This window comes from Diabrotica virgifera, chromosome 2, assembly GCF_917563875.1.
Source record: "Diabrotica virgifera virgifera chromosome 2, PGI_DIABVI_V3a".
NCBI classification, from domain to species: Eukaryota; Metazoa; Arthropoda; class Insecta; order Coleoptera; family Chrysomelidae; genus Diabrotica; species Diabrotica virgifera.
This window is the reverse complement of record NC_065444.1, coordinates 253,363,350-253,507,528: the sequence shown is the minus strand read 5'-3', so window position 1 is coordinate 253,507,528 and position 144,179 is coordinate 253,363,350. Positions and strand designations below refer to the sequence as shown.

General features: G+C 33.4%; 5 protein-coding genes across 6 annotated transcripts; 2 read left to right on the top strand and 3 right to left on the bottom strand.

Moving 5' to 3' along the window:
• The first annotated feature begins 14,194 nt into the window (after positions 1-14,194).
• LOC126880544 (phosphatidylinositol N-acetylglucosaminyltransferase subunit C) lies at positions 14,195-15,439 on the top strand. The gene has a single exon (XM_050644471.1). The coding sequence runs from the start codon at positions 14,543-14,545 to the stop codon at positions 15,398-15,400; it is 858 nt and encodes a 285-aa protein (XP_050500428.1). The 5' UTR covers positions 14,195-14,542; the 3' UTR covers positions 15,401-15,439.
• A 4,141-nt stretch (positions 15,440-19,580) lies between these two features.
• LOC126880543 (60S ribosomal protein L36) lies at positions 19,581-21,832 on the bottom strand. Its single transcript, XM_050644470.1, has 3 exons — positions 21,684-21,832; positions 21,371-21,572; positions 19,581-19,772 (listed from the first exon to the last, which is right to left on the bottom strand). The coding sequence occupies exons 2-3, from the start codon at positions 21,569-21,571 to the stop codon at positions 19,641-19,643; spliced, it is 333 nt and encodes a 110-aa protein (XP_050500427.1). The 5' UTR covers position 21,572; positions 21,684-21,832; the 3' UTR covers positions 19,581-19,640.
• Positions 21,833-25,622: 3,790 nt separating this feature from the next.
• On the top strand, positions 25,623-31,131 carry LOC126880542 (H/ACA ribonucleoprotein complex subunit 1-like). The gene is made up of 4 exons (XM_050644469.1): positions 25,623-25,788; positions 25,844-25,925; positions 27,819-27,947; positions 30,881-31,131. The coding sequence occupies exons 1-4, from the start codon at positions 25,773-25,775 to the stop codon at positions 30,978-30,980; spliced, it is 327 nt and encodes a 108-aa protein (XP_050500426.1). The 5' UTR covers positions 25,623-25,772; the 3' UTR covers positions 30,981-31,131.
• Positions 31,132-36,435: 5,304 nt separating this feature from the next.
• On the bottom strand, positions 36,436-142,599 carry LOC126880540 (uncharacterized). 2 transcript variants are annotated; one of them, XM_050644465.1, is made up of 7 exons: positions 142,433-142,599; positions 88,159-88,356; positions 81,324-81,428; positions 58,756-58,990; positions 52,109-52,343; positions 43,251-43,444; positions 36,436-36,626 (listed from the first exon to the last, which is right to left on the bottom strand). In XM_050644465.1, the coding sequence occupies exons 1-7, from the start codon at positions 142,526-142,528 to the stop codon at positions 36,523-36,525; spliced, it is 1,167 nt and encodes a 388-aa protein (XP_050500422.1). In that variant the 5' UTR covers positions 142,529-142,599; the 3' UTR covers positions 36,436-36,522. The 2 variants fall into 2 exon arrangements, with proteins under 2 accessions (XP_050500422.1, XP_050500424.1); XM_050644467.1 differs by lacking the exon at positions 142,433-142,599 and adding an exon at positions 137,352-137,652.
• On the bottom strand, positions 79,375-80,439 carry LOC126880541 (lysine-specific demethylase 5A-like). The gene is made up of 2 exons (XM_050644468.1): positions 80,211-80,439; positions 79,375-80,156 (listed from the first exon to the last, which is right to left on the bottom strand). The coding sequence occupies exon 2, from the start codon at positions 79,893-79,895 to the stop codon at positions 79,377-79,379; it is 519 nt and encodes a 172-aa protein (XP_050500425.1). The 5' UTR covers positions 79,896-80,156; positions 80,211-80,439; the 3' UTR covers positions 79,375-79,376.
• Positions 142,600-144,179: the final 1,580 nt, after the last annotated feature.

Sequence of the window (144,179 nt, the reverse complement as noted above, 5' to 3'; positions counted from 1 at the left end):
CGCATGGAAAATAAATCTACGAACAAAGAAGGGCTTTTACAGAAAAGCAGGGAACAAGTAACAGAAAAAGGGGGCATATTTGAACATCAATATATGGGTTTAGGAAAAGGAAATCTCCAATAGATGCAGTGGGAAAAATAACGCAAATAGCAGCCACATGTAGAAGTATGGGAGACGTTGATTTGCTAGATTCGCTTATTGCCTTATATAGAATAACAATTGGGTCCAAGTGGTACCACAAATTCTTTTTTCACTTTGTGCCGTTCTGGTTATTCAAGTATGACTGTAAAGAAATTGCAATTCTTTTAAAATGCCTAAAAAAGAACTAATAATAAAAGAATTCTAATTACCTTAATTAGAATTCAAGGCAGAAATTTTACAAACTTTAATCCACAACCCTACCACTAAAACTAGGTCATAACAAGAAATGATTATTTTTATTGTCCATATTTAAAATTCATGCAATATAGGTTAATATAATAAATAAAAAACAAAATTTTCCATGAAAAAATATTTATTTAAAAGTTAACAAAAATATTTTAAAATTAAACAATATGTATATATATAAATACTGATTTATAATTAAAATACATGACATATCAAAACGGTATTTCATCACATGGCTATCACAAAAACAGGTGTATATTTAAGATAGTTGTGATTTACTACCTACTTAGTTGAAATCAAAATAAATTAGTTCAAAGTATTCCTATAGTTAAAAAATTATAAGGAGCGTTAAAATATGTACCGGAAGAAAAAAGACGACATACAATATCAATCTTAATTAAGAATATTATATGGAAGAGAAATCAATAAATACCTAAGTGTGGAAGTCCAGAAAATTTTCGAAATTTGGCAACACTGCTCTAAAAACTAAAAATATTTTTATAGTTATAGCAAAATATTTTGATTTCTTTTGAATACAATCATCTCAAAAAGGAACTTCATTTACAAACATACAACTATGACATTTGAACACAATTTTTACACATTATGCTTACTGTTGGGTACCTATGGGATGGCACAGGACAAATAGCTCTAAACAAAGTGGTACAATAATTAAACTCCTGGACAAAATTAACGCACCACTCATATTTTTCTCAATAACCTTTATTTATTGATAATTTACTGTACAACAAGTTACTTATGGACCTTGTTTGACAGTGACAGTTGTTATGTAAGCTAATAATAGTCTTGTTTTATAGACCATTCCACGAACATACGCCTGTTTTGGATTACTTCGACAACGAATATTTTACTGTGCAACATAAGAAGTACGAAAGTAAATGGCACTAATAATTATTCCAATAAACAACAATGTAATTTGCAATTTACTTTCGTTCTTCTTATTTTGCACAGTAAAATATTCGTTGTCGAAGTAATCCAAAACAGGCGTATGTTCGTGGAATAGGGTATAACAATAATTTGTACAATAATAGTCTTGTTTAACAATAATTTGTATTAAACTTCGTTTTAGACTAAAAGTGAGTTAAACTTTTCATAAAAAGTGCCGATTAAAGCAAAGTGCTTGTGAGAAACAAGCTTTTTAATGTGATATTTTTCATCACATGCATGTTTGGAAGTTCATTTGCATAAATATCAAATAAAAAAATGAACCGCCAAAGAAATTTGTCAATGGAGGAGGCAGTGCGAGCATCGACTCTCCTAGATGAAGGATATTCAATGCGATACGTTGCAGGTTTGTTATGAAGACATCATTCCAGCATCAGTCGCAAGGTGAGGCGATATAATGAAACAGGGTCGTATTATCGAAGACCAGGCCAAGGGCGAAAACGTTGCACTAATCAAATTGATGATCGTTTTTTGAGACAACGTGCTCTCAGAGATAGGAGAGTCACCAGCAATTTGCTAAAAAATTAACTAGCATATGTTCGAAATGTCGCGATATCGTCTCGAACAGTTAGAAGACGTTTACATGAAGCAGAATTGAGCAATAGGAAACCAGCCAAAAAACCCTTGCTTACCAGAGAACACATGGTTCAGAGATTGAATTTTGCAAGATTGCATCAAAATTGGACCATCGATGATTGGAATTCTACTTACTCTATTCTCCAACATAGGCGTAACCAGGGGGGTTATAACCCCCCCCCCCCCATTGGGATGTACTTTAAGCTCTATACGCTTAACACCATAGCCCTCAGAGACCTCCCAGTAGTTGTAACCCCCCCCCCCCTTTCAGGTAGTTGTAACCCCCCCTTAGGATCATCCTGGTTACGCCTATGTTCTCCAATGAGAATAGAGTAAGCCTAAAAGCTCCAGATGGTCGTGAGCGTGTCTGGCGAAGGCGAGGAAAAAGGTTTGCCAGCTGCAATATCTCTCCTAAAGTACCTTTTGGTGGTGGCTCTAAAATGTTTTGGGGGGAATTTGTTTTGAAGCTCGTACGGAGTTGGTCCCCATACGTACGAGGTTTATGAATGCCCATTATTACTTAGACAACACTATTGTCGAACATGTAATGCCTTTTGCTCCGTTTCTTGGATCTAATTTTTTATTCATGCAAGACAACGCTCGTCCTTATGTGGCTCGACAGGTTATTGGCTACATAAATTATGTGATATTCCATTATTAGAGTGGCCACCTAACAGTCCGGACATGAATCTTATAGATCATCTATGGGACTATCTCAAAAAAAAAAGATTCGAAGTTGTAGACCCCCTATTGCCAATCACAACCAACTCATTGAGGCCGTTATTGAAGAATGGGAAAATATTCCGCAAGCTTTTGTTGAACATTTGATATCAAGCATGCCTCGACGCATAGATGCAGTCGTAAGAAGTAGAGGAGGGCCTACACGGTATTAGTGTTGACACAGATGCATGCATTTAATTGTTACTTTACTGATTTTTTTTTCTTTTTGCAATTTGGAGTTATGCTAGCTTATTTACGCATTTCCGGCAAAAACAAATTTTTAAATAAACAATAAGGCAAATTAAGGTCATGATAAAGTCATGTTGGACTTATTTGTAGGTGTTTATTATTTCAATGTAACTTAGTTTTATTTTGTGTTCATATTGTAAAAATTTAGATTAATTACAGTGGTGCGCTAATTTTGTCCAGGAGTTTATAAGTGCCACAGTCTTTCTTGTGCCACAGTTTAATGCTAAAGAATCAGTTAATTCACATGTATTCAGTTTTGAATACATGACGATAACGACCAATCACGGCAAATGTAGGACTAAAATATTTGATGCGCCGTCACCAAAATCAAGCATAGGGAGCAAAGGATTTTCACGGAATGACCCTACTAATTCTTTAGCATTGTACTGTGATTACGCTTTCTACATGAACAAACATGTAACATTCAAAACATTTATTATAGTTATTGTTGGGGAAACACCTGACATAAATATTATCTGACATGGAATGCTTCAATAAAATCGGGGCATGGAATGTTTTACAATTTGAATATGTACTGGTGCACTTCTTACTTTTCATTAACTTTTTTAAATATGCAAGGCTGAGAAGCTTTGTAACAGAAAATATTCAATTTCAAATTATCCAATTTTGAAAATTGGGCCATAAACAAAAAGTAATTAATATGAAGTTGTTAACAAAATTCAGAATTTGATATTTAATAATAGATATTTTTCATTACCCGAAAACAACTTCGTAGAGAGACATACTGACTTTTGATTTTAGAATTTGCAGCTTAAATTAATTACAACCTAAATATTTCAATGTATGTATTGCATAAAACAGTCTTAAATAAACAATAACCAAGAAGTACATAGATACATATCCATTATATAATATATTAACATACTAAGCACTGATGTAGTTGCTACAATAGAAATTGCTGCTGAAGATAACATTTACGTGTTTTAGCCGAAACTAACCTTACCAAATTGGGTAATCGACCCCCGTGGAAGGTAGACAAGGATGGAAGAATTGGTCCTCCAAAAACTTTGACAAGCAAATAAAATGCCATATACTAGACTTCTAGCTGGTAAGTGAAAGAATGTAGGTAGGAAAAGGATTGGTAGGTTGGTAGGAAAATCAAAGTTCTTTAATATAACAATTATCAACATTCACAGTCGTACTGCAGAAAAGTGCATAGAAGAAAAAGAAATGTCAACATGTCAAAAGAAATTAACATCTAGACACCACATACAATCAGTCACCACAAAATGACATAAAAAATGAAGTCAGGGACGTGAAGACCAAAAAAATGAAACATCGATAACCTGAAAAATCCAATAACAGAAAAGTGAATGCAAGAAGAATTGAATAAAATTAAGATGATAACGTGGGAACAAAGAACAACATGAGAAAGGCATGAAACATATTAAGAAGAATGAAGAAAGACAGACAAAATATGCAGAAGTAAGAAAAGGAGACCTGAAAATGACCAAATTCTAAAAATGGAGGAAGATTTCAATCAATGTGATGAACATAATGAAATAGTGGAAAAACAGGAAATAATGGATGCCAGTAAAGCACTGATAGCACACACTGATAGATAAGATTTCATAAATTAATAGCAGACATGTGAAACACAGAAGAAATTCCAGAAGAATGGAATTATAAGACCAATACACAAGAAGGGAGACAAACTTAACTACAAAAACTATATAGGCATATGCTTACTCTGTGGGAGCTATAAGGTGTTGACATGTATCCTAAATAGGAGATAAAGTCACTTTACAGAGCAAATCATAGGGGAATACCAGGTCAGACCAGGACAGTCTATAATTGACCAGCTATTCAATGTAAAACAAATAACATAAACAGAAATAAAATATACTTAATTATGCGAGAATTTGGTATACCAAGGAAATTAGTAAAATTAGTTCAAGCCACCATGAGTCATACAGAAGCACAAGTATGAGTTCGAGATCAACTGACAGACCCCTTCCAGATAACTACGAGATCAACTGACAGACCCCTTCCAGATAACTAAGGGGCTAAAAAAGAGAGATGGGCTGGTTCGGCTCTGTTTAATATATTTATGCTTCTTTATAAGAAAAATGTCTGCAAACCCAAAAAACTTATTGTTTAGTATGTTGAAGCAGATAGTGATGTACACATACAAGTTGTTGGGACAAACCACAAGAGACATTAGAGAACTTTATGTAGAGCTTGAAGAAAATGCGAAAGAAATCGATCATGACAGAAAAGACAATAAACCTTATTAATACTTTTGAATGTAAGATATTAAGAACGATATTGGGACACATTTGTGGCAATGGTACATGGAGAATAAGTTGCAAAGAACTCTTTATAGCAAATTAGGCAAAAATACAAAGAATGCGGTGGGCAGGTCACCTTATAAGAATGGATAATGACAGAACACCTATGGTGGAAGTCTATGATGTGATAGCAACCAGTAGGAAGACCAAGGAAGAGGTGGATCTTCAGTCCTACATACAGTGCTTAAAGTACATTCTTGTCATACCCTGTACACCTTACACCTTGGAAGGACATCTTACTTATCTGAGATATTCTCATTTGTAAAAAGCACATACAACATATATCCTAGGAAAATTATAAATATTAATATAACAGCTATCATAAACTGCTGCTTGTTGTGTGTTCTTAACTGTGCCAATTGAGTTTCATATTCTTTCAATAACTTTCTCATCTCTAATAAATCTGTCTTTGGAGATTTCAACATTTGTTCTAGGGCAATGGTTTTTTCGTACGTTTCTCTACAAGCCTTTTCCGTTTGGGTAATCTAAAAAAAATTATTTGTAACTAGAAATATGTATGTATTGAAGAAGCACAGAAATTCGGATTGAAGCTAAATGAAGACAAAACCAAATATACACTGATCAGCACAAAAAACGGCCACCCCACAAAATGGGTCATTTTTGATGTCTCGAATTTCCTAAACCTGTTGTCCGATTTAAGTGATTTTTTTTAATATGTTATAGCCTTATTCTTTAACAATATCGCTGTAATAATATTGTTGCTAGACAGGTAAATTGTCATTGTATACCGGGTGTACCAATCAAACTGTGTTTTTTTCTCAAAGTTCGCCACACCCTGTGGAATATTCTAGCATTTATAAAATACTGAAATTAAAACTCAACTATAGCCTCAGGTTTTCTTAACATTCTGTTTTTTAATTCATTCGCTTATGTTGGATAATAAAAAAGTTAATTACTTTACCAACTAGCCATATTCTTCATCAATACAGGGTGTTTCTAAATAAGTGCGACATACTTTAAGGGGTACAGGAAAGTAACCAAACATGGAATAGTGCCCTAATATGGAATTCCTTGATTTCTCCTAAAATATAAGTTGGAACCGCACTACAAGACCATCCTTTATCTCAGTCGCTCTCTTTATTATCGTATTCACACCTCTGTGTCAGATGCGCGAACGATATGTGTCTGACAGGCATGTTTTGTTTTACCGTCTTGCAGAAAATTTCAAAGGTAAATATATTCAACGAGTATTATTGGTTATTATGCATGAATACAGACTTGTTATGTTATTGCGTATATCAATAGTACCTTTTTGATATTTTATGACCTTCTGTAATTAAAACATTACGACTTGAAAGGATGTTTGATACTAGTTTGAACTAATGTACAAATCCAAATATGGACAGTCGTTGGTGCCTAATTATGGAATAGTGGATTAAGTGTAAGTGGGCTCATTATGATTGTGCTGGTCCAGAGATTCATACATGGATCTGTGATGTCTGCAAGTGAATTAAGCTACTTCTTTTATTTTTCACAATTTTCTTATTTAAATTTATTTGATCTCAGATGTTTATGTCTATTTTTGTTATTGATATGTTGGTTTATGCCTATATTCCATATATGGGTACCTATTCCATATTTGGTTACTCATTTGGGATTTTGTTTTTTTGTTCGATTTTTTTTTTGTTAATTAAGATATTTAATAGAAGACTTTTAATTACTACATAAAAATGTATGACTGATGTGTCATAACATTAAATTGTTTTCATTTCTATAAAGGTATTATTTTATATCCCCAAAACAAAATGGTATTCCATAATTGGCGACTTTCCTCTAATTCTGCATGAAAAAATAATTACTGTTTGCGATTTATTTATTACTCTAAAAACCGGTGGAGGTATGCAATTGAAATTTGGTAGGTTTTAAGAGGTCGTCATTGCGTATTTTTGGACATACAATTAAGAATTTTATATTCACCATTGGCGTGCATGCTGGTAATATTACCCGTCATATTACCCATATGCGTGCCAATGAAGAATATAAAATTCTAAATTGCACGTCAAAAAATGTGCAATAACTGTATGTAGTCCATTCATTAACGGTAAAATATTGCAAAACCTTTAAATTTTAAAGAACCGCTTGGATTGACATGAAATTTGGCATACACACAGCTAACAAGTCAAAGAAAAAAAGTGATATTGTGCCGATATGTGCTTTTGCCCTGGGGGTGGTTTTCACCCCCTCTTGGGGGTTAAAAAATATTCATCCAAACAAAGTCAGGAAATGGGTAAACTGGCTAATTTAAAGTAACTTTTGTTCTATAGAGTTTTTTCACTAAGTCAATACTTTTCGAGTTATTTGGCAGTGAATATGTTCATTTTTTCAACAAAATAACCACGCTTTTAGACGGTTTTTCGCAAATAACTCAAATTGTAAGTATTTTGTCGAAAAAGCATTCTTAGCAAAAATATAGCCTATAAAAATTTTAAAAAAATAGTGAATATATCACGTTTTTTTATTTAGTAGAAGCAGAGTATAGCTAATGAAATATAGGTTCATATTCGTCAAATTCCAAGTGGAATAATTTAACGTGAAATAACCAAAAATGAAGCACATTTCGGGGAAAACTCATTTAAACTTATTTAAAGTGTTTAAAAAAAGCTTCATTTTTGTTTTATAAAAAAAATTTCTAGCATCAAAATTAAACAAGTTACGCTCAAAATAAAGTTAGTCCCTTTTGGTTTTGGTAAAAAAATCGAGAAAATCACCCCCTAATTAGTATCTTAAATGAACTTAATCGTAACGACTTCACAAGTTTCTTGACTCGTGTTATATTGTTTATATGATCTGTAAGTTTCATCGGTTCAAAGTCCTTATTATTGAAACGGCTGTAGTTAAAAGGGGTTGAACGAGTCACTGATCACGAATGTATGCAAATTTAGAAACACCAAATCTTGATCAATTTTTGTCTAACGGAAAAACAAAAAAATACATGATATTCAGAAAAGCAAATCTGACTTTTTTTGTATTTCGAGACTTTTGGTATCTCTAACAATTTTTAAGTTATTTTGAAAAAAAGCATATTTTTCAAAATTTAAATTTTTAAAAATTTTATTTTGAAACCAAATTTTTTCAAAAATAAACACTTTGAATCGATGAAACTTACAGATCATATAAACACAATATAAGTAAAATAATTTATGGAGCGGTAACGATTAATTTCATTTAAGTTGCTAATAGGGGGTGGTCTTCCCGATTTTTTTTTTGCAATAACAAAAGGGACCAACTTTATTTTGAGCGTAACTTGCTTAAATTTAATGCTAGAAACTTTTCGTAAAAACAGAAATAAAGTTTTTTTTAAACACTTTAAAAAAGTTAAAATGGGTTTTCCCCAAAAAGTGCTTAATTTTTTGGATATTTCACATATATATTTCATTGGCTATAACTCTGGTTCTACGAGATCCAGAGACCTAACGCGTACACAATTTTTTTTACTTTTTTATAGGCTATATTTTTGCTAGGAACGGTTTTTTCGACAAAATACTTACTTTTTGAGTTATTTGCGAAAAACCGTCTAAAAATGTGGTTATTTTGTTGAAAAATGAACATATTCACTCGCAAATAACTCGAAAAGTGTTGACTTGGCAAAAAAGCTCTATAGAACAAAAGTTATTTAAAATTAGTCAGTTTACCCATTTCCGGAGTTGTTTTGGACATATATTTTTTCACCCCCAAGTGGGGGTGACAGTCACCCCCAGGGCAAAAGCACACGTCGGCACAATATCACTTTTTTTCTTTGACATTTAAGCTATGCGTATGCCAAATTTCATGTCAATCCAAGCGGTTCTTTAAAATTTAGAGCAAAAACCGTGAAAGAATGGACTAATGTTAAAACCTACCAAATTTCATTTGCATATATCAACCGGTTTTAGAGCAATAAATAAATCGTCAGCTTGTAAGAAAAAATTCAACATCCCGTATCTCAGAAACGAATCATTTGGGGACATATGTTTGGTCAAATTAAATCATCAAAAATCAACCGGTCATTAATTTTTCATGCAGAATTACCCCTTAAAGTTTATCGCACTTATTTAAAAACATCCTGTATTGATGAAGAACATAGCTAGTTGTTAAAGTACCTAACTTTTTTATGGTCCAACATAAGCAAATGAATCAAAAAACACAATATTAAGAAAACCTGAGGCTATAGTTGGGTTTTAATTTCAGTATTTTATAAACACTGAATAGAATATTCCACAGGGTGTGATGAACTTTGAGAAAAAAAACACAGTTTGATTGGTACACCCGGTATAAAATGATAATTTACCTGTCTAGCAACAATATTATTACAGCGTTATTGTTAAAGAATAAGGCTATAACATATTAAAAAAATCACTTAAATCGGACAACAGGTTTAGAAAATTCAAGACGTCAAAAATGACCCATTTTGTGGGGTGGCCGTTTTTTGTGCCGGTCAGTGTATAATCATGGGAGGTACAGAAGAAAAAAAGAATGTGTGTGTACTTTGTACGCATGTAAGAAGTTATACTTCTATTATATGATTTCAACGAAATAAATATACTGTCAACAGGTTATTTGTATTTTATTTAAAGATTAAACTAATTTTTACTTACTACTTTCTAAAAATTTTTATTAAAACAATACCAAAAATCAAAAAAAAATAGAAAACACAAGATTCGAACCGGGGACCTCTCGATCTTCGGTCACACGCTCTACCACTGAGCTATATTCCCTTTGCTTTGACAGGTTACAAGATTTCTCATACATACTGAAAAATTTAATAGACCAAGTGAAGTATACAAAAATACTTTAAATATAGGTACTTACTATTATTATAAAATATCTTATTCCCGAGGAAGACAAATCCAAAGACACAAAAATTATAATAAATATATTTACTAAAACACTAATAATAAATTTTTTTACGCACACCTTATTTGCGCTACATAACTCAAAAGATGTAGCAACTAATACCATACTGTCGGTGTGCGCATGCTCCAGGGAATGTAAAAATTCACCCTCGTGCCTAAAGAAGTATAACTTCAAAAAAAAAAAAGAATGTGTGTGTACTTTGTACGCACGTAAGAAGATATTCTTCTATTATATAATAGGTAATTTAAACGAAGTAAATATACTTAAAAGGTTATTTGTATTTTATTTAAAAATCAAACTAACTTTCTATCTACCACTTTCAAAAAATTTTTATTAAAACAACCAAAAATAAAAAAAATTATGAATCGCCCAGGAATTGAACCCGCAACCTTTCAATCTCAGTGCTAACGCATTTCCCACTACTCCAGCGAGGCCCTAGAAATAGACATGTAAGTTTCGGATATAATTACACAACACGGCGACATATAGTGTAAAAATGTTATGCTTACATAATATTTTATTATTTTACTACAGGGAAACATGAATCCAAAAACACAAGAATTATAATAAATAATACATTTCCTAAAACCACTAATATATTCTTTTAATGACTTATTCGCACAGTTACAGATACATACATACCTATCTTGAAAGATTAGCAATGAACTACATACTGTCAGAACTACATACTGTCAGTGTGCGCAGGCACGCGGATCATGTACAATTTTACCCTCAATCGATTCGCCGCTAAAGAAGAATATCTTCAAAAAGATTTTAGTGTGAGGGCTGTAAGTGGTAAATGCTAAAGTTTTAAAAGGGTGGACAAAAATAACTACCTGTGAAATTGCTTCACATGGTCACATTTCAGATCAATTTACGATTGCATAAGGGAAATCCTTTATCCATTATTCAACTTACGTGTTAGAAACTCTAATCAAAAAATTCAGCATGAAGGTGAAAGAAAGAATCATGAAAAATGAGCACCAGTGCATGGCATTTGCTGATAATCTAACGATCTTAGCAAAATCCACAGAAGAATTAAGAAGAGTGGTGTAGAAAATTATTGAAGAAGCACATAAATTCGGATTGGAACTACATGAAAACATGATTATGGGAGTAACAGGAGAAAAAAAGAAGACTTTTTGTGTGAGCTCTGTAAGTAATAAAAGCTATAGTTTTAAAAGGGTGGATAATTATGAATACCTAGGTATAGTATTCGATGAAAATGAAAAAGAGAAATAGAAGAATATGTAAAACAGTAATTAAAGCGTTAGTAAAAATATTGAGAGACATATTCAGAGGACAGAAGACGGGTGGGAGAAAAGAACCAACAACGAATTAATGGCTTTGTACAAATAACCTACCATTAACAGGTTCGTCAAGTCACAAAGAATCATATAGTTAGGACATGTAGAAAGAATGGCAGTGAACGGAATGTCTAAACTAGTTATGACCAAAAAAACTAATCAGTCTCTAAAGAAGAGGTAGACCCAGAACGACGTGGATTAATGATGTGGAGGCAGACCTTCAACGCGTGAAGGTGAGGGACTGAAAAAGAAAAGCATAAAATAGAAGTGAATGGAGACATCTTGTTCACCAGGTCCTAAGAGTAGTTAAGCAAATGCCTTTTTTTTATTTATTTATTTACATATGGGAAAACCCCATTAACAGTAAAAATACAATAAATACAATAAAAAAATGAGGTACAATCATTCATTAAAATATAAAAAGTAAAAATAAGAAAAGCAAAGGCTTGAAAAATCACCAGGCAAGATATTCAAAACATAACAGTTAGAAAAATAAAATGTACACATGTAACTGAAACAAATCAATAAAATTATTCAAAACACAAATACAATAATAAAATACAACAACATTGCAAGATGAAACCTAATTATCACATGGCAAGAGATCTCCTCAGTTGGCCCAGGCTTATATTAAACAGATCCATATCAAAACCGTTAAGGAAGCACATATATCTATCTAAAGGTATGTTACTACCGTAGGATGTTCTGTGAAAGGCTGTGTTAAAGGTAACATTGTAGCGTAAACCTGGATATGGAACATTAAATCTTATACTATCCAACAAACTGGGACAATCAATAAGTCCATTAATTATTTTGAAAACAAAGACACCGCCTGAAATATCATGCCTAACACTAAGGGGAGCTAATGATAAACGTTGCTCAATCCCAGTGTAATCATGGTTCTCAATATAAGTCTGAGTTTTATAAGCACAGTATTTTAGGAACTTATGTTGGACTTTTTCAATAGTGTCAATATGAATTTGATGGTACGGAGACCAAACTACCGAACAATGTTCTAATATAGATCTGACGAGACAACAATAGATCAACCTAACAGCATCAATAGAGAAGTATTTAGAGTTTCTTTTAACAAATCCAAGTAATTTAGAAGCTTTTACGGATAATGAATTAATATGTTCGACAAATGAGAGCTTTTCATCCATGATAACACCTAGATCTCTAACAGACGAGACATATCTAAGAGGTTTACTGTCTATGTGATAAGCAGTATTAATTCTGTTTAACTTACGGGAAAAACTAATATAACAACACTTCTCAACACATAACTGAAGATTATTGCAAATGCACCAATCAAATACGCGATCCATATTAGCCTGTAAAAGTTTCTGATCCTCAATATCATTCACAACTCACCAAAATTTTACATCATCAGCCAACATTAAACATTTACTATATAAGAAGCAATTAATGATTTCATTAACAAATAAGTCAAAAAACAGGGGAGACGTATGCCCACCCTGTAGAACACCAGAACTTACAGTAATAACATCAGAAAAAAGACCACCCAATTTAACTCGTTGGGTACGACCAGATAAAAAGTTTTTAACCCACTTAACAAAATGGACATGAAAACCTATGGATGCCTTACTGAAATCCGTATAAATAGCATAAATCTGCTTACGATCTTCCATATGCCTTAAGGCTGTATGACACTATACATTTTCTTGTATCATTTCTAATATCGTTTCTGATATGTCAAAAAAATGCATAGTGTCATACACAGATACAAGAAACGATATCAGAAACGATACAAGAATTTGAGTCAGACACAGATTCTTGTACAAGAACTGCGCCAATTTCTGCGCAAAGAGCAAAAACGTAAAACCTGCTGGTAAAACATCTAAAATGTCATAATTACTTACTCATAATGGCGGCTGAAATGAAAATGGGATAATGTATTGATGAATTTATTTGTGTTTTTGTAGGTATTATTTATAAATCTTTTATTGATACTTAATATACCGTTTGGTATGGACTACTGTTCTACTAATAACCATATATTTATCTCCTAGTAAAGTTCATACTATAAATTTAGGTTTCATGGTGCATAATTTTTTAATAGAGGAAAATACAATAGTTCCTAATTTGGATCAAACTGAAGATAATTCTAATGCAAATATTTTAGCACAAATATCAAAACAAAATAAAAACACAAATAATCAACCTCAAACAGTCAACGTAAAATTCTGGGTGAACATTAAAATATTAATTAAAAGTTTATAAATTTTATAAAATCTTCAAAATCAGCTGTAGCTGTAGATGCAGTATGCTGTACTACCATAACGTGACACAGGGTGACAAACAAAATTTCGACCAATCACGTGCCGAATTTCATACAATTTTCGATACAAGAACTTGCATAGTGTCATACAGGGCACAAATGTACATACAAGAAATGATACAAGAAAATGTATACAAGAAACGATATCAGAAACGATATTAGAAATGATACAAGAAAATGCATAGTGTCATACAGCCTTTAGGTCCTAACGGCATGTTACGGGGATAAATAAATAATAAATATGTGTCATCGACTTTCATTTCTTACCGTGTGCATGACTGAATAATTTTCGTTCACTAAAGAAGTCATTTTTTCAATTAAATGTGATTTTGCAAGTATTGCTATCTACTGCAGTTGCATACGTATTCGATAGAAACATTCACCATTCATTAAAATGCAACAAAGTAAAATATTCTACAACCTTGCCATTTATATTCCTATATTTTTCATGTGTTTTTCATCTTGTAAACAGAAAATCAGATTGTCAGATGACGTTTATGTTCGGGTAGTTTGGGAAGATTCACCCAGATTCGCACATGTGACAGAAGCGCTATTGCCATAGACAAGTGTACCAGCTTATTTTCTTTGTCGGATATTTTTATTTACATAGTAATCTAATCGACATCCTATTTTCTACTTAAGACAATCTTATTTTTATTCTGAATCGAAGTTTTACCAGTTGTACTATTTAAATAAAAGGTTAAATAAATTTTCAATAAAAGTGGCAGTGGCAACACTAGTCCAGTCTCCTGTCATCTGTAATGTGACTTGTTTTTAAAATGTCAAAACATAACCTATTAAATCCAAGGACACCTTTATTTTGTATGAATATATCTTAATTAAAAATGAAAATAATTTACAAATAAAAGATGACTGGAACAACTAAACCACCATGGAAAAAAGTATTGTACGAAAAACAACCATATCCAGATAACTACACCGATAAAAAAATATTCTTGCGAGATTTGAAGAAGAACATCGATTTCAAAGAAGTTAAATTTCTTGAGGCTTTTTATGGGTCTTTAATAATATTACAAGAGTTTTGCAATGTAGTTACCTTCGTATTGATTTATTTTTACTTGCTCTATGAATGGGTCGAACCATCAGCATTACTAACATGTACCAGTGCTGTAACCACTTTAGGATTTGTGTATTATCTATGGGCGTTTAGTGAAAATGTTTTAAGTAAGCTCGGAAATGATATTAGGACTATTATTACTTTTATAGTGGTCGGAAGACTGTTCTCTCCTGTGTTACACACACTTACGGATACTGTAAGCACAGATTCAATTTATACAACTACGTTTCTTATGATGGTTGTACATATGATATTTTTCGACTATGGAGTAGGTGCAGCAATCGTTTCGAATAGTGTATCGTTAAGTACTGTGATTTTTGCTTCAATTTGTTTAGCATCAAGACTTTCCACAGCATTCAATGCGTTCGTACTGATGACTGCTGCCATAAAAATGTTCGTTTTACTCCCAATGTTGCATTCAGCGCTTAAAAATCAAACTTACTTCTTATGGATTTATTTAATTGTAGACATATATTGTTTAATCTATTTAAGTAAATTAGCTTTGGTTTTATATTTATTTACTGTTGTTCTGATAAGTATAATTTGTCCGTTGCTGTATGTTTATTTACAGAACTACAAAGAAACAATATATGGACCTTGGGACGAGGCTGTGGTGGATGATGCAGACAGTATTATAAGCAAATTATAACAATTTATAGATGATTTTTAATAAATATTTTCAATTTGTCTTTAATCTTTTATTTTAAAGGTAGAAATGTGGCACTGATCTTCCTTGTACACTCTACGATACAAGAAATTGCTAACTAGCATGATTTCCTGCTCCGTAGTGTTTCTTATCGTGGCCTCCCCTCGACAATGCATTTTGTTTTATCCATCAGTTGTCTGATAATCTGGCAAATAATGTTAGATTTCCCAGATTATCAGACAATCGATGGATAAAACGTATTATTGAGTGGAGGCCACCACAAAAAGCACTTCAGTCAGAGGATGCCCATCAACCAGATACAAGTCACACAATACAGAAACAGATGGAAAGAGCTGAGGGAGACCTATGTCCAGCAGTGGACGCGTACAGGTTTATGATGTTAGATTTCCAAATTGCTTGTGTAATATTTAAAGAAGACTAGTTTGGAAAACCAATGCGCAGGATAAGGAAAATATATAATACCATCATATAACCAATAGCAACATATGGTGTAGAAACGTGGATCATAACTGAAAACACAATAAACCTCATTAATACTTTTAGGAAGATATTAAGGAGGATACTGGGACCCATTTGTGACAATGGTATATGGAGAATAAAGTTCAACCATGAGCTATACCGATATTACAGAGAAGCCTCTATAGCAAATTATGCAAAAATACAAAGATTGCGCTGAGCAGGTCACCTTTTAAAAATGGATAACAGAATACCTAGTAGAACGCTTGGGAATTTTATCTGGGCCAGGTGTTTTCTTTTGTTTCATTTTTAATGATGTGTAAATATTTATATTCATTGGTATCTCTACGATTAACTATTTAGATGGGAAACAAGCCACAATTAAATTGAAAAAATAATTTTATTAACGTTTCAACGCCCAAATCGAGTGTCGTCAAAATACAGAATACTACTATAAATAATACTAAATAAAAGTAAATCAAAGAAGGCCATGGGACCTGATGAAATACTCACAGCGGTTCTAAAACTACTAGGAGATTGCGGAAGTAAAGTATTGGTTGACTTGTTTAATGCTATATATAATCATGGTTACTTACCACATGATTGGCTGAAATCTACTTTTATACCAATTCCCAAGAAAGCGAAGGCAAAACAAGTCATGATCATCGAACCAGTAGCCTAATGAGCCACGTACTTAAGGTCTTTCTGCGTGTGATCCATGCGAGAATATATATAATAGAATCGAAGAACATTTGGGCGAAACTCAATTTGGCTTTAGAAATGGACTAGGTACACGAGAGGCCCTGTTTGGGTTGCAGGTATTAGTACAAAGGAGTAAAGATGTAAATGCTGATGTGTACCTATGTTTTCTTGATTTCGAAAAAGCATTTTGACAAAGTATCACATACTAATTAGATGTTATATGTTCTAAGGTCAACTAATATTGACGATAAAGATCTAAAAATCATTGCTAACTTGTACTGGAATCAAAAAGCCACAGTTAGAGTAGACGGTGATCACACAGAAGAGATTCAAATTCAACGTGGAGTAAGATAGGGATGTATTCTTTCACCATTAATTTTTAACATTTATTCAGAAAAGATGTTTGAAGAGGCACTCAGTACTACACTAAGGTGGAGTTGTGATAAACGGGAAACTGATAAATAATCGCCGATATGCAGACGACACTGTACTGATTGCCAGTAGTGATACCGAATTACAATATCTATTGGATTCTGTGGTAGCACAGTGCAGTAATTATGGTCTCCACCTTTTAACATCAAAAAAACAAAATATATGGTCGTCAGTAAGGATAATAATGTCGTCGATGCTGGAATTCACGTTAATGATGTACAACTTAAGGAGAGTTGAAGCTGTAACATAAGTACTTGGGAAGCAGAATCACTGATAATTGGGATCCATCCACCGAAATACGTTGCAGAATTGCTCAAGCCAAATCAGCATTTTTCCGTTACAAGAAAATTCTATGCTGTCATGACATAAATTTGAGTCTTAGGACAAGAATTTTAAAGTGTTACGTGTTTTCCGTTCTTCTCTACGGAGTTGAGTCACGGACCTTAACAGGAAGAATGCTTAAGATGGTTGAATCCTTTGAATTATATGGTGCTATCGAAGAATGCTGAGAGTAAGCTGGATGGACAGGGTGCGTATATATTATTCTGAGCAGGATGAAGAAAGGCTGAGAACTGGTAAAAATGATAAAGTCTAGAAAACTCGAGTATTTTGCGCATGTTTATAGACATCCGGAAAAATATAGCATTCTACATCTAATTATGCAGGGTAAAATATTAGGCAGAAGAAGAACATCTTGGTTAAGAAATTTGAGGCAATGGTTTGGTCACACTTCGGAATCGCGCTGCGAATAAAGTTATGATAGCCAACATGATCGCTAACGTTCGATAAACGGACATAGCACCCGAAGAAGAAGAAATAAAAGTAGTATTCTGTATTTTGACGACACCCAATTTGGGCGTCGAAACATTAATAAAATTATTTTTTCAATTTAATTGTGGCTTATTTCCCATCTAAATAGTTAATCATAAAAATGCCACAAGTAAATAGCTTCAGAACAACATTGGTATACCTACCTCTATTTCATTATCTTTTATGTTGCACATTGTTTTTCTTCAGGACTTTCTTTGAATCTATATAGTTTTATGAAGATCATGTGTCCCATGATCCATTTTCAATTTTAACCACTGGTCTGCATTTTCTTTGATAAGCTTTTATAAGGCATTCAAATAGCATTGTTGTTACTGTTCTCTTTTAGTCCTGTTCTATCCATAACCTTGTCTGATACTTTCTTTGTATGAATTTCGATGACATTCTTTAGTTAATATTCACTTATTTCTTACTTGTATTTTCTAGGACCTCTTCAGCTCAATTCAAAATGGATTCTTTTATATTTTTTCCTGTTGTCATGTATTGTTCATTTAGTTCCTGTACTCTTAACTTCTCCATATTCCATCTGTTTTTGTTTTGTCTTATTTCCTTTGTTGTAATTACCTAACTTTGTTCTCTTATTACTAGAAAATGGACTGTATGCAGTCCATGTTTCCTCCTCTATATCGTCCCTGCCATTTATAACTATCGAATGTAAAAAGTGGTGCTTTTCAGGAGAGCAAAATAACTCTTCTTAGAGACTCCTAAATCGGCACATTGACAAATGGGAAAATTTTTATATTTTTTGTATTTAATGTTTAATCCTTGTTAGATTGATAACAAATTTGAACTGCTTATCATTTTTTTCTTTCCAAAAAATCACATTCGTTACTTTACTTTTTGTATTAATCAAAGATTTGTTTCTGTCCGATGATTCAAAGTAGCGAATAACTGTATAATCAAATAATGAAAATCCGTTAAAATGAAATCATAAACTGCCTCACAAGAATTTCTTGGAAGCAATACTGAAACAAAATTCGCACAAATTGTAAACACGTACATTTTATTCTTCTCAGCAGTTTAGCATTTTCGACAGTTTACAGATTATAATTGAATAACTGTTGAATAAGTTACAACAAACTAGCGAATGTGACACATTCGACATTTAGCGTTGTACAAATATACCTTTAGTTATATTTATACAAAACAAAAGTATCAAATATAATCATTTTCATCAGTTTTCAGTCAACCAAATGAAAAAATGTTCATATTTGATGGTTTAAACAACATATTTCCCACACTCCTAATTAAGCTATAATATCGAGAATTTGCCACAAGATGTATCACATATAATGCGAGGGCAAGGTATCAAATCTGAAAAACCCAATTTTTTACATTTGTTAGTTGGAAATGGTAGGGATGATATGATCAAACATCATGCATAATTCTTTCATTTTTTGAATATTAGTATGTAATCTATCCGATTGATAATTATTATCAACAATGTTACTTTGTTTTTCTGTGTGCTTAAAGTTTGTACTTATGATGTACATTTTTGTTGTTTATGCTAGTTGGCATAATTTACTTCTGTTATCGTTTATCTTGTCATAAATATTTTCTTTCGCTATTACTTCCTTATTTTTGTCTTCTTTACCTAGGGTTCAGCATCTTTGATCTATACTTTCGCTTTTATCATAACTACTTATTTAACAGTTTCGAATCCACTTTGACTATTATTTTAAGCATTTTCAGTAAGACAAGCAGTCAATAATATAAAAATACCAGAAATCCAGGCATTTTATAATACAACAAATAAAACAAACTAATTTTTTCTTTTTTATCTATTAATTAAACAAAATACAATCTATTTATGTGTAGCTTGTTGTTTACGCATTTGGGTAAGGATGTTGGATAGTTCTTCACGCTTCCTCTTGGCTCTGATGTGTGTGCCAAGACGACGCTTCAGGAATTTCAGGGCCCTCTTATCCTTTGACACCTTGAAAAATTATATATATAATTAATATTGGTTTTAAACAGGAAATACTAAAATCAGTAACAAAAATCTGCATATATTATCGCTTAAACATTGATATTTTAGAAATGATATCAAATTTTATATTTAATATGCTGGCACCACACTTCGCTATGTGCTATTTGTTATGTGGCTACACTATATTTGCTAGTGATGTAACGAATGTCACTTTTTGAACATTCGCGAATACGAATGCGAATATCTGCTACCGACATTCGTGAATGCAGATGCAAATATTCAGTTTTTTTAATTTGTTTCTATTTTTGTAATGCTTCCTAAATTTATAATGAAAAGTTAATTGATATTTAGTGTAAATCAATCTGAATCTTAAGCTTTATTACATAATACCAAAAAATAATAAAAAAAGTGAAGGCTGATAATGTGATTATACAAGGTTAAGTTCTATCTATCTATTGCTCTTCATTTGTCCAAAGTTGAATGTAGGCCTCCCCCTATTTTTCCACTCTTCTCGGTTCAGTGCTAATGCTGTCGATCTGGTCCCTGCGTATCTTTTTAGGTCATCCGACCATCTCGCCTGTAGTCTGCCCCTTCCTCTTTTGTAGTCCCAAGGTCTCCAATGAGTTATCACTTCATTCCATCTTCCGTCTCTTTGTCTGTTGTTGTGTCCTGCAAATTTCCATTTGAGAGTAGCTGCATGTTTGAGGTTAAATTACCTTTTCTCAATAAAGAAAGATGAGAAGTGAATAGATTTTGATTTTTATTAACCTAATATTATCTTAAAATTTTTTTTTCTGGTTTTCATATTCGCAAAACATTCGCACAAATTTCGCGAATGTGGATGCGAATATGCAAAAACATGCGAATATTCGTTACATCACTAATATGTGCCCAAATATCCGTCTTTTGAAGTGTGTAAAAAAGCGGATAACTGGACAGATAGGCATATTTGCTGTGCATGTGCATAAAGCCAATATTGATGAATGAATCCTCCACATTCCGTATTATGTAGTGAAATAAGGCACATAACAAGTGGTGCTCCCCTCACATAATTATACACAAACAATTTGAAATAAATATCCTTATGAACATTGTCCCAAAATAAGGAAAATCAGTTGATGTTATATACACAATCTTGTAGACATGAAAGACTTAATAAAGCAAGTCTGGGTATAGTAATACCAGGTACCTAAGAATTAATTAACATTCAGCTCAGCAGAGAGCTATTGTTTAACACGTTTCTGATCCTAAGACTTAACTCTGAACGGACAAAAAAGAGCACACATTAAAAATGTGTATAATCAATGGCATACATGCACGCCTTCCGACATTGGTTAAAGGCATAATGTGGCTCACATGTATGCCATTGGCATGGAACGTGTTAAGGTGTGGAATTCCACAAACAAGGGATCTACCTGAAATGATCCCTTGTTTATGTAATTCCACGCTTGGAACAATAGTACCTCGCTGAGCTAAATATTAAGGAGTCTCTTAGATAGCTGGTATTACTGTAATACAATTTGATGGTGAAGGATACACCAAGAAATGAATAAAAACAAGGAGCAGAAAATCTTACTAAAAAAATAATAGCTAGAATTATATACCTTTAACAATTCCATGGCTCTCTTTTCATATGGAGCATGTCCTACGACTTCACGGATGATGTCTCTGACAAATTTGGTGTGTTTGGTTTGGATCCCCTTCAACCTAGCGGGACGAACTTTATTCAGTTTGGATTTGTCTGAGATTTTGGTGGTTTTGTGACCCCTTTGGAGGCCGACTGCGATCTCGTACCTTGGTGCCATGCTAAAAATTGTAGGTTATTTCAGTAAAAGGGAGTTTCGTATCACTGATCAGCAAGTTTAATATGCATAAATGAGATTAACAACATTTTCATCCATATAAACATTTTCCTACCTGGCTTTACTATAAAAATTCACAACGTGATTCTCGTGTTGCCAAGAATTCACCAAAAGAGAGAAAACATGGAGTGACAGAACATGAAATTGGTAATGGTTGACGTTTCCGATTCCGATTTCTTGTCTGTGTTTCAAGGATGTGTTCCAATTTTAAACGGGGAATAAATGTAAATAGAGTTGCATAATTTTGGCGATAAAAATTCTCTAAAATTCATCAAATCTCTTGGATATCAGTGATGAAATTAAAAATATGTTACAGTGAAGGTATATTATAATATTTACGTAATAAAAATTATATCCTATGGAAGAATATTGATAATAAATATAGACACTGTTTCTACATCTTCATCATAGTTCCTAGATAACTAATATGCAGTCTTCTTGCTTTTTGATAAACTCTCCTTTACTTTTTGTGATAAACTGTTTGATTTGAAAATGCGCCAGTAGATTAGACAACTTTACTTTTGACTATTTGGCTGTCAGGTTTTACTTCTGTCTAGCGACCGACCCACTACTTTGTGCCGTGTAATTTGGGTTGCCATGAATTTGAATCGACGAAATGGGCATATAAATAATAATAGTAGGGGAGCCCAAGCGAGGATTTTTGCAGTTAGGTACTCGAGCCCGAGCGCGTCAAGACCGCGTCTCACCATCAAATAATTTGATCAAACAGTTTGAGCAAACTCCGGAGGTACGTCAAAGTGACGTCACAATTGCAGTTTTTTTTGAAATTCTAAAAATCTGTGCTCTCACTATGTCTAGTTTGATCAAATTCTTTGTATTGAGTTGTCTAACTTCTTTGTACTTTATTTAAAATTAAAATTTTTCATTATTATCCACAATGAACACTCAGGATGTGACGTCACTAACTGTCACTTTGTGTCACTAAGAATTAAAGTGGGAAAACATGGTCAGCAACATAAAGTATCTCCGCTTAGAATGTGTTGAACACCTACTAAGTCGACCACACTCTGATTTGTTAAGAAATCTGGACACTACTGGCCCATGTCTAGAGGAGGGACTAAAAGAAGATGGCTGGACGACGTAGAAGAATATAAGAGCAATGAATATTGAAGTTTGATCAAATTATTTGATGGTGGGACGCGGCCTTCTCAGATTTTCATATGGGGAGAAACGTAGTACCCTGCAGATGTACCTCTATCATATGGGCTCTTAAAACAGGGGAGTTCGTTCAGAGGGACCCGAAAAAATAAATCGATCCTTAAAAATACTCGAAATTGTCAGATTAAGATAAGGTAAGGTTAAGTAAAATTTTCCATTTTAGTTGAGACCCATTTTTTCATTTAATTTTCCATTTCCAACAATGGTTTTTTCCGATTATAGCGCCATCTATCCATAATTCGAAAAAATGTTTCGAATAAAAGTTGCTTATTTTTATGCGAAGAATCCAAATCTGCAATAAAAAAATGGGGGCTCCCATTTAATATTTTAAAGTATCCCCCACCCCACTTCCGTAGGGGTAGTGTTTGGTATTTACCATTCAATAGATTTTTTAAAAATATTGAATAAGTGTATTTTGCAGTTTTTCGATCTGATGTTCATTTTGCGAAATATCGCGGGATTTGCATTTAAAATTTCAAATTTACCCCCCACCCTCTCCGTGGGGGTAATGTTTGGTATATTTCGATAGATTATTGAAAAATATTGAACACGTAGTTTTTAGTTTTTCGATCTGACGTTCATTTAGCGAAATATTCGCTTTTTTTGTGAAACTTTTTGACTCACCAATTTCCGTACGCCCCCCGCTCAAATCGTCATATTTTTGAAATATACACTCTTTTGCATGTTTTGGTTTTAGGACCTAATAATCACAACCCAATAGGTCCCCAAAACGCTCGAGTGACTACACATTTAGCATACTTTGCTTCCCTACCATAAAGTTTTGCTGTATTTGTATTGGGACCAGTGATGTTTTTGTAGATGTATTTAAAAATGAAACTGAAAAGTTATTAGGTACTATAAAAAGTGATATTGCTTATCTAAAATAAAACAACGATTAGATATAAAAAGAATGTGTACTTCTACTTTGTACGCACGTAAGAAGTTATACTTCTATTATATGATTTCAACGAAATTAATATACTTTAAACAGTTTATTTATATTTTATTTAAATATTAAACTAATTTTAATACTTACTACTTTTCAAAATTTTTTATTAAAACACTACCAAAAATTAAAAAAAAAAAATAAAAGAATAAAACATACATAACCACATTGAAAAATGCCACAAATGATTTCTGAACAATAATTGTCGGAAAAATTTTCAACTAAATACGTATTTTCTGAAATAACAAATACATTTACAATCATAAAATGTATAAAAAGAACAAAAAAATAAAAGTTTCTATTGGGGTTCGAACCCGCTTATGTTTGCGCAGTTAGTATTGGAATTCATTCATCTTACACTTTTACCCACGGAGACACCTGCATCATGTGGGAAGATCGACGAACTAAACGGTTTAAACTTTTGACAGTTCTGAATTTAACCAAATTATTTTGATTTTTGTAGAATATTGAAATATTAAAATACAACAAAACATAGAGTAAGAAAACAATATATTAGGTGAATATTGACAGAAATTTTGATGGTAATCAAATTATGTAAATCAAAGCAATACATGCTATTTTGGTAGGTTCATTTTAAATTTTCCAAATAGGTAGGTAGATATCTATGTAATTTTTTATTAGGATACTGAAACATTTACAATTATTACGTACCTGTCGCTTTTAAAAACTATTTAAAAAGTCACTACAATTATAAACTTGCTTTTTTCTCTGCCATCACAACAATAAAAACTAATATACAGTAGGAAAAATGAAAGAATACCCATGAACGAACATATAAAACACGCTGTATTTTCCTGTCACCGTGTCATACAAAAAATTGGCCAGCGCAAGTACATGTAATAATTAATATTACATGTACTTGCGCTGGGCAATTTTCTTTGTGACACGGTGTCAGGCAAATACAGCGTGTTTTATATGTTCGTTCATGGGTATTCTTTCATTTTTCCGACTGTACACAACATTTATTATCCATAATCTCCAACAATTATTGACAGATGATTTTATTTAACACCCAATGAGATCCCGTATAACGTTTGAGCGACTAATACAATATGCTAATACCATACTGTCGGTGTGCGCATGCGCCATGGAATGTAAAAATTCACCCTCGTGCCTAAAGAAGTATAACTTCAAAAAATCACAAATTTTATTAAATTTGGGAAAGTTTTTGGATAATTTTTTTCTTAATCATCCACCCTTTTTGCACTTTAGCTTTTGAGTATTTAAATGCCAAGTATTTAAATACTCTATAAGTATAAATAAGTACTTGGTATTTAACTGCTCTAAAGTCAAAAGTATTTAAATACTTACAAATAAGTATTTAAATTATGAAATACGACCCATTAGCTCTGACACCAAGTTAAAAATATGAAATGTGCAAAAAGGGTAAAGGATTAAAGAAAAAAATTTACCCAAGAAGTTGGGTACATTTTTAGTATTTAAATACTTGCTATTTAAATGCTTTTCAACATTGGTATTTGTATTTATGATACTTTATACCCAAATTTACTAAAATTTGTGATTTTTTATATCATAGGTACCTAATTAGTTTGTTTTTTTTAAGTTAAGTTAATATTTAAGTTAAGCATAGCCACAGGTAAGTACCTACAGATCACTCTTTATAGTAATAATTTTCCAGTTTCATTTTTGATTGCGTCTACAAAAAAGGTACTACATATTTGATTCATTCATACCTTACTTACAATGTGAATTTTTAAAGTGGTTAATCCAGCAAAATCAAAACTTTATTATTTATAAATATGTCCATTTCGCCAATTCAAGTTTATATACGCAACCCAAATTACACGGCACAAAGTAGTGGGTCGGCCGCTAGACAGAAGTTAATTTTTTTTGATCTGTCATCTGTCACTCATGTCACTGTCACAACATTAATATACTGACTACAGACTGACGTGTAGAAGTGAAAATTAAAATTGATAAAGTTTAATCACTTTTAAAACAAAAATTTGTAGTGTATTTTCAACAAAATAAGGAAAAATGACGTATGTTACTGGTAAGTAATTTAATTTGAAAATCATCAAAATCTTATAAATTTTCATCCTTTTTAGGTGGGCAGGTACAACAAAATCCACCTATATTTACAAGGATTTCTAAGTTTTTTGATGGAGTAATACATTTTGTCATGAACTTGTAAGTAATGACCCATATTTCATTGCCTATAATATAATATTATAATCGTTGTCAAAGCATTTATACTTATTTTTTTCTCATTCTAACACTGGTTAAAAAATATGAAAACTAGAGATTTTTAATGATTGTTCTAGTCAATAATCTGTTTGTTCAAGTAAATTGTGTACCTATATATCTCTAGAATTTTCCATTTTACTAATTTACATTTTCAGTACATAAAATTCTTTTGTTGAACTGTATTTTGATATTGTATTGAGGTTCTTGCTTTCCATAGGGAATAAAATACGTTTTTTGTATATCATCTAAATGTAATATCAGATTTTTGAAGTGGTAAATCAAAATTTAGTTCTTTAAATGTTGATTCTGAGATGAGCGTAAATCCTGCATCAGAATCAACTTCAAAATGTTTCCGGTTTGTTTTCAATAAGCATATCTGTAAGATTGATTTTCATAAATCCAGTAAAGAATATCTTCGCCATCAAACACAATTTTTTTTTTATCTAAGATAGAACTTGATTATCCTGAAAATCAAGTGGTATCCTTTAGCTCAGTGAGCACCCACACCGACAGTGCGTCAGCAGGAGGGTTTCACTGAGGGTACCGACTACACACGAGTCATCAGTGGTATTGCATTACTAAATGAAGTTGAACAAGTTAATTGCATTGAACAAGTTAATTAATCTACTGGCGAAGAATCTATTGCTCTTAACAATTCACCACAGCAGCTGCCTATACGACAATATCCGCAATTAAGAAGATCTGAACCAATTCGACATCTTAATTCAAAATTTCAGAATTAGATTGTTTATCTTTCGTATATTTATGTTCAAAATAGCGTGGGAGACTATAATATCCTTCTTTATTATAGGACCACCCCACAATGTTTATGTTGTATGAATACCTGTGTCAATACAATCATATGAATATGTCAATTCTTACTGGGCATGCGCCAGTTAAGGGTCACCTGCTTACAATGGGGCTGTTTCATGGAGACTTGACCTGCAGACTCTGTAACAGAGAACCTGAAACAGTCGACCATATCTTGCATGACTGTAAGGCATTGGATCTAAGGCTGCAAATACTTTTCGGAGATATCGAAGTGACTCCAAATATAAGTGGCACCCACCCACTAGACCTGTATAAGCTGGTACAGGGTTCCAGAATTTTGGAATGGGTTTCAAAGGAATGGAAGATGTACAATAAGCCAAGTGACTGCAGTACGACTGGTTCACAACAGATGGCTTCCAGGGGAAAAAATGTCAATACACCTAACAATTATTGTCATATGATTATGAAAATCTTTGTTAACAACTTGCTCCTTGTTTTATTCTTCTTCTTCTTCTTCTTCTTCTTCTTCTTGTGGTGTTGTATCGTTTAGTGGAGGTTTAGTAGAGCTTCTTCTTCTTCTTCTTCTTGTGGTGTTGTATCATTTAGTGGAAGTTAGCGACTACACTGGCAAATCCTTCTCTGTCCAATGCGGCTCTAAACAAAGATATTGAATCAAGATCAGTCCAGTCTCTGATATTCCTAAGCCATGAAATCTGGTGCCTACCAGGATCCCGTTTTCCTTAAATCTTATCCTTGATGATCAGGTGCATGAGACAGTACTTTTCATTTCTCATTAGGTGTCCCAGGTAGCTAATTTTTCTAACTTTGATGATCTTCAGCAGCTCTCTATCTGTACCTATTCTCCTGAAAGTATTTTCGTTGGTGGTGTGGGTTTTCCAAGGTATTTTCAAGATTCTTGTATAAAGCTAGAGTTTAAAGATTCTAACTTATTCATCACCGGTATGTTGAGTATCGAGACCTCCGTTTGTTTTACTCAATTGATTAATTTAGTATTTAATTCTTGTTAATTTTTACAGTTTTAAACTAATATCCTTAATCTTTTAGCTTCTTAACATTGATTCCAATTGAATATAATGCCCAGAGCAGCTCAAGTGGTTCTAGTTCCTCTAGGGGCAGTACTCTTGGTCGTGGAGGAGGTGGAGGTGGAGGGGGTGGATGGGGCGGAAGACCTGGGTAAGTAATTTTATATTGGTTTTAATTTCACTGTGCATGATGAATGACTCGATATTTTCTTAAACACATTCACAGGCACGACTACATTTACACACATTTATAAAGGGACATGGCTGTTTGAAGTTGAAGATGTCTCCTCAAATGGGGTAAAGGGACCTTTACTTTTTAAATTAAAAAAAAAATTGTTTTTCGCATAAAAACGGTTCATAGTTTCATAGAAATACTTTCCTAAAATTTTATAACGAAGTTATAGCTGTATTGATAACAGTACCTTCCTGAGCTAAAACTCGTTTGTATACAAAGCGAGCGACAACTGACCTGTTCAGCTGCATCTTGGCAGTTGGGATTTATAAAAATTTAATAACAATTAACTTTTAAAAGGTTTATTTATTAGTTGAAAGTTGCATGTATTAAATCCCATTAAAATTAAAAAAGATTGTCACAGGAAGGCAAAAAGTGTGTCCTAAATTAAAATGCATCTTTTGGAAGATGACTCTCTCTGCAGTGGTGAAAACCAACTAAAGGTGCAAAATTGTTTTTTGTGTACCTCAATACTGCCGTCCTAAGAAGACGTTATATAGAAGTTAATATACAATTACTAATACACCTAACAAAGTTAGAAAGCAGTAAGCCTTCATTCCTGGGTCTGGTAGACTATTAAAATTGCAGTAACTCAACTTGTTGTTAGGCATTACTTAGTTAAAAGGCAGTAAGTATCTTATACAAGCCTAAAAAGCAGTATCTCCTACAGAAAAAAATGGAGATACTGCTTTTTAATCTAGCAACTGCTTGACTACTTTTACTACTTTTAAGCAAGTGTGTCATAACATACCTTGTTTAAAAGCAGTAACTGCCATTTTCATTAAAATTTATAAAAATATCTTATAAAAAAATAAACTTATCCAATGATATGAAAAAGAACTACAACGCAGTTAAACAATTCTGAAATCCATAAATATTTTCATTTTAGTTCATGCTCAGCCCCGTTTATTAAAATCTGCTTTATCTCGAAACTTACATTTATGTGGAGATACTGCCTTCTTTCTTAGGATGGCAGAATAGTATATTATGCAACGAGCATTTAATGATCGTCGTTATGAAGCGAGTATGAGGGATACGAATCGAGCCGATTAGCGGCGAGTTTTTTATAGATTATGAGCTTCATAATGATAATTAAATGCAAGTTGTTTACACGATTTTTTCTATGATCATTCACAACAAAAAATATAGTCAAATTTATTAATTTTGTAACACAAACAAATTAAGTAGTTTGTCAGTTTGTTTACATATCGAGAATTGTCAAAGCGTATGTATTTGTCTCGCCATTGGCGACTGCGTGTGCAACCTTCATCGCATATGCCATATCGCGATTCTATTGGTTAAAAATCTGTAGCATAATGAAAGTCATTTTGATACAGGTTGTGAAATTCTAATTGATATATTAAAGTATGAGAATAGAAAAAAACATTCTTCACAATGCATAAAAAAATTATAACCATAAAAATAGTTTTTTCTTTAAACTATTTAAAAATTGTTTTTTTTAGAATTTAAAAAGTAAAAGTCCCCTTAATGGAGAGATAGTTTTATTGTTATACAAAACTTTGATACAGAGCATTTTGAAGTAATCAAATTATATCTATTTTATGTTTGTATAAATATTTTTTTTTAATGTGGTGAGTTTCCCTGTAGTTTAAACATTTTGGAGCTATTGTTGGATTGTAAGCAAAATGTGATACTATTGAATGTATTATTTAGAGATGCGACTGCAAGAAAATCTGCACAAAACATACAAAACTAAAATATGAAACCTCAATGTCCAGTGGATCAATGGGTTATGTCCTCTTTTAGTTGACTATCACCTCTTCAGGACGTGGTTTGTTTTTGTGGATGGTGGCTCTGGTTTTGTCGTGGAAGCACTGGTAGTGTTAAATTTTAATGTCGAGTATGTTGTTCCTGTGGAGGAGGTTGTCTTGAAAGGGTGGTCAGAGGAGAAAAGGCTGAGATGCTAAAACAGTTCTTTTCAAAAATAAAAACTTTATCTTGTAAAAGGTGTATTTAAAATCCCTAAAAAGGGCTCTAAAAATATCACAACAAAACGTTTTCAGAATCAATATTCCATCATCAGTGTTATTACCTAAAATAAGTATAACTTTATAAGTAAAGCAAATGTGAGGTTAAATTTTGACAAAGGTAAAAAAGTGAATTGATAGTTATACTTACAGGTTTACATGCTTTAAGCCACCAAAATATACGGGTAAATACCCTTAAGTTGTTTTTAAACAGTTGAGGTTACATTATATTATCCGATTTTAAATGATGTTAAAAATATTTCCAGATTAACCCCTGGCATCACATGACATCAACCATATTGGTTGGAAATTTGTAGGTAGGACCTTACATTGCAGAGTTTAGGTGACAACTGAACTTGACTGGCTCTCTGAACGGTGTCAGCACTAGGTTGTCAATGCACCTTGATATGCACCTCCTTTAAAATCGGATAATATAATGTAACCTCAACTGTTTAAAAACAACTCAAGGGTATTTACCCGTATATTTTGGGTATTTACCTGTAAGTATAACTATCTATTCACTTTTTTACCTTCGTCAAAATTTAACCTCACGTTTGCTTTACTTATAGAATTATACTTATTTTAGGTGATAACACTGATGATAAAATATTGATTCCGAAAACGTTTTGTTGTGATATAGCCCTTTTTAGGGATTTTAAATATACCTTTTACAAGATAAGGTTTTTATTTTTGTGATTTATGGTATACAGACAGTTACAGGAATTTTTTCTTGTGATATTTTTAGTTCTTTTCAGATTTTTTTTGTTAATTAGTAATGAATGAGTTACTGGATTGACTGAATTGAAATATATAAAATTTTAAAACAAATTTGATGAAGTGGTTATTATTTTTTTAACTTTTTAGACCTGGAGGTGGTGGAAATGGTGGCGCCAGATTTAGAACAATGAGGGACATCAATCCTCCAACTGTAGGTGGTTGTGCAGGTGGATCATGTGGGATGTAAAATGTATCCTAAAGTCAAATGGGGTTTCCCTAATATTATAAATTCTAGTTTTATGTGAATCGCAATTATATTATATGTATAAAGGTCTATTTTTATGTTAGATTTACTATGGTTCTGATTTATTATAGTTAATAAAAGTAATTTATATGTGTTTCAATGAGTTTTTATTTATTTTTTCTATTATTAACCAGTATATTTTTGTTTCTACTACGAATCTGTATATCATAGACCGGGCTGTATCGTCGCCCCCGCTAGCGAAATTATTCCGATTCGATTTTTTTGCACAAATTTACTCAAAAAGCGGTCCTTATAACACATCCGCAGGATGTCGGGCGGTGCCGTGGTCGAAAAATTGTTTAAACATTTTTTAAACAAATTCACAAAAATAATTTTTTCATTGCGAACGATTTTTTTTAGATAATTTGGGTTATTCTGAGCAAAAAAGGTCTCTTGTGATTTTTCTCTAAAATTTATTGTTATCGAGTTACATGGCCATTTTCGCATTTTTCAAATTTTAAATCGCGTATAACTCGACAACAATCAATTTTAGAGAAAAATCACAAGAAACTTTTTTTGCTCAAAATGTTCCAAATTATCTAAGAAAAAATTTTTCGAAGTGAAAAAATTATTTTTGTGAATTTGTTTAAAAAAAAATTATTTAAAAAATTTTTCGACCACGGCACCGTCCGGCACACTGTGGATATGTTATAAGGACCTCTTTTTGAGTAAGTTTGTGCAAAAAAATCGAATTGGAATAATTTCACTAACGGGGGCGACGATACACTGGACTATAGCGCTAATTGTTAATAATTAAAAATAACAGCTTCAGGACCTTGAAGAAGGGGTTTGAAACTTGATTTGGTCACTTTTTGAATTTCATAATAATAATTTTTAATCGAGATATTAAGCCTTGAAAATGGCCATTTTCGCATTTTTCAAATTTTTAATCGCATATAACTCGACAACAATCAATTTTAGAGAAAAATGACAAGATACCTTTTTTGTTCAGAATGACTAGTGTGACCAACTCCAATTCAGTCGAATTCGGGACAAGGCTGAAAAAAATACCTAAAATCCGGGACTTTTCGTTGAAAATCGGGCTATTTTTTTAATATAGAATTTAAAATAATCATTTTATTGATTATTTAACATCTTTATGTTGACAAAATTTTTTTTGATGGGATGGATTGTAATGATAATTACATTTTTGTTAGTTTTTGACGTGTTGACTTCCAATCCGGAAATCGTTCTCAAAAAAGGAAAAATTAGAAAATCAACTGATGTTAAATTTCCATGTAAATAGAACCTTAGGTTAATATAAAAATATATTTATCATTCTTATCATTATTTAATATCCATGCTTTTGAATTGTCTTTTCAGAAGACGATAATTAAAATACTGAAACGGGAAAAAGTCCAGAGTTTGTGTTTTCGTATAACTATTTTGGATGTGCTATTACACTCTAGGAATTGTCGACTTTTTTTCGTCCCACCAATCCAATTTGATGTGAATTCTTAGAAGCATAACGTACTCAAAATTTCAAAATAGAATTTTACCAAAGTGTTGAAAAACCGGATGGCCCGGAAGCCTTGTCCGGGACGCCGGGACACGACTTTGTAATTCGGGCCATGTCCCGGATTTTTCGGGCTAGTTGGTCACACTAAGAATGACCCAAATTATCTAAAAAAAAAAAAAAAAAATTGTTCGAAGGGAAAAAGTTTTTGTGGATTTGTTTAAAAAAAATTGTTTAAACAATTTTTCGACCACGTGCACCGTCCGGCACCCTGTGGATATGTTATAAGGACCTCTTTTTGAGTAAGTTTGTGCAAAAAAATCGAATCGGAATAATTTCGCTAGCGGGGGCGACGATACAGCCCGGTCTATCAAATATTACCCAAATTTTGGAGTTTGGAATGAAAAAAGATGCATAGAGAGGCTAGCAGCAATAGCAGAAAAGGAAGAAAGGAACAGCTGGAAGGAGAAAAATGAAAAGTCAAAAGAAAAGAGTGAAGGCACCGGATACAAAAGGAGAATATTAATGATGAGGGTGAATGGATGACCAATGTTAATAGAAGAAAAAGGGAATCGCATGGAGAGCAAGACATATCAGTCAATGCGGAGGTGCATCTAGGATTCTAGGAGTTGGTAAATCTAACAAAGGTGATATCAAATAGGAAGAATGTGATTAGATAGGGAGTCATAAAGATATGGTAGATTTGGTGTAAGTTATAAAGAAGCAGAATTAGCAGAAACTATGCAGTGTTATAGAAGAAACTGAGAAAAGGGAAAGGATTAGAATATGCTGACAACAGGAACGCAAACAACTGTGAGGGACACAACGACACAGGAAGAAGTGAATGACGAAGAGGACCTAGAAGTAAAAAGACAAGGGGTGGAGAATAGCCAGAGGAGGCTTATGAAAAGGTAATCATCTACGAAAATACGAAGTCTTGAAGGAACCGGACAAACTAAAAATCCTGGTAACAGAATGCAGCTGGTGCAAGAGTAAAGAGGAATTTAGTGTAAGGTACCCCCCACATAACAATGATGTTCGCATCATGTTCTAAGCATATACTACCAACATTCGTCGGAGTATATTCTTTTTAGTATATGTGTAGTACAAGCATAGCATCTACCTTAAAAAACATTCTAAATTTCATGTTCTTTGCATATACTTCAAAGTATATTCTCGTACCGAATATACTAAGTATATTCGTGTACGTAGGATCTCGGAATATTCGTAAAAGTTTATTCTTAGAATATACCTTTATCGAATATTCTTAACACATACTTATAAGTACATTCTTAACACATACTTATAAGTAGATACTTTTAAAATATCTTAAAAATAATTTGTATGTATAGGAAGTATAATATTAGCCTTAAGACAGTTTTACATTATGCTATTTTCATGCTAGGCAAGAGCCATGCAAGACAGATCACGCTACTGCGCATGCCCACGCGCTATTTCCATGCAATTCCTGTGCTAGACGAAAAATTAAAACATGTTCTATTTTTCATGCTATTTTGATGCAAGTCCTGTCAAAATTTAATGTTGCCAATATGACAAAATTTATGAATAGAAAAAAACTTAACCTTATTGTGTAAGTTTAAATGGTATTTATTGGATGTAGTAATTTGTGATTTATATTTGAATATATTTAATTATGGACTGAAATTTCCAAGTGAAATATCTAAAGATAATATTTTGATATATTTCTTCTATTGGCAACAATGAAAGTGGTATCCAAAATTGCACAGAAATAGCTCTGATGTAAAAAGGTCAAGCTAGGCAAGAGATATGCCATGCAAGACGGACTTGCATAGCATGAGACTTGCATAGCCTTGATGTAAAGCTGCTTTTATAGATTATCAACTTCGTTATTTTTTAGAATACATAATTAATAAAATTTATGTATGTAGGTAGTATTGGACGAATTTCATTTCAAAATTGTTGTAGGGTAAAAAAGTTTAAACATTAATTGTATTAACGTTTACATAGATACTATTAAAAATTCGTTTTCATAATTGAAATGACTACCATTTCGAGTTTATCATGAATCATTAGTATTTTTACATCCTTGGAATTTGAATTTAGGTACATTCAATTCAATAGGCCATTTCGCAGAACCAAAACGTGCCAAACTGCACAACCAAAGCAACCAAAGGCTTTGGCGTTGCCAACCGTCGAGTAAGCTTTTTCCGTCAACTTACCTTAAAAATTCCCACTTTTATAAAAAAAAACTTCCCTCCTGTTTACAAAATCTGAGAAGATATGTTGAATTATTTTCAAATATTTTGAATTTTTCTTAATATTTTACAATTTGGACTGGAACAATAATTCCCTTTTGATTAACTTTTTCCCTTTATCACCTTTTATGTTAAAAATTCCCGCAAAAAGGGAAATTTCTCTCCCCCCCCCATCATATTCTGACCATTTCTATTCTTACCTGAATGGATCAGGGATAGGAAAAAACCGTAAAATATGAAAAAGAAAACAGGCATTATTTCATTATTTGTATCATCTATGGATCTATGCAGTGTTAAGGATGAAGGCGAATGATGTAGTACTAGGACTAAAGAACATACATAATCTGTTTATTTTGTTTGCGGTGCTTCAAAATACATATAATCTATTTTGATAACTCAATATTACTTAAATAGGTAAGTACATATAAGTATTATATAAATTTTAGTTACTCATTATGCATAGTTTAGTTTAGCTAAATATTATATAATGATTTATATAAATAACTAAAATTTATAAATATGTACTTACTTTTTAAGTAATATTGTAGAATGTAGGTACTAACTACATTCTCATTTGCAATTAAAATATGTAAATAGATATTTGGTAGAACCAGTAGAACCTAAGATGAGATTAGGTGATGCTGAAAACATACTTCTAAGCAATATAGCACTTGATAGCACTTTCTTAGAATATTCTTAAAAATATAATATTCTTCCCATACAAAGATGTGCGGTAGTACGTTCTTAGTATATAAATAGAAGGTTTATAGCACTTCCTTGGAATATTCTAAAAAGTACCTTCTTGGTATAAACTAAAAAGATGTGCGGTAGTATGTTCTAAGTATACACATAGAAGGTTTATAGCACGTCCTTGGAATGTTCTAAAAAGAACATTCTTGGTATATACTGAAAAGAAGTGCGGTAGTACATTCTAAGTATATACATAGAACGTTTAAGTACTGTAATGTAGTATATACTCAGTATCTGCTCTGCACATTCGCAATGGTAATTACGCACATTCTCAGTATATACTTTTTCTTAAAAGTATGTTCTATGAATCTACTAAGAACATGAAATTGTTATGTGGGCCAGACCATGCTGGATTGTACGTCGAAGATAACAAAGGAGGAAATTGGGAAATTTCCTCCTTTGTCATGGAGGAATTGGGAATATGTCCCAAACCACATGTATAATAGAGAAAAATGAGACGGAGATGATATAAAAAAAATGTGCACAAACTGGAACTGATGAGAGGAGAAGAACCAATATGAATATTAAATTCCTGACAGCAGAAAGATATTTGAGCCATGGGCGCCCATATAAAAATTTTTAGGGAGGCCAAACGTGAAGATGTTGCACATTACATTATGTATACTTTGGATAACCATATCTAGTTTAAAGCACCCGAAAAGATTGGGGGAGCCACGCCCCCCTGCCCATGGGTATGGGCGCCCATGATTTAGCATATGGAGCAACTGGACCGAGGAATCTGCTGATGGATAAGTATAGTGCGATAAATGATGAAACCACGGCCTGGTATGTCATTAGTTCCATTATTTCCTACCGGAAAATGATAAGATGGTGGAAAACGGGAAGCGCACATAATTATATAAGAACTGCGGATTAATCTCTTTATTTTTGATTAAAGTTTGCTGGTGATAATATAGGAAAAGTATATATTTAAAAAGGTTATATACAAATAAAATTAACAGAACAACAATCTGTATTTATTATAGTTATTATTTATTATATTATTTATATCATATGGTAACACTGATGTATTAAATTAAATTTACTTATTTTCTTTAAGTACTAAAGGAAGTACCACAATTGGTTCATTTTTCGATGGGTTGTCTGAATAGATGCTCCAAGTTTTGGCGTTGCAGTCAAAAATACCTAAAACAAACATACCAATCAAAAATAAACTCTATAGATCCAGTCGTCAGAGTCAAAAATGCCACTGAACTTAAAAAACCATATCAACAAGCTGAATTTTGCTGAGAATGTCAATTTTGGGACCCCAAAAAAGATGCCAAAAGTTTGTCAGTCCTACCACCAGGCTTTCCCCTAAACCCTCACCGTAGGGGGAAAACGGATAACACCGATTTACGAAGAATCTGTATAAATGTTTTAAACAAGAAATGTAGACTGACATAATTTTGAAAAAAAAAATGTTTATTAGCACTTTTTATCTGAATTTCACATTAAATCTAAAGAATCTAAAGAAATAAGAAGGTATTTGATGAAAAGGTAGAACGAGAAAATTTTAAATTGCTGTACAAAGCTTAATGTGGAATCAGAAATAGGCACAAAAATATTGAAATATCCAAATAATCCAGGTCAACTTTTTGAACTAAGATTAAGTTTTCAATCTAATAACACATAAAACAATACCAAAAATATTACTCTACATCCCACCAGAATCGAAAACAATGGGAACCTTCTCTGGTTACACCTCCGAGGCTTCTAAAATTTGCAAGCCATAACGGATGCTGAGACTAAAGAAGATGAGGAAATTTTACAATTTATAATTCACGTCCCATCTGCTCAGCGCGGTAAAGTTCCAACGAGAATGGTTCCCTTCGTACTCCAATCAGAGTAAACATGTAAATAAAAAATGAATAAGTAACCATTTTCAATTTCGTTGCAACACGAAACTACAGCCGCATTACATTCTAGTTTAATCAGAGAGTGTAGCAAGCACCTCTACCGGTTTGGAAACTTATTAGTCTCTCATCAGGAGGCACATATGCCTCTCTGACCCAACCTCTCGTTGGAACTTCATCGCGCTGAGCAGATGGGATGTGAATTATCTTCTTATTCTTCTTTTTATAGGTATAGACATTACTCTGTCTGTTTTTCAAGGTGCCTCCAGTAAGTTGTCATTCCATCTTTTTCGTGGTCTTCCCACTGATCGTCTTCCTATTGGGGAACCGTCTATCTCGCCGTCCTTACTACTCTATTTGTTGTCATTTGGCTTATGTGGTCGTTCCATTCTACTCTTCTGCTTTTCCCCAGTTATTAATGTTGTCCACCTTGCATCTCCTTCGTATATCTGCACTTCTAGCTCTATCCCACAGTGTCTTACCATCGATTTTTCGCAATGTTTTCATCTCTGCTGTTTCTAGCATTCTTTTTGTCCTTTCTGTATCAGGTCGTGTTTCTGCCGCGTATGTCATTATTGGTCTGATGACTGTTTTGTAAATTCTGCCTTTTACTTCTTTTCCGATGTTTTTATTTCTCCATATTGTTTCATTCAGGCAACCTGCGGCTCTGTTTGCTTTATTCACCTGATCTTCCACTTCTGTTTCGAGCTTTCCGTAGCTGCATAGTGTGATGCCTAGATATTTAAACTCCATGACTTGTTCTATTATTTAACCCTCCAGCTCTAATTTACACCTTATTAGATCTGCTGTTTTAACCATGCATTTAGTCTTTTTTGGGGAAATTAACATATGTTAAATTTTCTAGCGGTTATATTAAATTAGTGCAGCATACGTTGTAAATCATCTTCACTTTGAGAGATTAGTATTGCGTCGTCTGCATAGCAGATTATTTTAAGTTGTTTTTCTTCCATTTGGTATCCTTTTTTTGTTCTTACTTTTTTATTATTTCGTCCATGATCAGGTTGAACAACAGAGGACTCAGGGAATCTCCCTGTCTTATCCCATTGCCAGCTTCAATTGGGTCAGTTAGTTCTTCATCTACTTTTACTTTTATTGTGTTGTTCTGGTAGATATTTTCGATCGTTTTAATTAATCCTAGAGGTACCTCTCTTGCGTACAATAAATGGATAACTTTAATTTGACCCTGTCAAATGCCTTCTTAAGGTCCACGAAACATAAGTATGCCGGTTTGTTGTATTCTAACGATTTTTCTTGAATTTGCCTCATTATAAATATAGCGTCGGTGCATGATCTTCCCGACCTAAAACCTTGTTGTTCTTCTGCTAATGTTATAATTTTATTCAGTTTGTTTGTTATCACTTTGGTCGGAAATTTTAGTGTTGTGTTTAATAAATTAATTCCTCTGTAAATCTCCGGGTCCGATTTTTCTCCCTTTTTGAAAAGAGGTATTAGGATGCTTGATCTAGATTCTTGTGGTATTCTGTTTTGTTCTATTATTTTTTGGATTAGTTTTAATAGTTGTTTGGTCAGATCTTGTCCTCCATACTTTAGGAGTTCATTCGATATTCTGTTCTCGTGGTGATTTTCTATTTTTTAATTTCCTTAATCCTTCCGTTACCTCTGCTTCTTCAATATTTATTTCTTCGTTTGTTGTCACTTCAAGTGTTGGTGGTTTGTTGTCGTTATCTTTAGCAAACATATCGAAAATAGTCTGCCCAAGTTTCCTTCTGAATGTGTTTCGTTTTTATTAGTTCGTTCATCTCTTTTCTTTGTCCTCTGATCATTCTCCATATTTCCATTCTCCATGTTCCGTAGAAGTCGTGTTCCATCTGTTTTGAGAAACTCTCCCAGTGTTTTCTTTTTATTTGTCCGACTAAAGTGTGTGTTTCGTTTCTAATTATTTTATAGTGGTTGTATGCCTGTTGTGTTTGTTGTGTTCTGTATTGTAAAAAGGCCTTCTTTTTTTTCTTCACATTTTATCTTCACTTCCTCTCGAAACCATGAGGTTTTCTTTTTTGATATATTGGTATTCGTTACTTTCCTCTCACCAAGTGATTCTGTTGCTGCGTTAATTATGTTACTTTTGAGTTTTTCCCAGCTTTCCTCGATGTTATCGTTTTCTAGTATTTCATTATCAGCAATCTTCTCTGATATTCTTTTTCTATATAAGTACTCCGTGGATTCCATACTTAGTCCTTCGACTTTGATTTTTCTTTGTGTTGGTGCCACTCTCTTAGGTGTGAAGCATTTCATGGTGATTCTAATTTTAGATAATACTAGGCTGTGGTCACTACCTACATCTGCTGAGTTGAGGCATCTTACGTCAATTATTTTTGATGGATGTATATCTCTGTTAGTTACAACATAATCTATCATAGATCTTTGTCCACGGGTATTATTGAATGTATATTTGTGTTGGTCTTTGTGGTCAAAAAAGGTGTTGTTTATTCGAAGTTCGTTATTTGTGCAGAAGTTTATCATCAGTTCTCCATTTTCGTTTTTGACATTCTCATTATGTTTTTGTTTAATTCCAGGTATTACTTGGTTGTCTATTCGAGCGTTAAAATCCCCCAGTATTATCAACATTCCTCTAACTTGATCTACTACTTGTTGCAATTGATCATAGAATATTTCCCTTGTTGTTTGGGGCTTACTATTTTCTGGGCCGTATACTCCGATGATGTTCAGGGCTTCTTTCTCCATTCTAATTTTTGCTGCGACAATCCTTTCTGATACATATTGACACTCTTTGATGTTATTTTGGTATCTTTGGTGTATTAGTAAGGCTACACCCTATTTGGCCCTGTTTTCTTTTGCTACTCCACTGTAGATTAGTATATATTCGCCTAATTTTGACTGGCCTTTTCCTTTCTTTTTGGTCTCCTGTAGAACGCATATATCTATTTTTTTCTCTCTTTTAGCTCTTTTAGCTTTTAGGACGTGAATTATAAATTGTAAAATTTCCTCATCTTCTTTAGTCTCAGCATCCGTTATGGCTTGCAAATTTTAGAAGCCTCGGAGGTGTAACCAGAAAAGGTTCCCATTGTTTTCGATTCTGGTGGGATGTAAAGTAATATTTTTGGTATTGTTTTATGTGCTATTAGATTGAAAACTTAGTCTTTTGCTAGCATTTCGTTCGATGCAATGCGTAACTGCACGCCGGGATTTGTCCTGGTTGGGTCAGAGAGAGCAGCATATGTGCGTGCCTCCTGGTGAGAGACTAATAAGTTTCGAAACCGATAGATGTGCTTGCTGCACTCTCTGATTAAACTAGAATATAATGAGGCTGTAGTTTCGTGTTGCAACGGAATTGAAAATGGTTATTCATTTTTGATTTTTGAACTAACTCATAAAATAACAGTATCTAATAATACTTACCAACGGCTAGGTGAAGAGTTTAGGAGAATACAAGGAAGGATTTCGTAAGAGAAGATCAACAACCGATCAAATTTTTTTGTTGAAACAAATCCTGATCAATTGCTATGAATACAACATTCCAGCACAAGTAAGTGCTGTTTATTGATTACAAGGCTGCTTTCATATAATATGAGTAGACAGAAATAAAGTGATAGAATCGTTAAAAGAGTTCCAAATACCAACAGAAATAATAATATTACTAAGAATGCCACTTAGAAAAACCATTTGTGTTGTGAAATGCAATGGTACAGTCTCAGAAGAATTCGAAGTGAAAAAAGGGGTTCGTCAAGGAGACCCATTGTCCACTTTGTTATTTATTAGAGCGCTGGAAAAAATTGTGAGGGATAGTAGAATAAATAGGTCTGGAATTGCTTTCTACAAGGAACACCAATGCTTAGCGTATGCTGATGATGTGGTTCTTATTGCAAAAAGTGGAGAAGAACTAACAAGTACTTCAAAAAGACTGTTTTGGGCTAGCGCTAAGATTGGACTGAAAGTGAATATAAATAAACCAAGTACATACATGGAAATTGCGAGAAAAAAGAAAGAAACAGCAGGGGACACTATAAGTTAGAGGTGGAGGATGGATCAGAGGTAGATTTTGAGAGAGTGGACGAAATATATATTTGGGTAAGTACACTTATCGATCAGACGTGTAAGAAAATCCATATTTAAGACTGACCAAGAGTAATAGATTCGCTGCTAATGCTAAAGAAATATCGCGTAATAGAAAAATAAGAGTATCCAAAACGATAATTAGACCCACAATGCTATACAGGGCCGATACATGGACTATGAATAAAACCATACAAAATAGATTGAAAGCCTGGGAAGGAACTATACAGGGTGTTTCATTAATAATTGTCCATATAGTAACTGGAGAAACCTCAGCACAAAATACGAAGATTTAACCTAAAACACTTGAATAAAATGTGGTTCCTTACTGAGTTACAGGGTGTTTTATCTAAAAATTTATAAACTATTTTTGCTCAGCATTTTAATACTATTCGAAATATCCTTTTCATACCTGGCAGACAGTGCGACTACTAGACACCCTACTAAATTATGATAAACAAACGTTTCTAGCTACTACCAGAGGCGTACGATAGGGGATAGTGAATGGTTGACCTTTCTCAAATTCTACGCCACTGGAGGAATTACTATTTTAGTGCCATTTTTAGATTCTCCAATACTTTCTACGTAAATAATATACTCTTCATTGGTAACGATAAAGTCATTATTTTTCGAGATATTTGAAGTTAAATATGAAACGGCACAGTTATTTTGATTAATTTATAATATGATTCGTATGATTAAAATTTAAAAATTATTTGTACCCAGTACTTTTAAACTATTTGGCGTATCCTTATCATATTTGGCAGAAAGTGTAGGTACTGTACACCCTACTAAATTAAGATAAATAAACGTTTCTAGCTACTACCAGAGGCGTACGACAGGGGATAGTGGCTGGTTGAACCTTCCGAAATTCTACGCCACTGACGAAATTGCCATTTTAGTGCAATTTTTTGGTTTTCCAATACTTTTTATGTAAATAATATACTCTTCATTCGTAACGATAAAACGATTAGTTTTCGAGATATTTGAAATTAAAAAGGAAGCGACACAATGTATTAATCAAAATAACCGTGTCGTTTCATTTTTAACTTCAAAGATCTCGAAAACTAATGACTTTATCGTTACGAATAAAGAGTATATTATTTTCATAGATAGTATTGAAGAATCCAAAAATTGAACTAAAATAGCAATTCCGCCAGTGGCGTAGAAGTTGGAAAGGATCAACCATTCACTTTCCCCCGTCGTACGCCTCTGGTAATAGCCAGAAACTTTTGTTTAACATAATTTAGTAGTTTGTACAGTACCTATACTTCCTGCCAAGTATGAAAAGGATACGTCGAATAGTTTTAAAATGCGGAGCAAAAATAATTTTTAAATTTTTAGATAAAGCACCCTGTAACTCAGTAAGGAAACACATTTTATTTAAGTGGTTTAGGTTAAATCTTCGTATTTTGTGCTAAGGTTTCTCCAGTTACTATATGGACAATTATTAATGAAACACCCTGTATACTTCGAAGAATATTTGACGGAAAAGTAGTAGGGGAATAGAAAAGACGAACGAACGAAGAAGTGTAGGTACCAATTGTATGCTAACCCGCCGATATCAAAAATAGTGGGAAAACGCGGGCTAGATTGACTCGGTAATCTAAAAAGAATGCAGGAGCGCAGACAAGTCAAGAATGTTGGAGAGCACCTGATGGCAAAAAAGAGAGTATGTGACCCAACTCACTGACATCTTTAAGTAATGGAAGTAATGTCACTGCCATCTTGCATTACTGGAAGATGTCAGTGAGTTAGGAATCAGAGATTGGAAGCTAACAGCTAAGAACAGAAAACGGTAGAAATTATCCCTCAAGCAATGGGCCTACAAGGCCTGTTAACGCTATGTATAAATACTTACCAACAGCTACAGTTTTCACATAGCTACCAGGATAATCAACAAATACAGGAAATTCTGAATGTTTATTGTCTCCCAACATCGTGGTCACGTCTTCCTTTTTCTTTGGTGCAGGATATTTGGTTAACGTAGCCATACGGTTTATGCTACTCTTTGTCATATTCTCGTTAGTTTCTTTAATACTCAATCGTAAATATCTAAAAAGAACAACAAAATTAATCGGGTTATTTATCCCAAAAAATTGAAGTCTGAAGACTGAAGGATATAATACAAGTCTCAGAAAGATACCGGCGTTGTAAATCTAGCAGTGCTGAGATTTTGTCGAGCTATTATTTTGTTATTTAGATCCGGACAATCAATAATCTGGAATATATAAGGTATTATGGTAGATTCTAAAAAAAAAGAATTTTAAAAATGTATAAACATTTTCAATTTCTTTGCAATCCGAAAATTCAGCAGCATTATACCCTAGTTAAATCGGAGAGTGCAGGAAGAGTCTATACCGGTTTCGGGGATGTTTCCCCTCATCAGTAGTCCTATATCCTCTTCTCTCCAATTCAACGAGGTACCGTAAAGTGAGGCTACTTTGTGACACATGTGGTTACTTTGTGACAGTGGCCTCTAAAGTTAAACTTATTAACTTGGCCGAGCCATTAGAAATGCTTGAATAATTAAAATGTTTTATTTCAATAGTAGACTATGTGCACTATCTAGGGAACAATAACCAAAGTTCCTAGTGCAACTTCGCTCGTCATGCCACAGCTGATTTGATCATCGTCAAAACAGCTGATTTTAGGTTGGCGTGAAAACTTTGACTTTTGAAGAAGAATTTTTAGAAGATATTTCTACCAAAGTAAATTTATATTTTAACCCAATATGTTACCTCCATTTAACATTAAAATGTTGTCTGTAAAAAATGTACGGGTGATTATTTGTGTCACAGTTAGAATTCCATATAAATATCGCAGAAAAAATTACGTGTCACAAAGAAACCCCCACCCATGGGGCGACTTTGTGATAGCTTTTTTTGACATTTTCATGATTTCTATAACATATAGCGCATTCTAGTTTTCACTGAACATAGAGGATAGATTGAGCTTTCAGGTAATATTTTTAAAATTATAATAAACCGAAAGTGTATGTACTATATCATCACAAAACCTAAAAAAGTGTCATAAAGTAGCCTCACTTTACGGTACCTCGCTTTGGGCCCTTCCGGATTGCAAAGAAAGAAATGCCACGGATATCGAAGAGACATCTATCAAGAAACAAAATAAGTTCTCAATCCAGTAGCACAGAAAACGACAATAAATATCGTTCTCATACCACTAGATTGACAACAGGTGGAAGTTCTTTGGTTACTACCCCCGTGACTTTCAAAAATTATAAGCCATACGGTTGCCGAGACGAACATTAAGATGAGGAAATTTTAAATAATTCACGTCCCATCTGTTCAGCGTCGTAAAGTTCCAACGAGAAAGCTTCCTAAGAACTCCACAAAAGAGTAAATTTTATATTGACATCTTCCACGCTTAGATTTGACCAAACCAACCCGCATGGCAAGCGTGGTGTTTAAATACCAAATCCCCTTCAGCATGAACAGATACTCAAGAAAAGGGCCCTCAGTCCTCGGCAGCTCCCTCGTTCCCAACCAAGGTAGCGGTAGGATTCAAGGATGGCGGGCAGGGGGTCCCAAAAATCCCCGATTTATAGGCGGCTACCAACAACGACCAACGCTGCACGTAACTACAAATACTTCATATAAGAACCTTATCGAAAGATGGGAAAATGAAGGAACTAGAGGAAGAACTCGAATATTTCAAATGGGATATATGTATTAGCTGTCAAAAGAAGAGGTGAAGATCGGGTTCAACTAAAATCAGACAACATATTCCTAATAACATATAAAAGGGAAACAGAATCGACAACTGGGGGCCGAGCACTTCGTCTTAGGGAACATCCATAAACTACGTCGTAAAAATTTTGGAGTTTTTAATACCCTCCCCCCATTCCGTCGTAAAGCGTCATTTACAGTTGCCACCCCCCTCATGCCGACGTCACAATTGCAACTTATGACCACACCTTTTAATGATTTTTTAAATTCCATTAGGGGAGTGTATTTAGATTTTCACTTCGGAAAAAATCAAACAAGTTAAAACTTTTTGTAATTTCATTAAGAAATGCTTAATAAACAACATATCAAAAAGTTCTACTCGAGAAGTGGGTGCTTCATTTTTTATTAAACAAATGAACAGCGAAGTTAGATGTTTTTTTAAATAACTCCGAAAATATAATTTTTTAGAAAAAAACTGACTTGACCATTGAAAAATTCAGAAAATTTTACAAAAAAAACCTTATATAAAGATTTTTCTAAAATTAAATCTCTAGCTTCTGTAATTTTTTATTTATAACGCTAAAGTCACCCTTCTCACACACATTGGCGCACTGTAAACTAGCGTTGGAAGAAGTGCACCAGTGCACGGTTGAGTTTTTTAAATGTAATTCTTTAACTAATAGATCAAAAGGAATTATACAAATTGGACATGAAAGAAGATGAAATAAGCTATCTTATGGTTGTAATAAAAAGAAATAAAATATATGGACATAAGTACGGTGTGGACGGAAAGTGAGCCTTACATGAATTTTGTTTAAAAATGATTTAAAAATGTGTAACTAATACAATTTTACTTATAAAACTCTAAAATTTGCACAACTTACCTCACAACCATCTTAATAAACGATGTTTGATTCAAAAAAAATCTCAAAAATTTAATTCAAATAATACGATGTCTCAAAAAATGTAATTTTTGAAAACTTCGTAGTTTTACAGAATTCCCACCACTTTAAGACGGTATTACTCAAGTTTGAATAAATATAATACAATTTTTTTGCTACTTTTTTAAAGCTTGGTATATAGTCTTTAAAAACCACTGAATTAGTTTAGTTTAAAAATGAAATAAACAATTTCTTTTTGAGAAAACTTAGAAAGATAACAACAATGTAATACAAAAACCTAAAATTACCAGCGGAAAAAATGTATATACATAGTGATCAAAACTTTTTTCTGTAAAACTTACCTAAAATACATTTAATAATAAGCTTCAGTAATAATAAATGTTCAACAAAAAAATTTTTTTAGCTATTATACAGTATGTCTGCGTAACTTGGAACCTATTGATAACTTTTTTAATGTCAGTTATTCTAATATAAAAGTTATTCTTTATAAAATACTCTGCATCGTATATAACATAAGATACAACCATCAAATATCAATTTTTTTTAATTTTGTACGAGGTATGTCAAAAAATATGAATTTCACTCAAGAGTAAAATACCTTTATATTTCACGATATCGAAAATTTTTATGAAGAAAAGTTGTTTGGAATTAAAAACTATGTTCCAATATGTAATTACATCCTTCTAATCGAAATTTTTTTTTTAATATTCTTTCTAATACATTTTAATTTTTAATATTATTCGCGGTGTGCAAGTACTTGGAAAGGGAAACGAGAAACGACCGTGCGCGAGTCGCGGAGAAATATTGCAACTATCTTAAATAATTCATATTGTCAATTGAAATTGTCAAATTGACGTATATTTCATACCTTCTGTCATTGACGCAGAAAAATTATATATTGCTCCACAATATTGATATGATATGCAATTATTATATAAAGGTAAATTTAATTAATTGTATTTTGCTTGCAGTACTGCATTTTAATAACTGATTTTATTTACTACATACAATTGTTTACGTTTGCTAAACATAACCTGCATCTTATTTTTTCTTCTTATTATTTTTTTGGACTATGGTATTGACAATTATCCAGCAACCAGGACTAATATAATTGGCCGATATAATTAAAAGTGCGAATAAAAGTACAGAGCGTAGAAATAGAGGTCGCTTTGCCGAACTTGCACGGTGATATTATTGTATAAAATTATTTGTTTATCTTTTTTTTTAAGAATGAAATTTCATATTTGTTTGATTGGATTCTACTTGTTTTTCATTTAAATATCCGCCATTTTGAAATTAAAATTTTTAATCTTTAATTCAGATTCAACAACCTGTTAAAAATAAAGACAATAAATGTTTTAGAAAAATGTTCTTTTTTCTGTTCTTTTTAGAAAATCCCCATTTTGGATCCGCCATTTTATAGTTTATAATGTTAACATTTAAGTTAGGTTTATTAAAGCTCTCAAAAATAAATATATGTAGAAATAAATACATTTTGTAAAGAAATTATGATTTTACAACTATTTCTTAAGTTATCCGCCATTTTGGATCTGCCATTTTATAATTTAAATTATCAAAATTTGATTCAGGTTCAGCAAACTCTCAAAAATATCCACATATATGTAAACAAACACCTTTTATAAAAAAAATTCGGATTTTACAACTACTTTTTAAGGATTTTTAGGAAAAAATCCGCCATTTTAAATCCGCCATTTTGAATTTGCAAATTGTAATGTCAGATTCGGGTTCAGCATAATCAAAACTAAAATAAAAACATTTTTATCAAAATAAAATGTTGAATTCACCCATATTCTTAACATTATTTATACAAAATAATTGTTATTGTTTAAACAATTAATAAACAATTAGCGGCGAAATTGGTGAGTAGAACTTTTTACTTTAACATATTTATAAAACAACAAAAAAAGTTTTAGAAAAATATAACCTTGTTTGATTTTTTCCGAAACATTGTATCTTTTCGTTCTAATTGCACTTCCCTACATGTTATTTCTGGATTTTTTAAAGTTAACCCTCAAAGTTTATTTACGAATGTATCCAACCAATTACGCGGAATGTATCCGCGTACTTTTTTCTCTCAATTTACTGCAAAACTAATAATTAGCTTTATTTGGACAAAAGACAACACTTTTATCGGAGTTCTTATGCTTTCTTAAATTTAGATATATCAAACAACCTCGGATGTGCACTCATGGCCCTCACCCCCTGTCGTATACCGTCGTAATAAGCAAAGTCCCCCCTTCCCCTTTTCAGCGACGTAGTTTTTGGATGTTCCCTTACAAGCGTGATGATAACGGAAGGAAGCTCAGAAAAGAGTCTGCTGCCTTGATTACAGTCAGAACAGAAAAGAAAAAAGTATCTCAAAGGGAATTTTGAAATTGAAAATTAATGTGCCTTCTAAAAAACTCATCTGAACTCATGTGCTCATCTGAACTAGATGAAGAACTTGTCTTAGATGATGATTCTGACGTGGATTGTGACACTGGAGAGTAAGCAGAATGTATGTTTTGTTCAGGACTTTTCACTGGAGATAGGGCGAGTGAAAATGGACTCAGCATTCCAAATGCTTCCTTCAAATGGACTCATATCGACTGTGCCAATATAGACAAATACACACATATTTGTGATCTGCCTCGATGGCTAATTTAATATGTATACTTACTGATTATCCTGATATAGGAACAACGGAAGAAGATATAAAAAAAAACTAGGAAAAACAAGAGACTGCATATGAACCCGGTACTGTGGGATAAGAACATCAGCATAAAAACAAAGAGAAGAATATATAACACCATGATCTAAAACTTACCAGAAAACTTCTTTGTACTCTTTACTTTAAAATAAACGTGATTGAGAAGCTAAATTTTAAACTTCGTCATACAACTTTTGCGATTAAACTTTGCAATGCACAAATCCGCACCTTTTTCTTTGAAACATTCATAACCTTTATCATGATAAGAATAAAAACTTGAGGCAGATACCTTTGTCTTTAGAAATGTTACAGCTATATAGTGTAAAAATTTCAGAAAAAAATATTAAAGTGGAACAGAGTTGTAGCGAGGTAAACGCAAAAAAACGTGATTTCTTTTTTTTTATTTTTAGGTTAAAATTGCGATTTTGACAATGTTCCCCCATATAAAATGCAGAATAAACTTCATTTTCGTTTTCAGCACCCTCGAAAATATAAAGTATGTATAAAATTACCCATTCATCCCTCTGTGGTCAGTATCTCGAAAACTAAGCGCTTTTTTGAGGGTGTCACGCTCGTGTATAATATCACAAAAATTGTAACGTGATCTTCTTCTTCAGGTGCCATCTCCGCTACGGAGGTTGGCAATCATCATAGCTATTTTAATTTTTGAGGCAGTAGCTCTAAATAGTTGTTTTGAGCTGCATCCAAACCAAACCAAAAGTCATCGGCGGATCGAACGCCAAAATCTACACAGACATATTAGGGTGCTTTAATATCAAAGATGTCCGACGTTTCGGAGTAGTATGGTAACTAACACTGTTACAGGAGAATTTGATGTACATAGAAGTAACTGAATGAAATAATAAAAGTGGCTAACTTTGAACCTAATTAACCCAGGCAAAAAGTTTTTTTCTGAAAATTCGTGTAAAAATACCAGCTTTTGAAATCCTAAAGTAGATTTTACTCTAGTCAATATTAACAAAGCTATTCAAATTGTTTATAAGCCAAAAATGACTCTATTTTACTAAACTGTTTTCGGAGTGATAAAAACGACTCTTTAATGATTTTTTTCAATACTTTGAAAATATAACTATTCTTCTTGCATGTGGTTTACACAGAATTGCTATATCAATATTATTTTCTAAACAATAACATTGCGAAAAATTCTCTCTCCTCTTTGCGATAAACAAATTGAATAAAATTTAAACTAATATTTGACGAATCGTCTTAAAATTTTTTGTGCATTATATGGAACGTTTGACTCAACTTTTCATGCGCTATGAAAGCCTTAAGGCCATTTTCGTAAAAGTTATAGCACATTTTTTATTTTTGAAATTTTAGTCTTATTTTGCAATTTCCGAAGCAAAAAATGATCGGATCAAAATTCAAAAAGTTCCATTTTAAACCTTGGCTTATCTACTAAACAAGGAATATTATAAATAAGATATTTAATTACCCTATTTTTACCTGTAGCGATTTAAACGAAAAAACTGCCATTTTTGACCCTTATTTGTTAATAACTAAGTTTCTCGTCGGAACTGTGACGGGCATTTTTGTATTTATAATGTATTAGGTATATAGTACCCAAAAAATCCATTTGCAACCTGGCTGCTCAAGTGTCCCGACAAAAACCTTATTTCTCTGGACTAGGTACGGACATGTCAGAAGAGCACACCAAAATTGTTGGATAAATATAATAATAGAGTGGAGCGCGATACGAAGAAACAAGACAGGCATACCCCGAAGATCTTTTAGAGGTGAAGTGGACGAAGCAATGGAAAGAAGAAATCTACAGGAAGGGAACTGGCAAAACAGAAAGAACTAATCAGCGAAAATTGACTGATTTTTCTTAGCATCTACGTTTTACTTTTTAAAAGCTTGGTTTTAGATACTACATAATTTATTTTGTAAACGTTTACTTAATGTGACTTATTCATACCGTCTTAAGAGGGACTCTAGTGGTAGTGTCTACATATTTAATGAATACAATGAGCTTAAAACTTAAGACCAGTGCTAACATATGGTTCAGAAACTTGGTCACACAGAATGACCAAGAGCTGCTCAAACGATTTGAGCGAAAAATCCTAAGAAGAATATATTTAGGGATAAAACAACAAAGTTTGTGGCGCAGGCGTTACAACTTTGAGTTGTAAAGAAATTTGGACATCTTTGATATTAAAGCACCCTATATGTAACGCACAGCTGAATGTGGCTGAATTTTTATGTTTGTGCGTCACAGTCTTGCCATGCTGTTTTCTATATATATATATATTTCTTTCATAATTTCAATCAATGTTAAATGTACCTACAAGAATAATAGAATAATAACGTTTACTTCTCCTCATTATACTAGGTAAAATGACAAATGAGGTGTCAAATGAAAGCTTATAATCCAAGGATAGTACTAAATTTGAGAAATTAGACCTAGATTGTCTGTCCCTCAAAAAATAAGCGTTATATTGGGGATTTCTAATGTTGACATTAAAAGTTGCACTATTTTTTTTTCTATAAAACATTTTGATCTAAAACTTACCAGAAAACTTCTTTGTACTCTTTACTTTAAAATAAACGTAATTGAGAAGCTAAATTTTAAACTTCGTCACACAACTTTTGCGCTTAAACTTTGCAATGCACAAATCCGCACCTTTTTCTTTGAAAAATTCATAACCTTTATCATGATAAGAATAAAAACTTGAGGCAGATACTTTTGTCTTCAGAAATGTTACAGCTATATAGTGTAAAAATTTCAGAAAAAAATATTAAAATGGAACAGAGTTGTAGCGAGGTAAACGCAAAAAAACGTGATTTCTTTTTTTTTATTTTTAGGTTAAAATTGCGATTTTGACAATGTGCTCCCACATAAAATTCAAAATAAACTTCATTTTCGTTTTCAGCACCCTCGAAAATATAAAGTATGAATAAAATTAGCCATTCATCCCTCTGTGGTCAGTATCTCGAAAACTAAGCGCTTTTGTGAAGGTGTCACGCTCGTGTATAATATCACAAAATTGTAACGTGATAATATGAAAAAATAGAGGATACGGCAACGATGTCACAAGTGATGGTCGGATCGAACGCCAAAATCTACACAGACATATTAGGGTGCTTTAATATCCAAGATGTCCAGAAGTTTTGGAGGACCTGACGTTAGATGTATAGGTCATGTAATCAGACGAGAGGAAGATGCCATAGCCAGAAAAGTTTTTGACCGAAGAGGGCCGATAGGACAACGAACAAGAGGAAGACCGAGACTTAGGTACCAACACAACCTAGAAAATGATTTGAAGTCTATTGGAATTAGAGCATGGAGAAGAGTTGCCAGAGACAGGGGCGAATGGAGGATTGTTCTGAAGAAGGCTTTGGCTCATAAAGAGCTGTAACGCCACTGATGATGATGAATGAGCTTAAAACTTACTTATTCGTATGCATAATACATTCTCCCGGACTAGCAGTAAAAATATTTAACTGAGATTCGTCTTTGTCTGACGGAGCCATCTCCGCATTATGAAACATTCTATCGCCCTCTTGTTTTAAAAACGTCATGTTGATGGAACAGCCATTTCCTGCACCACAGCCCCGATCTCGTAAAATATCTTGGGCTTGCACAAAGTTCTCAGCGCCTAGGAGAGCTCTTGTAATGAACATCCTTGCTAAAAGGAGAAAAAGAATATAATTATTTAAATATAAGAAGAAAGCGTGAGGAATCTTGATCAAGTTAACAATCTTTATCAAATGACCTAAATTTTCTACAGGATCATCTTCTTGAATGTGAACATTCTCCATGGAACTATGGTCTTTTCTTTGCGATTTCGTTCTTCTTTTTATGAATTTAATTGCAAAGTATACAAAATTATTATAATTAAAAATATTATTGTTAGTTTCCACAAATTAAGAGGACTAGTTTACGAGTTTTGAGTTTACGAGTTTTTAGGTATTAGTGTTTTAATTTCTTCCTGTTTCTTCTTAACTAAGTGAATCTTGTCCAGTTGAACATCTTCGATGTGAACTTCAGAAATCTTTTTTTGATGAGAGATTCCTTCCATACCTTCTTCTGGTATAAACTGTCATTTGAAAGGAACTGTGATGAGAAAATTTCCAGAAAGTAACTGAAGGCCTGAGTTAGTACAGTTCATTTGGATTTTGGTTTTGGTTGCCAAAACAGTGATGTAGTGGGACTAGTAGAATTGAAATAGACAGTCTTTTTCATTTTTAGTTCTCAGATGATTATCGGGACAGAAGAATTTGGGCTTCAGATTTGTGAAGGATACAGATGGGTATTGGTCAAACTTTTCATTCATTATCAGATAGGTGTTAGGAGGCGCTATTGTAGTACGGTTTACAGCAAGAATCGAGTATAAATGATAGTAGGAGTATTTGTCGGGATACAGATGTGTATTGGTAAAAATTTTCATTCATTTTCAGACAGGGGTTAGGAGGCACCATGGTAGTACGATTTACAGTAGGAATCGAGTATAAAAATGATAGTAGGAGTATTTGTCGGGATAAGCTATTGGAACTTGGAACATGGACAATGAAATACATCGTCAGGTTCGAGTAGGTACCTACGCTTCTGTTTTTAAGATATTATAATATTAATTTTTACTTATACTTCATTGATCTAAAATATTTCTAGTTATAAGGAAATCTTAGTTAAAGAGAAATTAAAAATGAATTTATTAACGCTTAATCGAATAGAGTCTAAACCAGAGAAAATTTCTTCTTGGTTACTTTGTATGAGAGAAATAGTATTAGTAAAATTCCTACAATCCCTTAAGCCCGGATAACACGAGGCTAGTTTTTCAAGCTAGGATAGTAAGTTAGATATCCCGGTATCCTAGCTTGAGTTACTGTCCTGGCTTGGCGCATGCTAGAACGGTTTACATGTGGCTAGGAAATTTTCAGCCAGTAGGTAGCTAGTACTATTCCGAGATCAATAGAGCAACAAATCCACTGAAAATGGCAAATATTTCTAAAAAAAAAACATTGTTCGACTGAAACAGTTACTTCGGAAACTGGTGTCAAATTGAATTGGATGAATTAACAGAAGCTTTATTGGAAAAACGCGTTTGGACAAGACCATGGATTTTACTTACTTAGTAATAAGCCTTTCTACCTTTAGGTGTACGGCTGGTGGAGTTGAGTTTGGCATTGTAGTCTCCATGCTTTCCGATCTTGCGTTAGGTTTCTTGCACTTTCCAATGTCAATCCCTTCTTCTCGACTTCTTTCCTGATTTCATCTACTCACATAACTCTTGGTCTTCCTCTTTTGTTTTCCTCTCTGCACTCTCGTTTCGAACACTCGTTTTGTAAGCCTCTCGTTCGACATTCTACACACGTGCCTGAACCATCTAAGTTGTCCCTCCACTATTTTTTCATTGATTGGTTCTAGTTTTAGGTTTTGTCTAATTGTTTCGTTTCGTATTTTGTCTGTCCTCTTTCTCACAATAAAACACTGAAAAACGTTTGTTTTTCTATACTTCCACAAAATTTATTACAACTATGTTATTACTACAGCTGTTTCGGCAAAGTGCCTTTCTCAAGTGATCACTTGAGAAAGGCACTTTGCCGAAACAGCTGTAGTAATAACATAGTTGTAATAAATTTTGTGGAAGTATAGAAAAACAAACGTTTTTCAGTATTTTATTGTGAGATAAAATGAACTTCCATCAAGTAACGGTCGAATCCATCAATTGTCCTCTTTCTGTTTGCTATTTTCCTCAGGAACCTCATTTCCATAGCATTGACTCTGGATTTTGTCTCCCCGTCAATGTCCATGTCTCGCTGCTATACATGATTGTTGGTCTAACTACTGATTTAACGACTGCCGTTTTTACTTTCTCCGGTATCTCTTTTTCCCCAAAAATGTTGTTTTCATAGCGTTAAATAAGCTTCCTGTTCGTCCCATTCTCTCGTTTATTTCCATGTCTTGTTTACCATTTGATTCGATTATTACTCCTAGGCATTTAAAATATTCCACTTGCTCTAGTTGTTTCCCGTCTAATTCGATTGCGTGTGTTTTCCTCGTATTTGAAATTATCATTGTTTTTGTTTTCTCTGTATTCATTTTCATATTTATGTTTGATAGTTCCTCTTCTAGGATTTCAAGATTGTTCTGTAAATCTTCTCTGTTTTCTGCTATCAATACCATGTCGTTTGCAAATAGTAGCTCCGATAGTTGAGTCCGTTTCATTTGTCAGTATCCTCATGTTAGTTTTTTCATTCTTCTCTTGGCTTTCTTTATCGCTTCATCCAGTACCACTGAGAATAGCAGTGGACTCAGCACGTATTCCTGTTTGACACCTTGACTTGTAGTAAATTCTCTGGATTCCTCGTTATTGGTTCTTACTGTATTTGTATTATTTTTGTGCATATCCTTTATTACTTCTATTATGTGTCTGTCGACTCCCCTTTCTTTTAGTGTCTTCCATACGTCCTTTCTTCGGATTCTGTCAAACGCCTTTTCCAGGTCAATGAAACACATATGTATCTCTCTATTCTTCTTGATTACCTTCTCACTTACTTGCCTTAATGTGAATATTAGGTTTTGCGTGCTTTTTGTCCTTCCTGAATCCACACTGTGTGTCTTCCATAGTTGTTTCTATTTGGGTTTTTATTCTTGTCTCTATTATTCTTACGAATACCTTCCCAGGGATACTTGATATGGTGATACCTACCATGGATTTTAAAAAGGAATAAACGTGGATCATTCGCACTGGTTTTAGAAGCACGTGGATATCTCTGTGAAAAAATAAAACAGGTCGATACTACACACTTGCCGTTCGTAAACACTAGCTTTGCCGGTCAGACGAGTGTGGTACACGAGCCAGGATAGTAAAACCAGTAGAGGAAGATGCAAGTAGCTTAACAAAATAGAACTCCTATCTATCCTAGATTAAGACACTGGCTTACTGTATTCCTTACTAGCTTACTAGCCTACACGCGAAGCTAGTTCTGTATACATGAAGCTAGTAATACTAGCTTGCTAGTTTAAAAGCGCTAGCTTGCTATCCTAGCTTGAAAAACTAGCCTTGTATAATCCGGGAATTATTACTAAGTTTATTTACAATTTTATTTTGATTACTTTTTAGTTCTTATAGTGCGCTATCATAATGTTTTGCATCTTCTGTATTTAAGTTTTATGTGATACATTTAATAATTAAGCCTAGTCCGTCTATAAGACCCCTTTTTGCTCTGTGGTCAGGTAAGAGTGATTAGAACTGTTGTTCAGCTAGTTGTAGCTGAAAGAAAAGAACACGATCACAATGTTCTAATTCGGAATAATAAAGACTACTAAGGCCGTCTTTAATTGTAGCTCTTATATTTTGGTAGGAAAGTCTTAGGGTATTAATTTCTTTTTGAATTGGTTCTAGCTTGACATAATGAATAAATGAATGAGTACTGGATTTAATTTTTGTAGTGCCTAATTTTTATAAGGAAGTATTCCTTTATAAGGAAGTATTCCGGGAATATCTTTAAGATTCGTAAAGGTGATTTCTTTAGTCTCTAGTTGTTGAAGATCCAAGACCATCATCGTTGTCATTAGGAACCTGCAAGAGTTTTTTTTTCCGGTTAGTTCTTGGTAGTCTTAAGTTTTGTTTGTGTAAGAGTCTTTTTGTATTAACAACCATGTAGTTCGTATCGAGCCTTATTGTTTATATTTAATACTTTTTTCTTTTTCTTTGATCATTTTTTTATTAAGGTCTTTATAGATTTCTTTGGTCATATCTCTATGTTTTTGCATATAATTATAAATCAGTTTTTGGACATAGAGCGTTAGTCTAAAATATAAATTTATATTGTCAAGTAATAAATAGACATATCATAATATAAATAATTATATATTATATCATAATATAATAACCAGATTAGATGTATCCGAGATGAAAATAATAAAATACTAGTTCATGAAAGGGATGTCAAAAAGATATGGAGAAAGTACTTTGACAGCTTATTAAATGAAGAATTTGACAGACAGCCTGTAGAGTCAACGGAGACAGTAGCAGCAGCCATAGTCACCAAAATAACAAACGAGGAAGTGGCTCAAGCGCTTCAAAAAATAAAGAAAGGAAAAGCGGTAGGACCAGATGATATTCCTGGGGAAGTATGGAGAGCATTGGGAGAGACAGGAACAAGGTAGCTCGCAGGTCTATTTAATAGAATTATGGGAGATAGACAACAATGTACAAACTACAGGGCTATAAAACTGCTCAGCCACACCATGAAAATATGGGAAAGAGTAATTGATAGACGCAGGCGCGGATCTAGAAATTCATAATAGGGGGGGGGGGCAGACTTACCGCAAATATTATATTATCCAGATTTAGCCATACGACTCACACTTACTCTACTCACACTTACTCTAAGGATAAAATTCACTCATCCCATATACCTACGGTATCAAAAGGATTGAGTTCTGGTGGGACTCGTTCCGTGTTACGGATGAAACACGGAAATAGTCCGTGGGGTCATGGTTGGGTGTCCAATACAATAGGGGGGTCCATGGACCCGTTGACCCCCCTCTGTATCCGCGCCTGGATAGACGGATACGTGAAGAGACCGAAATATCCGAGAATCAATTTGGCTTTATGAAGGGCAGATCAACAACAGATGCAATTTTCACTATAAAGCAGTTGATGGAAAATACAGGAGTAAAGAAACAAACGCTCATATGGTATTCATTGATCTTGAGAAAGCATATGATAAAGTTTCTCGAGAGATTCTGTGGTGGGCACTTAATAAGAAAGGAGTCCCTGGTGAATATGTAAAGATTGTGAGGGATATGTATTAGGGAGTAACGACTAGTGTAAAGAAAGGTGTGGGAGAGACTGATAAATTTAATGTGAAAGTAGGATTGCATCACGGCTCTGTGCTTAGTCCGTATTTATTCTCATTAGTTTTGGACCAGATAACAGCGAAACTACAGGGTAACATTCCATGGTGCTTAATGTATGCTGATGATGTCGTGTTGGTAGGAAATAGTGAAAGAGACTTAGAACAAAAACTGGAACAGTGGAGGCAAGCTCTGGAGGAAAAAGGTTTAAAACTTAGTAGGACAAAAGCAGAGTATTTGGAATATTCATTTAAAGATGGAGTTACTACAAATAAAATGGTATCTTTGGATGGTGACCTGATTGTAAAAAGCAAAAGTACCTGGGATCGGTATTACAGAGTAATGGATAAATAGATGAAGATGCATGCAGTAGAATTAGGGCTGGATGGATGAAGTGGAAAGAAGCGAGTGGTGTGTTGTGTCACAGAAAAATTCCAATGAAGCTGAAGGGAAAATTCTATAAAACAGCCATAAGACCGGCTATGATGTACGGAACTGAATGTTGGGCAGTGAAAAAGAAAGAGGAACAACGAATGGATGTGGCGGAAATGAGAATGCTTAGATGGATGAGTGGAGTGACAAAGAAGGATAAAATTAGAAATGAGTATATTAGGGGAAGTCTAGGTGTGGCACCAATTTATGCCAAAATGAGAGATCATAGGTTAAGATGGTTTGGTCATGTTCAACGTCGAGACGTTAATCACCCAATACGAAGAATAGCTGAAGTGCAGATTCCTGGAAGGAGTAGGAGAGGAAGACCAAAGAAGACCTGGGGGAGACGATAAGGCAGGACATGTTGGTAAAGGGGATTAATATTGATACGACCCAAGATATAATTGTGTGGAGGAATGCAATTAGGGAAGCCGACCCCGCATAGGGATAAGGCAAAGAGAATGATGATGATGATGATCATAATATAAATAATTGTGTGTTTAGTGTTAGTGTATATGAATTAAAATAAGTGTTACAAAACTGTAAATAAAAAAAAAAATAAATAAAAATAAGAAAACAGTAAAAGATAAAAGTGAACGACATTTTATGTTTCCTTTCGATTCAGAAGATATCCATCACCCCTAGACAGCTGTTTCTGTCTCTAGACGTCTTCAGTAGGGCTACGTGAACACGTCTGAACCAAGACGAAAATAAACTGCGTATTTAAGTAAAATTTCAAAAATATATAAAATCCACTTTTAAGACGCTGTAGCGACATCCCTTAAAATAACAATACTTACGTGTCTTTCCAGGTTTGGTATGTTTGACGCTTAAAGTATTTATCGTAAATATAAACCCGTGATGGTTATAACTCATTGTGTAACCAGGCAAATGTCCGGCATAGCATAAAGAAGTGAATCTTTCTTCTTTAAACTGCCACTTTCCTTCAAGTTTTTCGGGAATTATGTGAGCTGATACGAAATAGATATGGTTTAGAGTGTCGCTGAGTGCATCTTCGGTATGTCCTAGTATCTCCTGAAAACAGAATACAGATAGTATAAATACCTTCAATAAGATAATGATTATTAAAATTTGGAGGATTTTATGCAATTTTTTTTCTTCTGTATGTTAACTCTTTTTTGAAGTTATACTTCTTTAGACGCGTTGGGAGTGAATTTATATGTGCGCGAATTCATCAAGAGTCTTGGTCCTGGGCGCAGCTGAAACGTTAAATGTGCTCTGATTGGGTAATTACAATGACCTGTCAATAATTGTTCAACATGTCGGTTATGGGTTATGGGTAAACAAATGTTGGATATATTAGTTTTTATTGTTGTTAGGGCAGAGAAAAAGCAAGATTATAATTGTAGTGACTTTTTAAATAGTTTTTAAAAGCAACAGGTAAGTACGCAATTGTAAATATTTCAGTATCGTAATAAAAAATTTACCTATTTGGAAAATGTAAAATAAATCTACCTATTAGTATGTAATGCTTTGATTTACATAATTTGATTACCAACAAAATTTCTACCAATATTCATCTAATATTGTTTTCTTACTCTATGTTTTGTTGTATTTTAATATTTCAATTCCACAAAAATCAAACTAATTTGGTTAAATTCAGAACTGTCACAAGTTTAAAACGTTCAGTTGGTCTGTCTTCCAACATGACGCATATGTCTCCGTAGCCAAAATCTAAAGATGCTTGAATTTCAAAACTAACCGCGCCAATGTACGCGGGTTCAATCCCCAATACAAACTTTATTTTTTTTAATTTTTTTTACATTTTATGATTGTAAGTATATTATTATATAATTTTTTTTTCAGAAAATACGTATTTAGTTAAAATTTTTCCAAGAATTATTGTTCAGAAATCATTTTTGTGGCATTTTTCAATGTGTTTGTGTGTGTTTTATTCTTTTATTTTTTAATTTTTGGTATTGTTTTAATAAAAAATTTTAAAAAGTAGAAAGTATTAAAATTAGTTTAATATTTAAATAAAATATAAATAAACTGTTTAAAGTATATTAATTTCGTTGAAATCATAATAATAGAAGTATAACTTCTTACGTGCGTACAAAGTACACACACATTCTTTTTTTTTGTGTAACAGGATTATCATTGCACAAAAAAGGTGATATTACTAAATTACAGAATTATAGACCCATCAGCCTCTTTATAAAAACTCTTTATAAAAATCTTAACGAAGAGACTAACACCTAAACTTGATTTCTGTCAGCCCAAAGAACAGGCAGGTTTCAGGGCAGGATATGGCACAAATGACCATTTGCATGCCATAAAGATATTAATTGAAAAATGCATCGAGTACAATATACCACTGGTTCTTGCATTTGACGATTACGAGAAAGATTTTGATTCTGTAGAGTTTGATACAGTACTGGGGGCCCTAATAGACCGGAAGATATTATACAGAAGTTCAGCCACGATTTTCTAAGTCCTGCCCTTTGCAATAGTGGAAGGGTAGACGAGGTACTTACAACTTGTGGAAATATTCACAAATTTCCTGTGACATTTTCCTGTAAAAATTAGGTTTTCCCAAAAAATAAAAATAGGGTTTTGCGACGAATTTCTGAGTCCTGCGATATCCGTAGAATGACAAGATACTATGGATTTTATGAAGAAAATTTTTTCGGGCAGGAGGGTTGCAAACGTACTAACCTTTTCGGCGTCTATTTACAAAGAGGCAGGATGGTTTTATAGTTATTTCGTATACAGGGTGGGGCATTAGTGTGACAAAGTCCAATTACTCGTTTGTCGTAAGAGATACGAAAAAAAGTTATTTAGGTAAAACGTGGGCAAAAGGGAGGATCATAATTTAAAATTATTTTCTAATATACAGGGCTACCCGTATTGACAGGGTGACACAAACTTATGTTTTTTTTACATGGAACACCCTGTATATAATTTTAAGATTCCTAAGATAATTTTAAGACAATTTAACACAATTCACAGTCCGTCTTTTTATCTTCCAGATATAAATCGATTCCATCAATTGCGAATCTCTAGTACCGGTCATAGGAGTCCGTTTTGGGTAGGACAACGGTTATTTTATCGGATAAATTTTTTGTCTTTAACTTTTAAGCATTTTTGACACTATATTATTAAATTGTGAGGTATTCTAGTACTAAACGGTACTCTTGCTGTAAGTCGGTAGGATGCACCGTTTTCTAGAAAAATCAATTTAAAAATTTTTCGTATTTTAAATTTAAGAAAAATTTGAAAAATATAAAAAAAATCGGTGTATTTACCGACGTAAAGCAAGAGTAACTTTTAGTACTAGAATACCTCATAATTTAATACTCTACTGTCAAAAATGCTTAAAAAGTAAAGCAAGCTATGAGATTTCGTTGATCTACCCAAGACGAACGCCTATGACCGATACTAGAAATGCACAATTGATAAAATTTTAATCTCTGGAAGAGAACTAAACGTACCAGTTTTCGTTTTTCTAAATAGTTTTTCTAAATAGTTTTTTCTTTATTTTTTTTTTTCAAATTCAAAAACCGAAAAATTTTTCAGATCGATTTTTCTAGAACACGGCGTATCCTACCGACTTAAAGCAAGAGTACCTTTTAGTACAAGAATACCCCATAGTTTAATAATCCATTGTCAAAAGTGCTTAAAAGTTAGACACAGAAAAGTTATGGGATAAAATACCCGTTTCCCTACCCTAAACGGACGCCTATGACCGGTACTAAAAATTGACAAATGATGGAATCGATTTATCTCTGGAAGATAAATAGGTGTACCAGTTTTCGTTTTTCTAAATAGAAGTGTTCTGGAGATATTAAAAAAAACTAATTAGAATACGCCATCTTTAAAGAGCTCTAGCTTCATTGGGAAACATTTTCGGACGAGGTGAATTGAGTTAAATTTTCTTAAAATTATCTGAGGAATCTCCGGGCTTCGACTGTTAGAAGAGTTTCTGGACACCCTGTATAATAGGTACAGTCCCTACTATAACCAATTAATTGTAAAATTATTGATTTTCTTCCTATTACTTTTATTACGTTTACATACAAATATGATCTAATCGCTTAAAATAAATATGTTACAGTTTGGTATTAGATTTGAAAGGTGTGTAAAAATCCGAGACATTACTCAGGAAAATAATATTTAATACCGTACGATTCTTTTAACGATATAAAAATTAATTTTTATGTATTAAATATCTTTGCGGTTATCCTGCCACGTTGTAAACGGTTTTAGATTAGTGTTTTTTAAGCATACCTGACATGGCATGGGCATGACTCAGAAAATTGTGGTGATATGAATATGTTTGTATAACAACCTGCGATAATTTTACTGACTTAAAATTTTATTTTTATATACGAAATAACTACACAACCATCCTGCTTCTTTGTAAATAGATTTATATTAACATTCTTGAGATATGTCCAAAATGGCATGACTCAGAAAATCGTGTAACTTCCCACCAATTTCCTTACACATTTTTTAACTATGTTTAGTAAAAAAGATGCAACTAAACATCCTGCTATTTTGAATAATGTCTACTTAAATTATTTATTTTATAATAAAATTTATTTTATGACTCAGAAAATCACGGAACCAGGGTGAAAATTTTCCACAGAATTTTCCAAGAGACAAACAAGTGCAGTTAAACATTAGGAGACGTCATGCCAACATTTTTTTCGATAATTTTCAAATAATTATGTTTAATTTATTAAGTCGGCAGGACTCAGAAAATTATGAAAATTTCATTATTTTCATTACATGTTCGTATATCCATATACTCCCTTAGTCCTTTTGCAACCCTCCTGCCCAAAAAAATTTCTTCATAAAATTGATAGTATCCTGTCATTCTATGGATATGGCAGGACTCAGAAATTCATCGCAACTCCCCATTTTTTTCCTCATGGAAAATCTAATTTTCACAGGAAAATGTCACAGGAAACCCGTGGATTTTTCCATAAATTGTAAGTACCTTTTCTAACCTTCCAGTAGTGCAAAGGGCAGGACTTAGAAAATCGTGGTTGAAGTTCTGTTAATATCTCCCGGTTTATAAAGCAAAGCCGAATAGATTACAGGTACATGTCACTAATCAAAAACATAAATATATGAGAACGCTACATCAACTATACGGCTACATGAAGACAGAAAAATTTAGCTTAAGTCGAGGAGTAAGACAAGGAGATATATGTCACCAAAATTGTTCACGGCAGCTCTAGGGTCAATATTTAAGAATACTCAATGGCAAGATATGAGCATCAATATAGATGGAGAAAGATTAAATCATCTGAGGTGTGTAGTGGATGTTGTATTAATCGTAGACAACTTGCAAGATACAGTTTCTTTGATAAATTCCCTTAAAACTCTGTCTGAGAGAGAAGGATTAAAAATAAACTTTGGGAAAACTAAGCTTATAGTCCTGTCGCCAGGGGGGTACAACGGCCTTCTTAATTCAGATGGACTTACCCAAGTTTTTTTTATGTATTTTGACCCGTAGAACACGAATTTTTTGGGTAAAAGTTGATCCGGATGTCGATAAGATTGTTATAAACAAAGAAGTTGAGGAATTACATAACAGCGATTTCTCGCAAAACAAAACATTTTTTTGTATTTTTTGGGTCATTCTAACCAAAAAATGTTCCTACAAGTTTTTTCGTAGGAGGCATAGTTTTCGAGATAAACGCGGTTGAACTTTCAAAAAATGGAAAAATTGCAATTTTTTAACCCGAATAACGTTTGAATAAAAAATAAAATAGCAATTCTGCTTACCGCCTTTAAAAGTTTAAGTCAAATTATATCTGTTTTGAATATTTGCATTGCTAAAAATTTATTTTTTGATTGTTAAAAAAAGCTATAAACACATACTGTTTCCCGTGCCTAATACATGCATTTTAATGCATGCTACTTAGAAATAGCCCCGCTTGCACTTTCACCTCCTCTACGTACTCGTTCGATTTTAAATGAGAAATCATTGAAACATCACTCAAGCACTAGGTGTTTATAGCTTTGTTTTAACAATAAAATAATACATTTTTGGCAATACAAATAATTAAAACCGATATAATTTGACTTGAACTTTCAAATGCGGTAAGCAGAATTGCTATTTTATTTTTTAATCAAAAGTTTTTCGGGTTCAAAAATTCCAATTTTTCGATTTTTTGAAAGTTCAACCGCGTTTATCTCGAAAACTATGCATCCTATGAAAAAATTTGTAGGAACATTTTTTGGTTAAAATGGCCCAAAAAATACAAAAAAATGTTTTGTTTTGCGAGAAATCGCTGTTATGTGATTCCTCAACTTCTTGGTTTATAACAATCTTATCGACATCCGGATCAACTGTTACCCAAAAAATTCGTGTTCTACAGGTCAAAATGCATAAAAAAAACTTGGGTAAGTCCATCTGAATACAGGAGGCCGTTGTACCCCCCTGGCGACAGGACTATTATGACAAATCTCGTAATGAGTGGACATATAACTATTGACAATAATTACCATACTGTAACGTTTACATTTTTCTGCATGTAGAATAAAATGCGAGTTGGAAATGATGTGAATTCACATCAAATTGGGTTCCCAAAACCATTATAAATTTCCTTCGCACCTATAACACACTTCAAGGCACTGTGTTTTTGAAGTTATACTTATTTAGGCGTGATTGAGAGTAAAATTTTATAATCTGCGCGCATGCGCACACAGACAGTATGTCGTTTAGTTGCTAAAATCTTTCTAGTTATGTATAAAAATATATCAGTGCAAGAAAAGGCGTGAAAAGAATATATTAGTTTTTTTAGTAAATATATTTATTATATTTTTGTGTCTTTGGATTTGTCTTCCTCAGGAGTAAGATGAGTATTATTAAAACATTTTATTTAGGCTTGTGTAGTTCATGAGCGAACTAGTTCTAAGATCCGGCTCCGATACGTGAACTAAATGAACTAGTTCGTCAGAGCTGGCCTAAGCCGCTCAGTCGCTCAGTGAATCATTTATTTCTCAAAACCCGGAGCTACGCGTTTCGTTCCTTTATCAGTCAGGAGCGGTCGAGCGGTTCAATCTTCCTTCAGAGTCGAGTCGAGACGCGACGAACGAAGTATCTGAGCTGCGGAGCTGAGCGGATAGGAAGGAAGAGCGTGAACTAAAGAAAAGAACTATGAACTAATATTGACTGGTGAACGATGAGTTGACGTGGGTGAGCATCGAGCATTTTTTAAATAAATACAATTTAATTTGTCCTTTTTTTCTTTTTGTAATAAAATCAAGTATATTCAAATGGGAAATAAGCCACAATTTTACCTAAAAATGATTTTATTAACGTTTCGACGCCCAAGTCGGGTGTCGTTGTCAAAATACAAAATTATGGTATTATTTTGTATTTTGACAACGACACCCGACTTGGGCGTCGAAACGTTAATAAAATCATTTTTAGGTAAAATTGTGGCTTATTTCCCATTTGAATATACTTGATTATAAAAATGCCACAAGAAAATAGCTTCAGAACAACATTGTAATAAAATATTTTTAATGTTAATATAAATTATAATCGGCCTTATCAAAAATAAACTTATGAACAAACGATAAATCAGTTTTACGTTTTGCTCATCTGTTTTCATGTAACTCTTTGTGATAATGAACTAGTGAACTAAAAGAGCGAACTAGTTCACTTCTTACATTTAAACTAAACTGAGCGCTCTTGATAATGAACTATTATGCCCAAGCCTAATTTTATTGTATATTTATTCACCTCGTCTGTCTGTTACCGTGAATTGTCATTAGGTACGTCCGAACCGATACAGACACAGTCCTCATAGCGTATTTGGCATAGCATTTAGTCGAGGCATAGAAGGGTTGAAGTGTAGATTTTTCGAATGTTTTGTATAAATGTACCTATTTACGAATGTTTCTTCTAAAATTTAGGAATATATTAATTTTACAATACATTTAAGTATGTAGTAATTTTCTTTACAATTTTTACTTACCTATTTGTTTTTGTTTATACCTAATATCGCCCGTGTCTAGCAAGTGTCTGCGTAGGCTAGCGGTATGTGGATCTAGTTACGGACGTGTTAGTACTTGGTTCGATTCCCCATAAGGAAAAATTTTTGTTTATTATTAATGGTTATTGACATCTTAGACTATTATTATATGGACTTAAAAATGATTAAAAATATAATTAATCGGGATGTTGCCCTTGCAAATTTATAATAATTGCCTATTTCAAAATGCACTTTTGAAATGCATTTTTCTTATGCACAAATGCAATTTCGGATTTCTTATCCATTACATTAGTTCACAAAAATTCCTTACATTCTAATGAATCCAACGCACCAAACTGCATTAAAATCCGTCTTACTGCGCCAAAAATCGACAGTAAGGCCTTTTTTGTGCTTCAATGCCTCGACTAATTCGGCCAGAGATCGAGAGGTCTTGAGTTCGAATCCAGTGCAATCCTATACTTTTTTTTATTTTTTTGAAAGCGGTACAAAATTAGTTTGGTGTTTAAAAAAATTAAAACAAACTGTTTAAAGTATATTTATTTTTAAGAGATCATATAATAGAAGTATAACTTCTTATCGTACAAAGTACACACACATTCTTTTTTTTAAACCTTATCGCTGAAGAAGCCTCAAGTGTCAAGGGTTTTGTGGAAATATATCTTTATGTTCCCACAGATTTTAATTACTAAGCGTCGTTCCCACACAACATGTATAAATTGGGGCATACATCTCCAACAAGCCCTGTTTTAGTTTGTTAGCCGTGCAAGATGCATTCCGACGTTGATTTATTGTGATCAGTATTTAATAAACTCGTAAGTGAATTGTGAGTTTTACGGCACGGTCAATTCTACCGTACCACCTAGTCTTCTTTTAGAGCCATTTCTACCTCCCGGCCTTATCCTTTGGGGCTAATTCAACAGTACTGCCCATATTTGAGGGGTACTCCGCTATGTACCGTGTTCTTCCCTTTTCGCAAACTAGGTGGAGCTTGCCAGATGTCTCACTTTATAGTAAGTTACTAATTATTATCTGCTTACTGTGAAGTAGAATATGCCATTTTTGTCGCGTGCGTTCTAGATAAGACACACCTGTTTTGTGTTTATTTTACTTAAAAAGTGCATTGACATTCTAGAAAGGTCATCCTTTTAATATACAGTAGGAAAAATGAAAGAATACCCGTGCGTCATCGATGATATGCATACGAATCAAATCAAAAATTTCTAGTCAAAACAACGTCTAAACTAAGTTAATACTGTAAAAAAACGGATGTGATTACTACCCCACCATACGATTTTTCGCTACGTAAATGTGTCAAAAATTTTTGTGATGTTATTCTTTTTCTGATAATACCTATTATATATTTATTGGTAATAAATGTTACTTTTACTACCGTAATTAATTATTTGATATAGATTATTAATACAAAAATAATGAGTAAGCAAATATAGTATTATGAATTTCTCCATGTTAAAGTTGCCAGTGGACGTAAATAGTAACAGGAATTTAAAAAATGTCGTTTATGTCAGCTGCATTAAGTGACTTAAATGAAAGTAAACTTAATGAATTCAGACATTATCTGCAAATAAATGTACATTCGTAAAAATATACTGATCTGTAATTTTATACACTATGATTGAAAAGTCAGAGTAATATGTACACGTTTGGCAAACTCATAGACAGAAGTTAACCATATTGACAGATTATTACTTACACATTTTATTTACTTATTTTAATTAGGCATTCCAAATCACGTGATATAATATGGCTGCTGGATGGCGAAACTGTCATCCATAGGCGTGTCCAATGTTTAAACCACTTCATATTTAATTTGCTATCACAATTTCACAAATTTCGCTACAAAATTAACAAAAAACAAAACAAAACAGGATATTCTTTACAAATTTGTCAATATTCAATGTAAACATTAGATACGCCATGACCACCCCCCTTAACTATGTCTATGGTCATGTCAGTTTAGCCATCCACCGGCCACCACTGACAGTTCATTGGAATCCCTAATTAAATAAATACTTACCAATAGGCTATTGATTATGTACTATAGAAAGGAACTACAACGTTAACGGAGTTTTATTATTTCATATGGTCAATGAATCTCTATATATGAAAAAACCGCGGAGTGCTACCATTTAAAGGGGTGCGTTTTTGAGAAATGGGTGAATTAGTCCCTGGGCACAGGTTACATTAGGGTGAGTTCTATGCACTTTTGGTACAAACATGTCTACATAAAAATTTTTCCTGGTTAAATTTACTATCTAAATATACCTTTTTAAAGTCAAAGATACTTTTTTTAACAAAAATATATTCAAAGGAAAAAGCACAAAGAAACCCAGAAAAAAAAGAAATTTTGTTTTTTGTCCCATACCTTTTGTCCACGGGGATATAGGTATAGACATTGCTTCACAGAAAAAAAACTTACATATTTTGTCTTTAAAATAATTTTTAGTAGAGGTCATTAGGATTTACAATTTTCGAAATATGATTTTTCAAAGTTTGCCACTCACAGCAATTTTGGGCAATTTTCCTTGTTATTTCGCAAATATTGTTCTGTAACCTTTTTCTATGCAACTTTAGGCATATGCAATGGTACATGTAAGAGGAATAGAAATCAAATACCTTTAAAATGGTCTACTGTATAATGTTGTAAGACTTCTTTTAAAGAGGTTATCTTCTGCAAGACTTTATACTTTTAACAAGTTTTATATTTTTTACGATTATTTTTTAAATTTCCCATTATAACTTTTTTTTCTACATTTAGGTATATATTATATAATAAAAAAGAAAGCTTATTCTGTTTACTTTAAAATGGTGTATTATAAAAAATTCTAAGATTATTTTTGAATAAGATCTGCTTTTTCAAAATGTAATAAGTACTTGCAACGATTTTTGATTTTAGGATTATTTTTTAAATTCCTCATTATAACTTTTTTATGTGATTGTGTGTTATGATTGAATCTTATTTCTTATAGGTAATACTTTAAATCCACTTGACTCGGCCGGACAAACTTCAAAATAGGGATTAATTCCAATATTTCCTGTCAAAGCTCCTGCACCACAAGCTTTGCTTGAAAAAATAGCATGTAAATGTACCAAAGGATGTACAAAAAACTGCTGTTGTAGGAAGATAGGAATTAGTTGTTCAATATTCTGCAAAGGGTGCATGTGCATGGGTACTAATTGTGGGAACTCTAAGATAACTGAGGTGTCATAGGAAGATATTGAAGCTAATGCTAACGAAGAGATGGATTTGATATTGAAAATTTTTTAAATGTCAACGTTTAAATAATTTTAACTAAAGTGATGTTTTTTAAGACTAATGTTAATGTAATTTTTGTAAAAGAAATAATTTTAAATATTATAGGTAAAAAAATATCAAAGAATCACTCGATTTCCATTACATATTTAAATATAGATGATCATTTTAAAGAACAGAAAGTAAGCCCTCTTTATTGAGCAATATATAGTATATTCATGTGCAAGAAAAAAAATTATAGTGAGAAATTTCAAAAATAATCGTAAAAAATGTAAAAAATAATATTTTTTTTTATATTAGGTATTATATAATATATAATATATAATATATAATATATAATATATAATATATAATATATAATATATAATATATAATATATAATATATAATATATAATATATAATATATTATATAATAATATTATTTTATTTTTATATTATATTATAAAAAATCGTTAAAAGTATAAACCTTTGAAAAACCATAATCTCTTTAAAGTAAAAGTCGTATAACGTTATACAGTAGACCATTTTAAAGGTAATTTATTTCTATTCCTATTACGTGTACCATTGCATGTACCTAAAGTTACGCAGAAAAAAGGTACAGAACAATATTTGCGAAATAACAAGGAAAATTGCCCAAAATTGCTGTGAGTGGCGAACTTTGAAAAATCATATTTCGAAAACTATAAATCCTAATTACCTCTACTAAACAACAATTTAAAGAAGAAATGTGTAGGTTTTTTTTCTGTAAAGCCATGTGTATACCTATATCCTCGTGGACAAAAGTTATGGGACAAAAAAAATTCTTTCTTTTGGGTTTCTTTGTGCTTTTTCTTTTGAATATATTTTTGTAAAAAAAAGTATCATTGACTTTAAAAAGTGATGTTTAGATAGGAAATTTAACCAGGAACAATTTTTATGTAGATATGTTTGTACCAAAAGTGCATAGAACTCACCCTAATGTAACCTGTGCCCAGGGACTAATTCACCCATTTCTCAAAAACGCACCCCTTTAAATGGTAGCACTCCGCGGTTTTTTCATATATAGATGTCCATTGACCATATGAATTAATAAAACCCCATTAACGTTGTAGTTCCTTTTAGCTATCTTATTTTGAATATAATCAATAGCCTAAAACCAAAAATACAATATAATATCAAAATAGCTTTTAAAAGAACTGAGTCTATTCAAGTAAATACGACTGATTCTTAAAATTTATAAACTCTACCGAACCTAACCCAGTTTCACTGTCAAAGTGACAGAAATCGAATCTGTCAGATTATAGTTGACCAGCACGATTACTCGAATAGTAGTTTATACATCTACTGATGTTGAATGTTTTTCTAAGAATGACATTAGAAGTACAGAAATAGTCAAGTGTGAGTTTAAATTTTCTACTAAATTAATATAACTACGTTGAACAATTGTATGGCCGTCTCACTCTGTCAGTTATAAATATGCAACTACGTATGTCTTGGATAACGTTTTTGCTTTGTAGACAACACTTAATAATATATCCCTCTCGTTTGTTATTTATAGAAAAAGACAGCAAATCCAAAATATGTGCTTGACATGATCGTTTATGGGTATTCTTTCATTATTCCGACTATAGTTAATTTGATGTCATTATTGAGTAATTTTTATTTTAAAATGGGTGATCATGGGTGATCACTATAGACGTTTTAATTATGTAATTTTTTTGTGTAATTACTATAATATTTAGTATTATAGAAACAAAAAAATCTTTTTTTATTGTCGAATAGATGACGGAATATGAGAGTCAATTATCTATTTTTAATTTTTTTGAGTAATTATTCAGTTTTTCTGTATAGTAAGTAGAGTCATTAGAAGTTATGTGTTGTGTTGTGTTGACCAAATAATATTAAGTCAATGTATTTGAAGTTTTCTTTTTTTGGTCAACAATTTTATAGTTATTTCTCTCTGTGCATATTATGTAAATATTGAGTATTACCTTATTGCGAATACCTTAATGAGAATTTTAATAAATGTTTTATTAAAGTGTACGATGTTGCATTTTATTAAATTATTATTTACAGCTCAAGACCAGAACATTGGTGTTTTATTGTAGCAGTGTTGCTAATTTTTCTGTTGTTGTGTTATGTTTCGTTAATTATTCCTTTGAGGATTTAGAGGTAAAATCCCAGGCGCCCAATTTCGTTTGTGTATTCAGTATTTCCGTTTTCTTAGAGTCCATGAGTCAAACCATCAGTTGTTAATGTTATCTATTTATCTTTTGTCTATCGTCGTTTCATTAGCTCTATTCGCATATCGTTCTTAAGTCATTTAACATCTTTCATTGCAACAGAAGCCCAACCCAAAGAACCACGCCCACATCTCTCCCGACTGAGCAACGTGGCCTTTGTTTCATCAATGTAGGCGATTAGACCTTTCCATCTTCGGTCATTCCTTATTCCATCTAAGGATAATATCGTCCTGATCCTTCTGGTTTAGCTTCCATGACTTGCAGAGACTTTAACATTGACGTCAAAAACCGCGAATAAACTCAGTTACACAACGAGTCATGGAACGTACAATGCCGAATATGAGCCTTCAAAACCGCATAACAAACCAACAAATCAGGCAAAGATTAGGAGTTCAAGACGTCGTCGAAATAATCACGACGCTTAAGTGAAACTGAACAGGGCACTTAGCTAGAACACGAGATGGGCGGTGGATAAGACGAATCATGGAATGGAGGCCCAGAAACTACAAAAGAAGCCGAGGACGACCACCGACTAGATGGACCGATGAAATCAAAAGAGTAACGGGAAACTGGCTACAAGCGGTCCAGTGTAGAGAACACTGGAAAGAACTAAGGGAGGCCTATGTCCAGCAGTTGACGCGATTGGCTGATTGATGGTGATGTTAACTCTTGGAAGAATATAATGACATTTATTAATCATTTGGATCGTGGTTCTCCATTTAAGGTCCTGTTCTTGTCCCACTTTAAGGCTGTAGTCATATTTGTGACGTTGACTTCTAGCTGTCTCGCCATCATCTTTTAAAGGGTTTTTTTGGTAGTCTGGTGCCTGGTAATCTTAAATATCTTCTGTTCAGATAATATTGTGGAGAATGCACGCGGTTTTCTTGTAGCGGAAACAGGAATACTTTTAAATAAGTATAAAAGAATGTGTGTTTACTTTGTACGCACGTAAGAAGTTATACTTCTATTTTATGATTTCAACGAAATAAATTTACTTATTTTAAACAGTTTAGTTTAAGGATGAATGAAGGATGAAGTAGTTTTCAATCCTAATAGCAATATTATTAATATTTGAAAAATATCAAAACATTACTAAAAGGTTTTTAAATTCAAAAATTTATTGGTCCATTTTCTTGGTAACACCTCCATGTCTTCTAAAAATTGCAAGCCAGATGGATGCTGAAGCGAAGAAGACAAGAGGGAATTCAAAAAACTTATAATTCACGACCCCGTCTGTTCAGCTGGTAAATTCCAACAGAAAATGGACCTAAGTTACTCAAAGAAGTAACGACCAATAAAAATAAAATAAAAATTCCATTTTTAATCAGTTGCAATGCGAAGGCAAAACAATCCTATTTTTCACTTAAAATACGGAGCGCAGTCCAGCCCTCTGAATCGACGATTTTCGACTCTTGTTGGAGTCTCATCGGAGAGAACGTAGGCCTGTTTCTCCATACTTTAAGTGATCAACACCGAGAGTTTATCCCCCACACCGCAACTGACGTGAATGAACTAGGTGACTAGCGTCATCTGCCAATTGAAAGATGAAGTAGTTTTCAATCCTAATAGCAATATTATTAATATTTGAAAAATATCAAAACATTACTAAAAGATTTTTAAATTGAAAACTTATTGGTCCATTTTCTTGGTAACACGTCCATGGCTTCTAAAATTTACAAGCCAGATGGATGCTGAAGCGAAGAAGACAAGAGGGAATTCAAAAAACTTACAATTCACGACCCCGTCTGTTCAGCTGGTAAATTCCTTACAATTCAAAAGACTGTCACGTAATGTCCATAGTTTTATATTTTTAAAATAAATTGTTTAAGAACTGTTTTATCTAAAGACAATTATTTTACCTTTGGGAATTTTAGAAGGCTACGATACTGCGATGCGGAAAGCTAGTAGAAAACTACCGCTTTATTTATTTATTAATAACAGATACAAACAGGTTTCCCTACTTACATGTATCCGTATCTACAATGACAACAGTTTAGTACAACATGCACATAATGTAATAATTCGAGGTAATAGAGACAAAAACGACATATGTTTACCAGAAAAAACGTTAAAAATAAAAAAAAACCTCTCTTTATATTATTCATGCAATAGACGTTTAAATAATTGCAAGTTTATTCCAAATAATTCCAGACAAGTGGTTGTTGTTAAATCGTTGTAAATTTGGCACATTTTATTAAGTGGGCTAGAAGTATTTACAAAAAATAATATGTCTCTTGGACGGGTTCTGTGATCCGGGATATAAAATTGTATTTGCCCCAAAAGATCAGGCGAGTCTATTAAGTGATTACATAGTTTATAGAGAAAAATTAAACAACGTTGAAGTCTTCTTTGCTCTAATTTTTTTATATTAAATTCTTTTCTTAATGGTTGATACGAATCATATTCTGGCGATACTTTATGCTTTTTGTAAAATAAATATTTAAATAAACTTGTTTTGAATTGATTCAATTTGCCGCATGTGACCACTATTTATTAAGGTACTCCAGACAATACTCCCAAATTCTAATTTGCTTCTAACAAATGAATTATAGAGCCGTTTAATTGAGTCGATATTATGAAATTTATATGTTACACGTTTAATAAGTCCCATCATTTTGTATGACTGAGACATAATATTTTGCACATGTAAGTTGAAACTTAAATTATTTACAAACGTAATACCAAGATCCGTCACTTCATTGACCCTATGTAAGTTATTATTTCCCATATTGTACATAAAATAACTAGGGTTTGCCTGACGACTATATGTCATGATCGTACATTTGTTCAAATTAAAATACAGTTTATTACGTATTGACCAATCATAAATCTCGTTTAAATCGTACTGTAATTGAAAATAATCATTCAAATCTTTAATTTCTCTAAATATTTTTTAATCATCCGCATATAAAAGGCACCGAGATGTAATTAAAGAAGGTAATTCATTCACAAACAGTAAAAATAATAGCGGTCCTAAATTTGAACCTTGTGGTATACCTGATTCCACCAGGAAAACCTCCGATTTATCTCCTTTATATGATACAAATTGCCATCTATCTGTCAAGTATGTTACAAAAAGTTCTAGCAATGAATTGCTTAGCCCAAAGTACAATAATTTTTCTAATAGAATATCATGGTTGACCTTATCGAAGGCTTTGGCGAAATCAGTGTATACCACGTCTACCTGGTTCTTGTTGCCTATGACATCATTAATATAATTAGTAAATAATAATAAATTAGCTTCAATAGATTTATTTTTACAAAATCCATATTGTTGTGGGCATATCATTTTCTGTACATGTGCATACATTTTTTCATGTAAGATGTGTTCAAACATTTTTGCTATAAAATTCAAAATTGCAATAGGTCTGTAATTTTTGCAATCATTTCGTGAACCTTTTTTATGGATAGGAGTTACCTTAGTCATTTTAAACAATTTCGGAAAATAATTATTATCTACTATTTTTTGGAAGATAATTATTAGAGGATATGTAAGGTAGTCGCGACATGCTTTAAATATATACCCCGGAATACCATCAGGTCCCGAAGAAAACTTTGGTTTTAATTTTGAAAATGCGTTATGTATATCACGCACTGTAACTTTAGTGAAACTGAGCAAAGGAGAATTATTGTGACTAGAATTAATAAAATTTAAATCGTATGTAGAAGATTTATGGTCATATATAGACTTAAAATAATCAGCAAACTCTTGGGAAATTGTTTTACTGTCAGAAATTATTTCATTGTTTCCATTAATTATATATTCAGTGTCAATACTCGCTTTATTGTTTCTATTTACCAAATTCCAAAATAAGTTAGGGCTAGTATTGATACTGTTTTCGGCATTATGTATGTATGACTCATGCGCTCCCCTGATCCTATTTTTTAAAAGTGCTCGCAGTCTTTTATATTCAGTTACATGATAAACCGCTACATTTTGCATACCCATATGAAACTCTTTCTCCCTTTGCAAACGAATAATGTCTGGAGTAAACCACACAGGAAATTTGTTTATTCTACTCTTAGTTCGAAATCTAGGTACACACACCTCAAATATTTCATAAATTTTATGATAAAAATAGTCAACTGCAATGTCAATATCTTGTATACATCCTAAATTATCCCAGTTACAGTTCCTCAATAAATCACACAACATAGGAAAATTGGCTTTTTTAAAATTAAATTGGTTAGTCAGATTATTCATCTCATAATGATTGATTGTTCCTGTCTTTATCATGTTAAATTCTATACTCAAAACTGGATGTTTCTTATCCTCATTTGTAAATGGATAGTTATTTTTACCAACTAAAATATTAATATTACTCAAAATTAGATCTAAGGTTCGCACATCCTCATTCACAATGTTATTGAAAGACTGAAAGTTATAGGTACATACTAATTAATTCATAAATTGACAAATATTTGAGAGAAGTGTTGTTTTCAAATTTATAGTCAACACCGGTTACACAAGTTTATATTCCTCAGGACATCCGTTCGTAGATTTTTCTTGTCATATTGGAAGAGCCAAAACCTGAGACTGAAATAAACAGCAGAGTAGAACAAGCCAGAAATGCTTTTTGGAGGCTTCGTAAATTTCTGACTGATCGGAAGTTGGATTTCAACCTGAGATGCAAGATGCTAAAGTGTTACGTTGGGCCTGTTCTCTTGTACGAATGGAAGCATGGAAGTTAAAGGCCAGCTCCATTAACAAACTTGAAGTCTTTGAAATGTGATGCCTGCGCCGATTGCTTAGAATATCATGAACGGACATACTCAGAAATAAGGAAGTATTCAAAAGTACTAGTTTCCAGGATAGGGAACTATTTGATTATGTAAAAAGTAAGAACACTGCATACCTAGGGCACATTTTACTAGAAGAACTATACATTTTTCAGCAATTGATTCTTCTTCTTCTTATGCAATCCACTAATGGATGTTCGCGATCACGTTTGGCCATTTTCTCTATCCCTTGCAGTATGTATTAGGTCTCCTATGTTTTTTAGTCCTGTCCATTGTTTGACATTACGGAGCCATGACATTTTCTTCCTGCCCACTCCCCTTCTTCCTTCGATCTTTCCTTCAATTAAGGTTTGCAGAAACTGGTATCTTTCATTTCTAATTAGGTGCCCCAGGTATGCCGTTTTTCTCTGTTTAATTGTGCACATCAGTTGTCGTTCTGTACCAATTCTTCTCAGGATTTCTTCATTTGTTATTCTTGCGGTCCAGGGAACTTTAAGGATTCGTCGATAGATTCACATCTCAAATGCCTCTAGCTTATTCATTGTGTTTATTTTTAAAGTCCATCCTTCCATGCCATATAGGAGCACCGACCATATATAGCATTTTGTGAATCTTAGTCTTAGGTTTAGGTCAAAGTCAGAGTTCGTAAAGACGTTTCTGAATTTCATGAATGCACTTCTGGCTCTTTCTATCCGACATTTAATTTCCATATCCGACATCCAGTCTTCACATAGCCAGGTTCCCAGGTACTTAAACTTTCTTACGCGCTCTCCATCTTGGTTGTTATATGCTAGTCTTGCATTTTGATGTTGACATAATTGACGGCTGATTATAAGGAACTTCGTCTTTTTTATGTTGATGCTAAGTCCCATGTTCTCTCTATGCTCTCCAATTTTATTAAGAAGGTTTTGGAGGTCTTCTATATTGTCTGCTATTAAGACCGAGTCATCCGCATATCGTATATTATTGACCCAGGTACCATTTACTTTGATGTCGCTTTCGCATTCCTCAAGAGCTTCCTGGAAGATACTTTCTGAATATAGATTGAACAGTAGTGGGGAGAGAATGCATCCCTGTCTTACACCTCTGAGAATTTTTTGAGCTTGCGTTGTTTCATTATCCACCTTGACGACAGCTGTTTGATTCCGGTAAAGAGCCTCTATGCAACGAATGTCTTTTTCATTTATGTCGAGTTGTTTTAGTATATGTATGAATTTATGATGTTGTACTCGATCGAAGGCTTTTTCATAATCTATAAAGCACATCATTACATCTTTCCTTTGATCGTAGCAGTTCTGAGCTAGCATTTGGGTTGCAACTAGTGCTTCCCTGGTAGCAGCAATTGATACTCAACGGAAAGTTAGAGGGTAAGAGAGGTCTAGGACGTAAAAAGATGCCATGGCTGCATAATATTCGTCAATAGATAGGAATCCACAACTATTAAATGCTTCGCAATGCCCCTTCAAATAGAATAATTTAATCCTGACTATCTAACATCTCACGTGACAAGATAATGTAGAAATGCACGACATTTTAAGTAGAAGAATTATTTAGCAAGAATATTAACGCGATAGCCATATTTATTTTTTTAAGATCCGCATTGGAACGGCTGTTTTAAGTATCTAAATTTAACCATACATAATTAGTGGTAGTAGTACTTAAAACAACCATTCCAATGCAGATTTTCAAAATAAATATGGCGATCGCGTTAATATTCTTGCTAAATAATGCTTCTACTTAAGATGCCGTGCATTTCTACATAATTATTATGCATAGGTATATCAAAAATTATTACTGGAAAGTGATGAAAATTGCTAGTAAGTACGTAAATAGGTATCTATCTATATTTTTTGTATTAATGCACTACTTATTAGTTATAATTAGCATAACAATTAAACATAGTTGACTGTGAAAATATGATAAACCTTTGTTCTCATTTAAAATCTATGTAAAAAGTAAAATAATATGCAAAATATAAATATTTAACATGACAAAGTTACCAGCGCTTATGTACACAATTTGAATACTAATCTGCAAGTGGCGTCTGACGCGAATTTACACTTCGGAATAGGTGGGCCTGGATTCAATCGGTTTGCGGTTTATATGTAGGGGAGCGCATGCCGTATCCATTTGAGCAGCTACACCGAGCGGGGTTCACCCTTGTATGGATACGTACCTTAATGATCGCACTCGGCTCAATGCAACGTAAGCTTTGCAGGCTCAATGCAGGCTTTCAAGCCTGTCCTTACGCAAACACTTTCGGGCCCAAGTTTACGACAGCGTAGTTAACAGTCGAACCTTGCGTTTTATGGACAGTCGAAGACCACGACAATACTAAGGGCAGCATTCGTCTCTTTGCGGTGCCATAACTTTTTTCGCTGAAGATTGGATAGAAATAGGACAGAAACTGGATAAATTTGAAACATTATGATGTATGAAGCATAACGTAAACAATTAACGTAAAAAGTGAAATTATGTATAGTTCATATAATTAGCTACAATCTGAAAAGTTTTAAGTTTCTACATTGTAAAAAACAAGAGAATTTAAGCATTTTCCATTAAAATCGTTTTTTTATTTACACAATTCATAAACACAAAAAAAATGTTTGATCGACTATTCGTGTATTGTTCCCGCGAATGCATATGTCTGCAAAATTTCATTCATTTGCATTGAAGAAAAGGCAGTCAAATTAACGTCTAAAGATTTGACGCAAACGATTGAACTAAATAAAAGCGTTTAAAAATGTTTATTTGACAAATAAACGTTGTTTTTCGCTTACATTCAATGTTCAAGCTGCCAAGAGGCAGGTGAGGTGGCAGCTTGAACATTGAATTTAAGCGAAAAGCATGGTTTATTTATCAAATAAATATTTTTTCTTTTTTCTGACAGTAGTAAAGTGTATTTTGAATTAAATAAATGACATAAGTAGGGGAGACCGGGGTTAGTAGGCCCACTTTTTGGATTTTGATTTTTTACAATTACATGAAACCAGATTACTTTTTCTGAACTATTATAAAATATAATACAAGGTGTGAACACTATATTACAGTAGAAATAAATACTCAAAACAAATTTTTAAAGGGATTATACGTATTTTTGTTCGGCTGGTCCAGTGGGCGAACTAACCCCTGAAGCGGGGCAAGTGAGCCACATCATTGGGGTAAGTATGCCCATACTTTTAAATGAATATACAAAACGATAATATCAATTAAAATATATTTGTAAAAATATACAATCACTAATCCGCATCGGACAAACAGTTATCGCACACAAAAAAAGGATATCTCCAGCTGTGCAAGCTTCATGAGCCCATTCTTTACATTTAGTGCACTGTACCCATTTCTCCTTACTAACACTATTAGAGAATAATTCGAGACATATTAGATAGAAGCATTCGTCCTCTTCTGAAGATGAATATATCTCTTTAGCTTTCGTTTTTTTAGAACATATATCTCTTTTTACATTCTTTAAACCTGCTTTACTTTGCTTTGTCTTCTTCTTTTTTCTCTGCTGCTTCTCTAACTCAAGCTCATCTTTTATTGGTGTATCCGTTAACATTGCTGTGGTTCTACGTTTTCTGCCTCCTGTTTTACTTGTTCTCTCTCCTGCTTTTGCTAACGGTCTGATTTCTTCCAAAGATTTCTCACAAACGGGAGAAGGAACATGTGACGGTCCGGCTTCTAACAGATCTTTCAAAGAGATGTCATTATTTATAGCACCCATCAAATTCTTCTTATCTTCAAGATGATTGTTTATTTTTTTTTTGAGTAGTTAATTTGGGGGATGCATTAATTTCTAATGTGCTATTATTCATCTAATTTGGTGCAATCACTGTATTTGGAGGCCCATCGGTTGTATACCTACGCAGGTAAGAAATCTTGCTCCCCAAAAATATTTCTATTAAAGGGACATCCAGTACAAACAAATCTCGATTTTATATTTTGGGGGGTTTCTTGGAAGTTCTTCCTGTTCAGTAGAAAACACCTACAAATTTTAATCGGCTGAAGAAAAAGAAAATAAAATTAAGTTAAAGAATACCTGTCGGCTTTTAGCGTAACCTATTTGAATATTTATCAAATTTTCATTTTGTTCCTGAACTGCCATAAATTTTTTGCAATATTTTTCTAAGGTTTTTCTTGGTATCTCAAAATTTTTTGCAGCTTTTCTGACCGAAAAATTTTCTTCAAGGACAACCTTCACTGCTCGCTTCATAATATCGTACAGGGTTTTACCCTTCTCACTTTTCCTTTTGTATGTTCTCATTTTTTTTTTCTAAAAAGTAAAAGATTTCGTTTTGTATGTAAGCACAATAAAAGACCAGGGTTTAGTTCGCCATATGGCTAACTAACCCCAGCTAATATGGGCCAACTAGCCCCGACTAGAATATTTTACAAAAATGGTAGCCAGTTAACAAAATAAGCGATATTTTAAAACTACAATTCTACCAATATATTACAATAGTAGCATGTATTTGCATATTTAAAAATAAAAACTTGTAGATTATCTATATACCTACACAAACATTAAAAATGTAACAGAGGTAAAATTTACTCACCAATTCGAAAAACACTTAAACAGCGGTATGCACGCAACGAAGTCTTATAGATAACTAAAACGGAACTCGCAGTTGCCGGGCGAGGTAACAAAGGAGTGGTCAGGCCATTGGCGCACTATCGTGATTTACATAGGAAATACGGCATGTGGGCGAACTTGCCATATGGCACACTAACCCCGGTCTCCCCTACATTTTTTTTGTGTCAATTAATTTAATTCAAAAAATTATTTTTTGGACATAAATAATTATGTTAATGTTTATATTACTGAATAGTGAATGGAATAACCTTTCAAATTAGCTAGCAGACGACCCCTATTCTCATTTAAAAAAATCATCGATTACGTCCTCACATCCGGATGGATGCCGTCACGTTAGTATGATATGTATAGGTATGCCAAAAAATCATAATTTAAAAATAAAAATCGACCTGTTTAGGGAATTATTTTCAAAATCGCTCATTCATGAAATAGTGAATTTATTTCATTTGGCGTTTACACACTGTATATACTTTTTAAGTAAATGTATTTCAATTTTTATTAGATACTTTGAGGAAGTATTGACACACTCTATATGTTATGACATGACTTAATACATACCTGACCTTTTTGATTAACACAAATCGAGCTGCACCCAACAGCCTGTTGTACTTTTGGTTCTTCAATAACATTAGACATTATGTCATCCATATGGAACAGGAATAACTAAAAATGTATTTTTATTATTTTTTTATTTTACACGTTTTTTTTGGAATATGTATCAATAAAATTTCCCAAAAAAGTTAAGTAATATATTATAAAAAACTTTTATCATTATACTGACATAATATTTTTTTGTAAGTACAGTGGAACCCCGATAAGTCGGCCTCCGATGACCCGGAAGTCCGCAGCTAACCCGGACCGATTTTCATCAGACAACACAAACATTTTTTCACTTTGACTGAGTTTTTTTACCAAAAATAAACAATACTGTGCACAACTGTACCTAATTTAGATGTATTGTGCATAGTATTTCATGTTTTTGAGGGCTTTTCATCGATTGTCATTTGTTTCGAGCTTCTGTCATGTGTCACATAATATTAATATATCTGCGTCATACGTCTTTGGTTTGTATCATTGGCAATACCAATAACGTATGACGTAGATATATTAATATTAGACGACACATGACAGAAGCTCGAAAGAAATGACTGTGAATGAAATGCCCTATTCTCATACTATAATATATCAATTATGATGTTACCTGTATCATAATGAACTTCATTATGATACAGATTTTCGTTAAGATACAAATTTTTAACCAATAGAATCGCGATATGGCATTCGCGATAAAGGTGGTACACGCGCAGTGACCAATAGCGACTCAAATACGTACGCTTTGACAGTTCTCGATATATAAACAAACCGTCAAACTGACAAACTACTGAATTTATTTGTGTTACAAAATTAATAAATTTGAATATATTTTTTGTTGTGAATGATCATAGAAAAAATAGTGTATACAACTTGCATTTAATTATCATTATGAAGCTCGTACTCTATCGTCGCATACGGCTCGTTTCGTAACCCTCATATTCGCTTCATAATGACCATCATTAAATGCTCGTTGCATAATATACTTTTGTTTATTATTTATATGTATTTTTAAATGTTTACCATGTTCTCCGGCTAACCCGGATTTTCGATAACCCGGATCGGCCTCGGTCCCGATTAATCCAACTTATCGAGGTTCCATTGTACCTACTATACAACTGGGATTTGTTGGAATTTCAATAAAATCGCACAAATGTTAAGTAATATATAATGTATGTATATTCTAAAATAAATTGACATCAGTTATTCATCTCTCTATCGTCTCTTGTAGTAGATGGTTTACATTTTAACCCTCTGATTTTATCTCTGCCCCTCTCTTTTCTTTCTTTCACTGTCTATTTTCTTCCCTCCCTTAATGTTCGACCATCAAACGTTAAGAAATCATGTTGATAATGATAATTTTGTTTATGAAAGCTCGAAATATATCAGCAGATATCTTGATTTTCAGAGGTTTTAGAGAGCCATGATATTGTGATTAATGAGGTCAAAAAGGTTATATTTTAGGTCTGGATCCCGAGTATATAAAAAAAAGTTGATTAACAGCAAGCTGAAAATTTGTTAATAGCTTAAGGGTGTCTAGTCGGATAAACTTTGATATATGGGAACACTGCAACAGGGACAGTTTTAATTGTGGAACAGGGTAAAAATTTGGAACTGTCAGACCACGAAAACGGCACATTTATTTTGTCCGACAGAAGACTTAAACTCTCGGAACAGAGATTAAATTCTCATGCAAAAATCAGACTGCTATTTATCAACTGTCATCATTCCTGGCATTTGACATATTCTACATGTTCCACTCATTAAAACGCCCATTTGGTGATAAATAGTAGTCTGATTTTTGCATGAGAGTTTAATCTCTGTTCGGAGAGTTTAAGACTGTTCTGTCGGACAAAATACATGTGCTGTTTTCGTGGTCTGACCGTTCCAAATTTCTAACCTGTTCCACAATTAAAACTTCCTCTGTTCCAGTGTTCCCATATATCAAAGTTTGTTCGACTAGACACCCTTAAGTAACCTATTAACAAATTTTCAGCTAGCTATTAATCAACTTTTTTTCATACGCGGGATCCAGACCTATTTCTTTGAATGTCGCATTACTTGATAGAAATATTCCAGATTTCGAAGTCCGGTCATAAATTCTCTTTTATTGCAAGATTCTAATCATTAATGATTATAATAATTACATACTAAAACAGTTTTATCAAAATGCTTGTTTTACATTTAAATCGATGTCTTTTTCTTCTTCTAGTGCCGACTCCACCAGGGGCGGCTAGTGATAATAGAAGGTGGTGAGGCACACTATACCTGAGGAACTTTATTATGATGGTTAGCTTCTCTTTAATGGCCGGAAGGTCGATTTTGTGACGTCATAACGCTAGGACGAAGCTAGGATAAATAATCCCGGACAAAAAATCCCCACAAATTATCCCTGGACAAAAAATCCCCAGACAAATAATCCCCGGACAAAAAATCCCCACAAAAAATCCCCGGACAAATAATCTCCGGACAAAAAATCCTTACAAAAAATCCCGGGCAAATAATCTCCACAAATTATTTAGACAAAATATCCCCACAAAAAATTCCGGACAGAAAATCCTTAAGAAATATTTGCTGCCGATTAGTTCTCTAAAAGTTTTCCCGTGAGTGCGATAAGACTCAAATGCTTTCAGCCTCAGTGTATAGAGTTATTTTGAATTTCAATTCCATATCAAAAACTTCAAATTTTACATAACAAAAGAGTGTGAGTTTTTTCAAAAAACGTGGAAGATATGGGGAATGAGGTAAGGCTGTGAGAATCATGTTCCAATATTATTTGCTTAAATCTTTTGCTCATTCTGATTTGAATAAATATGTTCAAAACATTGCCATTGTCCAAAAAAATTTGTGGAGATTATTTGTCCGGGACTTTTTGTGGGGATTTTTTGTCCGGGGATTTTTTTGGGGATTTTTTGTCCGGGATTATTTGTCCGGGATTATTTGTCCGGGGATTATTTGCAACCCTCGCTAGGGCGTCTACAGAACGGCGCCGTATTTATTTTAGTGCTTGCAAACGATATTAAAATATTAAATAACAATTGTATTCGCAAAAGAACAGCAACGAAAGCTCTAAGCCTCCAACAGGTTCACACTCATAGGAGCTGTTTTTTAGCTAAAAATAATTACTATACTACCACATATCAAACCAATATAAATCAGATGTTTCGTCCTTCCTAGGTCTCATCAGCGTTGTACAGCCATATCAAGCAAACTTTACATTACATACATACTACTTTACATTACATTACTACTTTACATTACATACATTACACACATACATACTACATGACATCAACGGACAACTGATTCTGTTAATATTAATCAGTTGCCAAAATGAAATTATTGTACGCAAACAATATACCCATAAACACGTGATAATTTCATTTTAGAACCAATCTTATATTGTAAATGTATTGAATAATAGGGAAATACAAACAAGCAAGTAAGCAAATTACTGTTACATTATAAGATTGATTTTTATGTTAAGTAAACTAAGGGCTAATTCGTTTTTTTTTGTATTTTATTTTATGTTTTTTTTTTATAAAAAGCGTGCTTATAAGAAAATAAATCATTATAAAAGAAAGCATGATTTCTAAATTTTTTATTTATTTATTTAATTGGCATTGATAAATGCCACACAGCCAGTATGATATTGATAAAGTCTTCTAAACATAATCTAAACTTCTAAACTAATTTAAAACTATATCTAAAACTACTTTACAAAACTACAATACAAGCGTTCATAGCAAATAAGGGAAGCAAGGTCAAGTACCTAACTTCATAACTAAAAAAACACATGTTTGAAGCATGCCTCAAGGATGGATGAATTTCGTTCCCAGAATTGGTGGCACATTTTTCAAATTTTGCCGCTTTTACTGCCCCATTTTAAGAAATGGTAGTATGCTACACAAGGAGGTTTGAAGCAAGCCTCATCTGTAATGATTTGAGAAAGTTAGAATGAGATGCATGATGCATATAATACTGGCACGTGGAAGACGGATACAAAGATAAAGAGTCAGGGCCGTACCGATTTTAATTTTTTTTTCATAAAAATAAAGTTATTTAGGAAATTTCAAAAAGCTAAATTATATTTAAAAATCTGATTATGAAATAACGAAATAACGTAAATAGTCGATTGATATACTGGTGAGGAACTGCCTCACCTGCCTCATAGGACAAGCCGCCACTGGACTCCACTAATGAAGGGTGGCTATAACCATTGCAAATTCTTCTCTATCTTCTGCTTTTCTTAAAAGCGTCTGTGTGTTTAACCCGGTCCAGTCTGGGTTAAACCAGGTTAAAGGGTCCAGACTCTTCATAATCAGCTGTAAAAACTCGTACTTATCATTTCTAACTATGTGCCCCAAATATGATGTTTTTCTCCTTTTAATGGTGGTCAAAAGTTCTCTCTCTTTTCCCATTCTGTGCAACACCATTTCGTTCGTAATATGATCGGTCCGTGGTATTTTCAATATTCTCCTAAAAAGTCACATCTCAAAAGGTTCCAGCTTTCTCATTAAGTCAACATTAACCGTCCAAGATTCGGCACCATAAAGCAGAATAGAGTGGACATAACATTTTACCATCCCATATTGGAATTGCAGATTGAGTCTTTGGTTACTCAGAAATTTCCTCAGTTTCAAAAAGGCTGCTCTTGATTGATCTATTCTTGGTCGAATTTCTGATTTCGGATTTAGATTTTCCGTAATCCAGACTCACTTTTCCAGACCGCAATCCAGACTTTTCGGACCTCACCACGACATTAACACAAACCAGTATAGGATCAGAACCAACTTCGAATTAAAAGAGCTCTACAATGACACCGATATTGTCCAACAAATTAAATCACAGCGACTAAGATGGGCAGGCCACGTGCACAGACTTCATAACGAAAGACTTGTAAAACTGGCATGGGAGGAGATTCCTACAGGCAAAAGACCACTCGGACGTCCCAGAATGCGATGGAGAGATAACATCCAGGCAGATCTCCGAAAAATGAACATCCCATTTGACCCTAGGTTGATGGAAGACCGAGCAAATTGGAAGAAAGTTGTACAGTCAGCCAGGACCCACCCAGGGTTGTAGCGCTACGTGATGATGATGATTATGATGTAATCATTATCAGACTCATAAGTATTTCATTTTGTCCATGAATGTCTACCAGAGGTAAATCAGTATTAGTGGTACCTAAGTTGAAAGTATATTTGAAAAGAGAAAAGATTGCTAAAATTACTTAGAATATGCCATCCAAAGTACAATGATTTAAAAAAAAAACAAGATAGTACAGTAATATCAGAAAATTTTGAAGAATATTGTAAAATGAATTTATGATCTTAACTAAAAACATGATAAATGATAGCAATGTTTTAGAGGCTATAACTTTATAACCTAAATGGTTTTTCAATACCATTTATACCAGCCGCCAACTACCTAATGGTTGGTCTAATTCACTGTTTATAGCTCTACCTAAGAAGACAACAGCAAAAACCTGTGCTGATTATAGAACCATCAGTTTGTTAAACCACTTATTGAAAATTTTTCTGAAGGTAATACATGGTCGTATCTACAATAAATGCGAGGAATACCTGGATGACACACAGTTTGGTTTCCGTAACGGGTTTGGAACGAGAGAGGCACTGTTTGGAATGAACGCACTTGCTCAAAGATGTCGAGATATATCTGTAGACATATACTGTTGTTTTATTGACTTCCAAAAGGCATTTGATCGTGTTAAGCACTCTATATTGATCGAAGCTCTAAAAGACATTGGCTTGGACGGCAGAGATGTTCGAATAATTGCAAATTTATATTGGAATCAAACAACATCAGTTTTAGTACCTAGATGGTGTGGAATCACAGGCTCTTAATATTAAAAGAGGAGTACGGCAGGGATGCCTTTTGTCCCCCCTGCTTTTTAACGTTTACTCCGAAAGAATTTTCAGAAAAGCACTTTCTGAAAAACCAGAAGGAATACTTATGAACGGTGAAGTCATCAATAATTTGCGATATGCGGACGATACAGTACTCCTAGCTTCTAGTCAAGAAGATCTGCAAACACTACTTGATAGTGACGTTGAGGGTTGTAGGGAGGCAGATCTGGATCTGAACATACGGGAAACCAAAATACTCGTAATAAGTAAACAACAGCATATAAAACCGTCTATAATACCAAACTTGAGCAAGTTGATAAAATCGTTTACCTTGGACAGCAATTAAATTGTAACGCAGAAAGTCACGGCGAAATTAGATCTAGGATAGAGCAGGCTAGGGCCGCTTTTAGAAGGATGTCCAAGGTGTTATGTAACAGAGACCTAAAATTGGCATTGAGGATCCGCCTACTTCGCTGCTACGTGTTCTCGGTCTTACTTTATGGTGTCGAGTCCTGGACTGTGAATAAAATCGATCTAAATCGCCTTCAGGCTTTCTAAATGTGGTGCTATAGAAGAATTTTAAAAGTTTCCTGGGTGGAGAAGATTCGAAACTCCACAATACTAAAACGTCTCAGCAAGACTACTGAGATCATAAAAAGCATCAAGCAGAGAAAGCTGGAGTATTTCGGACATGTAATGAGAGGTTCCAAATATAGGTTGTTACAAAATATCATACAAGGAAAAATAGCAGGCAAACGCAGTCCAGGACGAAGAAGAACCTCATGGTTGAAGAACTTGCAAGATTGGTGTGGTGTTGATACAAGCATGCTATTTAGGGTGGCAGTGAATAAAATTAAGATAGCTACGATGGTAACCAACGTTCTGAAAGGACATGGTACATGAAGAAGAAGAAATAAAAACAAATTTTTTACCTTAAAGAATGGTACATTCGCTCCTTCAGCAATTCCTTCCAACTCCCTGACATACTGTGGAAAATTCTTTTTTACTGAAGCAAGGGTGTCCTCATATGCTTTTTTGCCTTCAGGTGTGTTGTAAGCGGGCAACAGGTCCTCTTCTAATGCTGTGTTCCCATTTATGAAGCTGTGAATTAGGCCGGAAAACGTTCTTCCCTTAAAAAAAAAGATTATAAAAATAGTAAACGTGTTTAAAGATTATATCTTTTGATTTCAATTGCATACATTAGTTTTTTAATAAACGACCAAGAGGAAGACAACAGATGAGATGGGTAGATGATATTAACAGGAGCTAGAAAAAATTGGAGGTATATTTTTCAGGATAGAGATCGATTTGCGGTCCACCGCAGAATCCATTGTTTTTTGAAGTTATAGGTACTTCTTTACGATAGAGAGTGAAATTTTATAATACCGGGCGCATGCGCACACAGACAGTATGTAGTTTGTTGCTAATTTTTTAAGATGTATGTATCAGCGCTGTCAGCGCAAATAAGTTATTAAAAGGATGTATTAGTGTTTTTAGTAAATGTATTATTTATTATAATTTTTGTGTCTTTGGATTTGTCTTCCTCGGGAATAAGATATTTTATAATAATAGTAAGTATATTTATAGTATTTTTGTATACTTCACTTGGTCTATTAAATTTGTCAGTATGTATGAGAAATCTTGTAAGCTGTCAAAGCGAAGGGAATATAGCTCAGTGGTAGAGCGTGTGACCGGAGATCGAGAGGTCCCGGGTTCAAATCCCGGATGATTCATATTTTTTTTTTTAATTTTTGGTATCGTTTTAATAAAAAATTTCTAAAAGTGGTAGGTAAGAAAGTTAGTTTAATATTTAAATAAAATACAAATAACCTGTTAAGTATATTTATTTCTTTGAAATTATATAATAGAAGTATAACCTCTTACGTGCGTACAAGGTACACACACATTCTTTTATTGAGATGTCTTTATAAATTTGCCACCGTTGGCTTATTTTTCTATATTTTTCATTGATTTTTTTTAATATTCTATGAATATGAATTAAATGCTTATTTAATTTAAAAATGAAATAATTCTACCATACTTTAAAAAAACTCACAAAAATGCTTGAAATGTTGATTTCAAACTCTACGCCCCCCCCCCCCTTAAGGATATCTATGATAAGATATCGATAGGCAACCCATGCAAGTAATATTTGTCTATGTATGAAATTAAAAAAAAACAATGTTTCATCCGGAAAGCAGATGGGTGAAGGTCGACCTAAATTCGCATTCCGTACCTACTATTAGTCCATCTAGTTGAGATTTCGCAAACTTCAATAACTCATTGTAGACCAGAGCGCATCTGTAAAAATATTAGTACATTTGGATGTTGAGAAATAACTCACTTTTTTGCAGAAATTGCTTGAAAATAACTCATACAATAATATTTGAGTTATCCTCCCACTCAAAAACGTCCGGAACATTGTTTAAATAATCAAAATATCAAAAAATGAAGGAAAAGTTCGATTTTTTTTCTTCGTTTTTTGATTATAACTTTAAAAGTATTCATTTCCGAGAAAAGTTGCACTTACATAAAAGTTACGTAATTAAATTTCCTATAATATAGGATTAGTTAAAATTTTTAAAAATTATTGCCCTTGTTGCAAAATAGCAATAATTGCGAAAAAAACATAAAAAAACAAGTACTCGCATTTTAAGTTTTTCAACCATTTATGCTAGACTTAGGACCTTCATATTTCACCCAGAAAAACTTTATGATATAATAAAACAACACTGTAAATTTTATTGTTTAATAGATTTTGCAAAATAAATTTTGCAATCCAGCTTTCGCAAAAAAAATCAGTTTTTCAAAATGTTGCAGGACTGAAAATAAAGCAGACGGCAAGTTGAATTTGCCCAATTTGTTGAATACTGTACCTTTCATTTGCAATTTGAAAAATAAAAATGGGTTAACTGCCACGACGTCAGGAATTTTTTTAAATAAACATTAATTTTGTTGTTACGCGCAGGACAGCGGATACGTTTGCTCTGATTGGGCATTCCAATGACCTTTGATAATGATTGATAAATTTTAATTTCTAGTACGTTTCGATATAAATAAATAAATTTGTTTATGCATTATTGCAAAATAAAAACACATACTCTGTCCTTTGAAATAACACTTTTTTAGCAAAAACTTTCTTTGTTCATATATTTTAACTTAGAGAATTAAAGTTTATTATTTTTAAACATACGCAATTGTTTAAACAATATTTCACAAACAATAATCAAATTGGTTTGATTTTTGTGGAATTAAAATATTAATTTACAATAAAATATAGAGTAAGAAAATAATATATTATATAAAAATTTAAAGAAATTTTGGTGGAAATCAACTTATGTGAATCGAACACCGCTGTCCTGCGCGTAGCACCAAAAATTAATGTTTATTTAAAAAAATTCCTGACGCCGTAGTAGTTAACCGATTTTAATTATGCAAATGGCAAATGAAAGGTACAGTATTTTTCTATATGTAAAAAATTTCAAGTTGCTATCTGCTTTATTTTCAGTCCTGCAACATTTTGAAAAAATTAATTTTTTTTGCGAAAGTTTAATTACAAAATTTATTTTGCATAATCTATTGAATCGATCTTAATCATATTTAGAGTATCGTTTTATTGTATCTAAAAGTTTTTCTGGGTAAAATATGAAGGTCCTAAGTGTAGCATAAATGGCTGAAAAACGTAAAATACGAATACTTGTTTTTTTTTATGGTTTTTTCGCAATTATTGCTATTTTGCAACAAGGGTGACAATTTTTAAAATTTTCAACCAATCCTATATTGTAGGAAATTTAATTACGCAACTTTTATTTCAGTGCAACTTTTCTCCAAAGTGAATACTTTTAAAGTTATAATCAAAAAACGAAGAAAATCGAATTTCTCCTTCATTTTTTGACATTTTGATTATTTAAACCAGAGGTTCCCAACCAGTGTGCCGCGACACACTGGTGTGCCTTCAAGTCGCTGTAGGTGTGCCGCGAAATTTTACTGTCTTTTTTACTAGTATGTACTTTCTTTTTTAATTCGCCGTGATAATAACTTTTACCGACTATTTTTCATTGAATAAATCTTCTGTTCCGCGCTTGTCTGCTGTTTCAATAGTTCAACACTCGACCAACAGAATGCGGTAATAGCAGTATCATATGCAGATGTGCGTTAGTTCAACATATTACCGCTTGTTTTCTTAATTTTCCTAGTTTCCATAATGAGTACAGCATTAACTCAATGAATTATGTTTTAAATTATATTTTTAAAGAAAGTCACATAATAAAATCACATAACAATACATTATGATTATACTCATTATAGAGATTATTTACCAAGTGTACCGTGGTTTAATGAGTTTTAAAGTTATTGTGCCTCAAGCTAAAAAAGGTTGGGAACCGCTGATTTAAACAATGTTCCGGACCTTTTTGAGTGGTAGGGTAACTCAGTTATTATTATATGAGTTAATTCCAAGCAATTTCTAAAAAAAAAAAATAAGAGTCACCTGTCAACGTCCTTCTCAAAACAGACTATTGATAACGCGCTGGACTATTGATTGTCATAATTTCAGAATATTACATGCCATTATGCAAAAAACAAAGTTATAGTTGGTTCGTTAAACTCAGACACAACTGACTAGTGATTTTAGTAAGTAATTTTGCCAATTTGGTAAAATTGGCAAAAAAAATAATTATTAAATAGTTAATAATTACTAAACAGTTAGTAATTTTGCATATTTTGTCAAAATTGGCCAAAAACAAAAAAAAATACCTATTAAAATCACTAGCCAGTTGTGTCTGAGTTTAACGAACCGACTATATTAACATTTGCAACTAAAGGCAAAAATAAGGGTTTTTGCAACTACATATATTCTTTATTTATAAAAAAATTATATGTAGGCAAAAAATGATTTTTTTACTTTTTTTGATTGTTTAATTTTTTTTTAAGATTCTTACGTGAAATCGATGATTTTTACAGATAGACTGGGATACTAATTGTCTGGTGTTATAAATCCATATAATTTTAACTTCAAGGATGAATAAAATACTCTGATTATTAAGGCTATGGGTACATAATTCGCAAATATTTTACGTGTATCCCTACTTTTTCTGTCTTTACACGGCAAATTACGTGTAGTAAAATTCACACTGGTATGGATATGTAAACATTACTAGAATGTCATTCTACTTGAAAATGTCATCATTAATTTAAAGAGATGGGTTTCGAATGTTCTTGGATAACTGTTATTTTTATAATTGCAAATTATTAATTCAGTTAATAAATGTGATAATTTTTTCACTAACTATGTATTCATTGTTTGTAATAATTTATTTGTACAACAAAGACTAATACTCAATCGAGAAAAGAGGAAAAGTGTTAAAGTGATTTTTTAATAATATATTGTTATGGAACGCTTACAATTTTGAACATCTTTAACAACAAAATACTTGGATCACAGAATATATTATCCTGATGTATTCTCTGCTTGGATCTTCCACAAATAATACACAATAAATAACTTTTTATTAAGTTCACGTCTTAAATCAATTATTTATCAAATACACAATATCAATAATATTTAATCAATAACTCAACATATTCCCGATGCAATGTCAAATATTTAAAATTGTCACTGATTGTCAGTGTCTGACTGATAATATATGCTGACAATATTATATTCGGCTGAGTGCGTTGTAAGACAAAGATAGATTTGGAAAATATTGCCACGGCATTGTGTTCATTTTTTTCAAATCCTGAAAAAACCAATAAATATTTTTAAAAAATTTAAACGCAGAATGAAAGACTAAATTATTACCGAGGGCCGAAAGTCCCTTAGAATAAATAAAAAGTTTATTTTGAATGATATATTTGAAATTAAAAATCACACTAAATTTTCTCTTAGCTTTTCACCCCTGTAACTTATTAAAATAAACATTGTATGATAATTAATCTCGATGTCATCTGTCGTGACAATAATGACGTGATAACAACATATTTTAAATAAGAATAATTGCTCAGTGTAATTAGAATTATTATATATATATAATTAATTATTTTCAGGAATCTTGTCATCTAAGCATTCAGTTAATTAGAATCAAGAATTGAATGAATGAATGAGAAGAAATTAGCAACTAAAACAACAGCAGTAGGTACTTACGATAATCGTTCCATGTCATAATTGCATATAAATATACATAATACATAATATACGCACACCCAAACTTATATGGAATCATCTGACATTTATTATTATTTCGGGCGAATTTTAAAAAAACGAACACACGAAGTCAAACAATAATATTTATTTTAAAGCAATTAAATAACCAATATATAACAATTAAATAAAATAATAAAGTATTTAACAAACAAACTGAATCTAGTTGTTTTACAGTCAATAGCATAAAAAATTTCAATGTAAAACGAAAATTGTTTAAATTGTTTTTATTTTTTTTTTTGAAGTTATACTTCTTTACGCGCGATATGAGGGTGAATTTTTATATGTTAAAACCTACGATCCCGGCGCATGCGCATTATACCTTTGTTCTGATTGGATGTTCAAATGACATGTCAAAAATAATCCAATATGGCAGCTGTAGCGCAGCTGTGGTTTGGACGGTTGGCGGTTTGGTTATGTATGGTTGTTGCGTTTTAAAATTTGTGGGAAGAGAAACAACAAAGGTTAGTTAATAGTTATACTGCCTTTTTAAATAGTTTTCATATTATATTTTTGAAGTTATACTTCAAAATGTTTTAATTTATGTATGTATCAGTCCAGAAAAGGTGTGGAAAGAATACAGGGTGAGGCAGATAACTGGCCTATTAGAAATATCTCGAGAACTAAAAGCAACAGAATCATGAATATTGGAATACAGGGGTTTTGAAGGATGATCTATTAAATGAAAATATTTTCAGCTCTTTGCAACTTCCGGTTATACCGGAAGTTGCTTATTACTTCGTTTTTTTAAATGGGACACCATGTATATTTTTACATTTTTGGATACTCTTCGATATCTTCTTTCTTAAAATATGAGGATTTGTAATTGTATACAGGGTATTTTAAATGATAATTACGTTTGTTTATTAATTTCGTAGCAATATTCACACCCTGTAGAATTGTAGTAGTTTGACAACTAAAACTCTACTTACGTTCAAATGATTTTTAATATAGTCTACTATTGTTAAGAATTATTAGTATAGCTAAATTTCTAATTTTAGTATACAGGGTTGGTCGAAACTCGGAATGAGTATTTTCTGAGTTTTTTTAAATGAAACACCCTGTATTTTAGTATTGTAATGAAATGATATTTTATGGTACTTTTTTATTTCTTAAGCATTCCCTATACCTAACTGCTTTAATTTGTGCTTAATTGTTAGTCGCACCAACAATCTTAACTACGTAGCTATTTTGATAGCTAAACCATTATTGGTAATTTTAAGGATCGGTCTGGATTAATATGTATTTATTTCTGAAAAATTGTTTGTGATTGAATATTTTCATGGCCAACCTAATAAAATTTTACGTATTTTTTGTTGCAATTAATGTTTAGCTTGAATCACCAATAACTCACAAATTAAAGCAGTTAGGTATAGGGAATACTAATAAAATAAAAAAGTACTATGAAATATAATTTCATTACAATACTAAAATACAGGGTGTTCTATTTCAGAAAACTCAGAAAATATTCATTCCTAGTTTCGACCAACCCTGTATACTAATATTTCAAAATTAGATATACTAATGATTCTTGACGATAATAAACTATATTAAAAATCACTTGAACGTAAGTAGAGTTTTTAATGTCAAACTATTACAATTCTACAGGGTGTGAATGTTGCTACGAAATTAATAAAAAAACGTAAATATCTTTTAAAATACCCTGTATAATATTACAACATCTCATATTTTAAGAAAGAAGATATTGAGGAGAATCTAAAAATGTAAAAATATACAGGGTGTCCCATTTAAAAAACCAAGTTATAAGCAACTTCCGGTATAACCGGAAGTTGTAAAGAGATGAAAATATTTTCATTTAATAGATTATCCCTCAAAACCCCTTTATTCCAATTTTCATGATTCTGTTGAATTTAGTTCTCAAAATATTTCTAATAGGCCAGTTATCTGCCTCACCCTATATATTAGTGTTTTTAAATATATTTTTCTAAAAACGCGTTAAAAATGCAATTTTTAGGACTCCATAGGAGCGTTAAAAATGCTACTTTAAGGCACTAGTGCTTTAAAATTTTTAAGGCACTGCAGTTAAAAGTGAATTGTCAAATTGTGAAACGTCAAAATATTTATATTTCATTTATTAACATTAATATTAATAATACAACTTGCGCAATTTGAAAAAGGTGGTTTAAAAGGTTTTTTATTATAATTTTGTGTCTTTGGATCTGTCTTCCTTGGGCGTAAAAGAATAAAACATCTATTTTTATATTTCACTTGTTACCGTGATGTATAATTATGTATATCTGAAAGGTAACTAGCATGCGGCTTGATGGCCTTGTTGGTAGAGCATTGGACCAGAGATCAAAAAATCGCGAGATTGCGGGTTCAAATCCCGGACAATTCATATTTTTTTTTTAATATTTGGCATTGTTAGGTTTTGGTTCATTTTTGGTAATTATTGTTAATTTTTTGTATTGTAACTGTTAAGTAGGTATATTTATTTCGTTGAAATTATATTATAATAGAAGTATAACTTCTTACGTGCGTACAAAGTACACACACATTCTTTTTTGTTTTTCTTGGTAGTCAGTGTTATCACCTCTAGTCCTTATGCAAGCTTCAGTTTGCGTGGGCACGCTCCTAATCAAATTATCAACATTTTGTTGTGGTAGGTTGCTCCATCCTTCAAGAACAGCTTGTACTAGCCGTGCGGTGTTTTGTGGATTATCCCGGCGAGCTCTAAATTTTCTTTTAGACATATACCACAAATACTCAATAGGGTTAAGCAACTCCAAACAAGGGATACCTTCTGCTTCAATGATGTCTCTAGTCAATCTAATGGTATGTGGAGGTCCATTATCATACAAGAAAATTAAATTTTCTCCCGTTGCACCTTTCCAGAGCCTAACTACAGGTTATCAACATACCTGTGAGCACTTAAAGTTGATTGGATGAAAACTAAAGGAGTTTTTTTACGGATCACAATTCCTCTCCAGAACATTACACTTTCCCTTGTATATTTGTGAACAGAACTGACAGTTTTCGTTCTTGCTTGTCTTCCTCGACCTCTAAGTACACGATTTCGTGGGTCATTTGATTTTACACAAATCGTGACTTTTTCTGAAAATAGCACATTTTGTCAATTCCCAATGTTCCAGTTTTGGTGATGAAGACACCAATTTAGACGATCAATCTTGTGCTTCCTGGATAACTCGGGAACCCATAACTGTCTCCTGCTGTATACTTCTTGGCACGAACTCTTCTTCTTATCGTTTCAACTGAAAGAGTTACACCTGTAGCTTTCAAAAGCTGCCTTTGGACCTACAGGTGAGAAATGGTTGAGTGTTTTCCAGCTGATTGGACAATTAAACGATCGTGGCGAGTCGTTATTACTTTTTGGTGACTTTCCCTTGCTTTATTTTTGAGCTTTCTTAGCCCTGCTACCTAGCATAGGTTTTGGACAGAACGCCCTGTGTTACGGCTAGCTCTACAGCTATGTCCCTCTGAGAACATTACTTGGTCCACAAGACCAATAATCTTTCTCCGTTGTAAGTTCTATAACCCCACATGATCCATATTTTCGTTTTTGGACGCAAAAGTTAGTTTATTTATTTTCGTTCAATTTGCAACTCAAGCAAATACCCTATACCGTACCGAGCTGCACTATCTGATTGTCTTATCGATTTGTTTATTTTTAATAAAAACCTTTATTTTTCGCAACAATAACAAATTTTTTCAAAAGAAATAAATATTACTTAGAAATATATAATGATTCCATATAAGTTTGGGTGTGTGTATTACGTATTACCCTAGCCTACCTGTGAAGAAATCATTGATTTCACATAAAAATCTTTATTATACCTTCACACCTTTACTATTTCACAGCTTAAAGCAAGAATAAAAAGTGAAATGAAAAATATTAAAGAATAAAAAAAATGTAGGTTTTGCTTTTAAGTATGAATATTTTGGTTTTATTTTGTTTTTCTGTAAGACAAAAATATTCCTGTTCAAAGTTTGCATACAATAGTAACTAGTGACTCGTTCAATCCTTTTCAACTATAACTTGTTCAAAAATAAGCACTTTGAACCGGTAGAACTTACATATATGTATAAAAAATACACAAGCAAAGTAAATTATAAAGCAATAATTATTAAGCTTATTTGGGATGCTAATTAGGGTACGATTTTCACGATTTTTTCCAAAAAAAAAGAATCAACTTTATTTTGAGTGCAACTCGCTTAGTTTTGATATTAGAAACTTTTATATATACAAAATATATATAAAATATATATACAAAATATATATAAAAAATAAAAACAAAGCTTTTTTAAACACTTTAAAAAAGTTTTAATGGGTTTTTTCCGTGCTTAATTTGAAATATTAAGGTTGAAATATTCGATTTGGAATTGACGAATAAGATCCGATTTTTGATGAGCTACAACTTTGCTTGCTACATTTTTGATAAAAATATATTTTTCGATAAAATAATTAGATACCTTTAGAGTTATTTTCGCCCGAAAACGTGTTTCGTTTTGTTGAAAAATAAACATTTTCACTCGCAAATAACTCGAAAAGTATTGACTTAGGTTAAAAACTTTATAGAACAAAATATGCTTAAAATTAGTCGGTTTATGCATGTCCTTATTTTAGACGTATGTTTTTCACCCTGAGAAGGGAATGTAATTGCATATTATAACATAATTTTTAATACCAAACAACTTTTCTTAATAACAATTTTCGATATTGTGAAAAATAAAAGTACTTTCGCGATAATATTCGTAATAAAAAGCGAAATTCATATTTTTTGACAGACTTCGTATACTGTTGATAAAATTTGATATCTGATGATTGCATCTTAGGTTTTAGACTATGCAGAGCAGTTTATGAATAACTTTTTTTCGTAAAATTGATATTAAAAATTTTTCCATATGGTTCCAAGTTACGCAGACACACTGTATATACGATGATCGTAAGTGAAATATAACAAGTGTTTTGCGTTTAGTACAATAATAACTTGCTATCAATTATTAATTTGTCAAATGAGTATAATTGATTTTGAAGGTTCAAAACAACTGATTGACTACTTAAAAAAAATAAAAAAACAATTTGCTAACGGTATATCTATTTGAAATGTATGTCTACTCTCCTATACCCTTGATATGGGTAATTAGTTAACACAATTCGGTTTCATATAAGTAATTAACACGAATAAATACATACTGCTACGCTGCTAAGTCTCTATGAACATGAACTCGAATCGATTGTTTTACAATAAATTCATTGGAGGAGCTTTAAGATTGCCACACAATTTACATCTGGGTTATTCAAACGAACATCGACAATTTAGGGTATCTGGGGTATCGTTTACATTATTCAAGTAGGTTAAAGAAAACAACATTTTTAGTACAGATCGAAGCCCAAACTGACATAAAAATGCAACACTTTCAGGGATAATACTTGAATTATGTAATTTATACACAATAATATCATTTTTAGATTATATTTTATATAAAATTTAGCTGTTAATAAAAGTTAGTTATGTTTACTAATTATTGTAATAAATTAATTATTATGTTACGTAGTCCTAGTAAAATAAACTGGAAAGCATATCAAACAGACCTGGAATATTGATTAGGCAGGGTTAAAGAGACAATAAGGCATACGTTGATTGAACCTAGACATGACCTCCGAACATTTTCAAGGGGTTGTCATATCTGAGTTCGAAGACAGTTGTCCGGAGATAGTGATGAATTCTAACACGAAAGTGTCCTGGTGGAATAACCTTGAAAATCGAAGAACAGAGGCTAGACGAAAATTTAATTTCCAAAAGATAACTGAATATCTCTGATTGAATATAATAAGAAACTGAGAGGGATAAAAAGAGTCCCACAGGGTTCAATTTTAACTCCACTTTTATTCACAGTCTACAACAGTGACATCCGATCCAGCTATATACTGACGATACTGGACTCCTCTCCGCAGGTATCGCTCATGAAACGTTGAGACATCCATCTGTATTCGATACAGCTCAAAATCAATTGAACAAAATCGTAAGGTGGCTCAACAAATGAAGAATTACACTCAATGCCCCTAAAACCTAAATTATTTTATTCAGACATCCTTGTAGTATCTATTCGATGCGAAGTTGCGAGGAACCAGTGCTCTCTCAAATAGTGCTCCTTGGAAAGAGGCTCGAATTCAATTGGGGAGTTCATTTTAGAAGAAATTCCAAAAGGAAGATCGACATCAGAGACACCCTAGACATGGTAAGAAAAAGAGCTAATCTCCTGGTTGTATTGTCTGGAAAATTTGGAAACACTGCGCCTAAAACTCTTCTGCACACCTACAAACATTTCATCAGGCCAATTATCGAGTACAAGGCGTGGGTCTATGCATCGCTAAACAACCGCCAAAGTAACACCATTTTGGCTATTGAAAGAAGAAAAATCCTGAGGAGTGTGCACACTATCAGTCAGTATTAGTCCACCACCATCATCATCATCATCATCATCATCATCATTATCATCTTCTCTTGTCCACTGCAGGACATAAACCTCCTCAGCACGTCTCCAGGAAGTTCGATCATGTGCTAATTGCATCCATCTATCATATATTCTTTTTATGTCGTCTGTCCAGCGTATTGGTGGTCTGTCTATGCTTCTCTTGTCCATGCGAGGTCTCCATTCTAACAGTCTTTTTGTCCACCTATCATCCTGCAGTCTCGCTATGCTATTTGTCCGGCGAAACTCCATTTTAATCTGGTAATTCTTTCTATGATATCTTGCACATCCTTTCTTTGCCTAATCTCTAAATTTATCCGTAAGTCTTATTCCTAGTATGGATCTTTCCATTTTCCGCTGTGCTATTTTAAGCATTTCGCTGACACCCTTGCTTTGGTTAATGTTAGTGTTTCAGCTCCGTACGTAATGACTGTAGCCCAGTCGGGATAGCATTTGACCTTGCATTAGGAGCTGCCCCAAATTTTATTTTTCTAATATTTAGGGAGGGTCAATATTAGTATAAATTTAAAATCTCGACTGAATTCCGCCGTTGCTTTAGCCGCCATCTTGATTTTAAACGAGAACCGTTTTTGCTCAATATCTCCGCCATTTTCAATTTTTTGACAAAAAGTGTAGAAACTGAAATTGTTGAAAATGCAATTTTCTATAATTTCATATATTATAATTTTTTTCGTGCGGTCGATATTTTCCGAGTTATGAGGGGAAAATAGTGACAGTTGTAGCATAATTATGGAATTATTGAATTATCTCGTTTATTATTAGATTTACAACAAATATACAGGGTGTAACAAAAATACAGGTCATAAATTAAATCACATATTCTGGGACCAAAAATAGTTCCAAAGAACCTAACTTACCTTAGTACAAATATGCACATAAAAAAAGTTACAGCCCTTCGAAGTTACAAAATGAAAATCGATTTTTTCGAATATATCGAAAACTATTAGAGATTTTTTATTGAAAATGGGCATGTATCATTCTTATGGCACGAACATCTTAAAGAAAAATTATAGTGAAATTTGTGAACCCCATAAAAACTTTATGGAGGTTTTGTTCCCTTAAACCCCCCCTCCCCCTCCAAACTTTTGTGTACGTTTCAATTAAATTATTATTGTGGTACCATTAGTTAAATTCAATATTCTTAAAACTTTTTTGCCTCTTAGTAGTTTTTCGATAAGGCAGTTTTTATCGAGTTGAGGCTTATTTTTTAATATGTTTACATAAAAATTTTATGGGGGTTTTGTTCTTTTAAACCCCCCAAATGTTTGTGTACGTTCCAATTAAAATGTTACTGCGGTACCATTAGTTAAAAACAGTGTTTTTAAATATTTTTTGCCTCTTTGTATTTTTTCGAGAAGGCACCTTTTATCGAGATATGGCTTCTTTTTTAATATTGTTCAAAATATACCTAAAAATGTAAATCATAAATAAATTTTCATATTATTACAAGTCTCCATAATCGTACTTAACCATATACAAATATGTGGTGGATTTGACAAATATTCAAAATATCTCGATAAGAACTGACTTTTCGAAAAAGTACTAAGAGGAAAAAAAGTCTTAGAAATAGTGTGTTTAACTAATGGTACTACAATAATAATTTAATTGGAACGTACACAAAAGTTTGGGGGGGTTTAAAGGAACAAAACCCCCATAAAATTTTATGGGGTGTCCAAATTTCACTATAATTTTTTCTTAAGATGCTACTGCCATAAGAATGCTACATGTCCATTTTCAATAAAAAATCTCTAATAGTTTTCGATATATTGGAAAAAATCGATTTTCATTTTGTAACTTCAAAGGGCTGTAACTTTTTTATGTGCACATTTGTACTAAGGTAAGTTAGGTTCAATCGAACTATTTTTAGTCCCAGAATATGTGATTAAATTTATGACCTGTATTTTTGTTATCCTTTGTTATACTTTGTTATATGTATACCTATACAAAAATGAAGAGAATTAAATTTTGTACAATTTTGATGCCGTACATTTTTTTGATAAAATCAATATTTAAGGTAGTACGTATGTGGTAAAGATGCGAGCGTAAGACCTGATTGATTTTGTAGCAATTGTTTTTGTTCAATATCTCCATTTTCAACTTTTCGACAAAAAGTGTAAGAAATGAAATTTTTGCAATTACGATTTACTACAATTTTTCGAGAGAACCAGTGGCGGGTCTACAAGGGGGGAAATGGGAAAATTCCCCCCAACCGGGTCCAAAATAAAAAAAAAATTGTTGAAACATCACGATATATAAGCTGACATAAAACTTAAAATATCGACAAACAAATTCAACCAATAAAACCCGCTAGTTAATAAAATTAAGTGAACTTAATGCATATAATGTATTTTTATGTCTTTTATATATTTAGTTTGGTTGATGTTTCATTGGAAGTTTCAAAAATTGTATAAAATATAATTCTCTTTATTTTTGTTTATGTACAATTATGTCGTAAAGTTAATAATAAATGAGACAATTCAATAATTATACTTCCACTCCGCTTCCATTATTTTCCCCCTTAACTCGGAGAATATTGATCGTATAAAAAAATTGTGCCAAAAAAATTGTAGGAAATTGCATTCCCAACAATTTTCTTTCCCACCATTTATGTCGAAAAGTTGAAAATGGCGGAGATATTAAGCAACAACAGTTCTCATTTAAAATCAATATGGCGGCTAATGCAACCGCGGAATTCAGTCGAGATTTTAAATTTACACTACTATTGATCTCTCCTAAAGGATAGAATTATAAAATTTGGGGCAGCTCGGAAACAAAATTCAATTTAATAATTATGCCCCCCCCCCCCACCACTTTTCACTATTTTCACATGTAACTCGGAAAATATCAACCGCATGAAAAAAATTGTTAAAAATAAATTGTAGGAAATTATATTTTGAACAATTTTAGTTGAAAATGGCGTAGATATTGAACAAAAACAATTGCTATAAAATCAATCCGGTCTTACGCTCGCGCCATTACCTCATACGTACTACCTTAAATATTAATTTTAGCAAAGAAATGAAGGAGACCAAAATTGTGTAGAATTTAATTCTCTTCATTTTTGTATAGGTACATATTTGTTGGAAAACTAATAATAAACGAGATAATTCAATAATTCAATAATTATGCTCCAACTCTCACTATTTTCCCCTCATAACTCGGAAGATATCGACCGCACGAAAAAAATTATAATGAATGAAATTATTGGAAATCGTAGTTTTAACAATTTCAGTCAGTACACTTTTTGTCAAAAAATTTAAAATGGCGGAGATATTGAGCAAAAACGGTTCTCGTTTAAAATCAAGATGGCGGCTAACGCAACGCTAGAATTTAGTCGCGAGATTTTAAATTTATACTAATATTGACCCTCCCTAAAGATTAGAAAAATAAAATTTGGGGCAGCTCGTAATGCAAGGTTAGGCCTGTTATTCGTCTAACCCGACTGGACTACTGTAAGAACACATTGATTTTATATTTTCCTTTTAAGAGTTAAAGGAATTTCACTGCTGAATATGTCTTTCAATCTGTCATATGCTGCTCAGCCATTCAGATCAATCCTTCTATCTATCTCTTGGGTCTGATTGTCTCTAGAAATTTTGATGTCGTGTCTGAGATACCGATATTGACTTATTTCTTTGATGATATTATTTTCTAGTGTTATTTATCCTCCTAACACTAAGTTCATCACCATTTTGGTTGTGTCTTTATTTATTTGCACACCAATCTTACAAAAACTTACAAAAACCTAATTATTGCCGGTGACTTCAATCATAGAGATTTAAAATGGCCACATCCTGTACCCCAAAATGCTTCGTCTAGACTTCTTCTTGACTTTGGACAAGATTCACATCTCCAACAAATCGTTACTGAACCAACTCGTTTCCGTTCTGGGCAGCAACCCTCCATCTTGGATTTAATTATTACTTCTGATAATGATTTAATAAACAATCTAGAATACTATCTCCCTTTTGCTAAATCCGATCATGCAATTCTTCAGTTCCAAATGCAGTTAATTCTTGTTACTGATCCAAAAAAACTATACTCATCAAGATATTTCATTGATTATAGAGGTATTAATCATGATGTGTCACTGGTTGACTGGGCTTCCGTCCTGTCGTTACCAAATGTACAGGAAAACTGGAATATTTTTCATGAACAATGTAGCAACATCATAAAAAAGAATACAAGCTCAAGACATAACTATATTTCCTTCTAAACCCTGGATTAATTGGGATATTCAAAGATTGATTAAGAGAAAAAAAGCTCTTTGGCAAAAGTATCAAAGATCACGTTTGGAGAATGATTTTGTTACGCATAGGAATGTTGCCAATCTATTGAAAACAAAAATGTGCAATGCTAGGAGAAACTATGAAAAAAATATTATAGACAGCAATAATCCAAAGAAGTTTTATAAGTATATTAGAACTTCCATAAACACAAAAGTTTCTGTTCCTCAATTAAAAACAGACTCAGGTGATATTACAAATGATGATTTGAAAGTGGCTACAACTTTTGCTAGGAGCTTTTACGGATCTTTTACTTTAAAACCTGATGACCCGCTCACAGACTTACATTATGAACCCGTAAATCATAGTTCTATTACCTCAGTAGAATTTTCTCCTGATGATATTGTTAAATAACTTAAAGAACTTGATACCAACAAATCTCCAGGACCAGATAATCTTTCTCCTACTATCTTCAAATCATGTGCAAATGCTCTAAAATATCCACTCCATTTGCTTATGGAACAATCATTCCACTCTGCTACTCTGCCACTTATTTGGAAAGAAGCACGGGTGAAACCAATTTTTAAGAAAAGTCTCACTCCAGTTATATCCAAAGTTATGGAATCAATTATTGTGGATAATTTACACATATTTTTGAACCAGCATCAAATAATCCCGAACGAACAACATGGCTTTACCAGTGGAAGATCGGTTGTTACTAACTTGTTGTGTTGCCTAAATGACTGGACTACCGAAGTAGATATGGGACAGGATATCGATATTATCTACTTAGAATTTAGCAAGGCTTTCGATAAAGTTTCAAGAGAAAGGCTTTTGAAAAAATTAAACAGGATTTGAATTCGCGAGCAACTGTTAAACTGGATTTCAGCCTTCTTAAGTGAAAGAAAATTTTCAGTAAGAATATAGTCTTCAAGTAGCCCCCTATATGACGTAATAAGTGGAGTCCCCCAAGGATCTGTTTTAGGGCCACTACTGTTTAATATATTTACATCGGAGCTAAAATACATCATTTCATCAAAGTTTTCGGTTTATGCGGATGACACAAAGCTGTACAACAATCCTAAAATAAACTCTCAGTATTTGCAAAAAGACTTGGACAGCATTTCTCGATGGTGTATTGACTGGTTACTACCGCTTAATATAGAAAAATGTGTCGTTCTTCATGTCGGCAAAAATAACCCTCGGTTGAATTATTTTATTAACGGCACCGTTTTAAAAAAGACCGATTGTCACTCTGATCTCGGCGTATTAATAGACTCACAATTATCCTGGACTCCTCAAACGTTGCAACAGTGTAATAAAGCCAATCGCATGATATACCTTATTAGTAAAGTTTTTTCGTCCTGTGACAGTCGAACCTTGGCAAAATTGTATAAAACTTATGTGAGACCTATATTAGAATTTGCTAATTCAGTGTGGTGCCCGGTTCTTCAGCGTGACGTAAATATGCTGGAAAATGTACAGCGACGAGTAACGCGGATCCCGTATTCATTGGTGCGTCCCTCATATGAAGATCGTTTAAAGATCATGGATTTAGTTCCATTATCCGCCCGCAGACTTAGAGGCGACTGAATTACAACATTCAATTCATTTCATTACGAAACTTCTTCACTCAGAAATTTCTTTACAATAAATACAGATGAGCGGTTAAGAGGCCATCCCAGAAAGCTAAGAAGAGAACTCTGCAGAACCAACATCAGGTTAAACTTTTTATCAAATAGGGTTGCTCATGCTTGGAATTCATTACCAGCTTATGTCGCTATGGCTCCTAGTACAAATAGTTTTAAGAATAGACTCGATAATAATTAATTGTATGTTTTATTTAATTATATGTAATTCAGCTTAAGTGTAAAACAGGTAAGTACCAATACAAAATTTGTTTAGCTTTTAGAGTATAATAGAATTCTAATCCTCTACTCTTATTGAATGTTAATAATAATAATAATAATAATAATAATAAGATCCATAATAACAAGATCCATCCAAGTACCGCCCAATTACTTGTCTTCCAACTTTGTATAAATTGGTCACATCCTGTGTAACCCGGCGTATCTACCAACACTGTGCTCTAAACGATATCATAGAGCCTCAACAGAAAGGATGCGCTAAGGGTTCCATGGGTTGCAAAGAACAGCTTATCATCGATTCAGTCATTTCTAACCAGGCATTCACTAAAAAAAGGAACCTTTTTACTGCTTTTATTGACTATAAAAAGGCCTTTGATTCAGTACCGCATGAATGGCTAATAGATATTTTGAAAATATACAAAGTCGACGATAACATAGTGACCTTTTTAAGGCATATAATGAGAGATTGGAAGACTAAAATTCACCTCCAAATACCTGGTGAAAAAAATATTGAAACCGAAAATATTGCAATCAACCGGGGCCTGTTTCAAGGAGACTCGTTGAGTCCACTGTGGTTCTGTTTAGCTTTGAACCCCCTTTCCCAGCTATTAAACTCCACTGACTCAGGTTTTAGCATTAAAAGCAATAATACTGTGGTAGCGAAGCTCAATCATCTGTTGTATATGGATGATTTGAAATTAATGGCTTCCACTCGAGAACACCTAGAAGAGATGCTAAAAACTGTAGAAACATTCTCTAATGATATTAGTATGCAGTTCGGTCTAGACAAGTGCCGTGTTTTGAATATAGTCAGAGGAAAGGTACAGCCCGGTGGATTCGATATGCAAAATGGCCAGAACATCGAGGCCATGGGCGACAACGATATGTATAAATATCTTGGAGTAAAACAGGCGCGGAAAATTGACCATAAGCAAATGAAAACTGAGATAACTACTGAGTTTATAAGAAGGGTAAAACAGCTGCTTCGTTCACAGCTTAACAGTAAAAATTTGTTTAAGGCACTAAACACCTACGCTTGTTCCGCGCTTAGCTATTCATTTGGTATTGTTAAGTGGACAAAAACGGATATAGAAAATCTTCAGCGAAAAGTACGAACACACCTCACAAAGGCACAAAAACACCACCCTAAAAGTGCAGTAGAACGAACAACATTACCCCGGTATTTAGGAGGAAGAGGACTTATGGATATAGGTGAGCAATTAGATAAACAAATTGCTAATTTAAGAACTTATTTTCAGATGCAGGCTGAGACATCTACTCTACACCGCGCAATTTGCGCAGTAGATGACACAACACCGATCAAACTGAGGGAACCAGAAATGCGCATAAACCACCTTACTAAGGACGAAAAACTGCGCACCTGGATGGGTAAACCTCTGCACGGGCGACATCCCAATGAGGTCAGCCAAGACTATGTCGACAATACAGCGTCGAACTATTGGTTGACATCAGGAAAGATGTTCCCTGAAACGGAGGGTTCATTACTGGACATTCAGGATCAGGTTATACCAACCAGAAATTACCTGAAATATATCGTCAAAGACCCTCAGGTTCAAAACGACAGATGCCGATATGGATGTCAAGCCCAAGAAACCATCCAACATATTACAGGGGGCTGCCAGGAATTTGCTGCAACTGAATACAAGGAACGGCATGACGCAGTGGGAAAAATCCTTCATCAAGAGATAGCTAACAAGCTGGGACTTCTCCAAACGGACCATCTCCCATATTATCAATACGTTCCTGAGAGTATGCTTGAGGATGGCAACTACAAGCTATACTGGGACCGCAGTGTGCTCACAGACCAAACAGTGGCACATAATAGACCAGATCTCGTACTAGTTAATAAATTAACAAGACAAACAACACTAATTGATGTGGCGATACCTAACAACAATAATCTACGTAGTAAATTTACTGAAAAGATCGCCAAGTATAGAGATCTGGAAATTCAAATACGGAGACAATGGAGAATGCAAAGTACCCAGACGATACCTATTGTTATGTCTACTACTGGAGTCATTCCGAAGACCCTCCTCGAAAGCATAAAAAAGCTGGGTCTCAATGAACATATTTATAAGACCATGCAGAAAGCTGTACTACTTGCGACGGCCAGAAGTGTAAGAAAATTTTTGGGAGATACACCTGCATTCCAAGTCATCTAGGGCTCGATAACACGGAAAGAGTCCCACCAGAGCTCAATCCTTTTGATACCGTAGGTATCTGGGATGAGTCAATTTTCCCCTCAGCGGGAGTGTGAGCCGTATGGCTAAATCTGGATAATAATAAATCAAAACTCTTCAGCTGTTTTCGCATATTTCGCGTATTTCAAGTAGAGTCAGGTGAATACTCTCACAATGGTGAAGAAATCCTAAAAGAACTTTTTGAGGATTCACTTTCCTGAGTCTGAAACAAAACTGATACTACTAGACATTCGGCAGACATGGTTCTAGGAACAACTGGCGTGTGGCAAAACAAGTGGTATAGCAGAACAAAATTAAATGGGTAATAAACTCATTTGAGCTATAAAAATCACCGGGTCTGAATGTTGGGCAGTGAAAAAGAAAGAGGAACAACGAATGCATGTGGCGGAAATGAGAATGCGTGAGATGGATAAGTGGAGTAATAAAAAAAGGATAACATTAAAAATGAGTATATTAGGGGAAGTCTAGGTTTGACACCAATTGATGCCAAAATGAGAGAGCATAGGTTAAGATAGTTTGGTCATGTTCAACGTCAAGACGTTAACCACCCAATACAAAGAATTTCTGAAGTGCAGATTCCTGGAAAGACTAGGAGAGGAAGACCAAATTAGACCAGGGGGACGGATAGGCAGGACATGTTGATAAAGGGAATTAATATTGATATGACCCAAGATAGTGTGGAGAAATGCAATTAGGGAAGTCGACCCCGCATAGGGATAAGGCAAAGAGAATGATGATGATTTGTGGGCCTAAAAACTTTGTATTCGAGAAACAAGATAAAGAGCGTATTTCCCCGATAGGAAAAATGCGTGTTTACATTATTTGATCCATTTAATTGCCCTTCAACACTGTCTGAAAACATCGTAAAATCAAGTAAATCGCTCAATTAAGTTTTTATTATATTAATATTCTTGGCTAATATAGTAACTTGCTATAATTGACGTATTATTTTGTCAGATAGGAAAAACGCGTGTTTACCTTATTTGATCCATTGGCTTGCTTCAATACTTTCTTAACACTTCACAGTGCCGGATTTATGGTATTTGCGGCCCTAGGCCAAATTACTCCAAGCGGCCCCCGATAACTTCACGATTATGTAATTAAAGCATAACCACTTAATAATAATAATTAAAACTTTTATTTTAATTTTACTTTTTAAAATTCGTAATACAAACTATAACATAAATGAATAGACATGCCTCTAATGTTCTATTTGAATACGGACATAAATAGGTTGAAATGTGTTTACTAATTAAATAATCTTGGTTTGCAAATTTGGCTAAAACCCCAAAACAGCTCTAACAATTTCTATATTTATAGAAATTTCGAAAAAGAAAGAAAGAATTCTATATTTACAGAAGCCTTTGAGAGGTTTTTCGAAGGATGCTGAAGATCTCTTGGACAAATCATGTGACCAACAACGAGGTGCTGAGATGGAGACTGAGAGAGAATTCCTAAATATTGTAAAAAAAAAGAAAAATGAGTTATCTAGGAAATAATTTACATAGGAGAAAGATACAACTTTTTCGATAATAGAAGGGAAAGTGAAAGGAAGAAGAGGTTCAGGAAGAAGAAAATGCTCCTGGCTGAAGAACGTGAGAAACTGGACAGGCATGGACACACATTCGATACTAAGATCCGCTCAAGATAGAGAGCAATTTGCTGTAGTTATAGCCAACCTTAAGTAATGGAGAAAGAACCTTAAGAAGAAGATAGAAAATATATAATTCAAAATGTTAGCAAACAACAGTTATTTGTAAAATTATTAATATTGCTAAATTGATTATATTATAAATAATTAGTATTGTATTTAATTGTTAAAATTAAATACTATTTGTTTCATTCGGAGGGAAAAGTACAGATGACAACAAAAAACTAAGAAAAGCCGAGTTGAAAAGACATTATAAGTAAAAGAACAAGCAAAATAATATGAACTGTACTATTAATAGCCTACGGTACTGAAAAATAAAAATATTAATGCCTGGTTGCACCAACAAATTTTAAGCTCCAGCTTAATCCAGCTCATCTTATAGATAGGGCCGATTTAAGTGTCACATACGTTGCACCATAATTTTCAATTCTTATCAATGCAATCCACGTGACAATCCATTGTGGCAAGCTGAAAATTGATCTAAGACTCAATGGTGCAACGCATATTTTTCGTTAATGCACGCCTTAAGCTTTAGATCTGTTGGTGCAACCAGGCATAAGAATACAACAAATAAACTTCTAGATCGTTCAATTCATTATTAATTATTCTCTTATAATAAATATCATATCTAAACTCTAAAAACTCACTTTTCAAGCTTTTTTGGCTGCAAAATCTTTAATCAATTTTTCAAGTCTAATGCTTGAAAAAGCTTAGCATTTGAAACAAAACTGGCCGAACTAGACAATCTAGAATCTTCGTCAGAAGTCGAGTTACTCAAGTAGTTTTTGATTCTTTTCAACACGCTGAATGATTTTTCTCCAGATGCAATAGATGTCATCAGTCATCATGCATAGTAGAATGCGCAAAGCCGTGTCCATATTCGGAAATAATGTTGTCAACTGTTTTTCATGAATGATTTTCAGATACTCCAAAAGTGTATTTCTCGGAGGCTTGGTAATTTTTGAAGTTATACTTCTTTACGCGCGATATGAGGGTGAATTTTAATAGGATTAAAACCTTTGATCCCGGCGCAGTCGCATTACAACTTTGTTTTGATTGGATGTTCAAATGACATGACAAAAATTATCCAATATGGCAGCTGTGGGACTGTGGTTTGGTTGTTGCGTTTTAAAATTTGTAGGAAAAGAAACAACAAACAAAAAGTTAGTTAATGGTTATACTGCCTTTTTAAATAGTTTTCATATTATATTTTTGGACTTATTAACATAGAAGAGATGATTGTTGCATGCCAATGTGAAAGCCCATCAAACTGTGACTAGTATGAGTGCCGCAAAATTACTGATAAATAACCTATTAGCTCCCCCGATAGTGGCTGCAAGACTTTGACGTGAGTTCGGGGGCTTAAGCTGACAGTTTAGATAGGGCTGTAGTCTGGTGTAGGAAGTGGAACAAGTATGCATGTGTGAATGAATAGGATCTCCCTAATAAGGAGCTCTCCGCTGAGTGTAGGTACCCCCTATAAACGGGCTAGGCCTGATGAATGGGAAGTATGAAAGGATGTGAAACGACCTTGCTAGATCAGTTCCTGTCACCACTTGGTTCTCTGGGGTATCTGGGAATCTCTCTTAGGTAGTCTAGACACTAGAAGTGGACGAACTGCATCAGCGACCAAGAAGCAGCCTACCCCAAACCTACCCAAGCTAAGGTGGATGGTAATCGTGCCGATGGCTGGATGGCCACAGGGTGTATGTGGTCGTGAACGATCCCCTTGGGGTACCAGGCGAAACCCCATTGCATATAGCCTTCCTCTGGTAATGCGGGGCTCTTCCAGGGGTGACAAACCTTTCCCTAGCTACTCGTGGGAACATCATGGACTCAAACAACAAACTAACAATAACAAACAAAAAACCAAAACCAAATCCCGAGGCTGAACCAAAACGTTCACCTCAGCTGGAGGCCGCGGTTGAGGACGGACAGCAATGTTCAACTCAAGCTTCGGCCCCAGCAGAGGCCGGACAAGGATCACCTCGGGAAAATCGGCAAAAGCGCCACAAACTTAGTGGCGCCGAGCTAAAAAGAAGGAGGAAGGCCAGAGAGGCGGCGGGGAAGGCACCTACGGGAGCCACCCATCCCTCTCCAGCCCCTCCAAAAACAAAGGTGAGGGTGCCCGCATCGGAAGCTGTCAACAGTTCCACCTCCAAAAGAGGACAGGAACTGACAGCCCCCGGTGTGAAGCGCCTTCACCCAAGCACTTCCACGGAGAGCACGCCGCAGAAGCACAAGAAGGTACGCAGCGGTGGAAACACCACTGCCCCTTCCCAAAGCTTCGCGGAAGCCTCCGTAACACACCTTAGGGTAGCTATCATAGATAAGGTAAACCCGTACGGCAAGGTTTCTGCCGACCGGGAAAACCTTATCAAACGCAGCCTGATGGAGGAATTGGACAGAGCAATCTTGTCCACCTCCAACAGCCAAGCAAGAGCGCCCACGTTTAAGTCGTGGACCTACTCTGGTGAGATCATCAGAGTGGCCTGCGATGACGACGAGGCGCTTGCGTGGCTAAAAAAGGCTATAGATGACCTCAAACCGTGGGAGGACGCATCACTGGCTGTTGTCAGTCAGGATAAGCTGCCGAAGCTTACTAAAGCCTCTCTATGGATCTCGGAGGATGTTACTAACACCTCCGATGACACAGAAAGAGTGCTGCGGAGGCTAACGGCGCAAAATCCGGACATGTCAGTTGCGAGATGGTGCACCTTCCACCATGAGGCCAAAACCGATCCAAACGGACACCTGTTCGTCTTCGGAATCGGAGACGAGGACATGGCTGTCCTTAAGAAAAGAGCAATGAGGCTGAGCTACGCGTTCACCTCATTGACTCTAAAAGCAAGCAAACAAAAAATGGAGGGCACCTCCTCGGAACCAGGGACCTCAGATACTCGGCAACCGGATACGGTCACTGAGACTGAAACACCCGTGGTTCCACAGCAGGACGACGACCATCAGATGGTGGTCGACGAACCCTGCAGAGGAAGCACCGAAACGACTAAGGCTGCCGCCTCCTCAAGTGAGGAGGAAATGGACGCCTAAAAAGAACCAATACGACACCTTCGCCATGGGCAAAGACGTCAGGAAAAAGGTAACCATTATTCAATGCAACCTCCAGCACAAAAAGGTGGCAACAGCGACACTCTGCCGCCACCTGGATGTAAAGGAGGATGCAATAGCATTAATCCAAGAACCTTGGATAATTAAGACCAAAATAACTGGTTTTGGCAGTCTAAATGGTCAAATCTTCAGCTTACCAAGCAACCAACAACCGAGAACAGCAATATATGTTCCCAGGAAAATTAAAGCCTCCCCCCTGGTGCAGTTTTGTACTTCAGACGTAACTGCTGTTAAAGTAAAATGCCCATGGGGAAAAGGCAAAAGCAGAGAGTTGATACTAGCATCGGTCTACCTACCCTCAGATGCAGCCACCCTACCACCAACAAAGGAGATGGAAGATCTGGTAGACCATTCTCTCAGCCAGAAGGTAGAACTTATTATCGGCTGCGATTCGAATTCTCACCATCTAGGCTGGGGCAGCAAAGATAACAACTCTCGAGGTAAGTCTCTTTATGACTATATTATTAGTAAAGATTTGTATATCTTAAATAGAGGCACGGAACCTACATTTATTAATGTTCGTAGCCAAACTGTTATAGATATCACGCTAGCAACAGCAGAAATATCTAATAAAACTCAGAACTGGCAGGTCTCAGAGGACATCTCTATGTCTGATCACCGCTGGTTGACCTATATTATTAGTCTGGAAAAAAGCCTTATCAAATCTCGCGACCCTAGGTGGACGGATGTAGAACTCTACAACCGCCTCTTAGAAGATGCTCTGCGGAATGAAAAGGCTTTAACTCCAGGAACTAATACAGAATTGGAATGGTACACGGTATCTATCCAAAATAAAATAAGCTACGCTTATAAAAAATCCTGTCCGATAAGGATGGTCCAGGAAAGTCGCAAAACCAACTCTTGGTGGTGCACTGAACTGGAACACCTTAGAAAGACAGCAAGAACTTCTTTTAATAAAGCAAAACGCACCAAACTCAAAGAGGATTGGGATATTTATCAATCAAACCTCAGAGAGTTTAAGAAAGTCTGTAGACAAAAACAAAGAGCTGCTTGGAGAGCCTACTGTGAGGAAATCGAAGATTTTCCGCAAGCTTCCAGGCTACAAAAAGCGCTCTCAAAAGATCCACATCGGCATATCAGCATACTAACAAAGGAAGATGGAAGCAAAACTTCCAACCTTTGCGAAAGTGCTGAGGTCCTGATGAAAACACACTTCCCCGGTTCTAGTATTTCAAAAGCACCAAACTGGACGGAAGAAATAATCATACCCACACCAAATGACTGGCATCTTGCCAGAACATTAATTAGTGAGGAAAAGATAAGATGGGCCATATCGTGCTTCGCCCCTTTTAAGTCACCAGGGCCTGACGGCATATATCCAGCCCTACTACGGTGGGGACTGGATATTCTTTTGCCGCACCTTGTGGGAATGTTCAGAGCCTCCTTGGCTCTGAGATATATTCCTAGAGAGTGGAGAGAGGTACGTGTGGTCTTCATACCAAAACCAGGTAGGATGGATTACACCCTACCGAAGGCTTTCCGACCAATTAGCCTGACATCTTTTCTCTTGAAAACGATGGAAAGGCTATGCGAGAGGTACATAAGAGATGAAGTTCTGGTTCATAATCCACTTCATCCAAATCAACATGCATATACTTCGGGAAGATCTACCGATTCTGCACTTCATCAAGTAGTGGGAAGAATTGAAAGATCGCTGGATAATAAAGAATCCACCCTAGGTATATTCATAGACATTGAGGGAGCGTTTGATAAAACAACTTTCCCAACCATCACCCAACAGCTCAATGTCAGGAATGTCCCCCTGGCCGTGAGCGAATGGATATTCAGTATGCTGTCAAATAGAGCAATAAGCATAAATGTAGAAGACGTTTTGGTTAGAGGGATGGTTACGAGGGGATGTCCACAAGGGGGGGGGTGCTATCACCACTCCTCTGGAACATAGTGTTGGATACCCTGGTTTACCAACTCAGCAAGAACGGTTTCTACACAATAGCCTATGCAGACGATATAACCGTCTTGCAAAGCGGTAAGTTTGAGAACACACTATGCGAGAGATTACAAGTTGCTCTCAGACTAATAGAAACATGGTGTAAGGAACACTCACTGTCTATAAATCCAAAAAAGACAGAGATGGTCCTCTTCACCAGAAAAAGAAGGATCACGGGCTTAATACCCCCTAGGATTCTAAACTGCAGTCTGAATTTCTCTGAAGAGGTGAAATACCTTGGTATTACCCTTGACAGGAAGTTAACATGGAACTCTCACTTAGATAGTAGAGCTAAAAGAGCATATATTGCCTATGAACAGTGTCGGCGAACGGTCGGACGCACTTGGGGCCTTTCGCCCAGGGTGGTCGCCTGGATCTACACTACTGTCATTAGGCCAATGCTAACTTACGGAGCCATTGCTTGGATACCAAAAGTGCTACAGGCAACAGCGATCAACAAACTAAACCATATTCAACGGATGGCTTGTCTAAATATAACAGGTGCCATGAAAACAACACCAACTGCTGCAATGGAGTTGCTCATTGGCATTACCCCTTTAGACATATATGTCAGAGAGGTGGCGCTGATGACGATGATGAGGTTACGCTCAGCGGGTGCAAACCTTGATGTAGGAATGGGACAATTGAGATGTCGTTTCTGGCGGGGTGAGCTGGAGGCACTGCCCCAGCTGCATGCGGGCCATGGATGCGACTCAATTAAACCTACGTTTGTCTTCGACAAACCCTACAAAATCGAAACAAGTCAACATAGGGAGTCAAACGTGGCAAATGCATATTGCATCTACACCGATGGCTCCAAAACGAAAGAAGGCTCAGGATGTGGAATATACTCCAAATCATTGAACCTTAGTATAAAATGGGGCATGGGCAAAAATGCCAGTGTAGTTCAGACTGACCTGGCTGGTATCTCCATAGCTGCAAAAGAGATAATCGGGAAAGGTATAGCCGGCAAAACTGTAATAATCTGCACAGACAGCAGACAAGCGCTACTAACCCTGAACAGACCACGCGTCATATCAGGGCTAGTAATGGAGTGTCATGAATCACTAGCCCAAGCTTCGGATGGTAACAACATCATCCTGAGATGGGTTAAAGGACACAACAGAAATAAAGGCAACCGCATTGCTGACCAGCTGGCTAGAAGGGCAGCAGGCCTAAGACTCTTAGGACCTTGTGATCTTTTTGGCTTGTCGACTACAACAATCGCGGAAACTGTCAAATGTCACTCCCACTCGCAAACCGTAAGAAGATGGGAAGAAGGGCCAGGATGTAGACTTGCCAGGGTAACACTAAGGAACCTTGGGAAGTCAGCATCAGAAAAGTACTTGAGAATGACCAGGAAAAACCTACGCTTGACCGTTGGTTTTTTAACTGGCCATTGTCAACTAAGAAAACACCTCCACACACTGGGGCTAGTAGACACATCTCTATGCAGGAGGTGTGAACGAGATGACGAAACTGTCGAGCATGTCCTATGTGAATGTCCGGAGTTATCGTCAATACGAGAGTATGCGTTCGGCGAGCCTTGGCCTACACCTGCCGATATAGGGGAGATGTCACCAGGTGATTTGTCCACCTTCCTGGAAATGGCAGGATGGATAATGAACTAAGGACGACAACCCCCTGGGAGGATGTACAATGGGTCAATTGTGGCCTAAGTGCTGTACTCACACTCCCTACTCTACAGATACAGAACCTATTAGCTCGAAAGCGTAGAGAACTGTGGATAACAACAATCAACCGGGACGATCTATGATCTCGCTTATTCAAAGCTAAAGAATCTTACACTGGTAAGTGTTTTAAAAATAGTTGATCAAATTTTGTTATGATATTTGAACATAGCACGATGCAAGTGATTGCGAAATTTATTAGTCGTTATATTGATACATAGTATGTAATACTTTTATTTACATAATTTGATTACCATCAAAATTTCTATCAATATTCACCTAATATATTGTTTTCTTACTCTATGTTTTGTTGTATTTTTTCAATTCTAAATCATTTCAATTCAAAATCAAAATAATTTGATTTACATAATTCAAAAATGTCAAAAAGTTTAATCCGTTTAGTTAGTCGATCTTCGCACATAATGACACACTGTCTCCGTGGCGAAGCGTTTAATGCGAGTGAACCCTAATAATACAACGCCAATAACAGGAGCGCTGGTAAGTTGGTTCGAATCCCAATAGAAACTTTTATTTTTTTTTATACATTTTATGATTGTAAGTATATTTATTATATAATTTTATTTTCAGAAAATACGTATTTAGTTAAAAAAATTTCCGACAATTAATTTTCAGAAATCATTTGTGGCATTTTTAGTGTGTTTGTGTGTGTTTTATTCTTTTATTATTTTAATTTTTGGCACTGTTTTAATAAAAATATTTGAGAAGTAGTAAGTATAAATTAGTTTAATATTTAAATAAAATATAGATAAAAAGTATATTAATTTCGTTTATAATCATATAAGCATATAATCGAAGTATAACTTCTTACGTGCGTACAAAAGTACACACACATTCTTTTTTGTCATGATGTTCTCTTTCTTCATCAAATATACCTTCAACAAAGCATTTGAACTGTACACACTCTTCTCCAAAGTCGCCATCTATGTCGATTAGATACTTTTTAGTCAAAATAGAAACGTTTACACCGATTTCTTCATTGAAAATTGATGTTGTTTTAAATCCATATTCTTCATTAAGACTGAAATAAACTTCGGACCTTTCATTCAATTATTCTGAATAAAGCGTGTCAATTACAACATTGAATCTTTAAGGTTTCTTTGCCATTAAAGTGGGGTTCAGTGGATTTATCTTCTTTTTCTTAGCCAGAAAGAGTTTTTCTTTTCGGACGTCTTTTTATTTCAAGAATATAGGTTTAATTTTTAGACAACTCTTTTCCTGTTTTTTCATAGGAATTAAAGTTGTCTCTCAGACTCAATGCATACTCCTTTAGAGATTTGTATATTGCAAGTCACATTCAAGTCTGTAGTAGTTAATGTTTTGCTACTCTTGTCAAAACGTTGTAAAATACCGTACCACAGGTTTAGTAGAATAGATATTCTCATATTTGAAAAATTGTTTACTGATTTCAATTCAATTAGTAAAAATTTTTATCAAAAAAGTTTTTTTTTACAAAACGCTGCGGCCCCCTTTTGCTTGCGGCCCTAGGCCGCGGCCTAGTCGGCCTAGTGGTAAATCCGACACTGACACTTCATGACAAAATCTAGTAAATCGCTTAATTAACTTAATTAATTTTATGAATATTCCTCACTAATAGATTGATATACATAATATGTACCTTAATATATTAGTTAAACATTAGATAAATGAATGAAGTTGTCGATCAATCTGAATTCTGGAATGTGCGCTACCTTCGGTTAACTACTGAACCGGATATATTTAAAAATTTAATCGCTGTTCCTGAGTTTTATATTACGAACAAGGCTTCAAAAGAAAATAAAGCAACATTAATTAAAATGTTAATAGACATTGATGGACTAACAAGTGGTTATTAATGCGTTAGGTGATAATGTGGGTTTCTAGATTTAATTTTCTACGTTTTTCGACAATTTATTTATAATGTTATTGTCGTTAGTATTAGTAGTCATTGAAGCTTTTTAGCTCAGAAATTTTTTACTATAAACCGATTTACATGAAATTTTTGAATTAGGCTTATCCTACCCTTAACTTCAAAAGTGATATTGACCCGAACTCCGTTTTCACCCTGGGGGTGGTTGTCACCCCTTTTTGGTGGTGGATTTTTTTTTTCAAAATAACCTCAGATATTGACGGAAGACTTAATTTTAAGTAAAAACTGTTGTATAAAGTTTTTTCAAAAACCTAACACTTTTAAGTTATTGGCCATTGAAAATTCGGAAATTTCTCACGATTTTCAACAGTTTTTTGCAAATATCTCAAAAAATATGCACTTTAGCGATAATATTATTATGAACAAAATTGTAGCAGGTAAAAAAATGAACAAATTAGAATAGAATAGAATAGAAATATGCTTTATTGTCATGAAAAATTTAACAATTTTATAGACAAAGCTTACAAGAATCATAAATAAAAACAATAACAAATACAATTTACTAAAATTATACAAATCGTCAATATAAATAAAACATAATAAAGTCAAATAAAAATCGGTAACAATCTATTGCAAAATTTAAAAAAAAATTACAAATTGCGTAATCTACCTTAAGAAATTTAATAAGTGATTTAATAAGTTATGCTGCTGCATATGACACTCAAATATAGATTAAGATTCTACTTATACATAAGAATACTGTAATTTCTTAGTTATTGGTTAAGAAACTCTGCTATTGAATAATATGGTCTTTCAGATAAATAGGCTTTTGTCATTTTACGGAAATTGGGGAAAGATGTTGCAGATTTAAGTTGTAGAGGGAGATGGTTGTATAGTTTTTTTGCAGAATATAATATAGATTTCTTTACTAACTCACTGGACGGGATCGGTAAATAAATGTCAAAAGTAGAATTTCTGGTGGAATAGTCATGTCTAGGTCTTTCTGGAAAGACATGTAGATGTTTACGAATTAAGCAAACAGTTTCTAAAATATATAAAGAAGGTAATGTTAGAATTCTGTGATCTTTAAAGTAGCTTCTGCAATGTGTTGTTCTTCTGAGGCCAAACAGATATATGATTGCTCTTTTTTGCAATTTAAAAATAACATCGGATTGGGCAGCTGTATCAAAACCCCAAAAAGGCAGACCATATCGAAGATGGGACTCGAACAATGAAAAGTATGTTATTTTGGAAGAGGCTAAATCCATTTCCTTCGAGACAGATCTTATTGCAAAGCAAGCCGAGGATAGTTTCTTGCTTAACACATCGATATGAAGGGACCATTTAAGGTTGCTATCTAAAAAAATACCAAGAAACTTTACAGAATCAACGATACTGATCTGGCTGTTATGAAGAGGTAAGGGTTGAAGAGTTCCTTTATAGGGTAATGCGACTGTTTTATCTACGTTAAAAGAGAGTAAATTAGAATCTGACCAGGATTTTATTGTGAGTAGATCAGAAGTTATAGTAGCATGAAGAGTTGCGATATTTGAGTTGCTCCAAGTGATACTGGTATCGTCAGCAAAAAGAAAAACTTTTCCATCGATTTTTAAACTAGTGAAATTGGTTTTTCAATTAGTGTTCTAAGTGCAATATTAAGCGAGATATTGAAGATCAAAGCCGTTTTTTGTTTTGTGTGAAATTTAATCGATGTATTCAATGTCATCTAGCGGAGAGCGAATAAATTTTATGCATGCTAATGAGAAAGGATTTTATATTGCTTAAAATAAGCTTTAAAATGAGCAACGTTAAAAGTCTTTTGTGGGTAAAAGGAGTGAGCTGTAATGAAAAAAGAGGAATATCTAATGGTTTTTTTAAATCAATTAATTTCATAAGTGCCATTTCCACCAAAATTAAAATTACATAATTGTATTGCGTCTACAATCAACTTTAATATAAATAGTTTGATGGATTCTAGCAGTTTCGCTACTTCGGAACACATATTCTTGGAAAAAATCACGATATAAAAAATTTTTTTTTCGAATTAAAAAAAAACTACTTTCTTTTCATAATATCTCAAAAATAATGAAAGATGCGTAAAAAAGTGTAATAATAAAAAAAATAGGTTTTTTTTTGACAAAAATTTTGATTCGTTTTTTTTTCCTATCACACAAAAATTGACGAAGATATGATTGATTAAAGAGCACGCGGTAGCGCAACCACAGTCTCTCTCGAGCCATTTGACCCTTCACCGTTTCAAAATAAAAGGTTTTTCACTACATATTATAATGAAGGTCTATTTTTATTTTTTTTTTAAATAGACCTCAAAAAAGAACGTAATCGTTTGATAAAAAAGAAAACCTTGCAAGCCTGGACTCCCCCATTAAATATTGATAAATACCAACACCATATAAACGCTGCTTTGGAAAGAAATACAACTTCAGATGAAAGTATAAATAGCTTAAATGAAAACATAATTAGAGCCATTGAAGAAAGTCAACGAAAAAACTGCCCAAAAAAGAAGAGAGATGAAAAAATAAGCCCTGAAACTAGAGAACTAATCAAAACGCGAAGTAAAATGAGAGGAAGCGAAAATACTGAAAAAAGTGCGTTAAGAGACATCAACAAGAAAGTGTCAAAGGAAATCAGAAAAGATCTAAGGAAGTATAAAACTCAAAGCATCCAGAAAACCATAGAAGAAAATAAAAGTTTGAAAGTTTTACGAAGGAAATTGACCAACGGAAAATGCGAAATACATAAATTAAAAAATAAAAACAGCGAAATAACATCAAACAGAGAAGATTTACTAAATATCGTAGAAGAATTTTATTTGGAACTATATAGGAGCCAAAGGCTGAATCAAAATAATCTGAGGGAAGCGGTTTCAAAGAAAATAATAAACCAAGGCTCCGAAATACTACCAGAGATAACCACTAGCGAAATCCATCAAGCACTGAGAAAAATGAAAAATGGAAAAGCACCAGGTGAAGATGGAGTCGTAATAGAGGCCATTAAAAACGGAGGCCACATTCTTATAGGTAAAATAAAAAATCTCTTCAACTTATGCCTTCATCAAAAGTCGATACCTGAAAAATGGAAAAACGCAGTAACAATACTTTTGCATAAGAAGGGAGATAAGACAGACTTAGAACATTATAGACCCATTAGCCTGCTAAACCACTTATACAAACTCTTTACAAAAGTAGTGACATCAAGAGTAGAAAAGAAGCTAGATTTTTACCAGCCAAAAGAACAAGCTGGATTTCGATCAAACTTTGGGACAAACGACCATCTGCAGGCAGTCAAGTTACTAATTGAGAAGTCAATAGAATATAATAAACCCCTTGTCCTAGCATTCGTGGATTTTCATAAAGCCTTTGACACGATAGAGCTGGATAGCATTTTAGAAGCTCTAAATGAATGCCGCATTGACTACCGTTACAGTACACTCATCTATAATATTTATAAAGAGGCAACAATGAGTGTTAAGTTACATGATAAAACCAAACAAATAAGCATAGAACGCGGCGTAAGACAAGGCGACACACTCTCGCCAAAACTATTCATAACTGTTCTGGAATATGCCTTTAAGATGCTCAACTGGGACAATAAAGGGATCAAAATAGATGGAGAAAAGTTAAATCATCTTCGTTTTGCAGATGACATAGTCCTTATAACTGATGACCTAGGAGAAGTAAAGAAAATGCTAAATGAGTTAGACGCTATCTGCTGGAAAATAGGCCTGAAAATGAACTTTTCTAAAACTAAATTTATGACTAATCTGATTCCTAGCGGGCAGCTGATTATACGCGAACAAGAAGTAGAACTAGTGGAAAAGTACATTTACTTGGGTCATGAAATTAGAATTGGCAGAGATAACCAAACATGCGAAATAAAAAGAAGATTAACTCTTGCTTGGGCAGCCTACAGAGCTCTGAGAGACATATTTAGGAGCAGTATACCGATCGGTTTAAAAAGACAAGTGTTTGACCAATGTGTGCTACCGGTAATGACATATGGAGCAGAGACACTGACTCTAACCAAGGCAACAGCGTCGAAAATGCGGGTTGCTCAAAGGCGCATGGAAAGATCCATGCTGGGCGTAACTCTACGGGATAAAATAAGAAATGAAGATCTCAGACAAACAACCGGTATCGCAGATGTTGTAGAACGTATCACCAGGCTCAAATGAAACTGGGCAGGACACGTCGCCAGGCTGAAAGATTCAAGATGGGCACGAAAGCTGATGGAGTGGAGACCAAGAGAAGATAAACGAAGTAGAGGAAGGCCGCCTACACGATGGGCAGATGATATCAGGCGGATTAGTAAAAACTGGCAAAAATCAGCACAAAACCGTGAAGTGTGGAAACAATTGAGGGAGACCTATGTCCAGCAGTGGACGTGAATTGGTTGGATGATGATGATGATGATTATAATGAAAAAAGTTGTAGGAATGATGTTGATTCTATATGGAATACGATTAATTTTGATTTTGGTGGAATTGGCACTTATGAAATCCATTGATTAAAAAAAACCATTAGATGTTCCTCTTTTTCTCATTACAGCTCACTCATTTTACGTACAAAAGACTTTTAACAGTGCTCATTTTACAGCTTATTTTAAGCACTATAAAATCCTTTCTCATTAGCATGCATAAAAATTATTCGCTCTCCGCTAGCTGGCATTGAATACATGGATTAAATTTTACACAAAATAAAAAACGGGTTTGATCTTCAATATCTCGCTTAATATTGCACTTAGAACACTCTTTAAAAAACCAATTTGTTTATTTTTTTACCTGCTACAATTTTGTTCATGATAATATTATTGTTAAAATGCATATTTTTGGAGATATTTGCAAAAAACTGTTGAAAATCGTGAGACAATTCCGAATTTTCAATTGCCAATAACTTGAAAAGTATTGGGTTTTTGAAAAAACTTTATACAACATTTTTTGCTTAAAATTAGGTCTTCTATCGATATCTGAGGGTATTTGACAAAAAATTTTTCCACCGCCGAAAAGGGGTGGCAACCACCCCCAGGGTGAAAACGGAGTTCGGGTCAATATTACTTTTGAAGTTAAGGGTAAGATAAGCCTAATTCCAAAATCTCAGGTATATCGGTTCATAGTAAAAATTTTCGGAGATAAAAACCTATTTTACGCTTCAATGACTGGCACTATATACCGGTCGTTTCGAGTCTGTGTCAAATACAAATAGTACGTTCGTTAACCAGTCCATTCTTTCACGGTTTTTGCTGTAAATTTTAAAGAACCGCTTGGATTGACATGAAATTTGGTACGCATAGCTAACATGTCATAGAAAAAAGTGATATGGTGCCGATGTGTGCTTTTGCCCTGGGGGTGAGTTTCACCCCATCTCGGGGTTGAAAAAATATATGTTCAAGATAAGTTCCGAAATTGATAAATTGACTAATTTTAAGCAACTTTTGTTCTATACAGTTTTTTCACCAAATCAATACTTTTCGAGTTATTTGCAAGTGAATATGTTCATTTTTCAACAAAATAACCATGTTTTTAGACGGTTTTTCGCATTTATTTAGCGTATGGCTCTATCACAGTTTTTGTACAAAAATAAAGATCACAATACATTAAAAAATAATAATAATTAATTTTTATAAACGAAAATTTAGTTGATAAATAGATATTACCGATTTTCACAGTTACCTCGTGGATGTTGTTCTTGGTAGAAGTAGAAATCAAGGCTGCATTTTCTATGTCTGTACGTACGTAAGTTGCTACACCGTAGGCTCTGTCGTAGGTAGCACCCAGTAGATCATAGCCGGGGATTTTTCCTCTTGAACTCAATTGAAATTCGTTTTCTGTATGCGTTTCTTGTAATGCGATCAGATCAATATCGTTATCTTTTAATAGTTTGTGTAGAATTTGACATTTGGCTCTACTTATACCTTCTATATTTAATTGGCAAACTCTTACATTGGGTCCAATTTCTTTTGTAAATTCTTCTTTGGAAACTCCATTCAATAACTGTGTCATCTTTAATAATTATTCTAAAATAACTGTGATATCTGCCAGGAGATCTTTAGGAAAGATTGTCTGGCGCCTCTTGTGCTAGCTCTTTAGTTTACCCAGGGTGCACGTGCAGTATTACCTGCGGACGCGAACTAGCATTACACCCCCTTTGAATGTATAAAAATATGTATAAATAAGATATAAATAAAAAAAATATAATTTTTTTGAAACGATTTTGAAAAGTTTGATTTTGACAAATATGGTTTTTCGCAAATAACTCAAAACGTAAGCATTTTATCGAAAAAAATATTCTTAGCAAAATTATAGCCTATAAAAAAAGGGAAAAAAAATGGTGTATATATTAGGTCCCTATAGCTAGCAAAAGCAGAGTTATAGCTAATGAAAAATAGGTTCATATTCGAAAAATTCCAAATAGAATAATTCAATGTGAAATATCCAAATATTGAAGCATTCTTGGGGAAAACACATTTCAACTTTTTTAAAGTGTTTAAAAAAATCTTTATTTCTGTTTTTATAAAAAAAATTTCTAGCATCAAATATAAGCAAGTTACGCTCAAAATAAAGTTGGTCCCTTTTGTTTTGACAAAAAAAAAATCAGGAAGATCACCCCCCAATTAGCAACTTAAATGAAATTAATCGTTACCGCTTCACAAGTTACTTTACTTATGTTGTGTTTATATGATCTGTAAGCTTTATCGATTCAAAGTGCTTATTTTTGAAAAAAATTGGTTTTAAAGTAAAATATTAAAAATTTTAATTTTGAAAAAAATGCATTTTTTTCAAAATAACTTAAAAATTGTTAGAGATACCAAAAGTCTTAAACATTAAAAAAAGTCGGCTTTACTTTTCTGAATATTTTGTATTTTTTGTTTTTCTGTAAGACAAAAATTGGTCAAGATTCGGTGTTTCTAAATTTGCATACACTCGTGATAAGTGACTCGTTCAAGCCCTTTTAACTACAGCTCTTTCAAAAATAAGGACTTTGAACCGATGAAACTTACAGATCGTATGATCAATACATACGCGAGTAAAAAACTTGTGAAGTGATAACAATTAAGTTCATTTGAAATGCTAATTAATGGGTGATTTTCCCGATTTCTTACCAAAAAAAGGGAACAACTTTATTTTGAGCGTAACTTGTTTACTTTTGATGCTAAAAATTTTTTTAGAAAACAAAAATAAGCATTTTTTAAACACTTTAAAAAAGTTAAAATGAGTTTTCCCCAAAAAAGTGCTTCGTTTTTTGGTTATGGCACGTTAAAATATTCGATTTGGAATTTGACGAATATGAACCTATTTTTCATTAGCTATAACTCTGCTTCTACTAGATACAGTGACCTAATATATACACCAAGTTTTTCACTTTTTTATGTGCTATATTTTTGATAAGAATTTTTTTCCACCAAATACTTACTTTTTGAGTTATTTGCGAAAAACCGTTTGAAAACGTAGTTATTTTGTAGAAAAATTAACATATCCACTCGCAAATAACTCGAAAAGTATTAACTTGGTGAAAAAACTTTATAGAACAATCTGTTGCTTAGAATTAGGCATTTTATCGATTTCCGGACTTATTTCGAACACATATTTTTCACCCTCAAAAGGGGGTGAAACTCACCCCTAGGACAAAAGCACACATCGGCACAATATCACTTTTTTTCTTTGACTTATTAGCTATGTGTATGCCAAATCTCATGGCAATCCAAGCATTTCTTTAAAATTTAGAGGTTTTGCAATATTTTACCGTCAAGAATGTACTAAACGGTAAAATATTGCAAGACCTCTAAATTCTAAAGAACCGCTCCGATTTAGAAGAAATTTTGCAAATAAGCTCATCTTATTCTCCTCTTCAAAAGTGATATGACTACAATGTGTGCTTTTAATTTTTAAGGAGTGAAAACTACCCTTTTTACCAAAAATTGAAAACATCCGATATAAGCGTTATTTAAATTTAAATTATGTGTAGGTACGTTAAATAGTATGTTAAATAAATCAATTTGATTGTTTCTCATATTGAAATGTATTTTATAGTTTATAACTATTTTTAAACTCTTAAAACCTACCCTCTAAATAAGAATTTGTATAAAAATATTTTGTAACTTTAAATTAGGTGATGATGTATTTTGTAGTGATCTAAACTCTATTTTATGTTTGCAATTTAGTTTATTAAGTATTTAATATTTTCAACCCTTATAAACTACCCTTACAAATACATTTATTAGATCATTCACTCACGGTAAAATATTGCGAAACCTGTGAATTTTAAACAACCGCTTGGATTGACATGAAATTTGGCATTCACATAGCTAATAAGTCAAGGAAAAAAAGTGATATTATAGTACCGATGTGTACTTTTGCCCTGGGGTGAGTTTCACCCCTTCTCGGGGGTGAAAAATTATGGGTCCAAAATAAGTCCGGAAATGGATAAACTGACTAATTCTAAGCAACTTTTGTTCTATAAAGTTTTTTCACTAAGTCAATACTTTTCGAGTTATTTGCGAGTGAATAGTTCATTTTTCAACAAAAGAACCACGTTGTTAGACCGTTTTTCGAAAATAACTCAAAAAGTAAGTATTTTATCGAAAAAATATTCCGAGCAGAAATATAGATTATGAAAAACTGAAAAATCTGTGTATGTATGAAGTTTGAAGACCAGAGTCGTAGCTAATGAAGTTTCAAGATACGGGGTGTTGAGATTTCTCTTACAAAGTGAAGATTTATTGATTGCTCTAAAACCGGTTGAGATATGCAAATGAAATTTGGTGGATTTTAAGAGGTAGTTATTACGCATTTGTTGACAGACTTACTATTAAGAATTTTATATTCACCATTGGCGTGCATACGGGTACTAGTCTGAATAAAAAAAAATAGTACGCCACTGAGGTATTTCAAATTAAAAAGCATTTTTGAGTTACTTATTTAATTTATGACAGAAAATGTATCTTTCTTTTTTTCATACGATGGATCCCTTTTTGTCATGAAAAAAAAAATAAAATACTTATATCAACGCTTAAAAAGTATTCGACATAAGTTTCACTATGGTTTTTTAATGATAACTTCTGCAATTTTCAAGATATTTCATTGTTCCAAAGCATATTTTGTGGGGAATTGTAAGTGCTAAAAATTTTCAAAAGTTGGACTTTCTGAAGGTTTTTGATTTTTAAAGCATGCGATTCAAAGAGCTTAGAAACCTGCTTCTCACATTTACGTGCAAACTTAAAATATAAATATCTCACTGAGTTTTTACCATAGAGACATTGAAAAAACTGAATAACTTTTTGTATAAAAAATACATTTTAGTATTGATATACATGTTTTAGATTTCTTTTAGTTTTCAAGTAATTTTGGAAAAATGGAAAACATTTATAAAATATCAAAAAATAATTTAATACTAAATTGAAATTTTTTTCACACCTTTTATAAGCACTTTAAATTGGTTAAAATCTCAGAACGCGTAGTCAGGCTATAAGTAAACCTAATTGTGTATGGAATAATGTTAATTTTTATTTTTGTGGAAAATTCACCAAGTTAAGTAATTATCCTTTTGATTTTTCAACGACATAATCGTTTTGTTTTTGTAATAACTCGGCCATTTTTTATCCAAATCACTTTTATCGTAGCACTTTTTAAAGGTATTAGTAAAATATTTAAAAGATGTTTTTATAATTTTTTTCTAAAAATCTCTTTCTTGCGTTATTTAATGATAAAATGTTTGATTCACGGTTAATTCGAAAAAACCCCGATTTTAAGTAGGCTGTAACTTAGGTTGTGTTATTGCTATAATAATTTAAAGAACACCATTCCATTCACTAATTTAAAAGGTTTCTTTTTGATTATAATGACTTTTTCGTAAAAATGCATAAATCTAGAGATATTTTTGAGAATCCACTCAAAAACATGCATTTTTCATGTAGGAAATCATTAATTTCGATCGTGAATAACTTGCTAGATATCAATTTACCGAAAAAGTCGTATATAAGATTTTTTACTCAGAATTGAAATATCTATCAATTTCCGAGGTTATTTTGAGGTTAGATATTTCCACCCCCGAGAAGGGGTGGTACCCACCCCCAGAGCAAAAGCACACATCGGCACAATATCACTTTTTTTCTTTGACATATTATGTATATGTATGCCAAATTTCAAGTCAATCCAAGCGGTTCTTTAAAATTTACTACAAAAACCGTCAAAGAATGTACTAAAACACAAACTCAAAAATTATAGACCAATAACCCTGTTACCCCATCCGTACAAAGTACAAACTGCCTACCAAAATAATTACTGACAGACTACACAGACTATCAAATAAATTCGATAGTTACCAGCCTGTCGAACAAGCGGAATTCTGCAAAGCTTATAGTACCATAGAACACCTACACAGACAATAAGGACTTATCGAACAGTGTAACGGATACAATGAACCTCGTCATTTGGCATTTGTGGACTACAATAAAGTATTCGATTCCATAGAACTCTGGGCCGTATTAGAAGAAATGGATAACGCAAGGATTGATTTTAGATATAAAATACTCCTCAACAAATACATATACGACAATTTTTTCTTTTTTAAGTTCCATCTTCTATCGAAGGTTGGAAATCATCATGGCAATGCGGACCCTGTTGACTGCCGCTCTAAATAGCTCTGCACTACTGCATTCGAACCATTCCCGTAAGTTCTTAAGCCAGGATGTTCTTCGTCTTCCCACATTTCGCTTTCCTCGGATTTTGCCTTGCATAATAAGTTGTAATAATGAGTAATTTTGCCCTCTCATCACATGTCCCAAGTACTCAAGTTTTCGTCTTTTGATAGTATTATTTTCGGTTGATTTCCTATCCTTGTAGTTACTTCCACGTTCGACATTCTTTGAATCCATGATATTTGTAGGATTCTTCTGTAACACCGAAATTCAAAGGCGACCAACTTATTCAAATGGACTTGTTTCAACGTCCACGCTTCCAAGCCATAAAGAAGAGTAGAGAACATGTATCATCGAAGCATCCTTAGGCGTAGTTCTAACCTTATATCCCGACAAAAGAAACTTTTTAAGTTTAATGAATGATGCACGTGCTATTTCAATACGTGTCTTAATTTCTTTGGTTTGGTCTACATTTGATGTTATCCATGTTCCTAAGTATTTGTAGTTATCCACACTCTCAATCACAGTATCTTTAATAGTTAATTGGATGTTTACGTGTGCTGATTTAGTTATGATCATGCATTTAGTTTTCTTTAAATTCATCTTCAGTCCGTACTCATGATAGCGTTCATTAAGGCGTTGCATTACGTTCTGTAAATCATTGTTATCTGTTATTATTACTGTATCGTCTGCAAAACGTAAGTTGTTCAAAACTTCTCCATTGATAGATATACCTTCTATTGAATCTGAGAGCGCTTCTTGAAATACCGCTTCACTGTAGACATTGAAAAGTAGTGGAGACATGGGGTGCGTTCGGACGACCACAGCGGCTGGGCAGCTGAGCCAGCAGTAGCTGTCAGACGTCACCGCTGCAAGTCAGCCGCTGAGAGATTTACTAAGCTTTCCCTATCACGGCTGGATACAACCACTCAGCCGATTTCTGCTGACAGCCAGCCGCTATGGTCGTCCGAACGCACCCTCCTCTCTTTAGAGCGAAAACGTTCTGTTTTTTAATGTAGCCCTTTATTGGAGTTTTCAAATAAATAAACCTTTTACACAGAAGATTTTTTTCTTCAATTTTTGTAATTAAATGGTATACAGCCAGCTACAGGAAATATTTTCCTTCAGAGACATTTACATTCACAGCAAGAGAAGAAGAGCAACTGAAAGTTTTTGAGAAGAAGATTATAAGAAAAACACTGGGACCAAAGAGGGAAAACGAAGAGGATGCAAGACAATGGATAAATCACGAATTACAAGAATGGATGGGCCAAGAGAACATAGAGCAATAAAAGCACAGAGAATTAGATAGTATGGAGTATGGACAGATGGACACACGAGAAGAGAGGAGAGCAATCCGTTAAGAGTTATGATGGAATCGATATCACCAGGTAAAATAACTAGATCAAACCGGCAAACAGGTGTATGTTCTCAAAAAAGTTGATAGTGTGTAAACATTTTTTTATTAATTAGCTAAGTACTTTCAGCACACAGCACATCACGTGCCATCATCAGAGCTCGTCCTATAGGTATAAATCCTTCATAGAAGAGTAATTGCCAAAGATACTGGGCTAAGCCACAGATCTCGGGTGTAAAAACCCTTTATAATTAATAAAATCACATCTAAATTCTTTTTTATTTTTAAAAAGACAATATGGCTGCGCTAAAGTCCAAGAAGACCATCTAATGGAAAATCAGCGTAGGAATAAGCAACAGTGGATGACAGAAGAGATATTGAATTTAATTGATGCAAGAAGAAAATATAAGAATGCTAATCTGACAGAATACAAAAAGATAAACAGTATCATTCGAAGAAAAATAAGATCAGCTAAATCAGAGTGGCATAAACAACAATGTAAAGAAATTGAGAACTACGAGCGTATCTATGACTCATTCAATATGCACAAAAAACTGAAAGAAGTTGCAGGACTGAATAAAAAATGTAAACCTCCACTTCTTCTTCTTCAAGTGCCATCTTCGTTCCGAAGGTTAGCGATCATCAGGGCTATACGTATTTTCGAAACGGCTGACCGAAACAATTCGTTGTTGCTACAGCTATACCATTCCCGTAGATTCTTTAGCCAGGAGTTTCGTCTTCTTCCTATAGACCTTTTTCCTTCTATCTTCCCCTGCATAATTATTCGAAGCAGTTCATATCTTTCGCCTCTTGTAATGTGTCATAAGTATTGCAGTTTTCGTTTTTTGATCGTAAATATGACTTCCTTTTCTTTATTCATTTCATGATATTTTTAGAGTCACGTTTGTGACTCTCTCCGTCCATGATATTCTCAAGATTCTGCGATACATCCACAGTTCAAATGCCTCTAATTTTTTAGTATCAATCTTTTTCAGCGTCCATGACTCCATTCCGTAGAACAGCACAGAAAGTACGTAACATCTCATCAGGCGAAGTTTCATTTCAAGGCTCAAAACCTCCACTAATCGAAGATAAAAACGGAAAAATTATAATCGATATCGAAGGTCAACTAATACGATCGACTGAATATACATATAAAGGAATTATTCGATGATGAAAGATGCGAACTAGAAACGCTAAATGACATAAGCGGTCCTGCAATAACTAAGGAAGAAGTGCAATACGCTATAAAGAACGCAAAAAATGGCAAGGCGATCGGACCAGATGGAATTTAAGTAGAAACATTAAAGCTTTTAGGTACCGAGGGCATTAAGATACTTACGAAATTATTCAACTTAATCTACGAAATCGAAAAAATTCCTAAAAAGTTTGGCTTAAATCATCATTTGTTGTACTACCAAAAAACACAGAGCCACAAAATGCAGCGACTATCACACCATCAGCCTAATGAGTCATGTATTGAAAACTTTTCTCAGAATAATTCATCAAAGAATATATTATAGAAAAATTGAGGAAAGAATCTCAAATACTCAATTCGGTTTTCGCTGTGGCCTTGGAACGCGTGATGCACTGTTCGCAACCCAAGTTTTAATTCAAAGATGCAGAGATGTAAATCATGACGTTTTCATGTGCGCGATTGATTTTGAAAAGGCCTATGATAAAGTTCGCGATGAAAAAATGCTACATATTCTTAAGACTATCGGTCTGGACGGTAGGGACATTACAATAATCGCAAATTTGTATTGGTGTCAGGCTGCATGTGTTAGGGTTGGAAATCAGTGCTCTGAAAAAGTAACAATCAAGCGTGGAGTTCGACAAGGCTGTATATTGTCACCAATGTTGTTTAATCTTTACGCTGAAACAATCTTAAATGAAGTGTTGGATAACGCAAAAGAGGGCATACCTATACTCATTAATGGTATGCTTATGAACAATATCAGATACGCAGATGACACCTTGTTAGTGACATGATCAATTGAACATCTTCAAGCGTTATTGAACCGAATGGTGGCGTTCTGTGCGATATATGAACTCAAACTCAACGCAAGAAAAACAAAGTTTATGGTTATTAGTAAAAAAGTAGCCGTAAATAATAATAACTATAACGTAACAATCGGTAATGACTCAATTGAACGAGTAAGTAATTTTGTATATCTGGGTACTCATAGTAATGAAAGCTGGAATACTAGTACATAAATAAAAAGTAGAATTGCCAAAGCAAGAACAAGTTTTATGAAATTTAAGAAAATCCTGTGCCATAGGCGTAACCAGGGGGGGTTTTGGGGGTTATAACCCCCCCATTGGGATCTACTTTGAGCTCTATACGCTTAACACCATACCCGTCAGAGACCTTCCAGTAGTTGTAACCCCCCCCTTTCAAGTAGTTGTAACCCAACCCTTTCAAGTAGTTGTAACCCCCCCTTAGGATCATCCTGGTTACGCTTATGTCCTGTGCAGTCATGATCTAAATTTGGAACTTCGCATAAGAATAGTTCGGTGTTATATATTCCCAATACTACTTTACGGGGTTAAAGCATGGACCCTGACAGAATCGCTTTTAAAAAACCTCTAAGCATTTGAAATGTGGGCCTACCGCCGTATTCTGAAGATCAGTTGGGTAGAAAGAGTCACAAACGAAAGGGTTTTGCAACATCTGAATAAAAGTTGCAAAGTAGTGAACACGGTTAAAAGGCTCAAATTGGAATACTTTGGTCATATAATGCGTCACCCAGAAAAATATGACATACTTCACCTTGTCATGCAAGGTGAAATAATGGGAAAAAGAAATGTGGGCCGCCGTACAACTTCTTGGCTTAAAAACCTACGCCAATGGTTTGGGAAAACTAGCACTGAACTATTTCGTACGGCTATAAATAAGACAGTGATTGTTAATATGCTGGGCAACATAAGAACCAACGATCGCGAGCGGTCTCGGCACCTTAAGAAGAAGAACGCTAGAAGAACTAGAGGCAGGCCTAAACTGGGATGGAAACAATAAATGGAAGAAGGCTTAAGGAGTATTGAAACTAGAAATATAGGAAGGACAATCAAAGAGAGAGAAAAATGAAAAAAAGTAATGGAAACAGCGAGGTCACACCAGAAAATGGTAAAACCAAACCCAGAATGGACTGATCTTCCACACGAAAAGGGTCTTCAAGTGAAAACAGCTTAAGCTTCCCCGGGAGCGTATAGCCTGTATACCTATATACACAGTAAGCTTGAAATTCCTAAAAATATAAATTTTTGACCAATGTGCTTTACCGGTTCTTACATATGGTGCGGAAATACTAACTCTGACAAAAGGAACAATAAATAAAATAATAGTTACACAACACGCTATGGAAAGATCAATATTAGTTACCTATTACCATCAGAGATAAAGTACCAAACATAGAAATAAGAATAACCGGAGTTACGGATGCAGTTAAAAGAAGAGCCATGGCTAAATATGCTTAGGCTGGACATGTTACCAGATTGACGGATCACAGATGGTCCAGAAGGATTCGGGAATGGCGACCAAGACAAGAGACATATCGAAGCAGAGGACAACCGACTAGATGGACGGATGATATAAAGCGTATCATCACAAATTGAATGCAAGAACCTCAAGACAGAGATAGGTAGACAATTTTATGGGAGGTCTACATTTAGCAGTGGACAAACAGGGCCGTGCCGTGCTATGATGCGGTGAGGCAGCCGCATCAGGCAGAATCACAAGGGGGCGGCATAATCAGTAAAATCTAATATAATAATGGATAATTTAACAAGGGAGACAAGTTTTGAAAATAATTAGACTTTTGGCCTCATTGTTAATAATGGAAGTAATGATCTAGTATGGGAAGAACATATCAAGATAGTTCAACGAGAGTCTTAAGATACATGGTTTGTAACTTATTTAAGCAACAGTAGGCAAGATGAATTGATAAGTTTAATGGGTACTCCAGACGTACCTAAGCCTTATTGAACAGCTCACATTGACGATAACAGCTGTCGCTTTTTATTCTTATCAGAATAAATATAATATCGAAGAATATTTTATTGGTTTTTTTAAAGCTAGTGACTCAACCAGTGAAGGTTTAACAGGACTCATTTTGACAAATTGTTAAAAGTTAAGTCTTGAGTTAAAATGGCTTAGAGGACAAGGCTATGAAAATGTGACCGATATGAAAGGAATAAGAAAGGCTGTGGAAAATAGAATACCTACTTGAAAAATATCCGAAGGCGCTTTACATGCCCTGCGCATGCCACTCTTTAAAATTAGTCATAAATGACGCAGCGCCTTCTTCCACAGAAACAACAACCTTTTTTTGTATTATGCAAGAACTGTACACATTTTTTCTGGTTCTATATACAAAGCGTCTGAAAAAACATGTTTCACAACTAACTATAAAACCGTTGAGTGCTACTAGATGGTCAAGTTGAATAGATGCATCAAAATCTTTAAGATTTCAATTTTGTGAAATATATGACGCCTTATTCGAAACAATAGAAGATATCAACAGAGATCCAGAAACTAAAGTCAAAGCACGAGTATTAGCAAAAAATTAAAAATTATAAATTTATATACAGTGTAGTTCTTTGGCATGGTATTGTATTTCATATAAACTCAGTCTCGAAGATGTTGTAACATGTAAACCAGCGATACTCAACCTTTTTCTTTCCTGGGCCACATAGTAGCTATTGCCACAGCTTGCGGGCCGCAATCAAGATGAAGTAGTATACAGGATATACGGTATACAGGGTATATATTGGGAAACGAAAATACTTGAATGGTGAATGAGGCAGTTCTAGACATACTAAATTTATTGCTCCACCGACTTTATAACCGAGTTAGAGGGTGTTTTATCGATTTTGACCATTTCTTTCTGGACCCATAAATTTATAACCAACTTGTATATTTTTTGATATTTGGTACACATATGTAACATTTAAAACCCAAACCACCCAACTAATAATCAGAAGAAAAATCCAGATTCGGATTAAACAAAATTATAAATCCATTGTGACCTTGAAACAACATCCTGTATATTGAAATTTTCAAACCCCGTTTGCACATTTGGAAAGAGCTTTAATGGAGCTTCCATTTTTTTGCGCATACAATTCAATGACTTTAATTTTGAAATTATGTCGAAATTTTTAAGAACTTTAACTTTCAAAACAAAAATTTCGATATAATTTTAAAATTAATGCAATTAAACTTAGTTTTTTGTGCTCTTTTCAACTGTGGAGACGAATTTTGAAAATTTTAACATAGAGGCTGTTGTTTCAAGCTCACAATTAATTTAAATTTTTTTTTTGTTAATCTGAACCTGAATTTTTCTTGTGATTACTAAATGGGTCGTTGCAATGTAGTAAATAATTATTGATTATTTTTAAAATGTTCATTAACTTTAATAATTTATTATTAAAAGTTAATAATATCTTGCTTTTAAATCAGAGTTCTTAAAAATGTCAATATAATTTAAAATTTAAGTTATTAAATTGTCTGCCTCACGCACAAACACACTTCAAACACATCGGCACACTATGGAACAGGACTACAGGGACCCTTTAGTTAGCCTTCGGGCCGCATAAAAAAGGCTAGAGGGCCGCAGGTTGAGTATCACTGATGTAAACTATAAATTTGTCAGATTGTGTAAAAATTTTGTCAGAAACTATAGAAAAAATGAAAAGTTACAGACAATCTGGCTAAGACCAAACGAAAATTATTGCTAATAAAATTGCAGAAGATCTTGTTATGAGTTTCGAATTTCCAGCTGAAACTGAAATTCGAGTCAGGAGAAAAAATCGCCAATTTGATTACGAAAAATCTGTGAATGAGTTCTTAACAGAGGAAGATAAAATATATTTAAAATAAATATTTTATCTATATTTTAGACATGACCATTAATTTCTTGATTGGCCGATTTTCGTTTCTAGAAACTCATAATAGGTTTGTTCTAGCAAACAGTCAAACTAGTCAGAAACCGTCAGCAAACAGTTGGTCAGTGAGAGAACATAATACAGTCACCAGTGCTATCCCCTCTACTCGCGCTGCTCCACTATTCGCTGATGGTTTCAAACCGTTTGAAACTGATGCTAGAACAAACCTAATAAAAATTTTAAATTTTTATACGATATTTTTAATGGGGGAAAATAGACGGGAAAATATTGTATGAATCTTCATTCAATACTTTCAATAGAAAAAGAATAAGAATCGGATATAGAGTCAAATGATCTTCTAGAAGAATTGCGTGATATATCTCAAATGATACCATATTCCATGAAACCTTTTTTTAAGGTTTTGAGATTTTGAACTGTTTGTGCCAAAATAGCCCAATTTCTTTATACCCAAATATAGTTGTACCACTAAGACTGTTATTAACACCTGTCTCGGTAGCTAGTGGGGAAAGAAGTTTTTCAAAATTAAAAATTATTAAAAACTATTTACGAAGCTCCATAAGACAAACAAAACTAAAAAATTTAGCACTCATTTTAATAGAGTCATCACTAGCTGCTACTTTAGATTACACAAATCTGATTCACGAGTTTGCCAAAATTAAAGTCAGAAGGGAAAAATTGTAATTTTTGTAAATGTTATTTAATGTTTATACATATTTCATTTAATTTAAAGTATGTTTTGTTTTTAAAATAAAAGTTTTATTAAAAATTTTATTAAAAGTTCATTTAATAAAAATAAAAGTTAAGTTTCAATAATATTAAGGGGCGGCATTTCGAAGACTTGTATCATATTGAAAAGAAGTACCGCACAGCTTTGTGGACAAATATAGGCTAAGTGATGATGGAAATACTCACAATATTAAATCCTACTTCGTAATGAGTCCCTCTTGTATACAGAATAGGTATATCCTGACGTCTGCCGATGCTTTCAGTTACGGGCATTTTTGAAAAATCTCGCACTTGACACTTGACCGCCAAATACACGCGCTATCGACTGTGACTGTTTTTCTACGCCTCCAGCCTACTTATATGTGTTTTATTTACTACAGTTTTTCCAGAATTGAAAAATACACTGGTCCTTTACGGTAAACCAAGCACATTTTGAACGACCTTGTACATGTGGTATATTTTAATAACACTGGTCGACTATAAGTAATTCATATATACTTGGAAGACAGTATCAATTAAATCCCTACTTTTGTTTGTATTGTTGATACCTACTGTTTTAAAAATAGATCTTTTGATTTCTTACAAAGATACGGAGTTAATAATATATGATATAATAATAATATAATTGATAAGATACATAACTAATTGGGTAATACGGAGTGTATAACCTCTTTTGTGAGTAGATTTTTATTTTTAAATAAAAATTGATTTACTTATTGCAATTGCGTTTTTATTTATTTTTTATCGAAGGAGATTGTTTGAAGACTGGTTTTCAAGGTTCAAGCAGTCCTTGTACTGTATGACATATATAAATATGTATGGCATATAAATATGTTGTTAAACACAAACTTTTTGCAACTTACAATGTTTCTATTATGTCTAGCCTCGAATTAATTGAGGAACTAAGATTGAAAAATCCGTAAAAAATCGAAATTCAAAATTTTACAGGAGAGTAAAAAACTGCTACAGGAGCGTAAAAATAGCTGCAGGAGAATGAACAAAAATACAGTGTTTTCTGACAGTCTGTAGTAACTACTATTTCACAATTAGGTACTATTGTTTTAGGTTCTATATGGGCAGAATAAAAAAGTTGAGTTGATTTAAGTGAACAATGCCTGAATTTTAGAATTTTCATCTACAAGTTAAAATCAACAGATCAACATAATAGTTATGAAGGTAAAAAGGGTACCAGGGTAGGGTAGTTATTAAGGTACCAAGGGTATTATAAGGATAATATCGCTTGAGATATATACGTTATAATACCCGTGGTGCCTTCAACGTTATATGTCCGACTAAATAATTATTCTTTATATGCAAAAACTTTGAATGAATTTTGAATTAATTAGTTTTCAAATAAGTACATTTACTAGCAATAGTCGTAACGTAACTGTGGTAACCATAGTTTTACTTAGGTTATTATTTGTCAACTTGACAGTATTTAACTAGTTATTTAAATTTAATGCCCTTGGACGTTATTTTTCAAAATAACCCCCTATGGCGTTATATCATACTTAGTCCAAGTAATGAAGCTTAAAAATAGGACAAAACCTCGCAAATTTTTACAGAATGGATCTATTTGCTTGAAAATTTGAGAATAAGTAGTAGATAGTCCAAGCATCAAAATCTATATGATGCCGAAAGGCGCTTTTACCATCTCGGGGGTGGGAATTTTTTATTATATTTTGACCGCAAAAGTTGGTAAAAACTTTACTTAACAAAAATGTACCCTTAGAAAAAATAAACAAAATCTTTTTTTTTAATTTTCTATAAGACCAAGAGTAATCTAGCTATACTTTATTATACAGGGTGTCCCGAAAAAATTGGTCATAAATTATACCACAGATTCTGGGGTAAAAAATAGGTTGATTGAACCTGACTTACCTATATACAATAGTACACACAAAAAAAGTTATAGCCCTTTGAAGTCAGTGGCGTGCTGGAACTTTTCAAGCGGCCCGGTGATTTTATAGAAAAGCGGCCTCCCATCCTCACTTTACCTTCTATTATCAAGATATTTTATTCTATATTTGTTCTTATTCGTATTCTTATAGATATTATATATCTATAAGATCATAAAATGATCTAAATACCGTTAAAGGTATACAATTTTTTATTGAATCAAAATTTCTAGGATGTAGAGTGCTTATATATCATAAAACGATTTGTCTTGATCAAATCGTTTTTCGATACTTCCAATAATTCGGTCAAAAATGTGCGTTTCTCCATTTTTTTATTCTGCAGAGTACATGTCATATTAGATGTTTGAAGGAAGTTGGAAATCCATAAATATACTTGTATGTATGAAAATAACTATTATCTGTAGCAAGAATTTATGTATATAAGTAGAGTCTTATTCGTTTACTTAAACTGTATTTTACAATTTAAAAAAAAAATTAATTTGAATGTTTTTGAAATTAAAAAAATATTTTTTTTTGTTACATCTAAATTTTTTCTGAAAAAAACCTATTTGACCGGCCTCAAGCGGCCGCGGCCTCTCGGTGATTGCACCGATTCATTTATATGGCCAGCACGCCACTGTTTGAAGTTACAAAATGAAAATCGATTTTTTTTCATATATCGAAAACGCTTAGAGATTTTTATTGAAAATGGACATGTGGTATTCTTATGATAGGAACATCTTAAAAAGAACAACAGTGAAATTTGTACACCCCATAAAAATTTTATGGGGTTTTGTCCCTTTAAACCCCTAAAACCTTTTGTGTACGTTCCAATTAAATTATTATTGTGGTACCATTAGTTAAACACAATGTTTTTAAAAATTTTTTCCCTCTTAGTATTTTTTCGATAAGGCACCTTTTATCGAGGTGTGGCTTTTTGTTTAATATGGTCCAAAATATATCTAATAAGCTCAAAATGCGAGCATTATCATAACGAAAACTTTGTGAATTTAGTATTTAAATTCATTATATGGAAAATTACTATTACAAAAAGTTGTTTAGAATTAAAAATTATGTTTCAATGTGCAATTATGTATATCATTTTAATTTAAATGTTGTGAACTATAAAGATACTTTACTCAAAATTCATATTTTTTATATACCTCGTATAAAATTAATAAAATTTTATATGTGATGGTTGCATCATAAATCTTAGACCATGAAAAGCTTTTTATGAAGAATAACTTTTCTTCGTCAAATTAAAAATGCAAGAGTTATAAATGAAAATGATGATTAAAAAAACCTTATTTTCGTTTTCAGCACCATTAAAACCTTAGGTTAGACGAAAATTAGCCATTCACCACACCGTGGTCAGTATCTTGAGAAAAAAGCGGTATTTTAAGAGTGCCACTCGTCTATAAAGTCACATAACTTTTTTCTTATTGCATACTTTGACTTGAAATTTTCCAAAAAACTTCTTCATGAATTATATTTTATTCCTGTGTTGGTGAAAATTATAAACTAAAAAGTTTGTCACTCACCTTTTTTAAGTAAACATGAAACTAACGAAATCTGACGACAGAATGTTTCAAAATTAACAACTCCTCTTTTAATTTGTTTAAACAGTTTGAATAAAGCACATTGCTATTTAAATACTTCAAAGATGTCACAGTACAATTTTCAAAAGGAAATATTTACAGCGACCAAAGATACAGCGAGGTAAAGTCGAAAAATCATTAAAAATGATTTTTTTTTGCATTTTTGCATAAAATTTTATTTTTTAACATGTACCACCAAGTCTAGATAAAAATAAACTTCATATTCAGATTCAGCGGTATCGAAAATATAAAGAATCACCAAAATTGGTCATTCATCTTAAAGTTGATTTTCGTGGTCGCTATAACGTAATTTTAGGAGTTGCTACCGCTCGCCTAAAAATCTAATTTTAATCTAATTACTAGAATAATAATTTGAAAACACATGACCTCAATGCGTTAATGAATGATTTTTTTCTTTATACCACATCATTCTTTATTAAAAAAATTATCAGTAGTAATTACACGACAGCTCTAAAATTATCGATTTGTATCTCGAGTGACACTTTGACAGTTTTAATTTCACGACCCGAGGGGGAGTGAAATTATGTCAAAGTATCACGAGGGCAAAACAAATCGATAATTTTTAAGAGTTCGAATGTAATTCGGTAAGATTATTTCATAAATAAAACGGTTTTTAAAGCATTTTAACTAATATTTTATTGGTATCTTCGCCTGAATATTTGCTAAACCTGTTCATAGTGTTCTATTTGACAAGTTGTAAAACATTCATTGTCATTAATGTCACTGAGTGTTCATTTTTTCGCAGCAACGAAGGGCATCTGACGTATTACGTAACGACGGGAAATTATCAAAAATTATCAGTAGTAATTGCACAAGAGCTCTGAAATTATTGAATTTTTCCCGAGTGACACTTTGACAGTTTTAATTTGTCAAAGTGTCACGAGAGCAAAAATTCTATATTAATTTCAGAGGTCGAGTGCAATTTGTTGCGGTTATTTCATGAATAAAACTGTTCAAAACCAAAATTTTATTGTAATTTCTTTATGTAAGTACCATTAAACACACAGTTTTTATAAATATTTGACGATTGAAAGTCATCACTTTTATAATTTTTAAAACATTAATTGTCATTAATGTCACTGAATGTATTTTTTCGTAGCAACGAAGGGCATCTGACGTAATATACTTAACGACGGGAGATTATCAAAAATTATCGATTTAATTCAGATTTCTGTAGCTTTCAATTGGTCAGAATCTCCTATGAATGAAATAATCGCTGTAATTTTTATTTCTGTAGTTTTCTATTGGTCAGAATCTCTATGCATTATTATTATTTTTGATTATTTCATTCATAGCAGATTCTGACCAATAGAAAGCTACAGAAGTAAAAATTAAACTGATAATTTTTGATAATATCCCGTCGTCACGTATATTACGTCAGATGCCCTTAGTTACTACGCAAAAATACATTCAGTGACATTAATGACAATTAATGTTTTATACAACTTGTCATACAAGAGAACACCAAGAAACAGGTTTAGCAAATACTCAGGTGAAGATATCAATAAAATATTAGTTAAAATGATTTCAAAAGACAGTTTTATCCATGAAATAATCTTAACGAATTACTCTAGAGCTCTTAAAAACTATCGATTTGTCTTGCCCTCGTGACACTTTGACATAATTTCACACCCTATCGAGTCGTGAAATTAAAACTGTCAAAGTGTCACTCGGGATACAAATTGATAATTTTAGAGCTCTCGTGTAATTACTACTGAAAATAACAGTTGTACAATATGCACAAACTTACCACATTAAATCCGACTTCATAGTGAGTTCCCCTCGTATAAAGAATAGGGATGCTTTGAAGGCGTCCGATTATTTTGGAACTTTTGCTCGGAGCCATTTTTTCCAAGTATATGATAATGTTACAGTTTCGCGGATAAATATGTAAAGAAATTTGAAGCGATGCAACGATTTTACCTTATCGCATTTGTTTGAAGCCATATAAATATCCTGTTTGGATAATCCCTTCCACCCACATATTATGATAGTCTCTAGCATGGTCGTCGAGTTAAGGGATTTTACATTTACTTTTTCTACGACTATTTTAAAAAATATATCTTATGCATTAGTTCTTTTCTTATAAAAATATGAGAACAGTCAAATTGCGTCTTGGCTGATGGAAAATCGTGAAAATTAATTGACATAGCATCTATTAATATTTCGGAAACTGTACAGTTTGAATTTTGATACAAGTCTGTTCAAAAAAAGTATCTATAATAATGCATATAAATCGTTTAAACATTTAAAATGCAAACGTACCAAATAAGTACATTCGTTATCTAAGGCAGGCCACATCAAAGAAACATGAAACGTAAAACAGGAAACATAAAACGTGAAACACGTTTTATGAAAATAAAACCATGCTAAACAAATAAAAGTCCGCATACCAATGAAACGAGTGTGATTCATGTGTGTAAAACATTTTTATCTTCCGAAGGCGCACACCAAAGAAACATGAAACGTAAAACACGTTTCATGGAAATAAAACACTGCTAAACAAATAGACGTCCGCATATCTACGAGACGAGTGGGATTCATGCCCATGAAACATTTTTATCTTCTTGAAACGTGTTTCATGAAATAGGACATGTTCTATTTTTCTATATCAGTTTCATTGTTTTGAATAATTAATTACGTGCGTAAAATAAATGCCGACCAAGAATTTAATATTGCATTGGTTTCTGTGGTGGAGCAGAACGAAAAGTTGTACATACAATTATAACCTGGAGTGGTACTCGAATAGATAATAACAAGAAAATATCATTTTGTTAAACCAGGACCCACAATAAAACAATGTAAATGTTTGAATACTCATTCTATGAAATTATTGAAATTTAGCAAGATGATTATTTAATTCAATAAAATTTAACGTGAAGTAAAACTCCCTGGTGTAGTTGGTACATTTAATAAAAATTCAAAAAAATTTTAAAAATCCAAAACGATTACGTTCAGAACGTTTTCGGACTTATCAGTCCATCATCAGTGAACTCCCTGTCCTTGCTAAATAGCCACAATGCCAAACACTGGTTAAGATGTATGTTCCAACTACATATTAAAATTTGCAAAAGAATTTGGCCTAGATTGGATGCCAATGGATTACTACCAGCAACATGATGCTCTAAGTACTGTATCACATTAAGAGATATTAATTCGTTTGCAACCAAATATTATGTACTATGGTTATGATTTTTGGACAGTAATAAAAGAGTTTCCACAACAGCAACGACCTCGTCATCATCACTTTCTATTATTTACTATACAAATTTTATTTTTGTGTCTTTGATTAGTATATTAGTGTAGGCAACGGAGGTTAAACTTCGCAAACTCGACACAAGTCCGGTTTTACTTTTTTTTCTGATATATCAAGGGAACACCCACTTTCATTCCTTTAAAGTGTATGTTTTTCATTTGTTCATATGTTTTTGAAAAATATATATTATGGTTATTGAGCATATATATAAATATGTTTATTACTGAAAATAAGTTTGGCG

Bases quoted from the DNA above. Each gene is read 5' to 3' on its own strand.
- LOC126880544 (XM_050644471.1), top strand. From the start codon at position 14,543: ATGACTGGAACAACTAAACCACCATGGAAAAAAGTATTGTACGAAAAA.
- LOC126880543 (XM_050644470.1), bottom strand. From the start codon at position 21,571: ATGGCACCAAGGTACGAGATCGCAGTCGGCCTCCAAAGGGGTCACAAA. The intron at 19,773-21,370 runs GTATATAATTCT...TAATTTTTCAAG, and splicing joins GAGCCATGGAATTGTTAAAG to GTGTCAAAGGATAAGAGGGC.
- LOC126880542 (XM_050644469.1), top strand. The intron at 25,926-27,818 runs GTAAGTAATGAC...TTAATCTTTTAG, and splicing joins ATACATTTTGTCATGAACTT to CTTCTTAACATTGATTCCAA. The intron at 27,948-30,880 runs GTAAGTAATTTT...TTAACTTTTTAG, and splicing joins GGATGGGGCGGAAGACCTGG to ACCTGGAGGTGGTGGAAATG.
- LOC126880541 (XM_050644468.1), bottom strand. From the start codon at position 79,895: ATGGGTGCTATAAATAATGACATCTCTTTGAAAGATCTGTTAGAAGCC.
- LOC126880540 (XM_050644465.1), bottom strand. From the start codon at position 142,528: ATGGCTCCGAGCAAAAGTTCCAAAATAATCGGACGCCTTCAAAGCATC. The intron at 81,429-88,158 runs GTAAAAAATTTG...ATACATTTTTAG, and splicing joins CGAATGTACCATTCTTTAAG to TTATTCCTGTTCCATATGGA. The intron at 36,627-43,250 runs GTAAGTATTTAT...TGTTTGTTTTAG, and splicing joins TGTGAAAACTGTAGCTGTTG to GTATTTTTGACTGCAACGCC.